At 37.9% G+C, this 144,179-nt stretch overlaps 1 protein-coding gene across 1 annotated transcript; it reads left to right on the forward strand.

Annotated features, from left to right (window-relative positions):
• The first annotated feature begins 29,658 nt into the window (after window positions 1–29,658).
• On the forward strand, window positions 29,659–112,305 carry VEGFC (vascular endothelial growth factor C). The gene is made up of 7 exons (XM_075028141.1): window positions 29,659–30,201; window positions 88,089–88,302; window positions 90,305–90,495; window positions 101,320–101,471; window positions 106,083–106,192; window positions 106,453–106,783; window positions 111,402–112,305. Exons 1-7 carry the CDS (start codon window positions 29,794–29,796, stop codon window positions 111,514–111,516), a joined length of 1,521 nt encoding a protein of 506 aa, XP_074884242.1. The 5' UTR covers window positions 29,659–29,793; the 3' UTR covers window positions 111,517–112,305.
• Window positions 112,306–144,179: the final 31,874 nt, after the last annotated feature.

Genomic DNA, 144,179 nt, shown 5'->3' on the forward strand with positions numbered 1-144,179 from the left:
TTTGTCGTTCCTGGAAAAGTTCAGTGGAAGACATCACAAAAAAGCAAAATGTAATATCTCATTTTGTCAGGCTTGGTGTTATTATTATTACATCCTATACAGCCTAACAGTCTGGGATGTTTATGTGCAGGCAAAATTTTGGCCAAAACCACTAACCAGAAAAAGGATACCAAAACATTTGGTCCAAATGTATTTGCATTTGCAGTAAGGAGGGAGGGACTTAGTGTTAAATACAATAAAGAGGAGTCTTGTTTTTGAACCTTAAAATGTTATTATCTCCTTAACCAACTCTGATATGTGAAAAAAAGCTAAATGTTTCTTTAGTAAGAGTTAATAGTAACTCTTATACTAAATGTTATGCAGAGAGCAATACAGTTAGGTGAATGCCTGTGAAACTTGAGAGCTGAGAAGAGAAACAAGTAATCCTTAATTGGTCATCTGAGTGCTTTTTGGTGAAAGAGAAATACCTGCTTCAGTTCATTTTGGAATACACTATTCCTGAATTGGATAAAAGAATGCCTCTGAAGATAATATTCTTGCCTCTTTAATTGTTCCCTTCTGTGTTGTCCTTGCAGGTGCTCATTTAATTTATTTAAAAATACTTCAGAGGATATTAATCTAGAAGCAAAAGACCTAAGATTCAGATTCCATTTATCTGATACTCTGTTGGTATTCATGTGTGCCACCCTTACCATATCATCATATACTAGTACATCACGTAAAGCATACCTGTGTTTAAGTCATGTATTAAAATAACAAGTTTAATTTTTAGTCAATAAGTAAGGTAATAACACTGTGAAATTGTATGGAGTTTAGAGCTATCAAAATTCTCACTTGCAAGAAAAACGTAAGATTTGCCAGTCTCTAGGGTTTTGTGGCTCATATTCAGCATTGTAATAATAAGTAAATGAAATGTAATTCTTTTTTACCAACTAAAAATAAATTACCTAGCACTCAAAAGGCCATGATGGCTATCCTGTTCTCATACAAAAGCTTTGTGTGTGCCATAAGAGAGACTGTCACTGTGCTGAATTTTTATGATCGTTGCAGCAGAACATCAATGTGCAAGAATTGTTCACTTCGTTTAAATCCAGTTTTCTTCGCAGATATGATGTGGTCTGCGATTGCAAGGCAGTCACCGAGGAAAAGGTAGTCCAGTCCCTTCATCAGGGAGGGAAACTTAAGACTAAAGTCTCTTAGATAAGTACACATCTCCCTTCAGCATTTAGTAAAGAGGCAAAACACAGAAAGAGGAATTCAGACAACTTGGATGACAGATGTAAAATACAATGTGGCTAGTAAATAGATAACTAAAATAAATGGGTTGGGAAATGCATTTTACACCTGGTATCTCTTAAAAGAGCTTGGAATTGCTTAAAATTTTTAAGCATTTTATGTGTGGATTAAACTAATTTAGGGATAATTAAAATTACCTTTTTAGCATTGCTACAAGCTACTTTTAGTAGCTATGTGTCATATTGCAGAATAAATAGGCTCTGCAACAAGAAAAAATGTAGTATTCTCACCAGAACTTGATGGGACTCTTCTAGAATATTGTATGACACATTAGTCTCTGAGTGGGATTTGTCAGTCCATAAAGAAAGCAACAAGAAACAAAAGTTACGATGAGTTTTAAGAAATCTGGCATATAGTCAAAAGTTGTGGAAACTTAGATAATTTGTGATTTTAATAAATTTCTTGAGTAAATATTTTCTTTTGTGATCACTTTGAAAGATTCTGTTAAATTGTTTTTTACAATACTTGTGATGTGTTTTTATGTGGGCATTGAATTTTAAAAAGCAATTATTTTAAAGACCTAGGACTTTAATAATGAATGAAGGCTTAAACTTTATTAATTTTATTTAGGAAAAAAAATCTCCTGATTATAGTTATTTTAGACAATATAGCTATAAGAATTATAGCAATCAATACAGCCCTTAGCACTCAGACAGGATCAACTACACCCGTGATGTGCTTAACTCATGTTTGTCTAGCAATGTTCTTAAAAAACTCTGGAGATGAAGAATTCACAGCTGTTTCCAAGCAATCTGTTATGGTGTTGAGTTCTTAGAAAATTTCTAGCCTGAATCTTCCTTTCCACCATGCAGGACCATTCCTTCTTGTCTCACTCCTGAAAGCAAAGAAAAATAGACTATTCTTTTCATCTTTGCAGTTTTCAAAGCCTACCATGTCTTCCCTCTGTTATCTCTCCTGTTTGTTAAACAGTTCCAATTTATTCAATTTTTCCTTATAGGTTAGTGAAACCAAAAAATGAAAGAGAGCTCAGTTTTGGGTGGTGGGAAGTACACACTCTTCAAGATATTCCTTGCTTGTAAATATCATATTTATATTGGAATAATCAATTTCAGAGATATTTTATTAACACAATTTTTAAAGTGACATTTCCTTGACATAAAATAGGATCTTACAACTATATAGACTCTAAAGATGATGTATGACATATGTTAAATAACACTTCACAGAACCTACATTTATCTAAAGGAATACTCTTTGGGACTGGGATACTTCTTACTGCAGTGCCTAATTTTGTTACACCTATTCAAATTTCATTTCTAGCATAATGCTGTTGACCTTAATGAATGTGAGTACAATGAAAACACATACTCAGAAACCAGATATTGCTTAACACTAAGAAATTGAATAGCGTGAGAACTCATTGTTTTGAATGTCACAAAGTTAGTGTTCAAAAAAAGTTAAGAACTTTATAAAGTTTAAAATATTGCTCAAGCCTAGTATGTTATCTGACTTAGTAGATTCCTACTATGTAGTGATCATGTGTTTTTTTCAAATTAGTATCTTCTACTGTTTCAAAAGTACTCATCTTTTGAATTGAAAAAATTGATACTAATCAAAAAGCTATTAATTTCCATACCTGCAGACAAGGCTACATCTATATATACTGCTTGAGTCTTAAAGGTAATCACCATAAGATCTTAAAGATGAAAGGTTTTGTGTGAAATAAGAGGGGGAAGGTTTGTTACTTAAAAGCCCGAGGCTAAATGGTGTACTCTTTGAAAAGAACTTTATAAATGCCATCAAAAACTTGGATAAGCCCTTCCTCTTTTAGTTAGACATATAGAATGAATATTAAATCACAAGTTGATTAGCTATGTGGATTTTTCTCTAAGGGAAGGCAAGTAACAAAATTATATAACACTTCAATAGCTAAACTGGGTAGTAGAATGGGAACCAAATAGTACCAGGCACTCAAGATACAAATGCTGCATTACAGGTAACTGTAAAAATTACCTAATGATTTTTTGTGATAATTTAGATTTAGAAAGACTAACATAAATGAGACTTATCACTCTATTGCTAGAATTCAATTACCTCTGTCTGTTGGATGAGGTTGTCTTTTTTTTCCTTTTACAAGTGGCCAGAGTTTTTAAAATAAACAACTCTCAGCATCTGACAGAGAGAGAAAAAACATTTATTGTCAAATTAAGGACAAGAAAAACTCAGTCTTTAATGCATATGTTTCCTAAACAGCTTGCTAGTGCTAGGATAATATTGAGATATTTAGGATAGTCTTTTCAAAATATCAGTGCTAAACTTTGAGTAAAATTGAGTCAGTAAGTGTCTAACTTTGTATTACCTACCCAAGGAGAAAGCATGGTTACTGTTGCCTAAACCTTGGAAAAAAGGATATGATGTCAGTTTCCCATCTCCCAAATGAGTTTCCCATTCACTAATTTTTTTTTTTTAAAATCCTGCTTCCTGTTTTTTGGCCTAATAAAACTTTGGTCACTGTTTCAGGAGCTCTTTCAGCTCTAGAAAAGCAGTTCAAAGTATAGGCTGAATATGGTGACTTACTACTCTCCTGAGGGAAAGGACAAATCTTGTGACTTTTGCATCTGGGGTAAATGACCATGACTCTACATATATTGATGTGCTTAATGTGGCTGGAGCATACTTAAATGTTTGTTTATTGTTATTTTTCTAACAGCCTAAAACACATACTAAGCATTAAAATAGCAGAAGGAAAGGAAGATATTATTTTTTACCCTAGCTTGCTCTTTCGAAGTTGAGTGAAGTGCTAACGAATCATGGGCAGTTGTACTGTGACTTATTTCTGTTTATCCCTCTGAATACACAGTACTGGATATTGATGTATCTATTAATTATTGGTGATTTAGTGTGGTTCCTAAAGACACTGAATTGAAGGAAAAGTAATTGAGAGATAATGCAACTTAAAGGGTGAGACGGAATGACTCCAACAGGAACCATTCTATTTCTCAATTTATCATCTATTGAAATATGACAGGGTTATATATGCATGTTATTACCTGGAGAAAAGTGAAATAATTAGAATGACTGTTCTTTTCTTCTGGTGAAAGCATGGGCTTCTAGTTGCCCCTTAAAATGTAAGTTTTCTTATTTTAGGTTACTGAATACATAAAACTAAGAAGGTGCTACAGAACTCAGTGGCAATATGGATTGGACATACCTAGACAAGCTGCTGTTCTAATTCGCATTTTTCTTCAGTTTCCACAACAGATTTTAAGTATTTACTTATGACCATATAAAGGGAAAGCAGTGAAATGCTGAATTCAGCTAAAACAAGACTCACTCTACCAAATTAGAGATGGAGAGCTGATGTATTTTCCTTTTCCATCTACTGCATAATATTTCTAATTAAAAAAAAAATAATCTGAACTGAATCTTTATGCTGACTCATACCAGCTAAGTTCCTAAAACAATAAAGCAGCATCATTATCTACAATTCTAAAACTAAATCATCACGCTGTTGCTCAGGCATTATTTAAAAGGCTTAAGTAGACTTCCCAGGGATGCTCATTTCCATCCAAATCAAATCTATCGCAATTGTAACCCCACCCTATTTGTAATGCCTGGTGGGACACTTAGAGCTTCTGTTGTTTATGAAGTATTGCAGTGTAAGTAATTTGCCTGCATAAGAGATCTATAGCTTGAAGGGCAAAGGTCTTGATCGCCTGTGACCCAGAAACAAGAAATATTTAGCCTTTCTGTGTACATAAAGTTTGGCCACTTCAAAACCTTTTGAATGTGCCTGTGCTGTGCCCCTGAAGCTTTACGTGAGTCTTCTCTCAACAGTAATTGTTTTAAAAATTCCTTTAAAAATAGTACCTTGCAGGGACTGCTTGGCTTCCCAGACTGTGAATAAAAAAATGCATTCACTGTCACAATCAAGCTCTCGGGAGTGAATGATAACATTCGGCTAATAATTTGTTGCTTTAGGTTACTGTGTAAGCAGTAGCTTAAACTGTGATTTCAAAGATAGTATTTAGCTTCATGGTTTTAATGACCTGTGCAGCTTTGGGTATGGTAATTGTCCTTGCTGGTTTTTCTGTGTTCCATAAATTCTCAGCTTACAATAATGCAGTGTATATAAATAACTTACACGTTACCTGAGAAAAGAACTTAGTTTGGTTAACTTCAGGTATCTCTCAGATGCAAGAAAGGATTTTGCCAAATGGTCTGGAATTTATCACTGCAGCTGCTGGATCAGGCAGCAAGGGAAATTAATCCAAAAATATGCTAAAAATTTGAACACAAACAGGGATTGTAGTGCAGTCTCCTTCCCATTCTTGAGTGTGATCTGAGTAACACTTTAACTCTTTTTATTTGAAGTGTGCTAACCATTGTGTGATGGTGTCTCAAGGTTCTTGGCAATGAGATTTTTATGCTGAGTTGAATCTCTCTCTGAGATGTTTCTAAGAGCCTTGGGGCTCTTAGTTCTCATAACATTCCTTTTTTGGTAGAGTACTGTTATGCTACCAAAAGCCCTGTTAGAAATACATAGCCTAAATCCATATTAGGCAAAATAGTGCTGAGGATGGTCTATCAAATCTCCTTAGGTCTCCAATTTGCAGATTTGTTTCTTTTCACTGCTGATGAATGGAGGCTGGTAGCAAAATAGGGTCTTAATAGTAAAAAGCAGATTATGTTGTGGAACTAGCAAATGGTGGGTTAACGGGGAAAGCGAGGCTCTTTATCCATCAGTTGTTCACTATGCAAACTTATTTTCAATTCTGAGCAGAAAAGCTCTCCTTGACATTACCCCAGCAAAGAGCTTCTCTTATGCAGCTGTGTTGATCTCTTTCCCTGTGTGCAGCTGAAACATCAGCACGCACAGCAGGCAAGACATGGTGAAGTGAGATTAGGAGAACAGTTTACACCTGGGACCTTGTAGCAATTCTAGAATAAGTCATCCAGACTTGGTGTTTAATGGATATTCTGCAGAAATGGTGTGTCCGTATTGCTCCAGTTACATGCTTATTTAGCTGATTTAGCATATAAACCAACTAAATTATTTTGACTTAAGTTTTTGTGGGCCCAATCTCTGAGCTACTTCTCAACTTTTCACCCCCCACCCCCCCTTTTTTTTCCCCCAACCTTTCTTCTGGAAAGAGGGTATGAAGAAAAGGATGTTTTGACTATTAAAGCTTTTATATTTTCTTCTTAAGGGCTGGAACAGGGGTAGAAAGAACAAGTATCACTATCAAATTTGACTGTAAATGATTAGCAGAAGTCTACGTAGAGCAAATATGTTTAATTCATTACTATAGCTTGTAAATCATTTATTAATGCTTCAGTTCTTACTTTTGCTTCAGTTATCTCAAGTAAACTTCAGAAAAATATTTTCATGAATTTCATTAAGCTAAATATCTTATTATGTAAAGCCCTGCAATTGAACAGATGTTCATGTGGTTAAACAACAGTTTCAAAGAGTGGGGTTGAATGTATGTTTTTATGGTGTTTTAAAAGGTCTATGTCCCCTTGAAGCTTTTGTTGTCATCCTACCTTTAGCTAGTTTGGATATAACTGAGAAACCTGGGTGGAAAGAAAAACTAGGGTGCAGTTCTGTATGCAGTTTGTACATTATTCACGTTGCTATTTTGTTTCAGTGATACCATTAACTTGCCATTGATAGAGAAAACTGCTGTAAATTGGAACATAATGTGCTTTTCTAACTACATCTTATTTGCATAGCATGACACACTTTGCAGTAGATACTAGTGTAGTCTTATATGGAAAATGTAAGATGAAAAGTTACTTCAGATAACCACGTTAATTGTAATTCTGAGACAGACATGGCATGCCTGCATTTACTGATAATCACAGCTTAACTTTAATTGTTATAGCTGACAATGTTTTATCTCTTTTATACATGGCTCTCAGTCCTTCATAGATTAGGTCCAACTATTAATTTTCCTTGAAGGGATGGGGACTTACAGGTCAGTGCTGACTTTAATTTACCATTTAATTTTAAAGAGAGTCAAGTAGTCTGTTAACCACGTGGGCTGCTTTTCACTTTGGAAGATACCCATAACTGTAATGCTATTTGTCATTTTAAGACTAGGAATATGACCCGAGTTCCCAGGCCCACGTAGCAAATAAACACTCGTGTCTCTTGGGAGTAGTACTGCTAGCCTACTACTAACTTTGGCTCATTATACTAAGATCACTGAACGTTTAGCCCTTTTGATGTACTGTGTACATGATATATGAGAATGAGTGAGTGGGTGTTGCTTGGAAATGTCCTCTGTTCATCCATAATATAAACAGGCCATACTTACTGGTCCCTAGGTAACCAGTTTCTGGCTCGGTGTTTAATCTGCAGTCTCCTGGAAAGATTGTATGTTGGACCTGATTCTGTTTGTATTAGAAAATTATCTAGTTTGTAGAAATTCTAATGATTTACTATACAAGATTCTAGCATAAATAACCTAAACTGAATGCCCTGATAACTCCTTTACCCTATATATCATGGATGCTTTAGCAATAAATCATTCTAATCTTTGGGTTAGGCAGTGTGCAACAGACACACTCAACATCTTTTCTTTGTCTTTCAGAGGCTACATCCAGTAAACTGAAGTTCATTAACTCATGAGCCAAGTGTTGTACTTTGTTGCTTTTCCTAGCTGCCTGCTCCTTAATGCTGTTACCATCACTTTTTAAAATATTTACTAATGATTTATATACAATAAACCATCTCATGATAGTGATTTGAAAATGTTTCTTCTCTCTGTTATCCCAGTCTCTTAGAATTAGAAAACAGAAAACAAGAAGGGGGTGAGGGGGACCCTGTGCTTCATCAATGATATTTTTCTTGTTATGGTCTTATTTGTGTTGCATTTGCCACTTCTTGCACTGACATTTGACAGCATGACTTCTTTTTAGCTGTTCTACCTTGTCTTCAAATGACAAATTATCACTCTTAGTACAATGGAGTCTTTCACTTTACACTTCCTTTTGCATTAGAATTTGCAAAATATGGTCAGATGCTCAGTTAAGAGAAACAGATTAATATTTGGGTTTTTTCTGCATTTGCAGAAAGAGGAACTTCAAGGAGAATTTTAGGACTTCCCTCTTATGAACACTTTAAGATATCGAAGCGTCTCCATCTGTGCAGTCCTGCTAGATGGTGCGTGTGGTACGTTCCAATACGTACTACTGCCTGCAGAGTTGGCAGGCAACTTCAGAGTCTTGTCCACTCTTGTAGTCCTCTCTTCTGTTTTAATACAGACCATACACTATCCAACTGTCATGCTGGTTATTAAATAAAAACATTCTTTTTACTACAGAGTCAACAATGACAGTTGCTTTCCTCTGTTAGGGTTACTAAACTGTCTTTTGTGTCAGCCCTGTGCTTCATCCATTACAAAACTGTACCATAATTTACCATCCTGCTTCAGCAGAAGTAAGTCTCTAGGTAGATGATATCCTGAATATAAGTCAGTAATGTTCCTGACTTTTAGCAGGGATGAATACCTCCTTTTTCTCTGCACTCCACCCCCCCAACCTTCCCTTGAGCACCATGTTGCACCAGCAACCGTGTCTCTGTGACACATGCGTTCCTCTGGAACAACAGTGCTTACAAAGTGCAGGCAGAATGCAATGCAATATATAGTAATCTTGGCCAAAGGAATCAGTTGTGAAATGAATTTTTGGAAGACCGTGTTACTCGGGCATTTTCATTCTGTAGCAGCTGTTAGTTACTCTTAAATGGCTGTATTGGAATAAATTAATGGAGAAGACTTCATGAATTTCAGCCATGACCACAGACATTATTGCCATCATAACACACTTTATGTACTGGTCAATTTTGCATATTGTATAGTTTAACATATGTTTAAATGTATTTGTATCTTATGCCATAGGATTCCAAAAAGGTAATAGAAGCTCTTGACAGTTCTTTTTTATTATATTCCACTTCTAGAAAGTTCACAGTTTTAGTATTTACTTCAGAACACTTTGTGTTAGGTAGGGCCTCAGAGGCACTTCAAATACTAACCAAGAAGTAAAGAGTTGCAGGAATGAGGCTTATTACCTGCTTGTCGGTTAGTACTCAGACAAATTAGCTTGCTAGTTCAACAGGCATATGGATCCATTTATGTCAATTGAACTGCATTTGCATATATGTTCCATGCTGGGCAGCTGAAAAAGAGAAGCAGAGAAGTGGCAAGCACAGGAAGCCACAACTGGCAGCTTGGTAATTAATATAGCTAAAGTTCTTATCTCAAATGCACAGAACTTGTAAGATGAATGCAATTAAAAGTGGACTTAGAAATTTCAGTATATGTTACTTAAAGTTTGAGTGCTGTGGGCTTAAACAGTAACAAATATTTTCTGTTTTATAGCCTTTCTTGCTGAGCATTTTGAAGCCAAAAAGTACTAGCAAATATGACATGTTCGTACCTCTATACCTTCTGAAAGAAGGGTAATATGCCTTTCAGATCCTTGCTGCACATTTTGTATTTGTCAGCTATGATAGCAGGACTGTATGATCAAAAAATGCACATAGTACTAACGAGTAAATACTTTGTTTTTCTAGGAAGCTTTACTGGGAGCAGGAGGGGGGAAGAAATAAAAAAAATTAATTCTATTTTCCCAGATTTAAATCTCATCAGACCAGCATGACACAATATGTAAGAATTTGTTATCTTGAGTTTTGTAACCTAGAACGTGTCCTCAAAAAGACTATCTAGATCTAACTAGAAGACTTGTAGTGATGGTTTGTTTCAGTGAGTGTCATGCTCACTAATTACAAGTAGATGTCTTATTTTCATTAGTACTTGCTTTAGTTTGTTGGTCATCTTATATTTCTGCTAGATTAAGCATTCTCTTTTCTTAATTTCCATTGGTTTTTCATTTGTTTTAAGCTTTCTGAAGCAAAATGCCTGAAGTAAAGGCAATGTTGGGCTTGCAACAAGACTGCATCTTACTTGGTCAGTTAAAATTTTCTGCTCTTTAACTAACCCTAAATTCAAAGTGAAGAGCACTTTAAATGCTCTTTTATGATATAATAGAGAACTCAAACTGAAAACCATAAATCTTTTGAGAGCTGGCAGCAGCAAACGACATCTTAACCACAAACGCAACTGAATGTTTTATCTTGCCTATACACGTTTTTGCCTATGAATGTCATTTTCCAGAAATGACCGTCAGTTGAATGACTTTGACAGATGTCACTGTCAGTTGCTCGTCAGGGAAAACGGCCTATGATACGCTGACTAGTACATCACCTTCAGCCCTTACAGAAGGTGAATGTGCTACTGCAAGTGTATTTTTCTTGCCTTGGTTCTTACAGGAGTTAAATATAAGTTATTGTCCATTACATAGCAAAATGTTTTCAGTCCAATGGGGGTAACAGGAAAAGAGAGACAGTAACAGTAGCATCAGATCTTATTGTAGCAGCAATAGTACCGATAGCCCCTTCAGGCACTACAAGGCAGTTTTGAGACTTTTCTTACCCACAGAGTGGAGGTCTAAAGTATTTGTGTGTCTTAAGAAGCTTGTGCTCCTAAGAAGTTTCTGGATGGTCCTTGTGAGTGAGATAAGACTTTAGGAAGAACGAGCCATTGCACTATTAGAATGCACTCCTGAAAACACTAAAACTACCTCCTAGCAAGACAGGTTTTGTGATATTAGCAAATTAGGGACTTTTCTTAAAATGTCACTTAATCTTTAGTTTTTAATTCTAAAGTCAAGTATAGCATCTGTAACTTCCCATTGACTCATAGGCTTAGCATAAAAAGCTGAATAACTTGCAATATGAAAGCATGTTTTTTGTTTGTTTGTTCTAGATTTTGTTTGATTTGGTTGTTTAGATTTCTCTTCAGGAGCAGATTTTTGTAACCATATAAAGAAAACTCCTTGACTTAATGATTAGTAATAAAGAAAGAAATCAACGTTAAGAATTATTAGGAATGTAATAGAGGAATTAAATAGAAAACACCACTGATTATTTAAATCTGCAACAAACATACAAGAACTGTGTGCAATCCTTTCCTTCATTTCAATTATGGATGGAAAAAATGGTTTAGAGAAGGATGACAAAGATAATCAAATTAACAAAACTGTCTTCTGCATGAAGAAAAAGCATACTGACTAGGAACCTTCAGGAAAAAAAAAAGTAAAGAAACTAAGGGGTATATGGAAGGAGGTTTACAAAATCAGAAGTGTAGAGGAGAAGGTGGATAGGGATTTATTTTGGTTCCACCATAAGAATGAGAGGCATAAAATAAAACCAGTGGTATTCAGAGCAAACCAAGGAATGTGGTTCTTAGCTGTCACATGGTATTATGGATAGTGAATATTTACATGATCTTGAAGGGTGATGGTTCAGATTCCTGGAAGAAAAATAACTTAAGTACTGTTATATAAAAAAGATAACATTTCTGCTCAAGAAGTTTTTGAGCTGCATCTTGCTAAGTTCTAGAAAATATTCTGGGGAAGTATAGCTATGTGCTTGCCTTCATCTTCCCTAGGCACCTGCTATTGGTCACTGTAAGGGTCAAGATAGTAGGCTAGACAGACTCTCTTTCCCCCGAATTTTCACTCAACGTACAAGCTGCATCTATTTCAGAAATATTTGAGGGTACCTAACAGGAAAACAGAAAGTAGGAAAACATTTTGTACATTATGTCAGAATTTACCTCTAGGGAAAAAAAAAGTCTTGCCTCTCTGAAAAAGAAACATTACTTTGAGGATACAGCTGTCTGACAAAGGCTTTATGGGTTTGGTATTTATTGCTTCTCAATCACTTCTGGTTCAAACAGGTTATTATTGCAAAAAAATTCTCTCTTTCTTTGGGAGCGATGCAGGCTATTTTGCATTCTGGTGGCTGTTATGTTGAGATGGTAGGCAGTGACTGTTTACTTTGTGGTATGAGTGATACAAGAATTCCTAAACATTTCTCACTTAACCTATACAGGCTATAATGTCTACGAAGGCAACTATATGTTGATTTGGTCAGCTAGTTTTTAAATTACTAATATAGTGCATCAAACAGATTTTGCATCTTTTAAAAAATATGTGCTGGGATTCTTTCAGGTCCTTACTGGTTTCCTTCATTCACATTTTACATAGTTTTCATGGTTATCCTGTTTGAACAACAATGTATTTCATATTCACTTTTTAAAAATAGAAAATAAGAAAGAAAATTTTAGTAGTGTCTGTTACATATGAGCAAAATAACTAATTTAATTTGATACATGCTGCCTGAGTTATTACTATTATTAGTCTTGTCTCCTCTCTTGCTTACTTTTCTCATTTCTTAGTAATTTAAGTTAAAATACTGTAGCAATAAGAGAGATGAAATAGTTGCTTGCTTTTTTTTTTTAATGGGGAAAATAAAGATCTTTTAATCTGTCAGCTGCTGGGGGTTTGGGGTTTTTTGGTTTTGTCTTAACTGAGATCACTTTTTATTATTTTTTTTCTTTTTTACTAGTCTGTTAGTTCTCTTACTTTATGCTGCCTAATACTTTTGTTTGTTTCTTCCTTGCATTTTCCCTATTTTTTTGCAGCCAGAAAGTTTTTGTCCCAAATACAAATTAATTTCAGAGAATTCAATTTCAGAATCAACACAAACCAATTCTCAGCAAGGATTACACTTTCTTAAAAACACTAAATTATACAACTCACATTTTTTCTCCATCTGATCAATTTAATGAAAATAGACTCTCGTCTTTCTCAATTTGTACTTATTATGTGCTTTGTCATGTAACAGTACTTACCTACTGATAGAAACAAGTGGTGTTTTTGCATAAGCCTGGAAGATAGCACTCGCTTATCTGAAACATCAGTTCTTATATAAAGATGACATACCAAGGAAAAGAAACTTGGTAATATGTGGGTTTTGGTTTTGGTTCATGCTCTGTAGTCGCTTGCTGCAGGTTCCTGGTAGTCATCTCTAGCTGTATTGTTTGAGCTTTTACAGAGGCTGGTCTGCATTCCCTGCTTCTGATGAAGTTTTATGGTTTTGCAAACCCTGCTAAATCACTTTTACAAATTTGTGATCATATTAGGTTCAAAGAGGAATTATTAATTTTTTTTAATAGAAAAAGAAAATAATCTTAGTCTTGTAAATGCTAGGTATCTGGAGAAGAAAAATCCTGGGTTTATAGCCAATTTCCCCTATTATATAGTATTTGTTATTACTATTCCTCTTCTTCAATGTTGCAAGATAAAACAAAACGTTAAGCTACATATTTTATTTGGGGAAGGAGGAATATTTGGCTTTTGTGGGTTTTGGTGGGGGTGGGTTTGTTTGTTTGTTTGTTTGAGAACTAAGTATTAATATTTCCAGAGGCATGTAGTTGTATATGAGTTTGTTTCCCTGCTTCATCAGTTGTGATGGTGGGGGGGGGGAAGTCCTGTTTTAACAGAGGGAAAACAACCACTTAAGCCTTGTCCTCCCTTTCTGAATATGCATACCTGTAAGTTACCACAGTTTAAAAAGGAGTATTTTTGTGGGAGCTGTTTGTTAAAATAGTATTACCTGCCTGGATTATTTGCTTGCTTTCTTCTATTCAAAATAAGTAGTAATTTTTAAATAGAAAAGAAAGCACTTTTGTAATGACAGAATCAACTTACTGTAAGCCTCATCTTGTCCTTAAATTACATTTTCATTCCTATAGAATGAAGAAATAGAAAGATATGTTGCTGAGTATGCCAAGTTGGAAAAGGAGCACTTCCCTTGCTTTCAATACAGGACTGAACTTGATGGAGAATCAAAGATTGTTTTTGCAACACAAAATGTTGGATTTATGTTGATGTCAATTTTGCCAAGACTAAGGCAGTTGAAAACCAAAACATCTATAGATTTCTTCATCATGTGCTGTTCTGCCTAAAATGCAAAACAGTAGGAATGAAACTTTCTCACTGAGGATAGTGGAAAATTTCGTTACTGATTTTTAATAAACTTTTGGATTTTACTAGAATTGGAATATCAGCTTTTTTTCCCCCCCCTAAGCAAATAATGAACATGGCTCTAATTTGTATCCAAAGTGGAAAGTCTTATAACAGTGACTTGAGTTAGACTGACAGTCAAAAAATTGGTAAACTTTTCTGCTAATTAAGTACAACGCAGATTCTTACTGCATTTTAACACTTTGGTCTTTGAATTGAAAATAAAATCTTGCTGAAGGGAAATAGGAAAAAATCATGGAAATGGAGAAAGCAAATCTTTAGAGTAGAACAAAGCAATGCTTTCAGAGTTAAGTATCAGATGCCAAAAGGGGAAAATACGTATTTAAATCCCATATTTGTAGAACCTTTATAACTACAGTTTTTCTGTAGCTAACCCATCTTAAGCAACATTTTGACTATGTGTTTTATTCATTTTATTTTAACTATCCTGGTAGCATGCATATGACAGAGCAGCAGGATGTCTTTCATGTACAAAACACTCGCCAAATATTAGTAAAACTGCACTCCTGTCAATCTTTTATTTAAACAAAAGCAAAAGGAACTTGGAGGCCCCAGGAGATCTAATAGAGGTTTGTGTTGCTTTCTACCAATACAGGATGATTACAAGTATGGGGGGGATAACAAGGTGAAAATTCCTGATATGCAAGTATAAGTAAATATTTTCATAAAGTATAAGTGTACTGTAAGAGTACTGGGGACATGCTTTCTACTTTCCATAGATGTCTTATGGCCTTCTGCCTAATCTTTGGAAACAATAACTGTGACACTGATGTATTCAGTGCTATTGTGCCTGTTGTATTAGGAAAAAAACCCAAAAAACTACTTCAGAATAAGATATTCTGTTTAAGACGCATTTCGACAAACCAGGGGGTAAATCTGCCTGGGAAAATGGGATTTAAGTGTCTAGAAAACAGGATTAGCCTTTTCCATTTGATCTTTGGTGAAATCATATTGAACTGAGATGTTTCAGAGTTGACAGCTCCTAGTGAATTCACTTTTTCTTCATGTTACTGAATTGGAGAGCAGAGGCCACAGGCCCTGCTGCCCTTTTATTGTCATAGCTCTGTTGAGTCAATTCTCATGCAAGAACTCGGGTTGCATATATTGAGTAGCTAAGGCTTCACTAATAGTATTTGACATTATAATAGATTTCCAGCCAAAATTATAGAGAAAGATTAGATGGATTCAAATCTCTGTGATTAATAGGATATGTTACTTCACGCAATTTTTTTACTTCTTTGAAGTAAGAATACATAATGAATGTCATAATGTATTTATAGTCTTTGCAACTTCCTAGAATTACTACCTCAAGTAGGTGGCAAAAAAGGTAAATAACAACTGTTTCTTTCTTGTTTTAATAAAAATCAAACATAAGCTTCTAGTTAATACAAAAAGGAGGTTTTTGTGCTGCTTTTTACTTAATTATGTAACGATTAAGGCCACATACATGGTATCACTTTCAAAAAATACTACCACAACTGAGAAATTTATCATGTGGCAAACCAGCTAAACTCAGGAGAAAAAAATTTCAGTGGAGTTATTATCTGTGCATAATTTTGTCAGAGACAATCAGCGTTCTAAATAGAAATTAAAAGTACAGTGCCCCTGAAGAATAGATCTCTTGTGGAAGTTATATCTCAGTTGGTTCTCTTTCTATTCTGCTATTAATTTAGTTGAGCAGTTTGCATTTATTGCACAAGAAAGTTAGGGTGAGCAAGTATAGAATCTCCTCATCCACAGGTAGACATTTACTGTTTGCAATGAGAATGTGTATAGAGATATTGGGCAGAATTTTCTAAGCTGGATCTCAAACATTAGAGAAACCAAGAGTTGCATTTGGAGAAACTAAATTTAGTAGCTCTCATAAAACCTGATACTTCTGAAAATCAGACCGCTTGTATAAAATAATTGATATTTAGCTATAAAGGAAAGAATACCTGAACACAGTTATCTTGTTTCCATTTATTTCATCCTTGAGATACACAAAGGAAAAGCAATGCTGTTCAAATTATAACCATGAATTTGGTTCCAACAGAAAGGTCAACTTGTGGGGAGTTTTTGCATCTGTTTTGCTGAAAAAACATCCATAATACATGCAGAGTGTAAGAAGTACCACAGGGCTATGAGAGTAATGAAACTCTGTGTGCTTCTCCACTACTTTGTGAAATTCTGAGACTCTTACTGAAAAGACCATTCCACAATAGTGTTCAAAAAGCTGATCTGGACATACAATCAGTCATGGATAACTGGACCAGGATCAGTGATGATCAGAGCTATGTTTTTGAATCGAAGGAGTTCCTTTGTGATGAGATAGACATACAGGAGTGCGCTTTGTCTCAACTATCTGTATTTCCAACTTGGAAGACTTTATAATTGTGGGTAAAATGCTTCCTTTTTCTCACCTCCTCAAGTAGTACTGTGGTAATTGCAATGAGCGAAGTATAAGTTAGCAACTGCCAGCTGGGTTGTTGCATTCTTTTTTTTTTTTTCTTTTCTCGGATGCTTTTTTTCCCTTTTCTCCTTTTTGTTGGTGGCAGAACAGTATTTTAAATCTTGTCTGAAAGAGGAAAAAATAGTGATGTTAGATATTAAATATTTAACATTAGCCATGTTGTTCATCCATGATATCATCTAAGAGGCTTTGTGTGAGGCTTTGTTAAATGTATTTTTACCTTGTAAGACACCTTTCTGCCCACTACTTTACCTGGCAGGCTTAGGATATGTTCTGTGTATATTATGTGATACACATATCAGTTCCAGGAATTAACATACTCTATAAAACACAGTAGTTCTATAGAAATCTCTCCTCATTCACTCACTCAAAGAAGAAAGAAAAAAAAAAAAATCCAAGATCCTTTATTATCATACAGAGTCCAGCAAGGCAATTTACCATGTTAGGTGAAAATCCTCATAAATTTATGATTATCAGTAATACATGTTGTAAAGGCTTGTAGTTGTGGTGAAAGAAAAAGGAAAGAAAAATGGCATGCTCATTCTTATGGCAAAAAAAAGGTACAAATACGTTTTCTTCTTCCTTGATAAAGCTGTAACCTTTATTTATTGAGCAGTATCTGCTTACTTTGCTAACCAGGATATTTCAAATGCATTATTCCTGTAATACTGAAGAAGCCATGAGAATGTCAGCTGGACCTATGTATAGCACATTCATCACATCATCAAAATTGTTAGCAAGTTTCTTTCACAAAGTAGTCCTCTATAAGAGAGGTTCTTTAACTAGAAAGCCAAAGTGTGTTTTAGTTTTCAGAGTTTTCAAGAGTGGCAGCAAAAAAGAGGGGGGATGTGTTTTCTGGGTTTTTGGGGGGTGGGGATGTAAAATGAGAACCTATTGATATGTAGCCTTTGGAGGGGGAAAAAAACCCCAACCGCCACTAAAAACACCCCTCCACCCTCCCCCCAAAAAACCCCATGAGGCCCCATCACGAAGTTTTGAAGACTCTTTTAGGTATATTTACGCTTGTAGAAGTCTACAGCATGAACTTTCTTGCGAGGAAATCCTAAGCCCTGAGGAAGCAGTCTCAGAATTTGAAAATTAGATTTTTAAAAATCAAATTATTACCCTAGTAGTAATAAGGTACTTACTCTAGTTAGTGTTTCTTTAAAAAAATCAAATGAAAAAAAAATCAAATGAAAAGCAGGGTTTCTTTCTGTCCTAACCTACAATCTATTCTTTATCTGTTTCTTGCTCTACCTCCACTTTTTAAGATTTTTCCATCTCTGCTCATGTTTAAAATGTGATTGTCTTCATTTAATCAGTCACCTACTTGCTCACTTTGTAGAGCACCTAGTACTCTTTATGGCATATTTCATAAAAGCAAGACTATGTCCCAGAATTCAGTCCGAATTTCAGATCATCTAGCAATATGCTATTTCTGTTCTGCTTGATTTTGACAGCCCAAATGTCTTTGGTGGGAAACCTGTCTTGGGTAGAAATCAATGTACTTTAATAGAAGTCACTCCACGGGAAAGATGAGACCATTAAGGATCTAAAATAGACATCTGAGCACCAAATTCCTAGATGAGATCTACACAATGCTGTGGCAAAGCATCTAAGGCAGCACTCCTTGCTGCTGGCAGGTAGCTCTGTTAGGCAAAATGATGTCAAAGTATTCACTCTAGATACTCATTTGCTATATTAGTACATGCTAGACTTTGGGTTTCTCCCTGCCCCCCCTGCCACACCCCCCAGCTTGATGTACAGAAAAAATGCATAAAATCTGGGCTTTATAAAATAATCTCAATAGCTCTAGGACTTGACTTTGCCTTCTCCTTCATGGGCGATTGTACAGAACTCCCCAAGTAGTGAAGCAAAGAAAGAACTGCACTTAGCTAATGGCCAGATCTGAGGAAAAAAAACCCCAGACATCATATGTCTGTTCTGTTTCTTCTCTTCCCATGTAGCTGAGGTCATGGGCTTTGAGAGGTTGCCTTGGACTGCATACTAGTCGTAAAACAGACTAAGGTAACATCAGAAATGGGAAATTTGGAGAAAAAGAAGATTACTGCAGATACAGATAAGGAAAAAAATAAACTTTTGAGTATCCCTTCTGTGCATGACTTGGACTCCTGTATGGATATTGGCCCTGGCTATAAGAGCTCTAACTGTGGATAATTCAGAAAAAGGGCAGTAATAATTTTAATTTCTGATTATTGAGCGTATTCAGGTTGCTAGTAGAGTGTGAATATTGTACAGCTAGGAAAGAGATCATACTGTAATCACAGTGTATTACAGGTGATGGAGATGGAAAAGGACTTTGCACTATATATTATATTTAACAGAACAACAAAATTTTGCTCTCTTGATGTAACTTTTGTCTAGATATATTAGTTTTCAACTGTGTCCTATGGAGAAGAAAACATCTCTATAACGAAAAGTAATTAAAAAAAAAATCTTTCTTTTACTGCTGTAAATAATACTTTGTTCTAAGTCTCTATAGTGACTGATTATGAAAAGTTCTCAGAATTAGCAAAAATAGCTCTGTTACAACAAGCTGTTTCAAATACAGTTTGTATTACAAATGTTCAAAAAAAATTGCAAAACTTTAAGAGCCACTGGTAGTTATCTCAAGGACATTCACTAACTATCTTCTAACATGACTTTAGCTTCACTTTGTAACTTTTTAGACTGACTTCAGCCAATTGCAATGTGATTAATTTTTTATTTGCTAATTTGATAATTCTCCAGTAAAACCTACTGACATGTCTAAACATTGAGATCTATCATACGTTTCAATTTTTGTTCAATAAAGAGCTAAAAAGAATAAGCAAGACATAAAGCTAAAATGAAAGCATGAAGTCAGTCAGTCAACAATCAACCACGTCTCATATTTTTATCAGATAAGCCACTATTACCTTTGCTCCATTTTGATAGTCAAATTTCCAAGTTGGAGATTAATTTCATGGATTTAATCACTTGCGTCACTTAAATTCCTGGCCGCCTTTCCTCCTATAATTCTTGTACACCCCCTTATGGCATTGGGGCTCCCCAGAGACAGATTTTCCAATGTAGATTCTCAGCACGAGACTTCTCTTCTGTAACTTTAGGGATCTCAAAGTTAGCATATAGTCTACCCCTATTACCAACAGAGAGAAACCATATTTTAGTGCATGTCCTAAAGTGCCAAAGAAATGGAGAATGAGTTCCACTTTGGAAGGGGCCTTTTGCTCTCCATTGACTGTAATGGGCAACCAGACACTTGGCTTTAGATTAGAACCTTAATTCTGGGATGACAAAAGGGAGGCAAGAATCTCTTCCATTTATTTTACTCTTTCTGGGTGCAATTAGTTTTGCTGAATATCTGCCCACACATGACTACTGTTGAAAACAATTGTAATTCTCCTTTTGGATTTCACATTCTTTGGCCCTGTGTGTCAGTGAATGCTGGCATGATGTAAGAGGAATATCAAGGCAACGGTGCCCTTGAGGCATCCTGGCATTTGCATGAATTTGTGGATTTCTGTGTATTGTGGAGGTTGGAACAAATACAGTTCAACTGATGAAATGAAGAAAAGGTCAAGCAAGCAGAAACTTTTTTTTAATCTTTGGTAAAAATTAGTAGAAATGGCCTGTAAAGTTCTATTTTTAAGATTAACTGCTTTCTTTCATTAAAAAGATAGTTTAATGTGCTTTGAAATATCAGACTGACAGCTCTGTTTTGTTCAAATCAAATGGTTTGGCTTGTATCTTAGGAGGGGGCAAAAAAAGGAGTTTGCTTATAAGGTCAAGCATTCAAGCCAACCTGAAAGAATTAGTAGTGTTATAATTACTCCCACTGCTGTGCAAACATGAAGCTGACTGATGAAATGAGTCTTCTTAATTATGGACTTTGATATTCTATATTTAGGGTAAGCTTTTGGAAACTCGCTGAGTTTAGTCCCAGCTCTTCTTGAACTTGACCGAGTAGATTGAACTCAAAAAGTTGTTTTATTCCTACTGGCACTCAGCATTATTATTTAACAAGGCATCTGTTACACAGTTTAACTAAACAATAGGTCACTATAAATATGCAGAAAACCCCTTGAAACTACTGTAGTGTATATAAAAACTAGACTTTGAAGGTCTGTTTGGAAAAAAGGGAATACACTTTTCCTCTGTAGTTTTAAAACTCAAATGACTTCTCAAGACCTCCTAAGAATATTAACAGCCTTGCTATTAATACCATTACATGAATACATCTCTTTCCCATTGAGTGAAAAGAGCCTTATCCTTTTTGGATAGATCATCGACACACTTGGATAAGAGCAAGAAAAGGAAAATTCACTTACAAAAAATCAGATGTGATTTGAAAAAAGCCTATTAAAATATAAAAGGATATAATTACAATTAATAATTGCTCCTAATTCCCTCTGTCTGCTTTGACAATTTCAGTGCAAAACTGTGGACTACAAACATTAGCCTATCAGGTGACTATAACAGTCATTTCAGAACTCTGTGGAAACAAATATCTCTTTGGACTACTTTAATTTTTATGTAATTTTACCAGTTAGAATACTAGAACTCCAAAGGTCCACTAGTAAACATCTATTTTCATTGTAAGAGATTAGAGACTTACTAGGAGTAACCCAAGAGCAAGAAGTGTGTGGTGCAGCTGTCTGCTATTTGCAACCCCTCGTAAGCATAAAAATGCTTTTAAAGCTATAGCGTAGCTTGTATCATCTCTCTTGTGGCTGTCTTTGTAGCAGCAGCACCGTGTAGTTTGGGTTCACTGAACTTCGCCAGATTCTCTGACAGTCTGACCTCCTCTGCACCTCCGCAGCTGGGGCGGCTCAGCACCCAGCACCGGCACGTTCCCTCATCCCGCAGTCCTTCGTCTGTACAGGGGCTGCTCCTGACTGGTCCCATCTCAAAGGAACAGAAAAATAAAATGGAAGTATGAGCAGGACTTTTCTCTATCCTGCTTAGGTGTGATAGCTGTGAGTGGCCCTATGGTTATACCAAGGGACTAGAACACAATTATGACTAGCCTGCTGGGGTTGGTAGGGACAAAACCCCAAATCTGGCTCAAAAAAAAGGCAATGACAAAGCTGGCTTTTTGACTATTCAAAATTTTAAAGCAGGAAAGGTAAGCAAAGGTGACTTCTGTGCATCTCTGAAAATTGATTTCAAAAAAGGTAGGTTCAAAAATATGGATTATTATATTGAAATATCCACGGTTTAAGTTTGGGTTTTTCTGTTTGTTTGCTGCTTTTTTTTTTTTTAGTTGTTTTTTGTTGGGGTTTTTTTGTGTGTTTTGGTTTTTTTGGTTTTTTTTTTTTTTTAAATGCTTGTGTCTCTGCCTCCTCCTCTTCTATCCAGATCAAGTGGTTACCCTGGGAAGATGCCATCACTGCAGGGAGTCTTACTAAGAAGCTGGCGTTGTTTTTAGTTTTGAATACAGTCAGGCTTATATTCATTATCAATAGAGAAGATTAGGTTGAGTTCCACAGCTGGAACCTGCTACTGAAAATGGTCTGTTGCTCTACCCTTTGCACTTAGGAGTTTTATGCTGGGACAGATTAGTTGAAGTGTCCCTGTGGAGTATAGCTGTAGGTTTGTGATGGGATAGGAATTTTAAAAATAGATTAGGCCCAGCATGCTTACCCGCTTTTTAGATCAGTAGTGACTGCTTATATTCAAGTTACAAAGAAATAAGGAACCCGAAGGACGATGGATGTGCAGTACTGAAGGCTGCTTTGCCCAGCAATGTTCTGGTTCCATGTTGCGTGCAGCAGCTGCCTAGCCTAGCCTGAAGTGTTGAAAGCCATTAGACTGGCCAAAGGAGAGAGATTAACAGGTTGTGCTGAAAGGAAGAAACAGTCAAGAACTGGTCTAAGAATGTGTCCTATTACATAAATTCATTAATGGTAAGGGGGGAAATTATCATGGCTTTCACTGTATCACAGGGAACTAGGATCTGTGTCACCCAGTGTTGAGTGCTTAGGAAAATGAAATTTCCTGTCCAGACAGTGAAGGAAGGAATTGCTCATGGCCTCTGATGCAATCTGCGTATCCATGCACCTTTGTTCTTTAAATCTTTGTCATTGTAGCTTCTTTTTTTTTTTTTTTTTTTTTAGCAGCTTTTGGAAAATAAAAAGGTTAGGGATTGAATTTTGAATTCTTAGAGATGGTGGCTTCTCATCCTTGTGCCCAGGATGTATCTTTAGGTCTGATAGCAACAGTAACACTCTTGATTCAGCACAAAGCATACAACTTTTTGAAGGGAACATGTTATGGTTTTTATTAAGCAATTGTTTGGCAGAGAACAAAACCTTTTTAGTAACCAAGTTAAGCATGGTTCCAATTCAAACTATTAGTAATAGTAACTTCCTGACCAAAAACTGGGGGGTATGTTTCTTGTTTTGCTTTGTCTTATCACTTAAAAAAAAAAAAAAAAAATCTGCTGCTTTACTGTTTTTCTGTGATATGTATCCAAAAAGCAGATACATGGGGTTTGGTTTATGTTTTTTTTTTTTTAAGATGGAATGATGGTGATGGCAATAGCACTCTATTTATTTTATTGTAGAGTATAAAGAATATTTTACAGACTGGATTTCCCGTGTAATTCCTTCCAACCATATCTGTTGGACTGACTTCTGGTGCAATAATGATGTGTAAAAATAAGTATTTTTGTTGTGACTAAGTATACGTGGTCTGAACATGAGACTACAAGACAAGAACAAATTTACTTTGTGGTTTGGAACTGAATCAATGAGAAATTGATTCAGCTTCCCTCAAAATATAAGAAATGTCCTATTGGCTCAGACAAACCATCTGTCTAGACTGTCTATCTAGCTTTCTGTCTCCAACAGTTGCAATTGAACATGCTGTTTGGGGAGAGCACACATGACTGTCTGCTTCTGCAGTCCATTTCCTTCACACTTTTCCAGCATCTGCATTCATTGAATTAGGTATGCAACGTACTTCTCTACTCCTACCTTTTTTTTTTTTTTTTTTTTGTATCAATTTATGGTCCTGATCTCCATTAATTTGTCTGATCCATTTTTAAACCTCACAGTTGTCTGCCTCCAACTTCTCATAACAACAAATTCCAGAAGTTCACTACCTGGTGTGTCAAGGGAAAAAAACCAAAACCCAACAAACCCAAACCAAAAGCTAACCCAAACTACAAACCTCTCTTTCGTCATTTTTAAACTAATCTCCAACTGTTTTTAACTATGTGAAAAATGAAGATGGGCCTAAGCAAGAATCTCAGATCTGAATATTCCCACATTTGGGCATTTTTGGTTTCTGAAGCAGTAACATGGACCAAAGCAAACTCTGCAGCCTGAACCAGCACGTCAGGAGGGAAGTTTTGACCTTCAGCCAAACCTTGCAATAGGTCACTAACAATGATTTGCTGACCCCAAGAAATCAAGGGCAGCATAGGTGAAATACACCTTTACTTTGTTACATTTACAGATGAGATCTAGCTAGCAAGGACAGCACAGACAGGTAGGCTTAAAATTGGAAATAATTTTGATAAAGTCAAGAAACAGCTTAAAAAAAAAAGGAGATAGTGGAGACCATACTGTTGGGAAATGTGAGTGCTCCACTTATGTTGGAACAGTCAGATCTACAACTGCAGGAAAGGGAACAATTGGCTGGATAGAAAATCCTTAAAAAATATCTAAGAGCTATTGCTGATTGCAAGCTGAACATGAATCTGCCTAACAGGCAAATACCATATGGGAGTGTTATAAGGGTAAGCAGAACTTTAGAAAAAAAACTATGCAGAAATGTTGGAAAAACTGATCTTATTTAGCTTAAAAGTCGATGACTAAGTAAGAAAGGGTAAGTGTTCAAATATGCAAAAGGCTATTTTACATAGGAGAAAAGAATTGACTTTGGTAAGGAAAACCTATTGAATAATAAGGAAAAATGAGGATCATAATCGGTAATAATACATACACTATTCTGGGCTTGGAAATAAATTTGTCTCAATGCTGTTTGGCAATTTTTTAAAAGTTTTAATACTTCAGCAATTTGCATTTGAAGGGCTTAGCATATTCTTAATTTCCAGAACAGCCAAAATACTGAACAGAAGGTTTGAAGCACTGAAGAAAAGTGGGCGGAATGCAGCAGAATATATATGAGTGGAGAAGAGGTATGCAGGAGCTAGGTTAGTGGAAATTGCATCTCTTTATAGAAATAATTATTTCTGCCATTGTTTTAGCAATTATATAGAAATGTCTCCTGAATTGATTTTGGACTGTTTTGTCCTGTTACATTCCAAAGTCTTGTAAGTATAGCTGGGGAAAAAAAATTCTGAACACATTCTTTATCTCGTGGATTGTCACTCAGAAGACTACTGCAGAAAGGTAGGTAACATGATAAGCGTTCCTATGTGTAGTGATCATGTGCTGTTAAGTCCAAATATATTTGTTGAATCTAAATTTGCTTATATAGTGACATGGTTTCAGTTATACACAGTTTAGATTGTGCACAGCTTTCAGTTAAGAGGCAGCATAAATTTACAATCAGTCATTTTATTGTTTATAGTCAGAGGTTATAACAATGAGCATCATCACTATGTGGAGAGATTAATTAGTTTACAGGATGTTAAATCAATATTATCTGCATATCTGTTCTTGTGTGAGACCTTACATCACAAGAGGGAAGAAAAACTATGGTAAAGAGAAAGATCCTAATGTAAGACAGCTGAATAAAATGTGTGCTAGGGCTTTCTCCGTTCTAAATTTAGGGCAGCTTTAGAGATATGTAATTTGCTTTGGGTAATTCAAACACTTTTCTTGAGATGTTGCCTTGTGCTGTCCATTTTTGCATCATACTAACCCCTTATTATAGCAAGGGTTGCAAGCATTTTACACTATAGCAGTCGTCCAGTCTGTAGCATAGAGAAATTCTAATGTTAGATGCCAATAGTCTTGATTTTAACGGTTTAGAAAGAGAATCCCCAAGAACAAAGAAATCCCAATAATCCTGTAATCCCTGAATATCAACCAGTGTCAAAGGGTTGAAGACTAAGGATTCTTGTCTTGTTAACTAATTTTCAAGAGGGACCAACTTTTATACTAAATGAAAGAGAAATTTTGAGATAATAAAGTGCGGGTTGGTAGGTCAAGCATTGCAGAAAATGATTTTGCAGCAGTGATGTCTTTCTCATTGAATTGAAGTATTCATCCTGGCAAAATTTTTAGAGAAAATGAATGGATAAAACTACATTTTGGGATCCCTAGCTGGAGGTTTGGTGTAGAACAGTTTCCCATGGTTTTTTACAGTGAGGTTGCCTGATCAAAATCAAGAAAAAGATTTCAGTTGCTTTTGGTGATCTTCAAGCCACCATGCTTAGATCCTTTTCTAGGATCATATAAGAAAATACTAAATGAGGGCCTGTACAAAAAAAGTTATGTTTTTAAATCTGCTTGTGAGGAATGAGGAAGGCCATTATGCACATAATTAGTAAAACTGCAGTACTTCTAAATGCTTCCACTAAATCGTGTAAGTTTTATATAAAGAAGAGGTTTTGAGGAAATAAGTGGATTACAGCCTGAAATCCCCTGCACCATCCTTTTTCAGCAGCGAAGTCTTCTCTTCCGTAGAAGTGGTTACTCCAACTGGATAAGCAATATGATAAGAAATGTGTAATGAAACTTGGGATTGAAAGATTCAATTGGCAGGAAATGCATTAGTGAGCAGCTGTTCTAGTAGTTTGGCACTGAATCTGAAATGCCTTTTTCTTTCTTTTTTCCCCTACATGTATCAGGTTTGTTTACAGTATTGACATAGGACTTTGATATTTAAGACACTGATCAATATCCAAATTTTCTTTTCCCATGCTTTTAAGCATTAGAGGAAATATCTGTAGAGGAACTAAGGACTGAAGCTTACTACAGTGCCTCCATCTTTTGGAATAACTCCAGAATGGCACTTCCACAGTCTTTTGAGTTGCTGAACTCGGAGAATAATGTTTTCTACCTTCAAGATTTACATTAAATATAAATTCCACTGAAACTTACCAGTAAGACTATGTGTGTTGAAACAAGAGCAAACCATGCTATCTGTGATTTTAACTCTTGGGCATGCCTCTCTACAGCTATTTAAGAGGAGAATGCAAAGGAGATTTGTTTGAATCAAACACAAAAATTTAAACATAAGGAGAATGGAAATGACATTCTGTGAAAAGAAAACATTTAACGTTAGCATTTAACTCTACAATAAGCAAATAGACCAAATTACAATAGCATGCTACTGATTTTTCTTGCTGCTATTGACATTTTCTATTCCCTGTCTTGGCTCATGTTTCTTATACTGGTTCCTCTCTGGCTTTTTGTACTGCTAATGAATGGAGATAGGAAACAGGTACTGAAACACATCCACGTTTCAGAAGCAGAATGTATCAAAAAGGAACATACCAGCTATATCTAGACACACGAGAGGGATGTGCTTGACACATGTTCGTTACACCAACTTGAAGAACAGAATAGGGTCAGGATTTTTTTTTTAATGCAATTTTAAAACCACATCAAGAGAATTCATTTGAAGGAATCTTACATCTGACATAAAAAAATTTCCTTTGTTTGTCAATAGTAGCTATCATTGCCATTGAAACATAACAGGGCAAGACCTAGACCTGTATCTCCACACTGTTAGGGATATGTCTGTGGTCATTTGTGTTTATAAGGTCAGCTCACTGTCAGTGTAGTGAGTGCTACTTGGAACTCTAATTGTCCTGTAGGCCAATTTCTGCTTAATTTGAAGACAAGTGGATGAATATTAATCATTAGGTGGTGGGGAAAGGAGAAAAGATTTTTAAATCGGTAAACCTTTAAATTAGCCATCTTTTATGGGATGGAAAGAAATACAGCCTGAATTGAGGAAAATCTTAGTGTCCCAGAGCCAATGGAATATTTATTTGTTTGTAAACAGAAGTTATAAAGTGTCATAGATTTCAACCACTTTATTTTAAAAACCTTATGATTAGGCCGTGACTTGAGGCACTATGACTATGATTACTAGCTTTCAGTTATGACACTTTAAACTCGCTACACAGAGCATTTGGTGGAAATGCTCTATTGCATAAAAGCCTTTGATCCTGTGATGGATGTTCTATGAATTGGGGGGGGGGGGTGAGGGACAGACTGAAAGTCCCAGGGAAATGGGGAAATAAATAATGAAGCCAGCTGATATTATGATGGCACAGCAGGAGTGGTATGTTCCATCCCTTTTTGTGATTTAGTTACGGGGAGGTGCTCCTTGCATGGTACTCGGTTATTGAAATAATTATCTGTGCATGATTTGTCAGGTGGGTTTTATTAATGTGCTGCAAAAGAACTTGCTTCCTACACCAGTCTGATGTTTCTGAGAGATTTTAGCATGTTTAAACTGAAACCAGTAATGCTGTATTTCTGTTTAGATGGGGTTTGCGTCCTGGACTATGCTCTCTTTAGGCTTTAATCCTACGCTTTGATCCGCAGAGCTGTAAGGGTCCACTGAAGAACAATAGGCTTCTTAATTTATGTACGCTATTTTGTATCTTCGTAGCTGTTCTGCTTAACTTCTACCACTGTCTTTGCTTCATGGCTTTACTGTGTTGTGAAGATGTTAAAAAATTGTTAGTGCTTTAATAACTTTCTAGTAACTGTAAGAACTTTAGAAATAGAGCTGCATTTTAAAACTTTGGATTTCATTCTGACTGCAAATGAAGTGATTACTTCCTAGCATCAAAATAATTTGTGTAGCAAGCTGAAATACCATCTTGAAAATGATAGGTAATAAATAAAAAAAGAACAGGAGGTACTTAAAGGCCTGCTAGAGGCACCTTTAGGCATAACCCCCAGAATGTTGTTCCCTGAGTAGTTACATAATGGGATTCCCAAAGAATAAGAGCAGTGTAACATGAGCAGACTGCCAGCATCCAGCCAAGGCAGTCAGGGATCTGCCCCCCCCCCCCCCCCAGTTCGTTCCCATACAATCTTGTTACCAAAACATGTATAAAAGTGATGCAGAACAATTTGAAAAGCTTTCTAAATATTTACACAAGGTTCAATAATGCTGTTCACACTGAGCAAGAATAATAGTACAGGGAATATAACTTTTTCTTTTTGCATAGCTGAGATTTGAGCAGACCGTAGTGTATTTTGTTAGCAATGTGCAATCTGTTTTGGCTTTAGTGTTTGACTTTTTTTTTTTTTTTTTACTTTTAATCACAGTGTCATTGGAACACAGTGTTTACACTCTGTTTTATTTAGGGCTCTGGATGGGGTGTAACTTTCTGTTCAAAGCTGGTTCTAAGGTGTCATACCCTGCTTCTAACATGCAAAAATCTTCTCTCGGGCCAAAAAAAGCTGCATACTCTCCCAAGTGCAGCTGCCACCACTGCTCAGCAAGTACCCGACTAGGATTAACAGCAGCTTTCTTGCGTGATTTCTCCGGGTGTGTCGCACCCAACTTCATCCGCCGGTTTCGGAGGCGAATGAAACGAGCCGGCCGCTTCGCTTTCTCCTCGGGGCAGGGACCTACAGCGGGCCGCTTCGCCTTGGCGGAGCCAAGGCTCGGGGCGGGACGAGGGCAGCTCGGCCGGACTGCCCGTGCCCCTCTGGGGTGCGCAGGGGAGGCTGGGGCCTGCTCACCTCCCCTCACCTCCCCTTCCCCTCCCGCCCCGGCCGGCCGTTCTGCCCGCGGCGGGGGGCGATCTGCTCCCCGGGGCGCCAGCGCTGCGCCAGCGGCAGGCGGCGCTGGGCGGCGGAGGAGGAGGCAGAGGAGGAGGAGGAGGAGGAAGGCCGCCGCCGGCCCCCTCTCGCCGCGCAGAGGCGCAGGCAGAGGGCGCTTTCGCCATGCGCGGCCCCCGCCGCCGCCGCGCAGCCCCAGGCGCCGCGCTCCCCCCGGCCGCGCTGCCGCTGACAGGCGCCCGCAGAGACCTCCGCGGCGGGCGGAGCGGAGCGGAGACCCTCGGCTCGGCCCGGCCCGGCCCCCGCGGGAGGGCGAAGGGAACTCCCCCGGTGCGCCCGGCCGCTCGGTCCCGCTCTGCCGCTCGCTCTCTCACTCTCCCCCCTTCCCTTCCCTCCTCCTCCTCCTCCTCCTCTCTGCGCTTTCCACCTCCTGAGTGAGCGCAGCCTCGGATGTCCGGTTTCCTGGTGGGTTTTTTACCTGGCAAACTCGGGATAACTTTGGTGAGAATTTGCAAAGCGGCTGGGAAAGTTGGGAACTCCCCTGCCGGCGCTTGGGAGCTGCTGCTACCGCATCTTCTCCATCCCACGGATTTTACTGCCTTGGATATTGCGAGGGGAGGGAGGGGGGAGAGGAAGAGAAAGGAGCCTCATCATTTCGCCTGCGTTCCTGCAGCCGCCCCGCGGCCCCGCTGCTCGCCCTGCCATCTTTGCACAATGCACTTGCTGGAGGTGCTCTCCCTGGGCTGCTGCCTTGCCGCCGGCGCCGTGCTCCTGGGACCCCGGCAGCCGGCCGCCGCCGCCGCCTACGAGTCCGGCCAGGGGTACTACGAGGAGGAGCCCGACGCCGGGGAGGCAAAGGTGAGCCCGCGCCCCCGCTGCCAGCTCGCTCCTCTGGGCGTGCGGCTCCGAGCCCGCTCGAACGGACCGCCTGGGAGTCGATAGTTGGCAGAAGCCTTTCTGAGGGGGGCTGCTTTAAACGCGGAGGAAGGATCTGTTTGGGGGGGGGGGGGGGGGATAAAAATCTGGGTTTTCAGGGTTGCTGGAAGGAAGGTCGCACGGGGAGCGACGGCATTTACAAAGAAGCGCAAAACACCTGATCGGCGGGGGCAGCCCAAGGGCTCCGCGCCTGCCGTGGTGCTGGGGCTGCCCGGCGGGGAGAGGTCCCGGCCGCGGCCCCGCCGTTTGCAGCGGAGCTCGGGCAAGGGCAGCTACCCGCCGGCTTCCCCGGACCCCCCGGCCCTGGCGGCTGGGGCGCTGCCCGCGGGAGGGCCGCCTCGGTACCCGGGGCCGCCTCGGTAGGGGCGAAGCTGCGGGGTCCTGCGGCGGGCCGGGCCGGGAGGGCTGCGAAACGCTCTGGGGAGCAGGCGTGCACGGGAGAGGGGAGGCGGGGGGGCGATGACAACAAAACCCGAGACTTCCCATTTGCTGCGAAGTCTCTTGGAGTTATTGACACTTTGGATGAGTTGCTGCTGCGTGACGGACTTGACAGGAGGTGACATGCTCGAGGCTGAAAATGTTCATTCTGCCCAGGCGCGCGGCGAAAGTTGGGCTTGAATTCTCGGATTCCAGTCACAAATACTTACAACTCTGTGTTAATTTTTGTTTGCGTAGGAAGTTTCGTAACGTAGAATCCAAGTACCTTTGGTGCTTGTGGTTTTGTAGTTCCCGGTATGCTGATGCATAAAAATGATGTATAGTACGTGGTTGTATAAGCATGTGGCGTTACTGGGAAGATCTTTGATGTCTGAGCTTATGACAACTCTTACCCTCATCTCATTGTTTTGAAGATTTCTGACATACTTATTGAAAGCAATCGTGACCCAGCTCATTCATTATTCATTTCGGTATGAGGCGACAAGTGTGTGGATTGAAAGTTAAGCTGATGTTCTGATTTTTTTTTTCCCCTATGTTGTTTGTTTTACTGAATAGAAATTTGGGAGATTTTACTGTAACTACATGGGAAGTCGAGTTTTGATAGTGTACGCTAGCTGTACTTATTTCAGGTGTTGTAGACCATACGTTGTTCACAGAATTCATGCTTTTTAAATAATATTCTGCACGGAAAAGGTTACTGAGTGTACTGTAGTCTCTCTTAAAATATTTTAATTACGGCCAAATGCTTACATTGCTATGTTCAGAATGCTAATATGTTATCAGTGATCATATTGCTTAAACGTTTATCAGGTATTTTTCAAACTGAAGTATTTAAAAATAGAAACATAAAAGCAATTCAGCTGGTCACTCTTATCACTTAGACTATTTATAAAAAAAATGCAGAACTCAGTGGAGGGTAAAAATACCTCAACTCTTTCCAGCCCGTGACTCTAAGTCAGTTATTTACTTGTGAAACTGGTGTTTGAGTTATAAAGCCTCAGAATAGCTTATGCTGAAGGCATAGAAAGAACCCAAGCTGGAGCATGGTGCATATTTTGTACACTTAAACTGCTGAGGTAGAACAGCTGATAGTGAAGCTATTCCCTTAAGTGATGCTGTATGTACCCATGCACGTGTTGTGGACAGTCACTCGGTTTCTTGAAGAAGCTTCAAAGTCTTTTGGAACTACCACTGTAGTGCATTATGTAGAAGTGCAAGTGCTCCCTGGAAAAAGGGGAACTGTCAGCAAACCAGAGGAAGAAAGGTCAAGAGACCGGGAAGTGAATGGGATAGCATGTGTTAAGCGATTACGTTAATGGAGAAATGGCTTTTGCGCCTGACTACTGGTGAGTAGTAGGGAGAGAGAGAGAATGACTTTGGATCCAAGCTGACTTAGTCACGTTGGAAGTCTTTAGTTGTGAGTTTGTTGCTTTTGCTGGAACTGTTTGAGTGAGTAAGTACTGTGCATATTTGTTCCAGTGATGAGAGAATGTTGAGATGAATGTTTGAAGTAATTATGAAAGAATTAAGTAAACTGTAAGTAATTGTTTCAAGGAAAATATGACTATATTGTCAGTGAAAAGTCATCTACTTGAACTTTCTTAACTTCGACAAAAAAAGCATGATCACTTGAGTTTGTGTTCATAGATGTTATGCTTCCTCTGTTTTTCCTTTCTGTCCATATGCCATACTGCTGCATGTTAAACTGATGCCTAAGTGCAGGTCATACAGCCTTTTGGGTCTACTCTTTACACAATGTATTTATTTCTCTTTACTTCTATTTTAAGAACTTCAGCTTTAGAAACACTTTTAAAAGTGTGGATGAAGTTGAGGGTCCTCCAACACAGGAGGAAAAGCTGGGCAGAAAATAAGGGAATTGTGGTTTTGTGCAGGTGAGTAAGTGTTATGCATTAAGCTTGTCCTAGAGAGATTTGCAGCGACTTGGAAGCGTTACAGATATGAATAGTAGTAGCTCTTCATACACAGCTCTTGCAAGGGCATGTTCTGCAGCAAGTGGGCACTGATAAGCTTGTGCAACACTGCCTCCCCCCCTTTTTTTTTTTTTTCAGCCTAAGGGTAAAGTTCATTATTTAACAAGCTTACAGGGTCCAGATTAATACTTTTCAGCTGAACATTCTGCTCAGTGGGATGGGAACGAATCCTGCCCGTAAATCACCTCTCTCGGATTTCCTGCAGCACAGGGGGTTGCCCCGCGGAGGTGACCCCCTCACAGCTGCACCCAGCCTCTCCCTGGCAGGGCAGGAGGCAGGGCGGCCCCCGGCTCACTCTCTCCGTCTGGGTGGCCTGCTGTAGAAGACAACCTGGTATTTCAGTTCTCTCTCTGCTTCAGGTGGGACTGGGGGAATCAGCCCTCCTGGCCCCAGAGTTCTGGCAGTTTGGCAGGGACCCACCACCCAGCAGGGGTGCTCGAGCAGCTGCAGCAAGGAGAGGGTGAGCAGTTGTGTGACACCAGTGACTTGAATCGGTGGTGGTGATAGGGTAACAATAGCAGGAGTAGGTTATTATGGTAGCAATGGTATGGTGACAATAACTGGAAAGAAGCCACACAGCTGGGAGGGTTTGCCGTAGCTACACCTTCGTTTTGTTGCATAGTCAAGCCTTTAGGATTATGTGACTATACAAAGGCAGTATTGGTCAATTGTCCCACGAGGTTTTAAGAGGTTTAAAACTATAGTTAAAAACTGTATTTACGCAAGGATTCTTAGTTTTGTATTAGAATGGGAATGACAAATGAAAATGTATTTGCCTGTTCTAAAGTGCATCCCTGAAAGTGGCATTGGGGCCTCTTTACACAGACAGCAGTAACGCACAGAACAGTCTTTGTGCTGCGATTCTGTGATTTGCTTTTTGCAATGAAAATAGGTGCGCTTACTTGAGCTCCATTTATCTTGGATGCTACCTCAGCTGAGAGATACCTTTTTTTTTTTTGTTATTATTATTTTAAAATTATTTCCAATCTGACCTAATCGTAAAGTGCTGCTAGTTGATGGCTAATGGAGTTTAAATGCTGTTAGTGTGGGAGTATGAGGAAAAGCAGTGTGTCAATTTTGGGGGTTTCCTTCTGTCACTGTATCTTGCAGATGTAATCTCAAACCCATCAGTTTTATGGCCACCGCTTTTATGAAGTGTGCCTTACTCTGTGTTGTGACATTACATGCACTCGTGAGAGATGAGGCTATGCTTTCTGCTCTGAAAACAAGCACAGACCTCACTCCCAGCACTCAAGCAGCGCTAAATTGAGGGAGTAGGGAGGATGTTACTTTTTCTGCTGTTACTGTTTTGTCTGCTGCAACTTTCCTTTTCATGTGTGTATAGCTGCTCTTTTTTTTTTTTCAGATGCACACACACACACTCACAGAGAAAGATGCTGTCTTTTTATAGAAGCATGATTTGTATCAGATACAACAGGATGAACAAGTAATACAATAGGACCTATTATGAAGAGTAAGCAATGCTTCTGCAAACATAATTATTTAACTTTAGACTCACTTTTTGCGTGAGTAGAGTACAATACTAAGCTCTAAGCTCTCATGGCACTTTCTAGTTCTTGGTGTAGATATGTGCATTCTTGGATGTCTTGTGTAAGCACACTTGTGTGCCTGTGAGGGACCTCCTGGGATTGCTGCTGACAAATAACTGGACTTCTCAAAGTTCTAAAAAACTTTGGGGATCACTTCAACTAACTGCAGTGTTTGGAGGCGTACAGAAGCATCCCATCAAAAATACTATTTTTATGCTCACTTAGGTTCAGTGTGTGTTTAAACTCTTGCATGTTCTTCAAGGGTGTGTATCTGCTTATTTTAGTAAAAACAAACCAGTGCTTGTCCTTCAGGCTGTTGTAGCTGAGGGTAATGGTAATAATCCTCTCCCATTGATACCCTGCATCCAGGGTAGGAAGTCTGTCTAGAACCTCATGTTCAGCTGCTGCTTTTTTGAATGTGGTCAGTGATTCATTAAAACAAAATGCGTGGAACAAAAGGTATCCAGCTGAAGTCAGACTGGTATCCTATCAAGTTTAATATCCTTGTTTAATGTAAAAAATGTGCTACAGCTGTTTGTAGAATGAATTATAAGAAATTCCAAGCAAGGTTGTTGTTTGAAAGATGTAAGCTCATTCGAAGTCTTAAGTTGTTTCTTAAGAGTTTTGTTTGGTAAGGTATTGAATTTTGTTTAGTGAGTAGGATAGGTATGATTGTTTTCATCATCTATTATAAACATTGAATACCCCTTTTTTTTTTCCCCCACTAATTCCACCTTCTTCTAACCTGAGTGGTCTGTAATACCAAGTTCCCCTCTGTGCGTATGTGTATCTGCTTCAAAGGCACTAATGGCTGCATAAATTACAACAGAATTTTAATTTGAAACATTGATAGCTTAGGGGGACCATGAGGAATTGTTTGTTGAATTCCTATTGTATATGAATTTGTTAACTTGTTTTTCTTGCTTTGTGTTTATCTGTCACCAGAAATTTTTCTGATGACTTAATATTTATGTGTTACTGTATTTTTTTCCCTCTCTTTGTTGTATTTCAGACTTTAGTTAGGAAATAGCTGAACTGCAAGTAATTTATTCTTCTACTCTTCCATTGTAATAATTGTAAATCAATCCCTCTAGCTCTGTTGTAATTTGTTTTTTTTCTTTTGACATTTCCTGACTTGTCTAAGATGGCTATAACTCCTTACAAATACTTAGAGACTGCAGTTGCCACTGGAGTGAATGGATGTTTTGGTAAAATGCTCGATTTAGCAAAGTAACCAAGCGGAATGGTGTTCTTGGGGGGAGGGGGAGAAAACAGAGGAAAAGTACCTTCTGATAAGGGAAAGAAAAAAAATAGTGGAAGTTGGTATATTTTGGCTGTACTGTAGTCTTTGCTGAGTATGGGTAAATTCTGTTTTAGGGTGAATGTGTTATCTTCCCAGATGTAGTTACTAAAGCAATACATTGTCTGCAGGAAATTTTTGGGATCCTGATTATGGTTAACTTCCATGAAAAATGATTGCTTGGGGAAGTTAATGACATTAATTATCTGGTACTCACGTCACCTTGAACCCTGTAGTACTCCATACTGTTCACGTAATGGCTTTACCTACTGGGTGACAATTTTTAAATAGCCTGACCTTGAGGATGCAGCTTAAAAACTGTTGAAGCTGTTTCACATCCTGTTCCTCGTTGAATAGAGCAGGAGTTTTATCCTGGACAAGGGGAAAATACTGGCAAAGAACTGGACAGTTCTTGGAAGACACTAGAAGTCTGCTGGGAGCAGGGGACACAGGTGTTTCTTTCTGGTGCCACAGGTGTGGTATCCCCTGTGTTACTCCTACCTGCTTGTGGCAGCACTGTGAAATAAGTAATTTCAGGAATCGGATATCATCTAGAGCAAAATCCTTTACACCATTAAATGGTTTAATTTTTTGGCTTTCCTTATCCAAGAATTGTGCTCTTGAGAGAGAAGAGAGGAATTCAGCAGAAGGGATTGCTTCTGAGAACAGATGCAGCATTTGGCTATTTCCGCATTTTTTTTCCCAAAGGAGATCTATAGCAACCCTCCAACCCCCCCACATGCATGTGTGGAAATTTCTGGGACTTGTAAAGATTGTTAGAAACAATAGATATCCTACTGTCCTGCTGTATTTAGCATTGGTACAGCCTCACCTTGAGTACTGTGTGCGGTTCTGGGCCCCACAATTCCAGAAGGACGTGAAGGTCTTTGAATGTTTCCAGAGGAGGGCAACAAAGCTGGTGAAAGTGCTGGAAGGCATGTCCTATGAGGAATGGCTGAGGACTTTGGGTTTGTCTGGGTTGGAGAAAAGGAGGCTGAGGGGCGACCTCATTGCTCTCTACAGCTTCCTGAGGAGGGGACACGGACAGGGAGGTGCTGATCTCTTCTCCCTGGGATCCAGTGATACGACACATGGGAATGCTTCAAAGCTGCACCAGGGGAGGTTTAGACTGGATGTTAGGAAGCATTTCTTTACTGAGAGGGTGGTCAAACACTGGAACAGGCTTCCGAGAGAGGTGGTCGATGCCCCAAGCCTGTCAGTGTGTGAGAGGCATTTGGACAACGCCCTTAACAACATGCTTTAACTTCTGGTCAGCCCTGAAGTGGTCAGGCAGTTGGTCTAGATGACAGCTATTCCATCCAACTGAAATAGTCTATTCTGTTAGAGATCATTCAGAAGAAGCAAAACTACTCTAGCTGTGCTTCAACTTCCTTCAACTTCAGACTTCAGCAGACCAAATGTATTTGTGGTGGACTGCTCCAGCTGTCCAGAATGTACTTGCTGCATCAGTCACAGTATTTAGAGCCAAGAGAAAAACTGGCCAAGTGAAGCTTCACACGTTAGCTGCTGTCTACTTACTCATGTTTGTGTAGACAATGAAACATTTGGGGTTTTGTTTGTTAGTTTGTTTGTTTTGTGGGTGGTTTTGTTTCCAGTTGGCTAAGAGAGATACAGCTGGTAAGTAACCTCTGCAGTGTGCTCAAGGAACAGTCTCATTAGAGAGACAAAGAGCAGCAATTTTAGAGGTGGAGGTATTTATTACTTCCAGGTCAAACGTTAATTTTAGCAGGGGTGTATTATAATTATGTTTCAAGTAGGAGCCGAGCCATTCACCCCTTTCCAAATAGGTGGCTAATGCTCATTACCCTGCAAGTATGGGAGCCGTATACGTAATCATGTGAAGAAAAGCTGGTAGGATTGTTTGAGGTGTGCTGTCTGCAGGTGGTGGGATCTGCATTCCTGCCCTGCCAACTGGATTCCCGATCTTGCGGGATTCTTGCTGAGGAAGCAGTGCGAGGGCAGCGTGCGTGAGTTCCCTTCCCTGGGCCCGCTGTGACCCAGAGTGAGCCCCAGTGGGCACTGCTGTGGACCTGTGCTCGTGTTCATGGAGCTCGTAAGTACCAAGACCGCGATCTGTGGACTCAGATTCACACTTACCTGCACTTCAAAGTGCTCAAACAAAGTTGAGCTCCAGGAACTGTCCATGTAGGTGGTCTCACTTTGTGCTATATGCATATTAAAGAAACTTTACATGGAGAATGAAAAAAAAAATTCAGAAGAGTTTAAAACATAAGGAAAGCCTGAGAAGTGAGGAAAACTGTAAGGAAAAATTTGCTTGAACAGCTTTGGTTTTGTTAGTTCCTTAAAAAAAGGGAGAGCATTTCTTGCCACAAGCATTGGAAGTAATTGTGAGAGGGTTTTTTTTTTTTAAAAAAAAAGAAAATATTTTCTTTGAAAATGTTGCCTTTGGAGCTCTGAATTCACCACAGACTTGACCTGTCATTCTTCTTGACTAACAACTGCTAAGTATTGCAAACTATGTGACAGCTTTGTGGCTGCTGTGAATTGGAGACTAGGAGGATACCATGAAAGCAGGTTTCAAAGGAAGTGCTTGTATTTTGTACCCCTAAAAGGATTGTTCACTATTTAGTGTACTGCTGAGGAGAAAATCTCTGCTTATTTGCGTGCTCACTATTACTTAGAGAACACCGCTCCTACTATTTCGTCTTATAAATAATGCAGAAAAGGAAAATTATGTAACTTCAGTCATTCGGGTTATGTATATTTGTAACTGGCTGCAGATACACTTGACAGAAACATACTTTGCCTGTAAATGTAATAGTAACAAGACTCTTGATGGAGACTATATGTATCATTTTAATAGAATCACTACTTATGGTTAGATTAGCAGTGTAATTAACTGTCTAAGGAAACTAAGAAATAAGCTTGCGAGGTAGCGCCCTACTGACGTTTGTCCCTTGCCTAGGGACAGATGTTTCCAAATTAAAATGGAGCCTATGACTTCCTCTTCACCCCACCCGCTCCCCAGCAAATCTTGCATAACAGGCAGAGTGCTGCTGTGATACAAACATGACCATTTACTTAGTTTCATTTTATTCATGTATGTCAAGGTACTCATGTTAAGATTTCAGTATCTCTTTGCCATGAGGCTGCTTTTTAAAATTTTATTTACTTTATATCATTAATGTTGAAATATTCTGTGATTTGGCAGAAACGAGACAATCTTGTTAATGATCAGCAGGCTTGCACTGTTGAATCGCAGTAGATTCAGTAAACATGAAGTGTTTTTTCCAGGAAGGAAGATAGCAATGGACAATTATTTTGTCTTTCCAGTTGTTGTGGTTTAACCCCAGCCAGCAACCAAGGCGCACACAGCCACTCACTCACCTCCCTCACAGTGGGATGGGGGAGAGAATCAGGAGGGTGAAAGTGAGAAAACTCCTGGGCTGAGATAAAGACAGTTTAATAGGGAAAGCAAAAGCTGTGCATGCAAGCAAAGCAAAACAAGGAATTCAGTTACCACTTCCCATGAGCAGGCAGGTGTTCAGCCATCTCCAGGAAAGCAGGGATCCATCACATGTAATGGTGACTTGGGAAGACAAACGCTGTAACTCTTGAACATCCCCCCTTCTTTCTTTTTCCCCCAGCTTTATATGCTGAGCATGACGTTATATGGTCTGGGATATCCCTTGGGTCAGTGGGGGTCAGCTCTCCCAGCTGTGTCCCCTCCCAACTTCTTGTGCCCCACCAGCTACTCACTGGTGGGGTGTTGGGAGAAGCAGAAAGGGCCTTGGCTCTCTATAAGCACTGCTTAGCAATAATGAAAACAACCCTGTGCTATCAACACTGTTTCCAGCAGAAATCCAAAACATAGCCATGTACAAGGTACTGTGAAGAAAATTAACTCTATCCCAGCCAAAACCAGCACACCAGTTGGGTGTGTTTCTGGTTGGCTAGAGAAGAGCAAACTGTTGGTTCATTTAAAAATTCCAAGAACCCTGTTGTGCAGGCCACAGGGCACAGCTTTCAGGAGAACATTAACAGCTGCTAGGTATCCCACTAACATGACTCAATATGGTGGGTCCTTTGTAAAGTTTTATGGCCCTTCATGGAGTTTTCATCTAAACTGCCAGGCAGCAGAAGCCAAGAGGTTAGTCTCAAAATCAAATTTTCTGAGGGTCTCCTTGCTCTCTCACTGGAGTGTTAGCAGTGCTGAGTTTGTGCCTTCTGCCTTGTGTTCCCAGGTGCACCCTGAGATGTGAGAATGTACTTTTTGAACGAACACACAGTTTTGAAAGGTCTGGGCTCCTTTTGTGGCTCAGGAGAGCCCAGCAGGTAGGCAGCTTTTGGCTGCCTCAGTGCAATTTCTTTCACCTGCCAGGAATGCTGTGTTAATATTACTGGGCACATGAGATTGTCCGGACCTCTCTTAGGTGGGGATTCACTATGTCTGCGCAGAGGGAGCTGAGTTTGATGAACAGTCTGGACTCAGACTGACATCAGGCCACCTTTAGAGTGGCGAGTGGTTGATAAAGGGTTGTCTCTGCAGTTACAATTCCCTTCAAGATCGTGGTCCTCAAGTCAAGAGTAAACACAGCTTGTAGAACTAAAAAGCGTGGCAAGTGATATGTGAAAAAATGCTTTTATTTTTCTTGTCTGAGAAAAGCTGCCTATTTCTCTCTGATCATCAGCTGTGAAAATGGTGAGGATCTTTAATGAGAACCCTACTACTTCATTTCTCCAGGCGGCTGGGCCAGCAGGTCATCAAATCACTAAAAACAAATGAAAGGAGTAAAGAGCTGCAGAAGAGTTCCGAGTACTTTCCTTTCCAAAATATCTGTGGACAGGCTGATAAGGCAGTAAAGGCACATAGAACTGTGATCTTGGAGCAGGAAGTAGGGGAAGGAGCAGTGTAGGATTTTCAGAGGACAGGACCATGCTTTGAAGGAAGGAAGAATTAGGATCTTTTATTGCATCAGGTGGAACTAAAGAATTAGGCAAACTCTAAACTGAACAGTCATTATTAATCTGGATTAATAGCATAAAAAGGCTCTTTGTAGTAATGAAACTCTTTTGAGTATCTTAGCTAACAGTTTCAGAAAATTAATGAAATTTTCAAATCCTCATCTCTTATGACAGATGGACAATCTGTATTTTTCCCTTGAGGCTATAAGTTGCTGCTTTACTCCATGATTTGTTGGCTTACGGTATTTATTTTGAGTATTGAAGTCACATAAGAGTAGAAGAATGGCTGTACCTGGTCAGACAAAATGCCTGGTTAGCCCTATTTGCCATTTTCAACAGTGCCCAACATGAGCAATCTTGTTGGACATCCCCTGCTGTGCAGCCACTAAACAGGCACAGTGTGCCCCACTGATGTGGCAGAGGATGGCTCGGAGAGTGATGTTGGAAACCTCATGCACAGCACATGATGAGGAGCAATCTGTCCCATCTTCCCCCTCACGTTCTTTTCTTCCCAGCTCCTTCCAGGTGAAGGCTGCCCTTTGGCCATGGGCATGTCTCTTCCTACAAGAAGACAGTGCCCACTGAGTCCTGGCTGCCAAAAGTTTCTTTTATTTATCCACTGTCCTGTGAGCTGCCCTGCTTGATTCCCCTGTGGGGGTCTTGTTGCATGACATCCAGCTGATTTGTCCCCAAACCATGCCATGGAAACAGCTTGGGAGATTCATATTCTGCTTGCTTTGCTGCTTCACCTTTGCGTCCCACAGACCATGTTCAGAAGAAGCCCTGAAACCCCGGTGTGGAAGCATGTACCTGCTGCTCGTTCCTTGGCTAGCTGGGGACTTCAGTTGGAAAAACCAACAGCAGGCATCGAATGTTTACAGGGTCCCCAGGCTCATCATGTTTTTCGTAGTGAAAAGGCAACCATAGCAACATGCACCTGGCTACAGCCACTCTTCTGGCTCTTCCAGTACCTCTTAGTTAGTTTTTTTGGCTGGACTACTTCTTTTTTTTTTATTTATGCCCTGACCATCCAAGGCCCTGCCAAATTACAGGACCTACTTGACAACCTCCTTCTGAGCAAAGAAATGGAAAGTGTCACTACATGCTTACAGACTGTTGGCAGCAGGGCAGCTTGTGGACTTCCTTGCCTTAAATGATGAGGTGGGGGGGATTATTTTGTTTTTCTTTATTTAATAGCTTTCAGTTCACTTTTCTCCTACATGCTGTCCAGGTGCTTATTGAGACCACAGAAACTTTTGACATCAACACCTTTCTGTATCAAGAAGTTTGGCTTGAGTGGATGTTCTGTTAAATATATATAATAGTAAATCTAAAAAAACAAACAAGTCCCAAAACTGAAAGAACCATTCTTTTTGCTTGTCTTGAGTCTGACACCTGTTAATTATGTATGAAACTTCCTCAGTCCTTGTCCTGGACAAGGCAGGGAACAATTCTATCCATGCTGCTTGTGGTTTTATTGAGTCCTGCTCTCTGTTGTTCTTTTTCAGGCTAAAGATCCTTTGCTTATGTAACCTGCTTTTTGTAATGAAGCTGTTCCTTACCTTTGATCATCCAACTTCATACCTTTCTTAATTCTCTTTAAGACTGCAGAACAAGGAGAGGGGAGAGCCAGGAGTTGCACACAGGATTCCGGATGTGGGATGCCACAGATGTGTGTAGGGACACAATGATGTTTTGTTCTCTTTCCTAACAGTTCCAGTTAATATATTTATTTTAAAAGTGTGTCTTGATTGGAGAGCATTTTGTAACACGTCAGACATCAGTATGATTAAAATGCCTCTTTTAAAGAACTACCCGTATTTATACTGAAGAACTAGATGGGGGAAGGCATTTCATAGTTACTACAACTTCCTCAAAATTCACATAAAAGCTGTTCTTAGGGGCCTGTTTCAAGATGATATATGATTATTTAACCGATGTGTTCATTATGCTCTGAATGTGGTTTTCTGCCTGCCACATGTGCGCAGTGAGAGATTTAATGGGACTAGCTATCTTCTGAGTTATAAACCATGAGCTGTATATTTCATGTCCTCAATTATTTTTTTAAGAAATAAGATGTGCTCTCAAAGTAATCTGTAAAATATGCTAGCAATCTTGCAACGGTCGTTTATACCTGTTAACGATAAGACGTTACTGTCAGGCAAGATTTGTGAGAGCTTGGTTATGTGCGCTAACTAGGTGCATATTACTAAGCAAATTTATCAGGAACCTATCCACATTTGCAAATTTTTAGATACACATCAAGCCTAGCCTAAAGCATAAGAATATAAGAAATACCCCACTGGGGCAGACTAATGGTCTGCCTAGACAATTGTTTGCCCTCTGTCAGTCTGAGCAGCGCGTGCTGTTCCATCTGAGAATAATGTTCGGCCTTAGTTGCTTTCTGCAGTTTGCTTCCCTCATACCCTCCTAACATCTGCAGTTGCTGAACTGAGGCTATTGGAAAACATGCCCCTGCCTCTTCCCTTCAGTGTCTGCTTATGGACATCTCGTCCATGGATTTGTCTAGTTTTGTACTGAAGGCACCACGAGTGGTTAGTAGATCCTAAACGACTTCATACCAGGACGCTGCCAGCTTGGGTGCAGTGGAGCTTCTTTGATTTTGGTGACCTGCAATGTCTGTAAAGACTTATTCTACAGTTAATATTCTTTAATTCTCTCTTCTTTGAATCTTGTGTGTTACACAGGCACAAGTTATTTTCAGCACTTGAAAAATAAAATTTGCTGTTTATTTTGGGATCTGGGATACATGTCCTGAAATTTTCAAATACCAAACTAACGAAGAAACATGAATGTGTCATTTAATTCTTTCATACTGTATTTCAATCAAATACAAATGCATTTTTTTAATATATTGGCCAGTCACAGGGACTGGGTCCAATGTCAGATTTCCCCCACCCCCTTCATTAAGAGGCTGACTTTATTTTCATCATTAGACCTTTACTACATGCATGGTGTCTCATCAGTTGCTGTCTGCCTGTGGTTTTGCCAGCTTTGAGCAGTATTTTCCCTATAGGTCAGAATCAAAATCTGTAGCTCTTTTTGAGATGCTTATGGTGCCTGGAACCCTTATTACGGATTTGTTTGTGGGGAATTCCATCTTCCAAATGTCACTTGGAGAACACAAGTGCAGTGCTCAGTATAGGAGTACAACAGGAGATCCTGTGTTGCTCTTGATGCCCAGCTCCATAGAAAAGTATGGGAAGATTTGGAGGAATATTTAGAGGAAGGTGGTGGAGTTGGGTCCTGAACAGTTGGGTCACAAATTTCCCTTAATTCCCTTTTTGCCTCTACCAGGAGGAGGGAGAAGATAAGGGAATTAAGGGAAACTCTTCAGATAAGGATTATATAATGTGAGCTTCAGCAGACATCCAGCATTACCCTCTTAGAAACTTCTGTCTTCTCCTGAAGAAAATTAAGTCTTCTAGGGTTTGGATTTTTTTTTTTCTCCTTGCATTCATAGTTCCTTCTTCTTCATGGTGTTGGGACATCTTTCCTCTGCCTCAATAGAGAAGTACCACATGCTGCTCTGAGGAATTTGTGCATCTTGCTAAGGGTCCCACAGAGGCATATATGTTTAAATCACCATTATTATCTTAGAGATACTATCTAACAAGTGGTATATTGAATAAAATTGAAGTTCTTCTGGATAATCATCAGTTTTTTTCTTCTAAATATTTGTTCCATGTTTGTACTAACCTATTGAGTTTGCTACTATTCTGCACATTCTTTATTACAACTGTGAAAACTGTATTTAGCTTTGATTTTATTCTTTCCTTCCATAAATAACATGCACAATGAATTCCTCAAAATCCCTGTTACATGCATTGTCATACAGCCCCTAACTTACAGACTGTTTAACACGTGCTCTGATAAAGGCTTATTTTTATAACTGCGTATATATTTTTTAACTTTTCAACTGCCTCATGAGGAAGCAATTAAAAAGAAAGCTTATTCTGAGCCAGAGTAGGGTGTGTTCATTAGCCTAATGGTTTCATTAGAATGGGAATTTCCCTTCCACTTTATGAGTGTGCAACATCGAGGAATTTAAGTAAAGTCTTACTAAGATGTGGAATTAATTGCTTATCTTCTAAAACCTGCACTGATAGCTGAGTAGCAATCTTGAAAGAAAAATGGAATTAATAAACATTCATTTTGGTAATCATTAAATAATAAAGTGGCTGAATTTCAAGCAGAACTACTCTTATCCACTGCTTGCCAATTATCTTCCCATGTCTTTTCATAAAATCAGAACTATTTTGCAACCAGCATCCTGATACTCTGAAATGGACATGCTTTAGCTGGACCTCAGTGTTGGCTTCAAAGTCTTCTAGGAAATTGAAAGAAAACAAACAAGAAAACCCCACAACCTCTCTGGCTCTTCTCAGTGATGATCATAACAGTGGGAGAAATTTCCACCACCCTCTTTGAGGGCACTTTATTTCATTCCAAACTCTGGCAGAGCTGTACCTGGGAAGGACAAATGTTTTATCTTTTGTTGTTGTTGTTACTGAAATTGCAGTGTTTTTACTTAAGAGTTGTCTGCAATAAATTAATTTTCTAGTATAACTATGCTGCTGTAAGCAATGCTGATATAAAGGTGTAATTGGTCATACCTTTCTAGGTCCAGCCATAGTAGTTGAAGAAGGTAGTGTATATGAGTAACAAGTTACTGCATTGCACCTGGGCTATGGTAAATAAGGCTGTGCTTGCAGCATAAATTTGACAGAAGGGCTGCTACAGCCAGAAGCCTGTCCCTGTTCTAGTTCTCACTCCTCCCTCTACATGCGTTGGAAAAGCTGGTATGGGAGGGGTAAGATAAGGGTACTCCTTTTGGCAGCAGCATGGATTTATGCTGGATTTTAGTGGCTGTGTAACAGTTCACTTGTAAGTACTTTTAAATGTTAAGTAAAACATTTTGAGTAAAGCAATTTTAGTGTCTGATCTTGCTTTACTGTGTAGCAAAATTAATTAGGAGGAGTCACCTACCTGGTTGCAGTGATTCTTTTGTGGGTGTGTTACCTCCTCACAAACACATCCTCATGAACTGTGACTACCAATGTGAACAGTTTATTACAATAACAGTGTCGTCTTCATTTAATGTTTGCATGTAATGAGGGTGTTTTATGTAGGTCTCATTAAGCAAACTAATTTTGCTTTTTTTGTACTTTTCTTTCTCCTTACATACATATAAAATTCAGTAATATTAAAGCGAAGGACTGGTAATACTGAACCACATTGCTAATTTAACTAGTCAGCTATGCTTCCTGCAGAAGGTGGCCCGGGATCAACTATCAAGCTCCAACTCAGCTTTTGTGATTAGACAGTGCTGTGAGGGTGATCTGTTTAATGACGTATTTGTAAACAGGTTAATTATTACAACAAAATCCATGCTATTCATGAGCAGCTAAACTTATGCTGACAGTTTGTAAGCCCATCTCTTGGTGGGTTATTATTTGTGTTAACATTAAATGGGAGTAGTTGTCCAAAGTGATTTCTACGGAAGTACTGTAATTAAAGTGATTGTGATCCCTACTAAACTAGTAGAAGGACATATAAACAAATATTGTTTACCTTCTACTTTGTACTTGGACTTTCAGTGACACGAGTTCCGTGTCTGGAAACCTTTCTCTTGCTATGATATGGAGATTTATAATCAATATTTTGTTGTCATTCCGCATAAATAATATGCCAGCCTAGAGTCAAGGTAAATCTAGTAGTATTGCAACCGTAAATGTATGTAGTATGTGAATATATACACTACAGTTTGCTACTTCAATAAAAATCAAGTGTTCAGAAGTTACACAGTGCTAGAGTTAAAAACCTCCATTTTTTTGTGATGTTGTTCTAGTACTGTTTGGAGTTGCCCCATGTTCAGGGACATTGAAAAGATCAACAAAAATGTCCACAGTTGTATCGTCAGAGTCCAGAGGACAGTCTTCAGTGGTCATGGGCCTGGATGACCAGTTTCCCAAAGCATCAGGAGTGCTGCCTTTTCCCTTATCTGCTCCTCACTGTCATCCCACATCCTGGCTGGCTCTGTCCTCCTTATTTAACCTGTTTCTCCACCTGACTGAATGGGGCTTGCTACGGGGAGGTGGTAAGCAGCACCAGCAAAGTGCTTCCACCGCCCTCACCGCGGCACCTGCTAGCCATGCTGAACCTAATTTAAGAGGTGTGAGTTTGTAAGGAGACTGATCCAGCTGAAGAGATGGAAGTGATGGAAGCCCGTGTCTTAAGACCTTTGGGTGTTTTTTTTCCTATTCAAGGCAGCATTGTGTAAATGCTAAAATAGCTGAGGGGGGCAGCAGGCTGTACCTTTAGGCTTCTGTCTTTCACCTGTGTTCTTGAGCAGCTCCTGGTTTTAAATCTCTCTCTCGTTCCTTGCTGCTTTCTCTACTACTTGCTTCTCCTCTTCATCAAACTGAAAAGATTTGATCTCTCCCTTCCCTTCTCCGTACCCATCATGCTAACCTTTAATTGCCCTTTCTCCCATGAATAAATGGCAACGAAGTTGCACCAGGCTGTCACCGCTCTTTGATTCCTTTGGCTTTTTGTCTCTGCATAGCAAATTCAATGCCAACCCAGGTCCCTCTTCAGTGTGTCTCTTCTCTCCCCCATCTCCCTTACTAACTTCAGATCACAGGATTCTTTTCCTGCTTCTCCCACTGTCTTCTCTGAGATCCAAGTTTTAGCTGTAGACTGTAGCTCTGCTCCCTCTCTGTGTCCTTCCTTTTTTCTTATTTTCTTCTCAGGGCAGACTGAGCCTCAGACTGAGCCTTTCTGCTTTCTGTTCCTTTACACTCAAGTGTCTCCTTTTTAGCTGTCTGCTCTGGAATCACTGAGAGTACGTGAAAGAAAAACCTCACTGCTGTTGCTTCCTGACGTGCTGCAGACCAGAGCTGTACCTGCACAGCAAGTCTTGTTCACCAGCTTCAGGGAACATATACTAATGATTCCTTAAACCTTTTTGTGTTTTAGCAGAGCAACCTGCCAAAGCCTTTACTGGCAATTCATAAGCTGTAATGCTTATTTCTTGGGCAAATTTTGGTGAAAATGATAAAGTATGCCCCTGAAGCACCCTCTGTTTTTTCTTTCTCTGTCACTCCAGATCATGCTTCCCTGTCAGTTTAAGATGCTACAGATCCTCACTGAGGAGGCTGCACTATTTTAATGTGGACAAGAAACGGGCATTAGGACAGTTCCCAAGTGGCAAAATCAAGCTTCAGGTGAAGTCTGTCAAAACCTTTGAATAAACAGCTAGAAACAAGGTCTTGTCAGTGGAGAAAGTGGAGCAGTTCAGCTGAAGTTAACTACTTAAACCCCTGTAGTTTGGTGCCGCTAGCCCAAACGGCATTCCCAGCGCCCACTTGCTTATTTGTCCCCTGCACTGTCCCTTCCCAAGTGCCAGCAGGAGCATGTGGGGATCTGCATGGAGTTGGGAACAAGATCTGAATGACAGCTTGCCTGGGGGAAAGGTGTGAGGGTTAGGGAGTACTCGCGTGGACCACTTTTTCAGTCGGGTTTACCTCTTGGCTTTGCATATGCTTGTGTCTGCACAGGAGACAAGGACTTGTGGGAGGGCAGGAATAAGCAGTTGGGAGTAGAAAGAGTAGAGGTGGGCAGTTTTTTTGGTGGTAGTCTAGGACATTTGTTGATCAATAACTTCACATCACAGTGGTACTGTTAAGGGGGGCCCTGCGAAGGCCTATTTTCTTTTCACTCTGCAATGTCCTATGGAAAAATAGCCTTAGAGCAGAAATTACTGTCTTGACGGAGGCATGTTTTCTTTAGAAAACATCTGTGATTATTGGTTGGCTTTATCTCACTTTATCTGCTTAAAGGTTAAGCAACTGAGTCACACTGTCTGGACTCCTGTTGTAACTAAAAGACAGAGACAGGCACCTACAAGGAATACATGATGTGACCTCATCAGGCAGAGTTTCAAGATTTCGTCAGAAATTTCAAGTTTCAAAGTTACCACTTTTAAGTGGGCATACTGATGGGGGGGCGTTAAATGAAATAAGTGTGTGTGCGTGCGTGCGCATTTATCTTGTGTAGCTACAGCAACTCTTTTCAGTTGCATTCAGTGTTTTCCATATCCTCTTTGCTGAAATTGCTGAGGGATTTTTCATAAGTATACAAAGCTTTTTTCCTCAGACCAAGCTTTAAAGGTTGCTGAAGCTTTGCTTAATGTTTAAATCCTGCTGGTTGGTGCTGAGCTATAAATAGCAAGTGGCTGAAGGAGAAGGTGAAAGGGATAAAGAAAAGCAGCAGCAGCAGGGAAGAGATGGGGACTGCTGTCCAATTATTCCTACAGCTCCAGCAACATGTAACCAGAAACTAAGATTAATAGAAATACTATATAACATATTCTATGCTGATAGAGTCTAAAATATATTTTTTTTTTTTTAAATAAACTGTGGATTAGATCAATGCATCTGATACCTAACACCAGCTGTTGTCTTAATTCCCATTCAGTGCTAATACAGTGGAGAGATAATTTTAGTGTGGAATTTCCTGAGGTAATACAGAACAATACATTAAAATAAAACTATATCTGGATGCTGTTGCTTAATTTAGGTCTATCTATACAATATAATTATGCTGTTTCCACCCTTATATGTATAGACACACACATGCACACACAAAATGTGTCTATATCTATATACACACATGGATCCTTTTAAATATGTATTATTATTTTCAAGGTATTTACTGTGTATTTAAAACTGTCAGCTAACAATTCAGCTATAGCTGAAATAAAATTACTCACATTTTTTCCATGAAATACTCTCTTCTAATTTTATGGTTTGGTTTCCAATAGGTCAGTTACAATTTAGAAAATACAGAATCATGGGGGAAACAACTTTAAAATGGAAATAGAGTCTTAAAAATAAGTATTTATTTCCAATTTTTTTTTTGTTAACTGCCTATTTTTATACAAAGCCGAAAGCTTTCTTACCAACTCTGATAAATGTGGAGGACTGAAGAATGACAAGCTGTTTTTCAGGAGCTGGTTATTATACTTGTTACAGTCTTGATGAGAATATCAACCCTAGGTGTATGTTAAGACTACAGGATATACACTTCCTATGTCTCTTAATATTATATAGATATCAAGGTTTTAAGTCTGTATACTCATATGTAATTATACTATTGAAATCTAGTATAGTAGAGTGCAGTAAACGTGCATTATCAGGAGAACTGTTTTTGTTTAGAAGAAACATTTTTGAGCCCAAATTGTGTCTTTGTTTAGAGAAGCTTTTCTAATTTTTAGCTGCCTGACTCACCATACTGTCAAATCACAGTGTCCACTCTATCTAATGTGGATGAATAGTAGAGTGAGTTGAGCTAACTTTGGCTCCTCTCACTTAAAACACTGCATTGCATTGTCTATCTCTTCATAGCATAAAAGTTGATAAAGACATGCATGAGGCAGAAGTAGTTGGCTTAACCTTCCTTTTATTAATCTGATACCTTTAAGTAGTTTTCTAGGTCTTTATCCCCAGGTGTGCACAGACTGAAGTACATGCATGATTATAACTTGTTCCATAGTTTGTTCCATAACTAAAGGTGACTGTTCACAAATGTACCTTTAGATACACTCAGAGATCTTTGTGGTAGTGGCAATGAATCAATTGCCTACACTCTGCTAACTCAGATGCCAAAGTTGGGGTCTCTTTCACTCCTGCTCCTACCTGCTTGCTTCATCTTCATCCTTCTTTAATAAAAATTTTATTCTGAGTGGAGAAGTGAGACCTGAGTCACCTCTCTCACACTTGTTCATTTCATCTGAGTCTGAAGTGTTTCACAGTTACCTTACTCTTTTCTCAATTAGCCCCAAACTGTGAAGTGTAACATATTGCAACTCTGCTTTAAATAGAAAAAAGATGCTTTTAGTAGACCATGATGACAAAAAACTCTCAGGTGATCTGGATCAGTACCTGAAGTGCAGTTCTCTGCCCCAACGCTCCAAGTGATAGTTTCATAGAAAATAGGGCAAATGAGGAACACTGAATGCCACTCCCTGTATTCCCCATTCATGTTTTTATGGCAAAAGGCTGTTTAACTTTTGTTAGAAAGGACAGTGTAAATGAATCAATTAAAACTGTTACTTCAAATCCAGTGGAGTGCCTTGATTTTTCAGCATGATAATTCTGACCTTGTCAGGCCTCATACTTATGATTGGCAGTGAGCATTGACAGAACCAAAGCATTAGAGAAAATGTCTTCTTGAAAGCCTGGAAACTTTAACTTAAAGAATATTTTAACTGTCATACCATGCTAGTTTGAATGGCCTTAGTAATAAATTGCAAGTGGTTTATATGGCCTATAAAATGACAACCTATAAAGATAGGGAGAGCAATAAACAAACATATGTTACTGTTGCAGAAGTACTTCCTATGTCACTGTTATCTTCTACATCACATACAAAAACTTTTTTCACTCTGCTGTAGCAAAATGCTGGCAGTCCCAAATATGAAAAATCATGAGTCCAGCAAAGCAAAATAATGAGATTTTAAACTCATGATACATGAAACTAAACTGTGATTTGCCTTCTAGTAATTAAGATTGAATATACTTGTTACATAGACAGAAGACTTCCTATGTAACAGTTATGTAGACAGTTATGTAGACAGAAGAGGAAAATAACTTCTAGTGAGAGTCTTAAAGAGTTGCAGATTGAAAGATGACTGGAAAAAGCATGTAGAAATCTTCAGAAAAGAGAAAATGTAACACGGTAAAAGGCATAGCAGAAATTAAAAACTGAGACATTGTTTTTTTGGGTTTTTTCTTCCTTCTGAATTGTGAGAGTGACTAATCTTTGGAATAAACTGTCAAAGGAAATGGTGACTGTAGCATCTATTCTGACTGTCAAGTCTAGGTGCTCTCAGGTAGGAGCCTTTATGTTTCTAAAATGTTCGATTTGGTGCTGAGATACATAGATGAAAATGGCCATTGCATGCAGGAGGTTGGAGCAGATGATCTTCCTTTGGTGTACCTGGCCCTCCAAGCAGCGTACCTTTGTACAGGCACATACAGTATGGTAGCATCGTTTAACCCCTGCTGGCAACTAAGCACCATGAAGCCGCTAGCTCACTCCCCCCACCCAGTGGGACAGGGGAGACAATCGGAAAAAAGTAAAACTTTTGGATTGAGATAGAGAAAGTTTAATAGGACAGAAAAAGAAGAAAATAATAATGATAATAATAAAATGACAATAGTAAAAAGAATTAGAATATGCACAAACAAGTGATGCACAGTGCAATTGCTCACCATCTGCCGACCAATGCACGGTCAGTTCCCGAGCAGCGATCCCCGCCCAGGCCAACTTCACACAGTTTATATACTAGACATGACATCACATGGTATGGAATATTCCTTTGGCCAATTTGGGTCAGTAGTCCTGGCTGTGTCCCTCCCAGCTTCTCGTGCCCAACTCCCAGCCTTCTTGCTGGCTGGGCATGAGAAGCTGAAAAGTCCTTGACTTAGTCTAAACACTACTTAGCAACAACTAAAACACTAGCGTGTTATCAAGGTTATTCTCATACTAAATCCAAAACATAACACTATGCCAGCTACTAGGAAGAAAATTAACTCTATGCTGGCCAAAACCAGGACATACGGCATGCCAAAATCCTCTTCGGTCTGACTACAAGTACAAAAAAGCATTAGAAATACCACACTTAAGTCCATCTGGATTAGTATTTCATCTGATTGTGTTGTGAATACTGAAGGACTGTGTTCGAAGTGGAGAGATGCTTTTTTCCAGTCTTATCCTTTGGCTTCCATCAGGCAGCAGATTAGGGCTGAGACAGGGCAACTCTAGCCCACCAACTTTATTATCCAGTTGTATACTCACCTACCCTGAGTTTGCCAAATTCCTTTGTTATGGCTGTTTATAGCTCTTGCTTCTATAATCTTCCACAGCAGTGAGTTTGAGTTGCACCGTGTAATTGAGTCTTGGCAGGGAGGTGGAACTCTTCTCCCCCTTCCCCGCCTTTTCTTTATTTTAAACCTATTATTTGATTGTGTCTTTAGATTTCAACCAGTTCTCATTTTGTAAGAAATAGTATATAATCATTTAGGTATTGCTATTCATAATTTTGCATTTATTTTGCAGCTCTCATACAGAAGCAGTTTGGCATTGTGGGTTGTTGTTCTTGTCTTTGACTGTCTGCTTGTCAGATCCTCTTTTCATTTTGAGGTGGGGTGATCTGATTCGTGCATGATGTGAGAGAACACGGGGAATTAATGAGGTATAGTCATACAAGACCAAAATGTAGTTATTTCCTGTCAAATCAGCTGATAAGAGCAGTCTATTTTATTCAAGTGATATATCCAAACATGACTTCATCCCGAGACGTGCTCATCAGCGAGCGTCTCTCTTCATTGTAATGGCTATATATCTCCTCACGTGATGGGAGATTGTGTGCAGCCTCTTACATCTCCTTCATGTCTTTCCTTGTCCTCTTACGAGCACAGGACACTGACATGTGAGTGGACATTCATCCATCGTACATCAGTAAACTAGAGCAGGCATCATCACGGTATGCCTGTTTCTAGTTAAGTGAAGAGAGAAGAGCTGTGATCTTTCCATAAACATTATGACAGGGAGTGAGATGTGTGAATAATTCATGCAGCCCTAGCTTGCCTTTTTATCTGAAAAAGAGGACAAGAGGGAGGAAGCTGTAGCTACGTGCAGAAGGAATTATTCTAGCGAGCCAAATCCAGTAAGTAATTTTGGGCACCTCAGTTCCAAATGACCTTTCTGGCTTGGAAGAAGTATTACATTTTTTAAAGGTTTTTTTTTGTCATTGCTGTGTTTTGTTTAGAAGCATATGTAAAAGTTTGAATTGTGATTGCTTCCAGGAATTTTAAGTAAAACAGTAAAAGCTCTGTTTGAAGATGAAAATAAGATTTGGCAATATTGCTAACAGAAAAAAAAATTAAGCTTTCAAGCAGTGCATTTAGGCAACAAAAATAATTGATTTTATAATTAAAATATAAACGCACCACTTTTCCTAAACTAAGTGTGCTAAACAACCTGGAGTACACTTTGCATATCAAAAACATGCGACTGTTCTGATTGTTAAGGAGTTTAAAAGAAGTTAAATTTGTAAATGTAAGAGTTATTTTGGCTTACGTTCTTTTATTTACTCAGTTGTATATGTAAAATAAATGTATTAAGTCAGTAGTTAGTCTGGGCTTGCACTACCGTGAAAACAGAACGTGATCCATATTTTTGTCCTAATCTGCAGCCTTAGGTGCAGATCCACACGTAGAAAGAAACAAAATACGTAGCCAACATCCCCAATACAAATCTCAAGCCTTTACTCTTGGATGTACTTTTGGGTAAAAGATCAAGGGTCTGATTCTTCAGTGGCATCAAAGGGGGAAAAAGAGCAACAAGCTGCTGAGGGCCGGATCCCATGAGCCAGCATGACGGCGTTCGGGACATCCATACCTAACCTGTAGGCACTGAGACCCTGGGTAGCAGCAGCCTAGCGCAAAGCAAGACAGCGTGCTGAATCGGGCATCTGGTAAGGCTTGCTGGGTGGTTTTGAACTTCTGATAGAAACTGCGCTGGAATAATGGATCCTCATTTCCTAGGCAGGCATTCAGGACACTAAACCATAGATAAAAAGTGGTCACTGGCCCCCTCCCCTAAGTGGACTTTTTTAGATGGAAGAGCCTGTTGCACCTTGCACAAAACTAAAGCTTGTCAGGCTGTGTGAAATGCCTTCAGAGCGTGCCAGCATAACCAGCTTCTTGGGGAGATTCCCTGTGGCGACCCTCCTTCGTGAATCCTAGATAAGCATACGTGTGCAATGGGTGCTAGGACATGCTGCTTTTTCGAACTGGTAAGCAAGCGTAGTTAAGTCTGGTGAAATGTTGTAGCTGAGGGTACCGAGCACGGTTAGACAGAACACGCAACTCCGGCTTGTTTTGTCATCCAGGTAAACGTAGCCAGATCGAGTGCTGTTTTGTGTGGCATGAGATAAAAGTATGTTAGATACGTCTTAGGTGTACGTCAGATGTTTCCTATTATAGGTCAGAAAAAACCTATTAGAATGTATTTTTATTTTTTGTCTTCTGAGAAGCACAAAGAAAGTGTAGGTGGGTGCTGGTCAGCCTTAAGCCCCTATAACGTGAGTGCTGTGAAGCAGCCTGCCCAGTAAATTAGAGCTGCTCTGACATTTCAGGCCACAACAGCTGTGGCATGGAAGTTCTGCTGTGGGCATTTGTCCTCCTCCTTTCACTCCCCCACTAAGAGTCTCTACTTGGAAAACCTGTAGCATTTCATACAAAACACTTCTGCTCAAGAAAATGCTCCTTTCAGCCATTGAGTCCCCTTCCCAGCCTGTGAATGCAGCTCAAGTCTCATGTACAGAGGGCAGACCAGGTCAGACTAATTCCCTGTTTGGGAAGCTGTGGGCACTAGTCAGGGGCTTGAAGTACATAAGCTGGTCTTGGAGAAGTCCTGGGCATGGTAGCGAGGGTTGCTGTAATTCTCTTGCTTAGGGAAAAAAACCCCCACAAACCCCAAAACTGATTCTGCATTGTTCAATGTGTGAGTTTATCTATATGTATATGTAAAGCCATATTAATTGCTACAGAAAGCGAAGACCTACAGAAACTATTTATATTTTGTTCCTGTAGTTTTCAACAGCCACCTGTTTGGTTAAGGATCATAGTGGGAAGGGAGGGTTAGAAAGCAGTTACAGTCTTCGATTTGTCAGAAGACATCTGTGCTTGAACCCCTGTTTAAGGTAACTAATGGGGTATTTCTAGGCATGTAGCTGGGGCAGGATGGATCTCTGGGAAAGCCTGCATGAAGTATCTTGGAAGGATTTTCTCTCTAATTAGTTCTGTGTTGCAACAGCCACTTCAGTGTTAATGCACCTATGTAGCTAATTTGCTGTTAACTCATGCATTGTCGCAAATTACCTTCACGGTTTTTGTTTGAATTAGAAATAAATGCCATGATCAAATGTATCATGCAATGTAGGTACAGTGAAGACAATGCTAGGCTTTCTTAATTCAGGTGTCTCACTACTGGTTTGAAGGCCTACTTTGAATATTCAGGCTTTGAATAACAGCTGCGGTATATGCTTGGAATTCTAGTTCAAAAAAAAAAATGCATAAATGTGTAGCATGGGGAAGTATAATTCTGATCTCTGTGTTGGATACATAAACTGCAGGCTGGTAATTTCAACCCTTTTCTGCTAGCAGTTTTAATTTCGAGATATGTATCCCCACTTTGAGTTTACTAGCTACAATTGTGTAGTTGAATTTTCTTGAGCTGATGACCCTATATATGAAGATCATGAGCTCTCTGTTGGTAGTTATGAGATTCAAGATCTGATTCAGTTTCTGAAGTTAGTGAAAGACCTAACAATGGTTTTAGTAGGCTTTGAATTAGTCCTAGTGTGTGTATAAATAGTTATTTTAGTGGGCCTAAAGCGTGTACTTCAAGATCATATAAAAATTAGAAAATACTGCCAAGCAATTCTTCCACCATGACTTTTAACAGTCAATTAAAGATTGAAGTCTATTAATATTATTAGGCAATTATACAGGGATATGTGAAAATATAATAAGCTATTTAATTTCTTTTTAATATATGTTAATTTTAAAAGGCAGTATAGAATAACTTCAAGTGAGTGATGTCAACTTTGTTTCCACAATCTAAAGAAATGCAGGAATCTTTGGGAAATGAGGGATTTGCAAGATGCTGAGCAAAGGAATAGTTACTAACATCTGAGGACTTCAGTGTGCTTGTTAACTGAGTTGCATTTTGAACGCAGTCCAGCATCCATAGGCATTTAGTTGAGTCCTGTATTAGAAACTTAGTCACCCAAAGCTGTCTTGAGAGGGAGCAGCTTCAGAGGATAGTTTAACCCATGCAAATTCTAAATTAGCCCCTGGAAGTTCGCTTCTCTCTGCACTGACTAAGGAATTGGGAAACCTGAATTAATTAGTGCCTAAAGTTAAGTGGGATGCATGTGTGCATGGGTTTTTTTTAACTTGTTACAAAATCTTCCCTTTTGTGTTAATAAAGGTCAAGTTTACTTCCTGTGTTGTTTCTGTTGAAGGCATTTTTAAAAATACTGGCCTTTTTGGTTCATGACTTGGATCTGGTTTTTTGTTTGTTTGGATTTGCAGGCGTTTGGAGCTTTTGGTTTGTTTGTTTAGGAATCCGCTACTCATGCTGTGCTTGGATCTCACTATCCTGAATCTGCATAGGCTTCTCTTAATCCAGATAGGCTGGAACACTATATTGCCTTGGTGTACTTCTCATCTCTGAGAGCAGGACTTTCTGACACCCCAGGCATCCAGTAGCTTAAACATCTAAACATCTGCTTTCACAAACGCCAACTGTATGGTTTCTTCACTTCAACTATTGGAGATAGTTGAGTCAATGAGCAGCTTGGGGTTTTGTGAAGGTTTCTAAGACCTTTGGGTTCCAAAAAAGATAAGGAGTTCTAGACACTGTTACAGGGCCTCTCCATGCTCTTGTCTGCTTCAGTTCTTCACTGCTACCATTTAGAGAGCTTTGGAGAACAACCAAGATTTCTCTGCTTACAAATGGCTGCTGAGATGGAAGTTCCTTCTTCCTCAGCTGGAGTTGTAGCAGTCCAATACACTATTTTGTTATGAAACTGTGTTCCTTTATTGTTCCAGATTTCATTCCCTCCTGAAACCTCTTACCATGTGCCTTTGTTTTCCTCACTGCTTTATGAATGCAGGCAGTCAAGCTGTTTTCCACCTCTCACTGAAAATGAGTTATTTTGATGTGCGATCTTTGTGGTTTGTTCTATTGCATATTCTAACAGTAGTCCGAACAGAAAAATCTAGATGACATCCTGAGAACTGGGTACAAGGGGATGCAAGAGAGCAGTATGGATTTATCATACTGTATCTAATGCAATCTTTTGTTTAGCCTTAGTGTTTTGTGAAGCCACCTTTTGTTAATGTTATCATTAATGTTAATCATATCAGATTTTTGTCCATATATTTGTTTTTGTGATTTTGATCACTGTTCTTTTTAGATACAGATTTTCTGTGGATAGGTGACTGATCCAACTGCATTGTGTTCTTAAAAATTTTTGATCTCTCTACATTACTTTAAAAAAATTGTCTTTAAAAGCTTAAGTCTTCTGAGAGCTGATCACTGCTACAATTTCAGTAATACCATATCATGTGTTATGTAACAATTTTCCAGCTATTCCAAAATCAAAACAATAATATCAGGAAGGAGTTTAAAAATTAGTATGTATGCCAAGCAAATGTCCACAAACAGGTAATACTGATCGCATATTTTATTTCACTAAATTTGTTTTCTTACTAACAAAGGTTTTTTTCCTACTTAGTCAAAACTTACTGAGTTAGGTTCACTGCAGTGAACAGAAGGGAAAATACCTGTTGCTCAGCTATTGGAGTATGCGCCTTGAAAGGAAAATAGTTTGAACATGTAAACACAGTGTCCTGGCAAATCTTAAAGCTTTTACTTTTGAAGGTTTCTGTTTGTGTGTTTTTCTTCTCACCACATTATGTCTGGCATGGTTGAATAACTATGCAAGTTAGTGACTTTTTAAAAAATGTGATATGTGTGGAATTTTTTTGTATGCATTAATGCTCACTTAGCAATAATTGTTGCATTATTGCAGCTGTCTTAACATTGTTAGGTATTATTTAGGCCTTTCAATGTAATTCATCTTTTGTTGCTCTACATCTTGTAGTAGCAAGAGCAGAACCCTGCCTTAAGGGGCTTTAAGTCCAGACAGAAAAGAAATGTTGCTCTTGTGTCCATTTAGCAGTTCTGTGTGGATCCCTATCTCCTTCACTGTAACCTTGTTTACCCAATTTGTGGTCTGTCATTAAGAACAAAATATGGCCATTGATATATAGGTTTAAAGTTTATTTACTTATTTTTTGGTCTAGACCAAAGCCATAAGGGGATACTTTTTGTAGTGGAATTTTTCACATGCAGAAAATGAGGTTAGTCTTTGGAGCTTTATCTTTTAATTTATTTAGGAATTAGCTAGAGTTAAGATTCGATATGGAGCTGTTTCAAGAGCATTTGAAATTATGTGCTTAAGAGTTTTATTCTGAATAGTATTTTTTTTATTTTTAGCAAGTGCTTTAAATTAAACTTGAATTGTATTAAAAGTGGGACCAATAGTAATTTTCTTCTTTTTTCTCCCTAAAATTAAGTAGTTTAAAACAGCAGAACATTTGAGCTCAGTTATATAAATGTAATCTCAGCCAGAGCTGCAGAGCTGGTGTCTTTATTATAGGGGAGAAGTCTTTCTGAAAAGCCAAATATTGCAGTTTCTTATGACATAATTATTATGAAAGATGCTTACTCTAAATTGTCATGCAACTCAGATAGACAGATGATTTGATTTCAGTAATTCTATATCAGATAAAAGCCGTAATGTGATACTGAGTATGTTTTGATGGGATTAATTCATACCCATATAATTTTTAGAACTTTAGAACACTTTTGCTGATTAGAAAATCATAGTTTTAAAACAGTATCTTATATAAATGCAACACTTAATTTTCTGTCTGATTCACTTTTCAACTCTTGAACTACAGCTGGACTGTTTCTGATACTATGGTTTAAACCACTGATGTAGTTAAATTGCTTTAAAGCATTATTTTGAAAGTGAAGGAAAGCTTTAGAGTTCCCACTGATGTCTTCCTGATTATTAGCAGTCTAAAATTAGCAGTCTGGCTGTTTTCAAATTACTAATCATTCATTTTTAAGAATTCTCATTGATCTAACTCATGGTGGTTAATTTAGTTTTGCTTATGTTTTTTCCTTACTGTGATGATATGTAGGAAAGATAAATTGTAGCCACGAACATATGCTAAATGTAAATACCAATTATCACCACATTATGGGCTTATTTAAACAAGTAAGGTCTATAGCAAAGGCTCCTTTGAGTGCTCCTGTAAACTCCCTTGGGGAGATGACTAACTGTGGACTTGGCCATATAAATTACTGCAAACGTCAGCAAAGCTGAATGAGTTTAGTTAATACCCCTCATGTTATTTCCTCTTCTTACATCTTCCACTTCAGATCACCTTCTGTATAATCAACAGGCTGAAGAATTTTGGAGGATGGTAAGCCATGAAGGCAGTACTCATGCTTACTGTGTCTCAAATCTAGTTCTATAGATTCAGGCACCCCTTGTATATGTTTGGTTCATCGTCCACCAAAACTGGTGGATATTTCACTATTGATTTTTAGTGGGGGTTGGACCAAGATTCTGCATTTGCATAGCAATCCCTTTTTCCTTGAAAGCTGGTCTCTTTTTAATTAGAACTTTTATTTGTCCAAGTATGGTTTGTGGACTTCTGCATTGTTTAGAGTGACAAACTAGCTTTTTTTTGTTTTGTTTTTAAGAGGAGGAGGTATGATTTCTGGTTTTCTGTGTCCTAAACTACCTTACTTTATGTGAAAGCAACATATTATTTTATATTACTTTATAATACAATTTACTTTGTATTTCATCAAACTAATGAAATCCATGTTTTTCATTACTTCAATATAAGGGTACTTCATAATCATAAAATATTTTATTGAACAAAATGGCAAAATAATTTTAAAAAATCATGCCATAATTTCTTCTTAGGTGTTTAGTAAGCTATCATTCTAAATGCAAAGCTTCAACTTAAGAATGATCCCCAGTGTTATGTGTATGAGACTTAGAAATGTTGGTGTTGAGGTGCATATATAATGAATGTATTGTTTCAAGACTACATTTTCTTCTCCTTCTAAAGAACTTAAGATTTTTGTAGTGGGTCAATAAATCAAGCAACTATACAAGTGTTTCTTACACAGAGAACTGGCTTCTGCTGAATGTCTGCATGATGCAGGCTAGAATGGAGGGTCATTGTATGGCTAAACCATAGATCCATTTTTATGTAGACCCAGTACAGGGATGGGTGGCTTATATCTGAATTCATGAATGGGAATAGCCAGACAGAAATCTAAGTGTGTTCTACTGGCTGAAAGATTACATTTCACTGCTATGGATCCCCTTGTATTTTATCTTCTTACAGCCCAAGTATGTTTCTGCCTGTTTTCATGCTCACTTTTATATATGCTTATTATATGGTTGGAGTGGATTTTGTAGTTGGAAAGTCATCATAAATTTTGCACAATTAAAAAAAAAAAGAGCTCCTACATTTTAAATTGTATTTATATTCCTTGTGAGAGTAATACTGCAACTTAAACAAGCATTTGGAATTGATTCATTAGTTACAGGAAGATCTGTTTCCTTTTTATTCCCTTTCCTCTCTCCCATTCTCTTAAAGTACCAGGTGGCAATATGGTAGACAGAGTCCTGAATTTGGAACAGGTGTCTAAACAACATCCATTCTGTAACTGCAGCACAAGATAAGAGTTAGAAGTACTTCATGTATTTTCAGAAAGAGTTTTTGTTGACTGGTTATATCCAACACATTTAATGAAAAATCAGTCTATTGGATTATTTCTTGGGCATTTTTAAAGCAACTGTACTTTCCTTCTAAAGTGCGTAATTAATTACACACAAGAACACTTTTTCATGGAATCAAACTCCCATGTAGAGCTGTCCACGTGAATTTTGAAGCAGCATTTGGTCCACTGAATCTAGCTGAAGCCTCAGAATATAAGATTTCCTTATTTTGGTACATATACTTTGGAATATTTATAACAATTTTTAATAAGTTATGCTCATCTATTATCATTAGAGAAATTTGTCTTGATTGCTTTCTGTGACTTCATTTGTGGTGGTATAGTTTTACCACAAGACTGGCAGAAAAGCAAGACACTGGCTAGATGAAAAGCAAACAAAAAAGCCATGATAGGTCTTTGTATGGGACAGTAAAGGGAAGTCTGAGACAAATAGGGAACTTTGCTTATATACTTATCTGTATAGATCTCTAGAAAAGGAGATTATTCAGCACAACTCTTACTCCTAACATCCAGTATAAATACTGTGTGCGGTAAATGTAAATCCGTTATTATTTGTCCTGGATAATATGGATATGGAAGATGGCTTATTTCCTCCTTCATTGTATTTAGCCCTTTACTCCCCTCAAGCTCCTCTTCTTTAGACTAAACAATGGTCCCTTCAGTTTGTTCTTTGTAGATGTTGACTTGTGTTCAGCTTGTGACTCGTAGATGGCTTTTCTGGAGAGCTGCTACGAAGTTGGAATTTCTTCAATTTGTGTTTGTCCAGTTGAATATTCCTGCTTGAAGGACAGAATTTAAAAGACCCTGATGAGTGGAAGTGTCCTAACAGAATTTCATAATCTTTCTTTTTGTTTGAGTATTTCTCTTATTGGCCAAGTTCCTTTTGAATTCTCATCATGTCCTCCAAAGTTTTTACGGCCTATCGCAAAGTAGTCAGCTGCGTATTTAGTAAGTATGTCCCTCTTCTGCCACCCAAATCCAGAATGAATTATGTTAAACAGCACAGCACCAAGAGTACAGCTGTGTTCACTTTGACAGTGAATTATTGATAAACAATGTAGGGTACAGTTTTCCAACAGTTTTGCTTCCCTCTTTGTAGTAACTTCCTCTAGACCATATTTCCTGCATCTTAGAATGTCAAGGAAAAAGTCTTACTAAAGTCAAAATAAATTACAGAGTGGACAAGATGAGGCTTGTAATTCACACTGAGGTCACAAGCTTTCCAAGAAAACAAGAGACAGGCATCTGAGCTGACAGAAAAAAATAACACAGATTTTTTTTCTCAAGAATAATTGTAAGAGGAAGTGCAGCTCCATGACAACGGTTTCTATTTCTTGTAGTCTTTAACCAGTGCAACACATTGGAGAAAGGGCCAAGTTTGCTTATCAGTATCTTTTAGTGGGTCCCTTTTGGCCACAGGACCTCACAACAAATCATGCATGGGGTAGGATCATGGAGAGAGGGGAGGGAAGCTGTTATACAAATACTTGATGTGCAGCTATAGCATGTTTTGGCTACGGACTTTTATTATGCTGCAGAAATAGCGAGTTTAAAAGAATGTATGATCTGTCTAGCAGCAGAGGCTATCTGGATCTGACTAGTGTCTGCATTTGCATGCAGGGACAGTACAAGGTTGGGAGAAGGGTGCTGGGAGCAGTGAGGCTGGGCTGTGGGCTTGCAGGGAGAAAGTGTGGCTTTTCCCCATGTGAAAATGTTAGAATGCTGCTTATTACCATGCAGAGGGTTTATCCTGATTCATCTGATCCTTATTGCTGCTTCCTTATCAGAATGAACCGTTCCCCTGTCATAACAGCAAGAGAGAATGATAGTCATTTGACATGATTAGTGCATTATACACGGCTGTATCCGATGTTTACAGTCTCTTTGGGGGGTAGGGGGTAAGGATTCTTCTTCTTTTCCTGCTCCCCAAGACCTTGCAAACAGCTTGTTTACCGTTTGCTTTAATGTTTGTGCAATTGGAGTTGAGCCTGGATAGGAACTCTGGTTTTCTTTTCCAGTCTCATGAAACCACCAGTCCTCCAGATTGGTTATCCTTCTCAAAGACAGCAACTAATAGCTCTGATGTTCCTTCTGTCAAAATTGACAGTATCTTAGGAAAAACTAGACAAACTCTTTTTTTTTTCTTTTTTTTTTTTTAAAGCATCCAGATTAACATGCAGGAGAATGCTTTCCCTATTTTACTTGAAACTCTTTGTTGCTGTGTTCAACATATCAGCTGCCTGATTGCAATCGACCTTTCTTAAAGAAAAGAAAGACTAAAAAATATAAATCTGTCTTCTCAGTGCAATCTGTCGATAAGCTGCTCCTCTCCATTAGGTAGAAGATCAGGTTTCCTTTGAAGGTTAATGGACTATTCAATCAAAAACTCTATTTACTTCTTCACATTCTGGACTAAGTCCTCCCTTGTAGTCGGGGTGGAATTTAGAAATATTTGCTCTCTAGTGGTCTTCTCAATCCTCCGTAGTGAAAATTGTGATAAGCACATAACAGAAGCTTGCTGGACAATCTGTTCTGCTTCATTCTTTCATCGGCAGACTGGAAAGTTAAAGCATGTTCGTTTCCCAGTACTAATGTCCCATACATTGATTGGGTGGTTGGATCATGAGAGGCCATGTCTTGCTCATCTTTGTATGGTTACCGTCCTTACCACCACCTTTATTCTTTTCGTTCTTGTCACTATCCAGCTGTAGTAGATTGTCTGTTTATAAACAGCACATGGTGTAGTAGATATAATGATGCACAAGCTGGCATCTATTGTAATTACAACTTTGACCAAAACCAGCAGTACTTGCTGATAGTCTGTTGTACCAGTGCTGTTTACCCTGTAAGAGTGTTCTGTGCAGAACTCAATCACTTGGTTTAAAAAAATAAAATAAAATAAAAAAAATCTGTAAAAGATAAACTAGATAAATTTGTGCCTGGTAAATCATTTGAACTGATTAGACGATAAGGGGTTGGATTTAAAGCTGCACCACTTTACATCAGCTAACAATCTGGTCTAGGAAAGGAAAAAGAGCTTTGTGTTTATAGGGACATAAGGTAGATTTATCAGAGTTTATGTGTTGCTGGTGATTGATGTAGTACATAGACATAATAAGTGCCAGCTGTTCCTCCCCCATAAATCAGAAACAATAATATTTCCTTGTATTTCAGTGTGAACTATCTGACGTGCTTGAATTCCTTTTTGAATTCAAAGGACTTTTTATTTACAGTTACAAATTAGAAATACATCTACACAAACAAATTAGAAACATTGTTATTTAAGACTATAATGCAGCCTGAAAGCAGCATCACAAATACCTATGTATTATTAGGGTTTGCTATCCTTCATGAGCTATGTCAAAAGCATTTTTCCATTTCTGCCCATATTTAAGTAATGTGGATTTCTGTCTTTTCTCCATTAAAGTTGATGGGTTTGCGGCTGCCCACATCAGTTGGTACGCTAGCCATATATGGAAGCATCATGTTTTTGTGTTGTTAACTAGACTCAAACAGATTTGACTATTTTATTCGTTTTGATCTCCACTTCCAAAGTTCCTGCTTTGTCAGGAACTGTTAAGTAAGGGATTTACATATTTAGCATGAAAAAATCCAGAGGGTTGATGTTGATGTGCTAACATATAAATCTAGTGAACTACATGCTAAGAGTAGTTGTCTTAAAATCATAATTTATCTGTCCTTTTTAGGCTTTAAGGAGATTGCATTTCCTACGATGTCTTTCCAGTTTCTGTAACTAGTTGGTGTGTTGATAAATGTCATGTGTGATGTAACAGGATCTAAAAAAAAAAATAAAATAAAAAATAGTTATGTGTTTGCAGAGTGTAAATGGTTGTGGACTATGTAAATGGAAGAAAGTAAAGTTGAAATAAAACACTTGTTCAGTATGCATAGTCATGTAATGCAACAAGCACATTCCTGCAGCTTGTTAATAAATTCAATAAATGAGAGTTATCAACAGCTGGTATCTGCCTTTACAGTTATCCAAATGAACAACTGATGCATGGTGACCTTTGATAATTTATTTTAATTATAGTTTAGTGGCTCTTTAAGGTTTTCAGACAGGTTTAGTTAATACAAGAAAATTCTCCTCACTGGCATTCTCATGGATAATGCATGTCTTATACTGTTTCTCAACCTTCAAATTACACAATTTTTGTCTTTTAAGAATGAATCTACACTGCTGCTTGTAAAAGAAGGCACAGCTACTCTGTTCATGTGTATGACAAGTGGCATCAGTTCCCTTAAAACAGCTTGCTTTGTTCCACTGGTGTTTAATTTCTGGGCCCCATTCCTGCTAACTTTTATGTGCTTTATATGATGAAAGTTTTACTGAATTTTCAACTCCAAACTAGGATAGGTTACAGATAGTACAAAATAGACAGTGCTTACTTTTGTCTGCATCTGAATTGTATTTTCTATTTTAGAATATATGAAAAAAGTCTTACTTTTGTGTTGTTGTTATTTGTGGCTTTCTCATGTTCTGAAGTTTAAACAGAAATTAACCAAAGCATTTTTATTTGTGGAAACAGACAAAACTACCATTTGCCTTTTAGTATGCTATTCCATCATTTCAGATGTCTTTTTTTCTATCATTTTAATCCATTTACTTTTAAAAAAGGTTATTAGAAGTCATAAGACAGAGGTCTGTCTTTGAAATGTAAGCTGAAGCTTTATTATTTCAGGACTTGGGCTTTTCAGAAATATGTTTCCCTAATTTGACCCTCAGTAACCCTTGAGAGACCTAAGCACAAGTTACAAACTAATTACATGAATTGCTTTACTGGAACTTGTTAGGCATTTTCTGTTTATACATTAATGTAATATAAATATAGCTTAGGCAACAAAAGCCCTTGGGGCAAATTTATGTCCTGAGTAACCCTGTTCTAGTGACCTCAACAGAATTACTCAAAGTCAAGACAGAATTTAAATTGGAAGACCAGATCTTCAGCTGCTGTAAATGGGTCTGAACTCCACTAGAGTTAGTGTAGCTGCCGTCACAACAGCTGTAGAGACAGAATTGCTCCTTCAAGTATATGTTTGGCTGGGTTTTTTGATTTGTGGGCACTTCTAGCAAAGGTGTTGGGCTGCCTTTTCTTTCCAGAGTTTAAAACCGAGCAGAACTTACCTATAGAAACAATTTTGATTTTAGTCTAGAGCTGTTACAATGTTATACAACCTGCTTTTGTCTGAATTTTTAAAAAAGGCTTAATAGAGTATTGGGGAATGTAGCGTCTTTTGGTCCTGCATCTTTGGTTTTTCTCTGCCTTTTTCTGTGCTATGATCTAGCTTCTAAAAAAAGTTTCTCTAACCAAGCAATGTATATAGGAAATTATACTCAACAGTTATATGGTCTTGTACAACAATGTTTCTTTGTGTTTCATAACGGCTTTGTTTCAAAAATAAATTTAAAATAACAGCTAATCTGTACTCCAGCCCTACAGATGCGTATATCGCTTTCACCTTGAGGATTATCTCCTTGGTCTAATTGGGAAAAGATGTGCTCAGTGTTGAGTCTGGATGAAGATGGCTTCACAACTGAAATTCTACACTGAGGGTATTTTGTTTATGAGGAGCCATGAGTGATCTGCAATTTTTACAATATTATAGCAATAACCTATCAATGGGAGTTGTTTGATATGTTTTCCAATTCCGTAGTCAACATTGATACTGGGTTTTTTTCAGCACATTGAGATGTGTGTCTCTCCCAGAGATTCTCTGAGCTAACTGTAGGGGTCAATAACATCTTGGGTTTTTAGTGACCTCCACTCACTAAGCAAATATTAAGTTACCATCAGTCAGTTGACTTGCTAGAAGAGAAACAGCATACGTTTCTGATAAATGGTAGCCCGCAATGAGACTCTCCTCTCGTCATTCTCTAAAGCCCTTCTGCAGGCTTGGCCAAGGAAGTAGAATTGTAGTTCAAGATGTGAAGCTGGTGGTCCTCATTGTTGCTCAGTGTTTCTATGTCTTGCTGGGCAATATCCCCAGCAGAACTGAGGTCCTGCTTATTTTTCTGGCTTAGGACACGTTTTGGGCTCTGTTGCTTTGTGTTCTATATATCTAAGCCCTGAACTATGGTAGCATAAGTGTTGCAAGCCATTCTGTGCCTCTTTTTGAGAGTTAAAGCAGCTGCCCTTTCTGCTTTTCTGTGGCAGTGCAGCACAGTCACCTTTCCTGACAAACCTCTTCCTTCTGACATGGTTTTAGACTTGCTTTTCAGCATGCAGTTCAGCTCCAAAGGGACAACATTAGTCACTTCCAGATATTAGAATAGAATAGAATATTTTGGTTGGAAGGGACCTACAACAGTCATCTAGTCCAACTGCCTGACCGCTTCAGGGCTGACCAGAAGTTAAAGCATGTTGTTAAGGGCGTTGTCCAAATGCCTCTCACACACTGACAGGCTTGGGGCATCGACCACCTCTCTCGGAAGCCTGTTCCAGTGTTTGACCACCCTCTCAGTAAAGAAATGCTTCCTAACATCCAGTCTAAACCTCCCCTGGTGCAGCTTTGAAGCATTCCCACGCATCCTACCCCTGAATCCCAGGGAGAAGAGATCAGCACCTCCCTGTCCGTGTCCCCTCCTCAGGAAGCTGTAGAGAGCAATGAGGTCGCCCCTCAGCCTCCTTTTCTCCAACCCAGACAAACCCAAAGTCCTCAGCCATTCCTCATAGGACATGCCTTCCAGCACTTTCACCAGCTTTGTTGCCCTCCCCTGGAAACATTCAAAGACCTTCACATCCTTCTGGAATTGTGGGGCCCAGAACACACAGTACTCAAGGTGAGGCCGCACCAACACTGAACGCAGTGGGATAATCACCTCTCTTGACCAGCTGGTTATCCTGTGTTTGATGCCCCCCAGGATGGGCTTTGCCCTCTTGGCTGCCAGGGCACGCTGCTGACTCACAGTGAGCCTGCTGTCAACGGCACTCCCAGATCCATTTCTGCAGGGCTGCTCTACAGCCACTCCTCTCCCCTTTTGTGCAGAATCTGGCATTTGGACTTGTTAAATTTCATCCCATTAATCACTGCCCGACGCTCCAATCTATCTAGATCCCTCTGCAAGGCATCTTGTCCACCAAGAGCGTCAACAGCACCTCCCAGCCAGGGAGCCTGTGTCCTGGTCCAGAGTGTATCCCATGCAAAACAATGAAGTTAGGCAATCTCTGTACTGCAATCTGTAGACATCCCTAGGGTAACTTTTAAATGAGGTAGTTGGAGTACCAGTGCAGGATAGCTGCACCTGTATGCCTGTTCACTCAATCCAAGATACTGTTTTCAGTTTGCAGTTCCAGTCTTTAAAATCACTGTGTTAGAAGAGATTTTAGCCTTGTTTGGCTAGTAGTCTTTCCTTCCATTGCCTGCATATATGATGCTGATCGGACATGCTAACGTATAGACTTCTACAGTCTTTTCATCATTTTAATTTACCACAGTACAGCTTTCCCAGAAGTAGCAATGCTAATTTGAAAGCATGATAGCTGACAGGCAAACTGCTACTTTGTCAGATTGTCTGTACACATTTTTAATTAATGTTTTCTTACTGGAAAGGAGAGGGATAGAAACAGATTTTAGAGAGAAGGAAAAGATTTGTTGGGAGAAAAGAATCCAAAATTTGGATGACAGACAGAAAAGTACTATCAGCAGATGGTCAAATCTGAGGAAGAACTCTGAAGCAAAACATAAATCTTCTGGTTTATAGACTGTCAGCGAAGAACTGCCTGCACAGAGATGCACACAACCTAGGAATCAATCAGGAGGAAGCAGAGCTCTGCATGCAGACACATCACTAAGGCGTTGTCAGAACAACTGTGATGGATGGATATAGAAAGACAGGCAGGGAACAAAGGAATGGGGGTTTCCCTTTTCATGAAGAAGCAGTTTGAGTGGATGGGTTGCTTGTGGATTAGGATCAGAGGAGGGGCTAGTATGGGTGACATTATGGTGAGCGTATGTTACAGATCATTTGGTTAGTATGAGGAAGAGGACAAAGTCATATTTAAGCAACTCAGAGACCCTTGTTTGTAGGGGAGACTTTAGCCTCCCTGACACCTGCTGGAAGGGCAACACATATAAGCCACCCAGGAGGTTTCTGGAGACTGCCAAGGGATTCTAATGTAGATGCAATATACCTGGGTGACCTCACAAAGATCACCTTTGTCCTCACAAAGAACTGGCTAAGGAGGTAATAATCAATGGCAGCCTTGGCTTGTAGCAAGCGTGAATTATTGGAGCTCAGTATCCAGAGGGGAGTGAGGAAGGCAAGTAGCAGAGCCTGACCTTTGATAGAGCAAACTTTGGTTAATTCAAGGAACTGGTAAATGGGATCCTTTTGGAGGCAGCACGGTTATGCCAAGGGTAAATCATGCTTGACTAATCTGATCACCACCATCTATGATGAAATTACTAGATCTGTGGATGAGGACAGAGAAGCGGTGGATTTCAACTACCTTGACTTCAGCAAGGCTTTTGATGTTGTCTCCCACAGTATTCTTGTACTCAAGTTAGGGTCTTATGGTCTGATTGCCTGGGTTCTAGAGTGTAGTTAATGGTTCATACTCTGTCTGGAGGCCAGTTACGAGTACCTTTTCTCAGGGGCCTCTCCTGGGATCTGTTTGGTTTTATATCTTTGTCAGTAACAGAAGAAGGAGAGGGTACATTGTGGTGAGACAGAGTGCACCCTCATAAGATTTTTGGATCACACCAAACTGGAGGTGTAGAGGCAGTGTGGCTGATAGACTTCAGGGCAGGGTTGCCATTCAGAGGGGCCGAGGTGCACTGAAGAAATGGACTGATGGGAGTCTGATGAAATTCAGTAAAAGCAAATGCGAAGTCTTTAACCCAGGATGGAAGAGCTCCTTACAATGATAGAGGCTGGGGCTGACTGGTTTGGGGAGCAGCTCTGCAGAAAAGGACTTGGGGATCCTGGTAGACGGTAAGCTGAACGTGAGCCAGTATTGTGCCCTACCAGCAACACAGGCTGACAGCATCCTGGGCTCTATCGAGAGGAGCACGGCTAGTAACTTGAGTAAAGTGGTTATCCTCCTCTATTTGATGCTTGTTAAACCACATGTGGAATAGCATGTTTGGTTTTCAGGAAGAAAGAAAAAAAATACGAGAAAGATGTCAGTAAACTTGATTGAGTCTAGCAGTGGGCCACCGCGATGGGCTGGAACATGTGCCCTATGAGAAGAGTCTGAGAGGGCTGGACCTAATAGTGACCTTCCAAATCTTGAGGTTACTAAGAAGATGGAGCCAGGCTCTTCACTGAGGTGCACAGGCTTAGAACAAGAGACAATGATCATAAGTTCAAACAGGAGAGGCTTCCAAAGGGTATGGGGGAGGGGGAGCAGGGGTGTTTCTACTGCCATTAATCCTTTCAGTATTGTTATAGGAGTTCTGGTTTACCTGATGATATCTAGAGGGAGGAGATCAGAAGGTGAAACACTACTCTTGAGTCGCTATTGAAGGAAGGAGATGAAATCCCAAAGAAATAGATGTTAAAATTGAGGATCCAGGGGAAGGATGGGGAGGAGTAGGAGGGGGGATTTCTTGAAAGGAGTCCCATAACACACACTCAAAAACAATGCAAGAGTCAGAATGGGAGGTTTCTCCAGTTCTTGTAATTTCTTTAGAAATGAAATGTAAATCAGTGTTATTTTTTCATTTGTTCAGAAATTATAATCTGTCTGTTTAAATTGTGTCTGTGGTAACGTTCACCTGTCTTTCAAAACAAAGTAAGTTTGTGGGATGAAATTTTCCAGATATTAGCTTTCTCAATCTGTTCTTAACACCTGTCCTTCAAATGCAGGAAATTAACTCAATATAATTAATAACTTGCATTATATTCTGTATGTTCACTTTTTATAAACATACGCATATCAGGAGAAGGAATGTAGTCCTGTAATGAACTTTACCAATTCTTGTTCTTTAAAAAAATATAATAAAAAAAATTCCCCTTATAGAGATTGCAGTTTTCAATATTCAGTTCAACTATTTATGTGTTAAAGGGCATCTGTTCTTTAGACTTCCATTTGGAGTATTGAATTCTGGATGCTTAGAGCATTACTGCTGTATTGAAAAAACTAGAAATTGGGAGTCAGGTGTAAAACAGAAGGCACAAAAATTTGATTAATTTTCTATTTTTCTGTGTGGTTCTGTTCCTTTAAGGTTTGGGTTTTCCAACTGTTGCCCACTATCAGGAGATGTTAGGTATATTTTAAAGACATGATTTTTTTGTAACTGCATGAGTCCCAGAATCTGGACTTTTAGTATAAGCTACAAACATTGTCAAGATCATAAAAGTTTGGCTTCTAAATCCATGTCTTTGTGCCACTGTTTTTTTCAGAGGAGTTAAATACATTTTTGTATTTGCAAAATATGTCCTTTTGTAAGGCAGTCAGGTACATGAATAAAAATAAGCAATAGCCACTCCATTTTCAGGTTTTAGGCTACACTCACCCATTTTAGCTACATTTGGGGGACATCTTTAATGAAAATTGTATTTCCCACTTCTCTAACTCTTCCCACACATTCTCTGTCCTTTACACATCACAAATGTTTCCGTGTGACCCACTAATGTATCTGAAATCATGAAAATGTGGCTAATATATCAGTGATAAATGTGAAATTATGAAAGAGCACATATATAACTATATATTTGTGCCATTTATACTATTGCTGGATTTGACTATACTGCATTGTCTATCTAATATTCCTTTGAAAAAAATTGTAAGCAAACTGTTTATTTAGAATAATGTGCCATATTTTCTGTCTGGGTGTATACTCTCTGACATCTACTTCTACCTAGGATAGCTCATGCTTTCTGAAGACAGATTAAGTGTAAATCCTGAGGCAATCGCTTTAAATATGCCAGCAAATCAACATCTTTGTAATATGCTATACCTCCTGATTCAGGATTTGATAACAAGGGTAACTTCTACCTTACTTTTATTAGCAGATGTAAAGCCTTTTATCAGGAATATTGGTATAGTCAGTCACAGGGTGCGTTTTGTTTGTTTTTTCCCACAAATTCTGTTGCTTCAAGTTTGGACGTATTAATAAATAGGTATAATTCTACCTGCAGGTGATGTGTGCCTGATGTGGCTATCTCAAAGAATTGAGACTGGGGCTTTAGTGCGTGTGGTCTTCTGTATTGCCACAGGGCAAAGCAGTAGGAACTGAAGACTTAGAGTATTTCTCCCTTCCCCATGTATTCCCTGCAGTTACTGTTTGAATACTGATTTTGTAAATGGAGAGTATCGTGAAATGTTGCTGCTCATATAAGGAATGTCCATATGCTCTCCAAAACTACCTTCAAGTGTGTTTAGCCCTAAGAAAGGTGCTGAGTTTGGCAGCACTGGAGTCTGTCTGTGTGCAGAATCAGTAAGCGCAAATAGCATCGTTGCATAGACAGGCGGTGCTGAGAGATTTTAATGCATGTGTCCTGTGGTCTTAAAGACTAGTGAGGAGTTTTAGGCATCTCGTGTAAGGAATGCTGCGAGGGAATGTTGGAATTAAGCTCAGGAAGCCAACCACATATGGTTGCAGAGAACAGGGATCTGTCCTTAAATGACAAGTATTTGTTAAAAACCTGAAAAAGGCTGAGAATGGAAAGATATATCTGGACACTTCAGAGGGAAAGTCTTTTCTGTTCTGCCTGCAGGCTACAAACTACCATGGCTTAGTGCAGGCTTTACTGAAAGAAGGTCAAAATAATCCACACAAGAATTTCAGTTCACAGGAAAGATACAGTTTTAAGTTCAGTTTAAAAATGTGCACTTACTTGGCAGGGCTAGTTGCCTTCCAAAAATCGGATTGTCCAGTTTTGATTCATACCCTCCATGTGTGTGCTCCATGTTGCTTACAGACAGAATAGTAAGATAACACATCTTTCATTGAAATTACTGCAGTCTAGCCTTTGAACTGCATCAATCTGCCAGTTCTTGTTATCCAGCCTCCTTTATTTGATGTGACTGATGTGACCGTGATACTGAAGACTGAAGGGGACTTAGAAGTTCCCATGCAAAGCCAGCAAGCACCTACTGATCTGTACATCATCTGGTAATTAACTGTGCACTCTACTGCTACTGTATACGCCAAGGGCGACAAGAGCACGATGGTCAGGCTGGTGCTTAAGCCCCCCAAATTAACTGCTGTTTCTGCATGTGGTCCAGTGCCTGTTGACTGTAGCCTTGTAGCAGTGTCCCAAACTCGGCAGTGAGTTTGCATCCCTTATTTATCAGTAGGTGTTAAGTGCTCTCTTGCCTTTAAAGTAAATAGCTGATAAAATCTCCTGACTAGCATGTGCTTTTGGTACCTTGGCTGGCACCAACTGTTTCACACTGTATTAGAACATAATGTAACCTTGAAAGTGGACCCCATTAAATAGTATTCTGATCACTCACATAGTGATACTGGAGAAACTGCAAAACTTAAGCACTTGAGTATACATCTCCTGTTGCTTGCAACTAAGTTGTGACATTTTAACTAAATGAATATACTTTACCCAGGGTGTCACTTTAGTTAGTGCTTCTGATTCTCATGTAACCAATTCTTGAACCTTCATCTACTACTCAAAAAATCTTGTTTAAATGACAATAAAACTACACTGAAATGCATGTAAACCAGAGGATGGAAGATAACTGTAGTTACATGTTTAACCACAGAAACATAGGATCTGATTTTTTTTTTTCTATTCTTTTAAAATGTTATAATTCACAGTTGTACATAAAAGAGGCTTTGCTAATAAAAACATGTTAGAGTACTGGCCTCTCATAAGACAAAAATCAGTCTGTTAACTCACAGCTTCTCAGTCTGTGGTGCACAGTTAATGTGTTGCTCACAAATCAGAAATAAATAGTTAAAACTGAGGCCAACAGAAACATTTGATGTTGCCCAAAGACCAGCATAAGCTGAAGACCACTGGCCTGGGTAGAAACAAAGTCTATAGCAGAAGTTATCAGGCATAATTCTTTTAAAGCATTTAAGAATTAGAAAAATTTTCTTTTAAAATCTAGATGTTTAACATAACAATCAAAATGTTCAGTGCTCACCAGTGCATCTTTCTAACTGATAGAACAAATAGTTAATTTTCTTCTTGGGAATGCATTATGTAGCCTGTGTATTTCTGTAACAGATTTTATTTTTATTTTTCTACATTTTTATCAAAGTGTTCTGCTACAACAGCGAAGAAGATACCACTGATATACTACTTTAATGTAGACAGTATGGACCAGAGATAGGATGAGAAGTGTGAGGGAGTTCAGAGAGTGTGAGACAGTCAAGTAATGTTTTCCTGTGGTAAGACCAGTAAGTGCTTGGCTTTCTACCTGGACAGCTCTGGTTGGATTATTTTTGGTATTTTGCTTGAAATGCTTGCAGTAGCAGAGGCTGTCCATGATGTGTAAAGTCTTTCAGCATTAAGACTTTTCTGTTTAATCCAGCAGAAAGCTTAGAATATAGCTAGTCAGGGAGCTCGAGGTAGCTACATTTTTGCAAAGCCCTTGCCTGGGAGGGAGTGATGAGCAAAAGCCTGTTTCCTAAAAATGTATCTGGTAAATACCTTGATAAACACAACAGAAAATTAATATGGATCAATGTAGTTATTAGGCTAAACTGTAGCACCCTGAATCTGCTTGGCTTCGCTGTGATATGACCTGCACAGGGAGTTACTGTGTTGTAAATTATACATGTTGTCTTCTAATTTCATTGGTCTGTTTTCATTTTCCAGGGAGTCCTTGTGCCAGGCATTACTTTCAGAGGCATTAGGAGTTAATCAAGATTTTGAAAACGGCTGTGCCATATGTATCTCATGTACATGGTATTTCTTATGGAAGCAAAGATCGTATCTAGGCGGTCTTTGTGGACTGTAGTAGAGAACAAACTCTAGCCCCCAGGCTGCTTGGGTATGGGTCCGACGCTTGTCGATGCTGCCCGGAGCAGGGTGACCACACGCACTTGGCACAGCAGTTTATATGGGTCCCCTCAGCTCCCATGTTACGCCTCTGAGGCATAATTACTTTCTGTGTTGTTTTGCAGGGTCCTTCCGTTCAGAGGGTTTTTTATTGTTGTTGCTTTTTGAGTATATTTTGTGTTTGAAATAGTCAGAGGGTGTGTTTGAGCCCCCTGGAAAGGTGTTTGCAGAGCGTAACGCTGCAGGTGCCCGTTGCGTGCTCTGGGAGGTGGCAGAAGGGCTTCGTCGGTGCCAGACCAGCTGGGATGTGCTGGAGACAAAACTCGTGGCATTTTGGGTTTGCGCTGTTAGAAGCAGGCCCTTGAGTGAACTGACTTGTCAGCTGTGTCTCGTGCATTCAGTTTGGATGAAGAAGAGACCAATGGGCCTGAACTGACAACATAGAAACACCCCTGCCTTTGAGTTGTACAGCTGGTCTGATAAAAGAATGATAGCATGCACTTTGTCTAGATTGGAGTGTTTGCATAATAACGAAAAAATACTTTATGAACATATGTTGTGGGGTAAATTAAGGAAGGACTGCAGGCGACCTGATGTAAACTTCTAAAAAAAATTGGAATTGAGAATTAATCATACAAACATGCTGTGACAGGCAAAAATGTTTAGAGAAGTCAACAAAAGCTATTATGGGCATCGGTAAGATCATCTAAAAATCACCAGACTGCTTTAATAAGGAGCTGAAATGTAACCAAGAATTTAAGAGAAAGACTTTGGGGTAGGAAAAGTACTGTCTTTGTGTTTTAGCAGAATGACTAATACGGTAGTTAGGTCAATAGGTTTTGAAAGCAAATTAATGTGTTTTAAATGAAAAATATAGCAGCAGTGGGACAAACATTGGCTGCCAGGTAACTAATTTTCGAAGTCCAATAATGTTGACCATAGAAAAACAAAAGAAAGTCAACTGTAACAAAAGGAAAACTGAGTTTTAAGGCTTTAGGAGGGTGAAAGACTTAAAAAGCTCAACATGATATTTAGGGCTAGTAGGACTACAGATACTGTGACCGTAGGGACTGAAACATACTACACACAGTGATGTATAGATGCAATACTTAAGCTAGGAGGCGAAATCCTGTAATCCTCACTAAACAAAAATCCCATTGAAGTCGGTAGAAGATTTGGGTGACCAAGGAATGTATAACTGGGCAATTAGAGACAAACTTGCAGCCTGACCTTGACTGGGCCTTTGTGCCTGTGATTAGCTGTACTCATAGCATCTGGGCACATTTGTTTAAAGGCACAGTCAATTTTAATGATGTCTCAAAAAAAAACCAACCAAAAAACAAAACAACCCCCCAACCCAAAACCCAACCCACAGTTATGCCACAGTTAAAGTTCTAATTGATCCAAATGACAGATGTGAATAATTGCAGAGACACATAGTAAGGCTACTCTTGTAAATCGGAGTCTTTTAGAACAGCAAAATTTCTCATTCTCTGTTCCTTTCCTTCTTGGGGAAAACAGGCATTTAATAGATACTCTTCTAGTTTTGTCCCTAATAATATAGGGTGATAGTTATCTGACTTCTCAGAAATGTGAGACAGTAAGGGAGATTATTCTGTGGGATGTCAGAAATAACCTCCAGGTAAATTTAATAAAAATATATAACAGTATCTGCCATACATGTTTATAAAGCTACATTAATAATTTTTCTCCGGATTGTTTTAAAACTATTTCAGTATGAATCAAAATGTTCTTAAAGATCATTCATTTACATTTTTCCCTCTTTTGTGATTCTAGTTCAAATAAAATTGAAAATAAACAAAACACTTTCTTTTGAAACAAGATTTAATTCAGCATACCAGAAATGTCATTCTCACTGTCAGTTACTTTAATGGGACATGTGTTCCCTGTGTCTGAATCTACTTTGTTTGAAAAGAGCTGCTGTCTCAAAGCGTTGAGGAAATTGTGGTTCTCAGTAAAAGAAATGCTAGAAACATGCGCAAGAACAGACAGAAATTGTTTCATGATCTGGTCCTGTAAATGGTGACCTCAGTGACTACAATGGGCTCTTGGTATTAACAAGTGTGTGTCAAAATTCCAATTTCCAGGACTGCAATCCTGCAAAGACACGTGTGTGCCTCATGGTACGCACAATAAGTTGCTGGGGAAAAAAGTCAAAGGAATCCTTCTATTACATTAATTTTGTGTGCACGTAACTCCATCATGGTTTTATATGCAAATCATTATAAGTAATCTCTGCAGATTGAACTTTGGGAAGTGTTTTCATATGCTTGAAAAAGCTCTTCCTTAAGGGTTGCTGGTAGTGCTAGAGAATTTGAAATTTCTCTTCTGCATAAATTCTCCTGCTTTGACACTTTGTTCTGCTAAAATCTCCAAAACACTCTGGAACCTTTTACTTTGAGGAAACTGACTAATACGATAGGATCTATTTTATTCAGGAAGTCTAGAACCCTTTGATTTAATTGTTTCTTCCTTTTGTATTAGGATCTGTCATCTCGAGATGTGTACCTTTGCTTCTGAAGAATAAAGTCTGGGGGTGCTCTGAGCCTGAGACTGGGTGTTAGGTTGCACTGTCCTGGTACTAACCAACTTTTAATCCCTTATCTCTTCCTTCCCTCACTCCCATTTTCACGTCACAAACCTGATACCTGGGTTTGTTTACTTAAAAGTTCTTCTGTTCAAGTCTCTGTGACCAGGTGAATACAAAATGCAGTGATACAAAACCTTTTTTCGTAAAATAGTTGTTTACTTCTAAGAGCAGATAAAAAGCTTAACACGAGAAAATATTTCAATGTAACAGTAAGGTTTATGCATACGCTTAGCTTAATTTTAAACATCTTCCTTACATCTTTCCACAGACTATGAATAACTAGAGCCTCTGTCCCTTTCTTCTGCTCTCTGTATGCCTCCTTTTAATATACATAATCCCTATAAATCCGTTTTCTTTTTCATTAGTTTCTGGCCTGGATAAGAATGCAGGCAACTCAGCAAAGTGGTACAGGACAATTTCAATTAATGGCAACTGTCATGGATTTCAAGATGCAACATTATACGTTCCATCAGAGATTATATGTATTCTTGCAATCCAGTGGAAGTTGATAGCTCAGGGCATACTTTGTAAATCTGTTCTTGCAAAAACTTCATTCTGCAATCAAGCCTTTTTCAAAAAGTCTTCTGATAACGTACGGTGTTCGGCATTGGATTAATCTGTGTCCTGTCAGTATAAATTAGGATCTAGTTTAATACTGCTGATGTTCCCTGACCCCTTTTAAGTAACATTACAGTACAATACACTATTCAGAATAATTTAAGCCAAAAATAATGGGCAACATATATTTCTCCTGATTTGATTGCATGAAAGAGAATTGTGACCAAGTCTCAATCTAGTTCTTGGATTTGCCGTTCTCAAGGATTCTTTTGCATTTTCCCATCTCTCATGCCTTGCTGACAAATCTCTTAATACCTGTCAGGTTTTACATGGTACAATAAGCTTTCTCCTTCAGTGATACACAAGCATGACTTCTGTTTTTGTGATCAAAACCCCTGTTTTTTTATTTTCTTCTACCATAGTTCAGAAGGGATGTGGCAGTTCCACAGAACTACTGATCTTTTATATTATAGTTTGCAATGAAGTTAGCCCATCAGGGAAAGCAAAGGTGTGCCTTACATTATCTTACCCTTTCTGTGGAGAGGAATACCTCAGCTCCTGATTGCAGTACCTGAAAGTGTGCAGCTGGTACGGGCTATTCAAACATAGGAAGTATAAAATGGTATTCTTCCATGCCACGCTATTCCATAGTTCTCAAATATTGATGTGTTAAAGTACTGTATTTTCTTGGGTTTAAATAATTTGCTCTTAATGGAATACTATGGCTTTGTGTGGGGATGAAGGATTTTGTTATTGTCTTTTGTTTTTAAAATGCTTTCAATGCAGTGTTGTACTTAAAGGCTTGAAAATAAATCTTCTTCTCTTTGTACTGTTCTAATCCATTTGGAATTTTGGGATTAAGATTGGATAGTGCTTTCTCTGTTGTCTGGCTATTTTTTCCTGCAGCATCAAAAGGCAAGGGAAAAAGTATTATAGGCTCAATGTCTAAACAAGTGTTTTTGTTTCTGTATAACTTCTCTGTAACAGATGTCAGATGGTGATCCAAAGAATGTTCCACACAGAATTTAGGATGGAACAGATTTCAAACCCAGATTATCAGGGTGAGCACAAGTGGGTGGTGGGTAGCAGGTCCTTTGCGTTGTGTACCTACCTCAGGCTAATGAAATTCAGATGATCTCTTTCTTTTGTCTGCATTAGTAAAGAACCTTCACATAAAATATTTGGGTAGTACTTTGACAACAAAAATAAAAGCTTCTTCTGGTATTTTGTTAATGAAATCTCATAATTTAATGCCTTTGTTAGCAAAGGCTTAGCTGTGTGATGTAGTAGTCTGGCGTGTTGCTTTGAGGTACCAAATATACTTTTTTTTAACGACTTGTGTAAAATGAACTGAAGAAACATGATGCTGAATAAAATAATCAGATAATACTATCATTTTAATGGCATACACTTAGAAACTCTAAAATTTAATTAAAAACACAGGCTTCTAAGAGCCATTATGTGTTCCCATTTTCATATATATAAAACTCGTTTGTAATAATTTAAAACAAAGATTTTGCAACTGGAATTGCTGTGTTACAACTTGCTTGTTATTCTTTAGCTTTTAAGTATTGTATTGTGTTTATAGCTGGAATATTTGTTGAAATAGGCAATGTGACAAGGTTGGTGGTCTTCTGATTAATATTTCTGTACAGATCTGTAAACTCTGCAAGGCTTGTTTAACAATACAGAAATCACGTCCTATTAGATTAAGACATTTGTTTAGGAATAAAGTTCAAGTTTTTCTTTGAAATTCAATTGATCTTGTTTCATGGCCTGAGAAATTATTTATTTTAAGAACCATTTCAAAAGTGTAGTTAATTCAAGAAATTGCTGTGACCTGTTGCTAAATATTTAGAACATGGATTAATTGCATTTGCTTAGGGCTTCAAATAGTGATTTTAAAAACTCAGTGAAAAGGAAGGTTACTTAGTAGTGAGAGAAATTATACAACAATGATAAGAGGTGATGTGTTCATGTAATCCTTCTGTCCTATGAGTAGCCACGCTGTTAGAAATTCAAGAATAAACAAGAGCATTGAATTGAAAACTAAATACTCTCATCACAGTGAGAACACACCATATGCTGTAGCCTACGTGTTCAGCATAACTCAGAAATGTTCTTAAGAATGTGCAATTTCTTATTCCAGCTCTTAGTGAAATCTTTTTGTATGTACCATTGACATGTAGAATAGAAAACATTACTTTAAAGCTGTACCTACTGCCTTTTTGAAGCCCATCACTTGACACGTGGCCAGAACTCATACTTCTCACCAACTAATTAGGGTCTAGGGTGCCTTTGCATGGCACACATACTGTGCTCAAGCAGTATCTCAGAATGGGCTGGCATTTAAATTAAAATGAAGGGGTTGTCCCTTACCTTTCCGCCTAGTAAGTCTGTTCTTGATACTAAGAAAGTTTTTAATTCTCACTGGCTGTGTTACAGCTGCTGAAGGGATGACAGGTAATTGCGGTGTTACCATGTTAATAGTTTTTGTTAAGAACTGTCTCCGTATTTGTTTGCTTTTACTGACAAAGCTGATGGCAGTTGCTAATAAAAGTAATGATAATACCAAAGAAAGGTCAGTAAAGACTGAAAATAAACAATCTTCTTATAAAGGCCTGGTAGTTTATTCTTGTGTACTGATTTTAATGAGAGAGTCTGACTGTTGGAGGGAAAACAGAAGGTCACAGGGTATTTTAAAAAACTAGCAATATTCAAACGATTAAACAAATTGCTTAACTGGAGTTTTATCTTTTTCTGAGAGAGTAAGATCTTACAACTAGAATTTTTAGCTGGAGTTCAATTTCTAAGTACTTAAGTTTTCTTTTCAGAATTGCATGCTTCGCTTTCCTCAGTGTTAGTTAAAAGTTGCATAAAAGTATTCAAAATGAGCTTACTGTTTTTATAACGTGTCAAATTCTACAGAACTGCCATGTGGCATCAATCCAGATGCCTTGTAGTCAGGGCACATGCAGTTGGCACCAGAGCGTCGCCGGCTGCAGTGGCTGTGTTGCAGAGGGCGCTGGTGTTCTCATGCTGCTCGCTGTCTCCTTTCTGGCGGATTGCTGTGTCTGTTAGCCACCTTGATAACCCAGCAGTCATCACAATGTTGTCCTTTATTTTTGCTTTACAAATTTTTTTTACTTACAAATGGTTTCCCCTTTCTTCTGGTCATGCACAGTGATCCTTGCATTTGTCACCACTGATCACTGTAGCTGCGGATGACCAAGAAAATAATACACAAATCTCATCTGGTACAGATTGCGCTGCCTGGTGTCTCCAAGATTTAATCAGATGTAAGCCTTTCGGCAGCAATAATCCAAATCCTTATTGATTCCCAATCTATTTGAAATGCTAGCTGGAAGCTTCAGTATGAGTCTGGGAATCAATTAAACAATCCAGATGCAGCTGCGCTTAGACAGCAAATGGTTATCCTACCAATTTCCATGACTGCTGTGCAGCCTTTGACCTTTAATTTGTGGGCTCGTGTAATGCGAGCTCCTGAATAGTGAATTGAGTCTATTGATAACAGGCTTGATTTTTGTATTTTATTTTGCAATTGTGACTTGCTGTATTCTTAGAAATAGTCTGCAGGGATTTATGAACACAAGTTGAAGACTACTGCTGTGGAACAATGCAAATTTCAAAGATCAGTCTGAAGTGCATGAAAACAAAACCCTTTCTGTTACTGTAACCTAGTTGTGAAATTGCTTCAGAAAAGGTCATAGATATTCAGTGTCTGGCTAAGGTGCTCCCAACCCTCTTTCTCAAAACTGCTTTCCATCATAGTCAGGAATGGTATTTGACACCTTTTCCCATGTCTGTGCACGCATTCATGCGTGTCTAGATTGTATGGATTTCTCCTGTGGCACTGGGGTATTACCATCTCTAATTGTATCAGATGCCATGTTACCTACAGCAGTGTCTTAATCACCCAGGCTCATAGAAACCTGGGAAAACTGCCCACCTAAGATGAGCTTCTAAGGAAACCAGGCAGCAGAGCAGGGAATTGCTCTAGAAAGCAGCTAGAAATATTTTTTTCCTCTCTTTCTGTGCTTCCCAGGGAAATCAGACTCAGATCAAAAAAGGGTATTTTCAGAAGTAATTCCCTTTGAATGGATGAAAGTACTGGCATTTTATTAGGGAAGGTTGAGAACCATTCAGGAATGCAGGTACTTGAGGAATAAGCACCAGCCAAGAAGTGTGTTTCAGAACCTCAGTAGCAGCTAAATGTTTCACTGAAGGACCTACATAAGTGCCTTTGTGCAAACCTGTAATCTTAGATATGTTTTTCAGCATTTTCTAAGAATATATAAATAAAATATTACCTGGAAGATGCTGACTTGCATAAAAATTGAATTTCCCTTAAAATGGAAATTTTACACTACCTACCTCAGCTTATATGCTTGTACTCATAAACAGGAGAGCAATATTAAACAATATAAGCCTGGAATGTTTTGCTAGCAGTTTATGCATCTCCTTTCCAAAACTGTTCCAGTCAAAAGAAAAAAAATGTAATGTATAACATAGAAATGAAACTCATAGCCAATGTCTTTTTCTTCCTTTTTAACAAATTCTCTTTCAAATCTCTCCTCAAACTCATTCATTTTTCCCTGCCTATCTGCTTTGTACATTCTCCCCCCGCCTTGTCCCTGCCATTTATTTGTTTTCTTTGCCTGGTGGTGTTATTGGTATTTAAAATGCCAGAATGAATACAGGTCACTTAAAGCATAATATAGTTCACACCATTGTATTTATTTTATACTTTTATTCTTACTTTTTATGTTTGTCTAATGTGCTTTGTAAGCTTTTTGGAACAGAGACCGATTCTAATCTCTCTGCTGTTCTCATGATGTTTTGATTTAGTTCAAATTAACTGCAGTGGTCTTACTACTTATGTAAAGTAACGTGAAATAAAAAATTATTCTGTAAGGCACTATTTTGTTACTATATTGAATGGTAACTTAAAAGATTGCAACTGCGGACAGTCATTCAGTTTTATTAGTGACAAATTGGTGCATGTGAGATCAAAATCAGGGCTAATCTAGCATGATCATAGAGGTGGACAAAAAAGTAGAACGTAATTCTTAACTATGGCTAAGATATTTAATTAGAATATTTTCTTTTTTTACTGTCACCAACTTCCAAAAAACTAGCACTGAAATACATGAAAATTGCAATAAAATATTATGCAAGTGAAGTGTTTATACAAACTTTTCTTTTGCAATATTTCCATTTGCTTGCACGCTGTTTCAACATTCGGATTTAACTACTTGATTTTTAATATATTTCAGTCAGTCAAATGCAGAATATAAGCATATTAAAATGGAGGGGATGTTATAGACAGCATTTTCCTATTAAGAATTGTCAACAAAATCCTTGAAAATGAAATGAGCTGACAACTATAGTCGGAGCAGATGCATAAAGTACTGTTACAGCACATTACACCATCAATTATGTGTCAAGCATGCTGCCAAATATTAAGTGTTCTGACCTTTGTTATTAATAATAGAGGCAGACAGTGGGGACATGTGAAAGACAAATAATGTAATGCGTGGAAAGTCTATTATGGATTTGATTTTGTTAATGGATGTAGAACCTATTTGGTATCCTGCCCCTGCCCTTGCAAGCTATAATTTTATTAAAAACTGGACATACCATGTAATGGGAAGCCACATTGTGAAAAACATACTTTGATAGAATTAAATGTACCTAAGTTAAATAAATAATAGTGAGAGCGCACTTGTCATCAAGCTTTACTGCTTTATTTATATGTGTATTTGTCATTTCCCCTGTTCCTCAGGAAATAGTGTGGAAGAAGTGAAATGAAGCAAGCTTGTCTTTAATGTATTCTGCATTCATTCTTGTATTTTTAAGTTGTTGTTTTGCTCAATATCATGTATCATCTTGTAGAGATTGGCTAGTCAAAGGTTTAGTTAACATCTTTCTCCAGAATATAGCTTCTAGCATTTTTAAGTGATCATGCAGGACAACATTGATAATCTGTAAAAATGAGAAAAACAGTGGAATGGCCAACCAACGGACAGAGATAAGCACTTATGAAGGGAGTGGTGGTGCTTTAAAAAAAAAAAAAAAAAAAAAGGCGGCACAAACTCCAACCCCTTAACTGACTCAAGAAGAAGAACCCTTTAACTGAGCAAAGAAAATAGAAGACATGGGACAGAGGAAACTCCTTCCTCTGCAGGCACAGATGGCACAATTTCCTGCTTCCTTCTCAGTGTAGAATATAGATCCCAGAATGTCTTGCCAGTAAAACGTTAAGTAGTTGGTCCAGGATTTCATGTGGAGTGCACTGCAACTGTTTATATGAAAATCGATGGATCGTTTACACTTATCAGAAAGCTTGCTTTGGTCCTAAAAGTTGTAGAATTTCTCTTATCACAATATTTGTTAACATTATATTACTTTCAGCCAATAGAACAATTTTTTTTTTTTCTTTTTAGTTTAAGATTACATTTGGGCTTAACTGGCTTGGTGACAGTAATTGCATCTACAAACTATCTCTTTAAACTTCAGTAATCTGGGTTTGCATAAGATTAATGAAAAATTAGAGCTCCTCTGATTTGTAGTAGATTTTTGTTGTCACTTTCTTTGTGTCTTGTCATAAATTCTAAATAGGTGTTGAAGTCTGGATTTCCACTGCAAAACCATTTTGAGGGTGGTTTTTTTTTCTGCCCTACACTAAAATCCAGTGCACAATTAAGAAGAAGCAAGGAATTTAAAATAAAATGTAGGGACCGAGACAGTATATTTTTGTGAAATTAACCAAAATTTGGACAACATAAAAAATTTTGCCAGACAACTATTACATTTACAGAAGCAGTTGCATTCCTCTCAAAAATTTCTAATCAACCAGAACTTAAGATTTCGTTTGATGTTCATGTCAACAATAAAGTTTGACTCTTGTACAAAATTAAATCACTCCACAAGCTCTTTACGTGTGTGTTCCTTTAAACAGTTTGACACAGATGAGAATAATTTGCTGCAGTTAAAAAATATATCAACTTACAGTGAATTTACCAGGATGAAATCAATGATCTGTGTCAAGGTAATATAGGAAACATATTGAAAAATCAACATATTTTTTCTATTTTATTTTTTTTCCTATCTGGACACCGCGTGTACTGTATTTAGTATAAATGTATGGATTTCCTTCTCCCTTTCTTGCTAAATCAGAAGAGGGGAGAGAACAAAGGCCTTCTAGTGATCAAGCTGGTTTTCCACAGCATATTTGTAAGTTTGAATTGAAGTCATCGGTACAAGCAAATGGCTTTATTAAACTAAGCACAAAATAATTCAGATGCAAGAATGATGATTCATTTTTTAAAAAAAATTAATTCTATATATCCGCCTCAGAAATTGTTTTCTTTTTGTTCATATTAAGTGACCACTTCATGTAGTAGGCACATGCCACTCTGGCCCATAGAATATCCAGGAAGAAATGCAGTTGAAAACAGTACTGTATTAAATTTGATACAATACTTTATTAAGCCACTACTTTTTTCATGTTTTGACTTTTGTTCATACATATTTTATACGTGTATATCAGATTTTCTGTCCAGCTGGAAAGACGTGGCTTGATTTCCTGACCAAAGAGGATTTTATCAACACACAGTATTTCTAACAAATATAACATCTTTCCTGCTCCATACCCTGCCTTCTTATCAACTAAGTAATTTTGAGTTTCAGTACTTACTTTTCTGTCAATCTAGGCCTGTACTTTGAATATCTGAAATAGCAATAGCCAACATTTTGCCCAGGCTTTCAAGGGATTCATGGAAGGTTGGTGAACCTTTGGTTGGACTCCCTTTCCACGTCACCCCCACGATCTGCTAGGGCCTCCTAGGATCACCTACTGGATGCCTAAACACGGTTTCCATTCTGTGCCTTTTCCACGATGGACTGGCACCCAGCCTCGTGACGGGATACACGCGCCGGCCGCCTCCGCACCGAGACCTCCCACGCTGTAGGTGTTCCCACCACGTGGCAGACGGGCATCTGCCACGCTGGCGTTCGCTGCGCTGCTGCAGCGACCCGCTTCCCGATACTCAAGGGGCACGTGCCGCAGCACCCTCGGGAAACAGTCTGGCAGGGAGGAGGCTACTCCAACCCTGCTCTTTTCACCTCTCGGGAGAGATGAAAACAAGCAGACGGTGGCTGAATGAATTGTTTGTTCAGCTTGGGTTTTTGTCTGTGACTTACTGATTGGGAACCTGCAAGGAGAGCAGGGGTGGTGGGGAGCACGATGCCCCGTGTTGCCAACAAATTTGAAGGCAAGGCCCCAAGATACCACTTGCTGGGTGGCTTGGGTAAGAGATGACCCTTCCTATGGAGGCAAGGAAAGAGATGAAGTCCCGAATGACTGTGTTTCTGAGACCGATAGCTTGATTGTTGAAATCTCCCAGGACAAAGTAGTGTGTCGTGACGCTGTGGTTTAGTGAGGCTTTAGTGAAAACATGTTTTTTAACATCATAACACTTCGACGTAGAAAATGACTTTGAAATCTGTGTTAGCTTCGGCTTCTGTGTTTAACTGTACTTAGGGAGATGAGTTCTGTGAATCTGCCTTGCCCTGAGGCATTTCTCCTGTATTTGACAGCTGATAAGGAAGTGGATGCAACAGCATGTGCCATTTTGTACTCTTTTAGTTGTTTGTGAGACAAGGAGCAGTTTTGTTTGAGGTGAGCTGGTTCAGAACTGGTTGTTTTACTTGTGTAATGTTCAAAATCACTGAATTGAAAGAACTTATTTTTTGTTAGTAGTGGAGTTTGATAAGGAAACTCAAATTTCAATTTCTATAGTTTCACATTTCTGGTTTTAGACACAGGTTTTACACTGTTACAGCCTGGTGTTTTTTGGACTAGAGCAACAGTTTTGCAGTAAACTTTACAGAGTCTGCAGCGAGTTGCTAGACACTTTTTACAGAGTCTACCTCTATATTTTGTGTCTCATACTGCCATCTAAGGGCCACGTAGGCTGAGAAAGTGGCTAAAGGTTCTTCAGTATTTTTCTTTCTCCTTACTGCCCTTCCCTTTGGGAAGTCAGCAGTTCATGGATGAGAAGGGTGGGCAGGGAATAACAGGAGTCCTTTGATGCAGTATATTGTTTCATCTAAGAGGACAGAAGAATCTTTCAGATAAGTGAGAAATTAGAATGTAAATTTGAATTGTAGTCTTTCCGAAAAATGCAATTGCAATGAGTTTGCGTAAAAGCCAGCAAATAAGAACGCGATATTACAGGATTTGAGGCTACTCTTCAAACAAGAAGTTAAGGAGTGTAGTGCTTAAAGTCCTAAAGAGTTTCAGTTGAAACTCTTAGCAGTGATGGAGTGTGCAGTTCAGATTCTCTTAAAGGTACCAAAGTCCTTGACTCATACTGATTTAAGGATTAATGCTTTATAACAGGACTTGCTTATTAACATTTCCCCTAAAAAAGGTACAAAATAACATGAATTATTTTCTTCTTTTTTCAAATTTAACCGTTTTTGCATTTCTGGTTGTTTCAATTTTCCTGGACTAAGGGAAAATGGGCAAAAATTTGGTGTGACTTTGAGAGTATGTGATATTAAATAACATGAACATCATGTAAATGTTTTGGGGTTTAAGTATTCAAAATTTTATCATAAAAACTTTTCTTTCCAGGATAAAAATGCCTTCTCTTTTTTTTTCAATATATAAATCTTCAAATTGTACTGGTATAGGCTTAATTCTATAGCTCCTTTCTCAAACAGATGTTTTCAGCTACAGGTGTGATAAAGAATTAGTGGGAGAAGCAAAACATTTCAATATTTGTCAATATAGTACTGTTGGCACTGACTGACAAAAGCTGTTTTTATAATGAGGACCCCTTTGAGCACAACTTTATTTTACAATGTATGAGTTGTTTTTCAGGCTAGTTTCCAGCAAACCTTGTGTAATAGAGAAAGTAATTAATCTTGCATGTTACTTTGACAGGCTCATGCAAGCAAAGACCTGGAAGAGCAGTTGCGGTCTGTGTCCAGTGTGGATGAACTCATGACAGTACTTTACCCAGAATACTGGAAAATGTTCAAATGTCAGTTGAGGAAAGGAGGTTGGCAACACAACAGGGAACACTCCAGCTTTGACACAAGATCAGATGATTCCCTGAAATTTGCTGCAGCACACTATAATGCAGAGATCCTGAAAAGTAAGTACAGGACACAAAATATGTTCTAACACACAATAAATAAAAATTAAAATCCGAAGGCTTCTCACTTGTGTCAAAAATATTTTAAAAACTAAGCATTGTCAGTAAACCAACCTCAGCAGTTTGATCTGATGTCATGTCTATAATATAAAAATCTTTGAGAGTCAACCTTCCCATAATGAAATAAATTGCTCCGCAAATGTATTTTTGGTACATCCATTGTAAGAAAGATATAGACTGCTTTCTCAGCTCAGTAGGTGCAGGAAGTTAAGTGTTTATCTTCAGGTATAAGGAATTCTGCTTTGTAGAGGTTGTAACAATTTTGCAGAAAGCAGAGAGGGCACTAATAGTTGGATTCATTGAACTGTTTCTGCTCATTTTCTGCAATTACGTCACAGATGGTAATGCTTTCTTCTCTTACACGTTATTGCTTTAGGATGCTAAATAATCCACTTGTAGATTTTTCCTGTTACAAGAGGGCAGTTGTCATGATCTTACGCTCAAATCAGAAAAAAAACAGCTTTCAAACCAGTATGTCAATACCCCTTAGCGTTTCAGATGGCCTGGATATAAATATATTAGCTTACAGTTGAAGGAAGCGCTTGCAGGCAGAAAAACACAGGTATTTATAGCAGGAGGTGTATTTTTTTATGTGATATTGGAAATCATGTACCTTAATGGAGACTTTAAGGTACACATTAGGTGAAATTTCCGTTTTTGCGGAATAGCCTACCAAAAACTGGCACCAAGAGAGACTAAAGGAGCCTGTACAACTGCAAGTGTTATGGCTGTTTAGAGTAAGATTGTATTTGGTAAAAGGCTGTATGACACGATGTAAAATGTTTGCCCAAATTTGTGTGGATAATCTGTGCACAAATGTCACTTTCAGATTAAATCATATGGAGTATATAATTGCTAAATAATAACCTTTTGCTTTAAGTTATACTCTTGCAGCTAACAAGGTAAACTTATTCAAACTAATTTCATGTTAAGTGTGTAGGCATCAAATTTAATGTTTCTACTATATAGTATACAAGTGAAGTACTGTGTGGAACCAGTTAAAATTACTTTGCAGAGATGGGCAGTACTTCTTTAGATTTCACTCAAGGTGAGACTAACCTCAGACATAGGAGGAAGGACATGTACAGCTTTAGCTGCTGGCCAGCAGGTTGAGGGAGGTGATTCTTCCCATCTATTCCACCTTCATGAGACCCCACCTGGAGTATTGCGTTCAGCTCTGGGGCCCCCAGCATCAGAAGGACATGGACCTGTTGAATTGAGTCCGGAGGAGGGCCACAAAGGTGATCAGGGGGCTGGAGCACCTCTCCTATGAAGACAGGCTGAGAGAGTTGGGGTGGTTCAGCCTGGAGAAAAGAAGGCTCCGGGGAGACCTTAGAGGAGCCTTCCAGTACCTAAAGGGGGCCTATAAGAAAGATGGGGACAAAGATTTTAGCAGGGCCTGTTGCGATAGAACAAGGGGTAATGGTTTTAAACTAAACAAGGATAGATTTAGACTAGATATAAGGAAGACATTTTTTACAGTGAGGTTGGTGAAACACTGGAATAGGTTGTCCAGAGAAGTGGTAGATGCCCCATCCTTGAAAACACTCAAGGTCAGGTTGGATGGGGCTCTGAGCAACCTGATCTAGTTGAGGATGTCCCAGCTCATTGCAGGGGCAGTGGACTAGATGAACTTTAAACACAAACCGTTCTATAATTCTATGATTCTGTGTCATAAGATCTGCCCAACCTTGTTAGGTTCCCTCTTAGCTACACTGTGACTTTTCTTCTCCATGACAATATGTCACATCTCTATGAAGAAATAAAATTAGCTAGACGTTAACACAGAGAGATGTGTATGACACTGAATAAAGGGTGTTGACTCTAGTAATGCATATTCTGGTTCTAAACTTAAAAAAAAAAACTCTACTAATTTACTGCAGGAGAGTATTGTTTTTAAACAGTTACTTTATAACATATGAAATTCCCTGTAACTTGGCAGGTATTGATACTGAATGGAGAAAAACTCAGTGCATGCCACGTGAAGTGTGTGTGGATGTGGGAAAAGAGTTTGGAGCAACTACAAACACCTTCTTTAAACCCCCATGTGTATCCATCTACAGATGTGGAGGTTGCTGCAACAGTGAAGGACTCCAGTGTATGAATATCAGCACAAATTACATCAGCAAGACAGTAAGTTCTCACTCCGTGCTCCTTGCAAATCCATTTGTGATCATGCATATTTTAAACCTTTTTATTGCTACTATAAGGAAGGAAAAAAATCAGTTCCAGAATACATAGGAAAAACAGCTGAAAAGACTACTGTCTGGAAGAAGGTGGTTAACGCTCTTTTCCCTCAAATATATTCTTTCTTTTTTTCTGGGGGGGGGGCAGGGAAGAGAGAAAAATAAGTAGTAAATTATGATGTCCTGTTCTCAGTTTTGAGATTATCCATGAAACTTAATTCTATGCTTTTTCTTGCATCTACCATTTGCCTGCTGTATGAGGCAAGCACTCTCTGGAAAACTATCCTGTAATTTTATTAGTGAAGACTGTTTTAGAACATGGGCAGACAGGATACATGTTGCAAATAAAGACTTTTAGGAACTGAACTTTACTGTATTAATGTACCTATTAATTTTATTTTAATGCATCTTCCTCAGGTGTATGTGTGGTTTTGATTCCTCAAGTTGAGGGCTAGTGATCAGGAGTGTGCAGAGATTATGCGTTGAGCCTGTGAGCTGCCTTTGAAGGGAACACAGGCACACATTATTCTATTTTAAGTAGCTATTACAATTATCACAATTATCTTACAACATTTCCCTCAAAAATAATGTAAAAATAGTCACACTTCAAAATATCTGCCGGGGTATTTTGCTTTTATTACAGTATTTGGTAGGGTTTTTGTTGGTTGTGGCCTTTTTTGCTTTTTACCTCATCTTTCTGATACTTCGAAGAAAACTAATTTTAGCATAAATCCTGCTTCCTTTTTCAACTAGATTCATCTAGCTGAAAATGCAGTACATATTTATAAGGAAGATACACAACTGTATAGCCAAATATAAAATAGTAGCCCATGGAAATGTCATTTCTTTATCATGAAGTTTCTGAGTGCTCTGAGCCTTCTTGAGAGGGTATTAGGAAAAGGGGTCATGAAGAAAACAGAAAAAAACCAACTCATTTTTTTTACTACATTTTCTGTCCTCATTTCTCACCAAATCTGTCTGTCTGAAATGGTATATTCTACCAAGAATTTTCAATCCTAAATTTAAGCTAGTGGTAGACAGCCACACAGCACAGGAATAATGTAACTCAGATAGCTTAAACAACGAAAACTACAACACTGATTTTGTTCAAGCCCATAGTAATTCCCACAAACAGCTGTCCTAATTCCAGTTGCTTGAAAGATGCAAATATAATTTTCATGTTACAAACTAAGAAATATGACTCTTTTTTTTTTTTTCTTTTTTTTTTTTTTTTGGCTTGTATTTGTAAAGTTTAGCTTACTGGAATAAAGGATGATCTAGTTACAGAGAGTTGTTCCATTTAGCACAGATTTCCTGGTCTTTCAGCACCATGTCAGTTTGGGGTAAATAATCCTTTTCTATTCATCTTTCTGTTCATATCTGTTGAGTGAAGTAATTTTTTTTTTTTTTTTTTTTTTGCTAGTAGAAAATGTTTAGTACTGAGTTTCTTTTTTAAGTTCTTGATGTCATTGGTGGTAAGATGGTATAGGATTAGTTAAAAGATTTGAGAGACTCTGAAAAGGAAAATTTTAAAGGACTTCTCAGAAAGAAGAAAGAGGCAATAGCATTGTTTTGTTTTCTTAACTATTCTGTAAAAGCAAGCAATTTAATCTCTGAGTTTTCTGTCTTGCTTCTGCTTTCCAGTTTTATCTGGTCCTTGACAGAATGCAGTTTTTAAAAAAACCTTAATAAAGGAAGAGAGCTATAGCTATATCTCTTCATCTGTCATCATCTCAAATCTTTTTAAAGTTATGTGACCACAGCTTACCCTATATCAGATGAGAATTAGGAAGAAAAAAGTATTGGATTCAAGACCCTTCTGTGGAATTCAGGTACCCTACACACCTATTTTCGCTACTGTTTTCCTTTTATTTCCTGAATGAAATGAGGACAAATGGTTAGTAACCAGGCATCTTCTGTTTTTTCATAAGTCACCATTTTTGTAGCTTTACTTTTGGTGCATAAACTCTGTAAGATAACTTCATATTGTTCATCCTGCAGAAAAAGTACTTAATGGGAAATTAACTTTTCAGCTGGAGGTCTTACTGTGAGGGCAAGCTCTGGCATTGGTTCCAGACATTAAAATCTAAAGAAAGTTGATATCAGCTTTCATCAAAATTAATTTAAAAGAGCTAAGCATAGAAATTATTTTTATGGGGAGCAAATCGATTGCCAGGAGAATGGACTAGGTCAGATGTTCCCAGACTGACTTGTGGAACACTGTGGTGGTCCAGAGAGAGGTCAATAGTTCTCTAGTTTGGGCTGTGTTCCTCCTTTCCAGCTACTTAACTTTATTAAGAGAAAAATAGAGAAGTATTCTGCTTTGCTTTTAATACCGTTTTTTCCACAAAGACTGTTTCTGTAGTTGCTGAGTGGTGTTTATACAATCATGATTGGGATATGAGACAATTTTTTAATTAAGATGTGGTATGAGGTCTGTGAAAACATTTGAGGACCCCCTAGGCTAAATCATAAAATGCAGTAGATCTATTTTTTTGTTTTATCCGTGGCATTGCAATAGCCCAACTTTGTAGGGTGGTAGCTTGTCTAATGAAGGTCTGTGTGGAAGGTGGTTGGTTGGGTTTTAGTTTTGTGGTGCGGTTGTGTTGGTTTTATCTCTAATTCATTATTATTCAAACATCTGTTCTCTCTTTCCATGACATGAGTAATTCAAAAGCAGTTAAAAGATTGGAACTACCTGGTGCAGCAACAGCCTGTCCCTCAGCTGTACTTTTTTTATGCCCCACCTATAGGTACTTGCTTATAGGTTGAAGGGAAGCAGTGAGAAGATGTCAGAGCCATCTCATTCCATTATTCCTCTTGCCTGGTGGGATGGACAGTTTTTTGGCTTCTTTCAGATCATTTGATGTAAAGGTCCTAAATCTTCTTGTTTCATGGTTACAGTAATAGTCCCTCAAGGGAAAATGTCTTTCCAAGCAGTTTGAAATTAGATTTAGAGGAACTTTTCTCACAGGAAACAAGTTAAGAGCTTGAAATTGTTTGCCATATTTGAGATGTACATGGTGTTCCTTTACACAATTTGGAGATGCATATGTCACAAGAATTTTCGGTCGTTTTGAGCTTTACCATTTATGCCTTTTCCCATGCATTTTTCTATATTAAACAGACTGACGATTGTAGTGATATAGTAGGTACTATTAATAGTGGGAGATATATCAGTATAATTTCCAAATGTTTTTTGTTAAAATTTCGGGGGAGAAGTGATTCAAATATAGAAAGATAGAATAAGAACCCAAGCATATTAAACAGATATGAAATGTATTATATCAGATAAGTTACTAATTCTTGTATCACACATAAGCCTTGAAATACTGTGTTTTCAGAAAAGTTAGGTAGTAAAATAAATAATGATGATGTACCATTTTTCAAATAGCTTATTTTCATTCTTTCCAGTATAGAGATGTTCAGACTTTTGAAAACAGTCTTATATCCCTAACTTAAAAATCTCTCTAGACACAATGTGCTCTGTTACACTGGTTATATTTGGCCAGCCTTACTGACACTTTAGGAAGTGCAAAGATCACAAGTGATGGAAACTGAGAGTCAATCAATTTAAGGGAAACTTGCCAAAATAAACCACAGTCCATTCAGAAGAACATGGTGTAGTTAATGTAAATCTGGGAAAAAAAATCATACATAAATCCTATGTTTGAAAAGTATCTAGAATGATAAGCTTCCCTCATCGTGGTACAAAAATAACAGGTTTGATTATTTTATATTTCGGAAGTTAGTGATCATAATAATAATTTTATGTGTGCTGGTACAATGGATTTTGGCACATGTGATAATAGTGATGAATAAATTAATTTAGCCACTGAAGCAAAGAAATACTTTGTATAGAAATCAACAGTTTTTCTGGAAAGCATGGCATGAAGTCCTTCTAGTCTAAAGAAGGAGCTATCAACACAGTGGATCAAAAATACATGCCTTTCTAAGGATCAGTGAGGAGGAATATATGGGAAATTTTTTTTTACAGGAATTCTGATAGTGCTGGAAATTTTTTTTTACAGGAATTCTGATAGCGCTTTTGGTCAAGCATTCAGAGATTCCTGTCTGCTGTTAGATTTGTTGTTGTTGTTGTTTGGGGTTTTTTTGGGGTTTGGGGTTTTTTTTTTGTTAAAGGTTAAAATCCTGCTGAGCTCTAGGTTGTGGACCAGACTCTGGTCCCACCCTTGTTTCTGTTCTCCACGCCAGTTCTATAAATGGCTAAAGGAAGAGCACTGCCAGTGTGGGAACTGAAAAGAGCCTACTACAGGGTGGTCTGTGGGACCACGCAGCTCTGGCCTGGAAGCTCTGGCAAGCATGGCTGAAAAAATAACAAGGTTGAGAAGACAGGGGACTGGTGCACTTGGCATCACAGTAATTGCAGGTTGTGGAGTACCAAAGTCTAAGTCTGGTTGGGTGAGCGTTTCAGGACACCTTTGCCCAGTGTCCTCTTGCTGTGCTTCTCACCTGAGAAGTACAGTACAGATCATATGCACTGATCTTCAAGGATTTAAAGAACTGAGGTGTAAAAGAACGAAAATCCAGGGAAAAAATTTGTTTGTAAGTTGCACACATGATTGTAAAAGTTATTACGATTATTCACTTATCTTTGTATTAGTCTGAAAAGTTCTTTAATTATATACCTGTCCGTCCTGGGAGGCAGGAAATACAAGCATATGAAGCTGACATTTGGGTCTGTAGGATATGCTGCCTTTTAATTTTGGCTGGTGCAGTGGAACAAAGGTTAATTATTAAGCCTAAAATACACCTTATTACAGATTGTGTAATCCAAATGTATGAAGAAAAATGACCTTCCTTCATTTTTTAAGATGAAAGTTTCAAGTTTGGCTAGGTTGAAAGATAGATATAAAGTCATCTTGGTAATGGTCAGTGGGAACTACAGAAAATACATATCCTCAAAAAAGGATTAAAAAAAAATGTCCTGCAACCAAAACTCGTTTTTAAAACAGGTAGTTTAAAACAACATATAGTACCAATGACTGTCATGGTTTTAGCACACAATTTCCATTTAAGGCATTTACTGTACAAGGCTCTTGAATTTTTTCATGACAGAGAAAAATGGGGAAAAAACATTTATAGTCACACATAATCTTGTTCAATGGTAAACAACTCTCATTTAAGTAGCCCAATAGTAAGATTATCCAACATACTCCATTATAAACTCTATTGTCATTGTCAGCCTAATTCTGCTGTTCTTTAACAATAAGGGTTGAAATTTTCTCTGCCAGATGCCTGCCTCAGCTTGATGTGTTGTTTTTACTTTTCAGTTTTTTGCTTCAAAGCAAAAGTGGTAGTACTGCTTTTTCTTAGACCAGAGTGAGAAAGAAGTGTATATGGCTTTACCGTTAAAAATCCGGATTTTGTTTTTTATCTGAAAAAAAATGTTCATGTTCCCTTATCTTAGGTAAAGGATATGATACTTGTTTGTTTATATTTGGCAAGTGTGGGGTTTTTACCTTTGAGACAATCTGTATACTTCTGAATGTTAAAAAAAAAGACCTAGGAGGCAAATGGAACTGTTGGGAGACTTGAATTTATTTGTAACTAGAAGACTTTATAACTTGGGGCTGAACAAAAATCTGATGCAGTTCAGATCTAGGCACCTAAATCCCACCTTCTAGGGAGAGCCCATCGCTGATACACCCACCTTTGTCTTGTTGGGAAGGAAGAAACCTGGTTGATCCACAAGTAGCTGGGACAAGATGTGCATGTGTCAGAATGCTAAAAATTATGCTAAGGAGCCCAAAAAGAGGGAAGGGAAATCAAGCTTTGTGGGCTGGCTGAAAGGGAAACTTTGGTTGGGCTGAAATGAGGGGAGGTTAGCATGGAGAATCGTCATATTGGGTGAAGACCTACGGAGACAAGGGCTGAACACAGTACTTTGAAGAGAAATATTAGAAATGGTGAGAAAGACTGGAAAACCTGCCGTCTGGTTGTCTGTGACAAAACAGACTTAGACTGGCTGAATGGCATGTGTTAAGTTCTTGTGAAATGCATTAACTGTGTATGGTTTTCAACTGTTCCTTTAGTGACATAGAACTTCCATTAGTATGTGTTATATGCTGGGATTAACAGTGTGTTACTCTCTTATGTTTACGATACCAGCTTCTGTGAAAGAGGTTAGGACAGAGCTTAACTGTGATTTTGTGTGGTTTAATTTGGGGTTTTTTTCTCTGTTATATATAATATTTTTTAGTTATGCTATCACATACTGCTTCAGTTGTTCTTTTCCACTGGTTTCCTAACACTGCAGAGTTGGTAGTACAAATGTACAGGACAGCACGGGCAAGTTGAGTCCTAATTTTTTTCTTTTAACTTTTGAGTATTTTTCCTCTAACTCTAGCAGTACTCATTTAATGTACTTTAATTTGCGGTTTAATGTACTGTAATTACTAACATTTTTTTGAAAACTGCAAGCAATAGAAGCTCTCCACTTTGAAGAAACTGTCCTAATTCCTACTCCTGTCAGATCTCGTGTTCTTCTGGGGACTGAAGGTCATTCTTTGCAGTCTTTAGTCCTGAATGTTTGTCTTTAGGCATTGATCCCTGAAGAACAGACCTGCAGGAAATGTCTTTTCCCTATTTCCTGTAGTGTGAGTTAGTCTGATTTTTACTACGATTTGAATTTTGGAAGGAGGAGAAGATTTCGGCCTCTGAGAATACAGTAAAACCAATCCTTTACTGAAAGAGGGATCAGACAGAAATATAAGCCATCTGATCTCCAAGAAGAGGTACCCATTTGGGCAACGTGGGTACCAGCAATAGTACCTACAACCAGCAATGTTGCCAGAAAAGAAGGTAGTCAAGAACCAGCCTCACACACAGATGTTATGGTTTCTATTTCTCATAGAAATATCCTTTCTAGGTACTGAAATTTGGCTGTTACATGTTGCCAACATGCCCTGTAGTGACAATAGATGTTGAGCTTATTGTTCTATTGGATGAGGAAGATGAGGAACAAATAAATTAGCAGTTAGGAAAACCAGAAAGCGTTACACAAGGTCAGATCTTACCTAATTTGAAATTATTTATTAAGATAATGCAAACCTAGCTTATGTATATTGAGAGTTTATTCACTTATGTGTAAATAGCTTCATTGGATTTAGAGATGCTGCTATCACAGCTGAGAGCAGAATATAGATTTTCTTTAGAATGGATCTTATTTTAAAATGCCAGAGATTATTTAAACTGAATTATTCTGAATATTAAATACATTTTCTATAACAGACTACTTTTCAAGAATTTATTTCTTGTGAAATCTCTGCTTGATATATTTTCATGATCAGAAGAGAAGAATAAATATCTCCTTTTTCAGCATGCATCAGAATATAGTATCCTAATAGCATGTACAGGCAATAGTGTAGGAAGAACAAATCAATAATTCCAACCCCAGTATTTCACTTCCATCATTTCCATTAATGAAAATAGATCTGGTTCATATTCTTAAGCACTTTCTAAAAGTGAAGGCTAGAAATGTAATACCAAATATAATATAATCTCTAACATAAATAGTTAGCTTAGTTTTTTTGACTTTATGTATAAGCAGTGGCTACTATTGGGTGATGTAAAATACATTGCTATTAAGAGAATTTAGTTGAACAGACTGAAGGTAATTCAGTGATGTCAAGGAAGCCAGTCTACCTTTACATTGTTTAACTAGGCTTTTTTTGCATTGCACAACTGAAGTGTTGATTCACCGTTTAAATGGAAGAATAAATGTAGATTAAGATAATTCACGTTCACCATCATTGCCGCTTACAATTGGTATGTCTCAGGTGTTTTAGTGAAATTTCTCTCAGTGCGTGCCTGAAGCCAAACAGGAGGACAGCTGGGCTGACAGGGACCTCTTTTAGGTGGTTTGGAATTGTAGCAACAGTCTTACACTGCCATCTCCAGCAGTCTGGAGTCTGCTACGCTTTACAGCATGGCAAGCTGATCTACTCCAACAGCAGAGGAAGAACAGAACATGCCCTTTTTTCTAGTCAGCTACAGTTTGGTCCACACAAAGAATCCTACTTATCTTCAGTTTCTAAGTTTTCTCAGTTCCCCCTACAGTGGGTTTTTACCTTCAGCTTTGGAAAAGCAAGTTCATAATGTAAGAGAGCAGAGAAAACAAGATTCTCTTTTTGTGTGTAATATTGTAATTAAGTCCATACTCTTTGTTCTGCCCCTCAATTCATATATGTCTTTTAAGAATCAGTTTTCATACAAGTTATCTAATACAGTAAAGGCTTTTGCATCTGTAGATTCTTAGCTCTCCAGATTTTCAGAGGCCTCAACAGTTGGGCTGTCCTTCTCAATGCGCAACTTGTTTAAAAAAAAGATACAAGTCTTGAAGCATATGTAGGTGAGTTTTGTTATCTGATTAAAGATCAGTATTTAAAAAAACAGATAATCGAACTCAGCATGTATTTTCTCAAATCTGTACTGTATGCAGAAATGAAAGCTATTTTTCATAAACATGGTCCTTTCTGTCTCTTTATCTACAACACCACCTTCCTCCTCTTCATTTTCCTGGTTAGTTTGTGCATCATAAAAAAAACTATGATGGCCTTCAAGTAGGTGGATATTTTTAAAAGAAATGAATAAGTACATAAAGCTATTTTCATATAAACTATTAATATGAAAATGATAACTCTGTGTTATGATTATTGCTCTTTTGGGATGAGGCATCTTGGTAAGAATGCCTTTTGTGATTAATTTAAAGGAGCTTTTATAATAGATGAGGGTAAAGGAGCCAATATTGGTTTGGAAGCCAAAAAGGATTATAAGTATAATAAAATGTTGATTAGAAAGTCTCTTTCCAGAAGCCTGTGTTGAACTTAGTGAAAACCCTGGAGGTATGTCTGGTGATAATTAGGCATTCATTTTATTGGTACCAAACTTTAAACTAGACGTGGACTTGTGCCCTTATCTTATTAATGACTCCAGATCACAATTTTAAGAAGCGTTACTTATTTTGCAGCTGGAGCAAGAATCCAAATGTTAATATGCTTTGGCTAGAAGTCACTCTAACAAGAGAAACTCTTTTCATGGTGGCTCCCTAGATGGATAGGTTTTTTTCATCAGTATTTGAAAGATGCAGGAAACTATTTTCTGTTTTTGTTTTCCTTCTACAGAAGTAAACATATACCAGTTTGCATTTTTAGATTGTAGTGAAGAAAAAAACCCCACATTTAAAACTAATATAGGGGATGTGGTACTTTCTGCAGCAAAAATAATAGCATTGTAATTTTCTGTAACAGAGTAAAATGCAAATATAATACTTTTGCCATTTCTGTTCCTTTATGATGACACTCCCAATGTTAAACTTTTTAAAGATCTAGTTACTCAATAATGTCAAAATTTGTTTTGTAAAACAGAAAATATCTATCAGAGTTGATGCTTTATACAATTTAAAGTTGCATAGGTTAGGTATACGAATAGTATGAGCTTTATTGTTGGCTGTGCAAGTGCCTTTTTACCTGTGGGTGCTTGGTGAATACATCCCATACCGCTGCACATGCATGCTTGTTAGTACTCAGTCTCACTTGTGTACTTCCGTGCAAGGTACTGTTTTCGGGACATCCTGTAGATGTACTTCATATTTTGAATAATTTAAAATTACCAATATTTTGATTATATTTGCATGCTGCCTATATGCCATACTATAAAGTTATTGATTATAAAAAAAGCCTTGAAGATAGATCTCAGCTAAAAATTAAAGTTTTGTTATACAGTCTCATCAACTGAAACTAGAATAATAACCAACGACAATGTTTTTAAAGATAGTAAAGTCCCCAGAAGATCCAGGAATATTCTTGAATATGCTTGGAAAAGTGACTAAACACCTAAAAGGCAACAGTGCACTATTATCTTATTAAAAATACTACCAAAATAGATTTTTTTAAGACATTGACCTAAAGTATTTGCCCTAACTATTGAGATTTGAGTCTTACAGTGAAACCTTCTTAGTCTGATAAAGTAGATGTCCTGAATTGAATACTGAAATGAGTCTGTCTGTTATCACATGTTCAGTTTTTCCACAAGGTATCACTTAAGTTGTCCTCTTCCACCCGTTGAACTACATTTCCCACTAAAATGAGGATTTTTTTCATTCACATACATTATTATTTTATTAATAGTGGCTATTTCTTAATGTCTTGGAAAAAAAATTACAGTTCAAGATGCATTCCATTAGGGTAACCCTATAACTTGCATTGATACAAATACTGGAAAGTCAAAAACATCGTATGCTGCAGTTCAAAACTTGTTCATCCAGAAATGTTTTAATCCGAGTCCAATATGTTGCTGTTTTACGCAAGCTTTTGTAATGGTGCAACTGATATATTAGGTTGTAGCTTACCCCCTTTTTAAACTATTCTTGTTTTCCAACTTTGAAGCACCTTCCAAATGTTACATTTTAGATTTTTTAAAAGGCTGCCAATTTGAAGTCATTTCCTCTAGAAAAATGAGTTCTTTGTACATTTTTGTCTTTTAACAGTAGTTTAAATGTTATACCAAGCAAACAGGCACGTAACAGGGTTTAACACTAAAAACATTAATTGTCATGCCATAGCTATTGTATTCATTTTGCACATAATGATTATTTAGCAGTATAATTGAATATGCCACTGCATGATGGTAGAGAACAAAAACCTAAACTTAAATTCCTTATAGCTTTTTTGTATGTCCTTATATTACTTTTAGTTGTACTGTTACTGACCTATAAAAAAAGTGCTTTGCTTTGGTTTCCCTTTTATAGTTGTTTGAGATCACAGTGCCTCTTTCTCATGGCCCCAAACCTGTAACCGTCAGTTTTGCCAATCACACGTCCTGCCGATGCATGTCGAAGTTGGATGTTTACAGACAAGTTCATTCTATCATAAGACGTTCTTTGCCAGCAACACAAACTCAGTAAGTATGAGACTTGTCTTTCCTTTCACATTATGAGCAAGCCTATGTACTTAGATTTAAAATATTGCTGGAAGGTTTCACAATTAAGATAGGTGAACTTATTAGGTCAACTACACATTAGTACTAGCAGAACGCATTTTGCAAAGGAGCTAATACTGGTTTACATGAAGAGAATGTTACTAAAGTAACATTATCCTTTTACCCAGTGGACAAATTGGGGCTAGATGGTTTAAAAATGAATAATGTTTGTGGGGTTTGTTTTGTGGAAGGAGCTACAATGCAACTGAGGCTTAAAGGAAACATCAATAAAAGCAACTTCTTAAAAAAAAAAAGTAATCAAGAAAAGCTAAAAATACTTACTTTTGCAAATAAGGAGTAGACAACATTTCTCTCTCAAACTGTCTTTTCCTATTTAAAATGCTGTTTAAAAAAGGCCTGGTTTTAGGGAATCTTTAACTACAAATCTTTTTGCACATCTTCGTATGCCAGAGGTCAAAACAAAACAGAATGGAAATGGAAAGCAAAGGGTTAATTGACAGTCCACAGAATTAGCATATTGATTTGGTGATTTTTGAATGAAAAAAAGTTACAGAAAAAATCTGGCACTGAAGCAAGTGTTATTAAAACCCTTTCCCTTCATTTTAGAAGACTGAGTGATGATTTCATGATGTATAAATATTTAGGAGGCCAAAAATAGGTAACAGACTAACAGTTGCTTTGTGGAAGAACCAATGACTAGAAGCTGAATGGGAATTAATTGTAGACATTTTTAATAAGGTGAGTAAATAGTGCAAAATGCCCAGAGGTATAAGCTAGGTCATTTTCTCTGTGTTTTCATTCAGTTAAAGTCTGGATGTTTTCTGACATGTTCCAGCTAAACACAGATTATATTCTATTTGAATTCAGTTGTTGAATTTATTCATCAAAATATGGATCATAAACAGTGGATTAGAAAAATATTAGGGAATAAATCTATTAATATCTTAATTATTTGCATAATTAACAGATTATAAAAATCAAAACCCAAGAGTCAATAATAAAGTCAAATTATGCTGACTGTTGGCAGCTTCTTAGTGCTTCCAGATTAAGAGCAGTAGCAATTATCAGTGCAAGGGTTTTTTCTAGCCAGGAAACAGCTATGTGTAGTTAGAGGGAAGTAAGCGTACAGATACAAGACTTTGACCAGCACTCACAGGTAGCTGGCTGTCCTGTGAGTAAGGAATCATGCTTCAACAAAGGTAAGGCAGAGTAGTACTGGGTGAGAATATATACAGGCCTTCTCTACTGTTAAGTACTGTCTTTAAGTTTAAAAATCTATGATTTTTTACAGTAAAATAGAAAACAAACAAACAAAAAAACACCAAAACAAACAAACAAAAAAAATAAAGTTGAGTGCTTCTAAATTATGGAAAGGAAAGATATTTTCATGTTCCTGGTGGGTGCCTGGATAGTTTTCAGAATCCCACTGGGTTTTTTTAATTTGTACTAAAGTTCTCAATTTCTTTTCAACTTCTTATTTTTCCTTAATGTTTTTTATTTATAGGTTTGAATGCTAGTGAAACTGTTGTAAAGCCAAAACTTGGAAATGTACTTTTTTGTCACAGTGGCAGCTCTGCATGTGCCCGTGTATTTATGTACATGCTCATTTTAACAGAAATACAGTAATGAGTTCCTTATGTATTACTGAAAAGAAAAGCCTAGGAGCATAATCTCTGGTTTTAGGGTAGTGTTGTGGTTTAACCCCAGCCAGCAACCAAGTACCATGCAGCCACTCGTTCGCTACCCCCACCCCAGTGGGATGGGGGAGCAAATGAAAAAAAAGTAAAACTTTTGGGTTGAGATAAAGACAGTTTAATAGGACAGAAAGGAATAAAATAATAATAATAATAGAAGGATTGTAATATACAAAACAAATGATGCACAATGCAAATTGCTCACCACTCACTGACCGATGCTGAGTTAGTCCCGAGCTGCGATTCCCCAGCCAACTCCCCCAGTTTATATACTGGGCATGACGTCAACATGGTATGGAATACCCCTTTGGCCAGTTTGGGTCAGCTGCCCTGGCTGTGTCCCCTCCTAACTTCTTGTGCCCCTCCAGCTTTCTTGCTGGCTGGGCATCAGAAGCTGAAAAATTCTTGACTTGGTCTAAACACTACTTAGCAACAACTGAAAACATCAGTGTGTTACTTCTAATGCTGAACCCAAAACATAGCACTATACCAGCTACTAGGAAGAAAATTAGCTCTGTCCCAGCTGAAACCGGGACAGGTAGTAACACTTGGGATCTAATAAGAATTCAAGGCTGGATTATACCATGATTCACAGGCACATGTTAGAAAGAAGCGAGAAATGACATGTAAGATAGAATACAAATAGTCAGATTTTTTTTTTATATAAAATATATCGTCTGTACAACGATTCTTTATTCTGAGAATTAAGGTCGAGGTCTTTGCCTGTTCTCCTGCTTTTTTCCTTTTTTCCTTCTAAAAAGTAGTATCTACTTCTACATACTGTCGGAGCTAAGGCATGTCAGTTCATGTTAACCAGTGTTTCAGAGTACCTCCAGGATTAATGGTATCTTAAGTTGTACTCTTCTCTGTTTATATAGAATGTCATCAAAATGTGCAAGTGAGTTAGAAAGTTGTCACTGTATTTTAGAAGTTTAGCAATTGGGGGGGGGCTGTAGGAGCAGAGGGGCCTTCAATATACATAATTCAGATCAAATCTCTGTGATGACCTTTTTTCCCCCATGGTCTGTAGGTAGGCACAGAGCTGATAAGCGTATATTAGATGTAGTTTGGATGTATGTTGTACACATTAAGTATTTCCCTCTCTTGTGCATTATCTATTCTGACACTGACAGGTAACAAGTTAGCATGCTGATTTTTTTGGTGGTGGTTTGTTTTGGGTTTTTTTGGTTGAGTTGACAATGATTTGGAAAGAGGTAGTGAAATTTTCTGCAAAGTGGTTTTGCCTCTGATTTTTTTTCCTAGCCTTCCTGAACTTTCCTAAAATGATACAATAAGTCATTTTAAAATTTCAGCCACATCGCCCATTAATTTTCTGCACTAGCAACCAGAGGAGAATTTGTAAACAAGCAGTTCCAGTTCCTTTTGCTGTGTGTGTCTCCAACCCTGATGCTGAAATATCATACATAACATTCTCTTCAAGTTCTAGTAACTCGGGTTTTGTATCAGCATTGTCTTCTCAAGGGTTCATGTGCGCTTGGTGTTTCCTTCATACTGTCACCTTGGCTTTCTTCTGTAGTTAAACATTCCCAGCTAGAGCCAGGCTGCTCCAGGTGTGAGTTGGTTTTTTTGTTTCATTTTTTTTTTAAACAGAATACAATAATATGCCTGTAGATTATCCTTACCATTTCTCAAGCAGAATCAGGAGGCAGGGAAAAGGACATATGTGCCAAGTGAGAGAGCAAGAGTGAGATCATTAGCAGAATGAAATCAGGAAATGCCAGCTTGATAAAACATGAGGTGATGCAGGGTGATGTTAAACTACAGCAGTCTTTACAAGCAAAGAGTCGTTTCATGTGGTGAAGGGGAGTGGTATACTTGAATGATGATCACGGAAGAATGCCCCAGCACCTGCATTTTTGAATGCATGAGTAATGGTGCTCAGGGGAATGAAAAGTGCTTAAAATGTGTAATATATCTGCTGCCTTAACAGATGAGGATTTTAGACATACTACAGAAACAATGAATAAATGACACAGCCTGACACAGGATGCACGAAGTTAGGCATGACTTGTTAAAAGTTGTAATGTCACCTGTGGTGATAAAGAAATTGCAAGCAAGGAAGATGAGATAATACACATAAATATTCTATCTGTGGTGCACCTACTAGCTATAAGTTCAGTCATTCTTTAAAAAGGCACCAGCTGCTGTTCGGATTTTTTGCTTTATTTGGTATTCCTACCTGCCTGCAAAACTCTGGCAGGTAAGGAGCACTAAACTGTTAAATTGTTTATTGTCTTTCATTTCTAAAGTGAAGAGGCATCACTGCTGAAGTCCAAATCTTTAGATTCAAGAAAGCTGTCCAGGATTTGAGTGGCTCATGAGAAAGAGTCAGTTAAAGGCACGTAACTTGTACATGAAGAGGAAGGGAATCTGAGAAGCTGATCTTATTTTAGAAATTAGAGTTTTGTCTACAGTATTCATTCAGAAACTACTGTCAGCTGTCTTCTGACATCTGTGTGTGTGAAAACGTTTTTGTACTTCAAAAGACAACGTAGAAAACTATGCCTGTTACTACCTATGCGGTATTATACTGGTCTATTTACTGTATGAGGCTTACGTTCAAGGGTTAGATCTGTTTCCAAACTACATTAGGAAGGTACAAATATCAGCTTCTAGAAGTTAGAGCTAAAATTTGAAATGTGAGCACGTATCTTCAACAAGTGGCTGAAGATTCCTGTAGTGAGGAGAACCTTAATTAGTAACAGATCTGATAGGACCTAAAAATAAGATTATGAATGAGCTGAAGCTCTTAGAAAAGTTTTTATAATGGAGGGAAACAAAAGCAATCAGCACCTAATATTTTTTTTTTCCCTTGAGTTCTTTTGGTAGTAAATCAACAGTATATTTCATTCCACAGGTGTCATGTGGCAAACAAGACCTGTCCAAAAAATCATATTTGGAATAATCAAATTTGCAGATGTTTGGCGCAGCATGATTTTGGCTTCTCTTCTCACCTTGGAGATCCTGGTAAGCAGTTTTGCTTAAAGGATTAAATATAGTTCCATGTTTTGATTTACCTAAAGGAGAAATTAAAAACATGAAAAGTAAATAGTTGAATCTTTTTTCCTTATTGATACTATTACTGGTTGTTGCCTGTCTTTTGACATATGCTTGTTCTTAAAACATCTTAAAAGGTATGAATTTGTTATCATTTCTTCACTTAAAAATACATGAATGGGTAGACACAAAATTCTGGTAATTGTGCAACTTCTCTGCTGTATTTCTAGACACATCTGAAGGATTCCATATTTGTGGACCAAACAAAGAGCTGGATGAAGAAACCTGTCAATGTGTCTGCAAAGGCGGCGTGCGGCCCTCAAGCTGTGGACCTCACAAAGAATTAGACAGATCATCATGTCAGTGCATGTGCAAAAACAAACTTCTCCCCGCTTCCTGTGGGCCCAACAAGGAATTTGATGAAGATAAGTGCCAGTGTGTATGTAAAAAGACCTGTCCTAAACATCAGCCACTAAATCCTGCAAAATGCATTTGTGAATGTATAGAATCTCCCAATAAATGCTTCTTAAAAGGAAAAAGGTTCCATCACCAGACATGCAGGTAAAAAAAATCAGTCTTTAGCCCTTTCATTGTGTTTAAGGTATAAAATTTGGGGTTATGTATCATCTGTCTTGTTGAATTGCTTTGTAGTCTTAAGTAAACAGTAAGCCTCTCTTCAGTTTGTTTTTATCTTCTATTACTTTTATCATCTCCAAGAAGAAATTACTAGGCAGAATAAGTATTTTAAAGCATGTTTAGTTTCTCATACTCTTTCTACTACTTCATGTGAATTTTTTTTTCTTTTGGTGAAAATGACTGTAAGTTTAAGCTCCCTGGTTTTTTATGCTACTTACAATCCCACTCTATTTTTCCCAAGAACTGAATACTGCAATTCACATAACTCAAATATTCCCAATTAGATTTCAGGAGTTAGTTCTGGAGATACCATCATTCATTGTCACTTCCTAGATTTTTGCATATCCTTCATTTCACTCAACTGATACTAAAGATTTATGAGTGCATAAGAAGTCTTATAGCTCTGGGTGATTTCTGTGGAAAGTAGACATATATAAGTATAAAACAGACTGCCCACATTCATCATTTAAAATGGGATTTGGTCAGGAAGAAAACCCTGCAATTTCTTTATATATCACAGGAGGTTTTGCTTTCACAACTGCTACACCCATAGCGGTAGCAGTCTATATATAAAAATGTGAATGACTTTAGGTTCTGAGAAACAAACAATATTATTTCTGCTTTGTATATTTTGTGAGGAAAGTTTTCCTGTGAAATGAATTTGTTAAAACAGAAACAATGCTGCCACTTGGAGCAGAAAGATCACTTATTTATTAATATATGGGGGTTATTTCTATAACAATTCCAGAAATGTTCAGGCACTGGAAATGGAAAATAGCAAATTGGGACATGTAAGTGTCTGTGGTAATTTGTTGCTTATCAAAAGTAAACCTTATGTTTTTTTTTTTATTATAACATGTAATTAGTTGGCATAAATATATTGCCAGATACGTAGACATTAGTTCATCTTGAATAAAGAGAAAATGTGTAATACTAGGACTGACACCTGTATTGAAGTCTCTAAAATAGGGGAAAAGATTAAAAATAGCTGGCATTACCTGTTTTCCTATATTTGGCCTCATGACTGGAATAGAACAGTTGTTAGAAACATGAGAAATAATTTCTTCTCTATTGTTCAGTTTTTATTTCAATTTTGTTTGCAGAAGAAAAGAAACCAACCTGATTACATGAGCTTTAGCACGTTACAAAGCCTTAGCATTACACTAGCGCGCGCTTCCAGCAGTGCTAGACATACAAACCATGTGTGTTTTAAAAGAACATTCACAACTGGAAAAGTCAGGCATTTAAAAAGATAAGAAATGCCATAATAAATATCTGATGCCACCTCTATTGATTTAAAGACTTAGTATTTGAAGGAGGGAATTGATCTCAGCTTTTCTCTGTGGTGTTGTGGTTGAATACGATAAACTTTCTCACTCCCAAGGACAATGTGATACAGGATGCTTTTAGCTGTTTCTCTTTTCTAAGCTGCTTGTCTTTGTGTGGAGGAAGAAAGATTTATATATGGTGTTATTCTATAGCTCTACAACAGATAGCCCTGTAGGTGTTACCACTGTCAAGGAAAATATAGAATGCAATCTTTCCTCCTTTTTAAGAAAGGACATAGCATAGGTTTCTCACATTTTGGCTCTCTCCACCACAAGCTTTCTCTAAAAAGAAATAAAAACGCTGCAACACCCTCTTTGTTATTGAAAGAAAGATCCCTTGTTGTTACGAGCCCACATAAATGGAAGTACCACTCTATAACTTTGTGCAAGATGCCTGAGACCTAAACATGAGCAGAATCCTGCAGCCATGTCCTAGACAGCTCCCCATGGAGAGGAGTAGTCCGTGTAGGTTCTGGTTTTGAAGCACCAACATTTTTATGTGCTATACCTAAAATGCCTCTGCCTCTAATGTTATACCCTGCTCCAGAGAAAATGAATACAAAGTCATTTACAAAGCACAGAATAGGAAGAAAAAAAGGAAAAAAAAAACAAAACACAAAACCAACACCATAAAGCATACTGGCTTTTAATTAAGGTGATCACGCTGTTACCACCATTAAAAGTAGCATTTCTACTTCAATTTCGTTAGTGAAGTTGTTCGACTGCCCAAAATTACAAACCTGGGCATTCAGTAGCAGGGGAAAAAAAAAAATTTCAAAAAAAAATAAATCACAATTTCTGACCATAAAGAGAAGGTTGCCACTGACTCACCCAGCACTATACATATTGATTGAACATCTATCGTAGCTCCAGCATGCTCAGATTATCCTCATCAAAACAGACATCTGTCTTATGAAAGCACTCCATAAACAACATTCAGCCCAAATCTTTTGAAAGACCTGGTCTATTGTTCAGCAGAATTTCCTAAGGAAACCACATTTATGTAGTTACAATGACTCTGCTGCTATTCACCCTGTGCTATCACTTCAGAAATTTAATTTGGTCAGTTTTGGCAGGGCCAGATAACTACGCACCTCAGCTGCAAAGCATTTTAGAGGAGGAGAGGGGCTTTCTTGCTCTGTTGAAATGTCCCAAATAAGGATAAGGCTGCAGTAACCTGACCTTGACTGCTGCTAGACACAAACTCACATGGGAGAGATGCTTTATAGCGCTTTAAACTGTAAGTTAAGTTGAAGTTCACAGTTCACTAGGAGGCATGAATCCTAAACAAAGTGACCTCCTCATATTTAATGATTATGCGACTGCTTTTCATTTTGTACAACGTGTCATACGTGGGTGGAAGAGTTTGGCTTTGTCTTTTTTTTTCTTATCTTTCTCTTATTTCATTTTACGGTCATTCAGTACATGAAATAATAGTCTAGCTTTCATAGCAGAGACAGACAAAAAGGCAAGTGAGTTCAATGTTTCCTCCATTGCATCTCTATGGAGTACCTTTTTCCCAGAACAGACCTATAGCTGGTTGCCCGTTTGCTCAGAGTATTAGATCCTTTGGCAAACATTTTTGTTGCCTTTTGCCACTGTTTCCAAACTTTATTCCCATGAGCTGTTACACTGATCTCAAATATCTATATTAAGTGGCACAAAATAATGTTACTCCCTCAATTACAAAGACCACACTGGTGAACTAATCTATGATTAAGACATTGAAAACACTAAACAAGATGTTACTAGTTAATAAATGTCATGTTTGCAGTCTTCCTCATTCCTTATTGTTTTCCTCATAGCCAGGTTCATTGGTTGAACTAGCTGACGTGAATTAATGTAACTGTAATCCAGACCTCATATCATAAACAAATTATTGCAAAGTAGTAACTTGGTATCCAAAACAAGCACACAACATAATAACTTATCTGCAACAATAATAAGAGTAGCCACAAGCCCAAAACAAGAATTACCTAGGAAAGAGGATAGTGACATTGCCTTAATATAGGGTACTGTAGTGTCTTTGAACTGAAGTAAGTATGAATTATAGTAATAGATCATAATATCAGTGTTTCACAAACAGGCACACATTATTTAAATACAAGTTTTAAGTATAACTATGTTTTGAATTTCAAAACACATACTTTTGTCTTTTGACTCATTGCCAGCGTCTGAAAAAAACCCCAGACTTGTACTTTGTCTCCATTATACACCAGAAAGTATTTAGCATTGTTATTGTAAGGTTATTTTAGGTCAAGTTCTTGTTTTAATAGAAAAATAAAATAGGAAAAGGAAGAGTTCAGGGACAACCACAGATAACTATCTTTCTATAAGTTCTATTTTTCAGTCAAGGAATCTGTGAAGAAAAAGTCTGCTGCTTCCTAGGTGGATGTGACTTGTGGTTTAATTCTCTATTTCTGTTAAACTTATTTTAATCAAATAGGACTATTTCTGTTCTTTTTCCTTTAAGATTTATCATTAACGTGCAGGCTCTGATCTTACTTCAGAATGCACATAGATGCAATATGAAGTGTAGATATATTCCTTCTGCCCTCAGAGAGTGTCTATAGGAATTTGCAACTTGAAAGGACATGGTTTAGTGGGCATGGTGGTGTTGGGTTGACGGTTGGACTTGATGATCTTACAGGTCTTTTCCAATCTAAACAATTCTATGATTCTAAGGAAGTATGTTCTCATTTTCAAGATCAGAGTCACAGTGTAACATAAGACAACAAATCTCTCTCAGGCTTATTGCATTAGTGAATAAGGTGAGAAACAGTCCTGGTGGGTAAGAAGATGGTAGATTTGATTATCACCTGATCCTGGACTGCCATCTCAAACTGGCAGCATGCAGTAGATCATAACAAGCCAATTTGAGTACAGGAAAATATTACTGTATTTTCAAAATTAAACTTAAAAATTCCTGCTCAAGATTAGAATGTGACTACAACCAGGCAATATGTTAAAAATATTCATGAGTATCTGTTGCAATAGAATAATTTCAATAGCATTCACTATTCTTTCATTGTCTTCTGTGAAGAGTATTCCAATTAAAAGTAGTTGCAAGAATGTGAACAGAAGTTAAAAGATACGTGTTTGTAGGAATTAAATATCCCATCAAGAAATGGCAATCTAAATGCACACAGATTTCTACACCAGGTTAATATAAATTATCATGTTATATTAAAGCCTGCTTTTTTTCATTTCTTTAGTTGTTACAGACCGCCATGTACAGTCCGAACGAAACGCTGTGATGCTGGATTTTCTTTTAGTGAAGAAGTGTGCCGCTGTGTACCCACATATTGGAAAAGACCACTTACGAATTAGTGAAGAGAGCACTACTTGCTATTTTGGTGTACATTTTTCCATTAGAACAAAAGAACAACAGAAACTTTGCTAATAATTGGAATTAAATGTTCACCAGAGACCCTGTGGGGCTTTCAGAGACAGACTCATTGTGCTTTTCTCAAGATGTGGAAAGCAAATGTAGAAAATAACTGGGGTTCATGTTTTGTAAAGAACTCAATAAGGACTTATTTTCTGCCAATGACCAAACAGCCTAGGTTCTCCTCCTTGTGATTTTTTTTTTTTTTAAAGAGATAATGACTATATAATTTATTTCCACTAAAACCATTGTGCAGCATTTCTGTTTATAGCAGTAACAATTGTTAAAGCTCACTGTGATCAATATTTTTATATCATGCAAAGTATGTTTAAAATAAAATGGAAATTGTATTATATAATGGTGAGTATGTTTAATCATCTGCCTAAAGAAAGTATTACAATTCAGTTTTGTTATCAGGGTTCTTAAAAGGGGGAAACGTGATTTAAGAGAAAGCACTTTTCTGAAAGGAAGACTACAGCCATTTTCTCATACCTGTCATGTATGTCATTTGAAATAGAAAGACTTACACTTAGTGTTTCATGACCTGGTGATATTTCTGTCTCTGGAACGAAATTAGCAAAGCAAGTACAATTAATAACTAATGAAAACAGTGGAGGTCCTGTACATTGCCCAAGGATAAGGACTATGTTTAAAGGACAGCAGCAACTACTCACATTCCAATATATTTACCTTCCATTTTATTTCTTGTTAGCATTCCTAAAGAATAAATATAAAATAATGTCTACTTAAGGTTATTAGTATGAAAGTGGAAATGCCAACTATGCTTTTTATTTAGTATTACAGTCTATACTGTAAAATTTACAACTAAATAATTCAGAATACTTTGATGTACTTTACTCTTTCATATAGTCAATCATATATCTTGATTAACAATGTATGTGTGTGCAAAAATACTTTGAAGGAAAGAAAATACAATTTATATTCCAATGGGGACATGAAAGGACTTATACCAGTCTGGTATGGATTGACATAATCTCTACATAAAAAATTGTCAGGACTTCTTTTTATTAAAGAGTATGCAAAATCACACATCTACAACTCTAAAAAGAGGTAAGATTTTTAACTTGCATGGGAAGAGCAATGTGCATAGAACAATATATTCAAAATTAAAATATTCAGACATTGGAAGCAAGTTGTTAAATTATGGAAACTTTATTGGGTGCAGAAGTAGAACAAGCAAAGCTGCAAAGCAAGATTTGTGTGACAGGAGTGGGCAGATTTGTAAAAATAATTGTAGATGTCAGTGCTGGTTCTAAGCAGCTGTTCTTAAAAGAGTTATTAATGAAATAGTATTATTTCCAATTATTTCCTAGAAAGTTGGGGGAGGGGTTGTTCCTTTTCTTGATTCTTGCATATTTAGATATCACAGTTCCTAAAACTGAGTGAAAGGTACTTTTAATTACTCAGTCCCCATTGAGGGTTGAGACAGTCTAACAAGTAGGCAGGATGAGAGGCAGTTTGAGAGTTCACACTTTCCACTGTACAACTAGTGTCCTCAGTGTTCTTCCTAAGAGGCCAGTTATTCATTATCCGGGTAGGGTAATAGGATGAAGTTTAGGCATACAAATACGGAGGAATGTCTTTCTTACTATATTGCCTGAGCAATCAAATGCAGGTAGAACTCTGGATGACAATTTAACGTTAATCTACAACTTAAGCTAATATAACAACATACAATTCCCATCGGTTGGATTAGTAGTCATGCAAAATCATCAGTGTCTAAACTGGCATTGTCAATCTAATAGCAAGAGGTTAATAGTCAAAACTTACATTCAGTATTTCTAAAGATCTAGGCATCAACTTCTATATGTCAGCTGCTTGAAGGAAGCATAAAATACCTTAAGAAATAAATGAAAGAGCAAACTTTAATGAAGACTTGAGAAAACAAGCTGTAGGTGAAGCTCCCAAAATGAGCTTTTTCATTTCTATCCAAGCCCAATACAGAAGAGAGGCAGTGGGAGAAGAACAAATCAAATCTGAAACCAGGAATAGAGGCTAAATAAGCCAGCATCTAACAGATAAAATATGTACTTGTGGTTAAAAAGGAGGAGGGCACAAGTGAAGACAGAGCAAAACTACATTCTGACAAGTAATTCTGTGTAGATTCTAAAAAGTGTATGTTACAATACTGTGCAAATAAAAAAACCTACCAAACTGAGCAATGCTCACTTTACGTGTTTAAACTATTTGAAAGGAGTTCATGAAAACAGAGCTAATAAAACCATTCTAGCTAAGCAGATATTTGGATTTCTACTGAGCATACTACACTCCAGAATGATACAACTCATCAGGGAAGGGAAGGTTGAGAGTTTGAAAATGAGAGCACTGAACAGGAAGCTCCAATTTTATTACAAACATCAGCATTCAATAAGAATTACTTTCTTGAATGCATCTTTTTTTCAATTTCTTAACTTTCCAAATATTGAGACCTTTGCACATAAGTTATGTAAATCACTAAATAAAACTAAGATTTAAAGAAAGCATAGAGTTGACTTCATAAAGTTACCACAAATCAGGTTTATGTCTGAGCAAAGTGACTGGTCAACTGTTCTCAAAGGTATGCAGGTGAGTAGAATAATATACACAAGAAGTTGACAGCATTTTCTGGTAATCAGGCTCTCCAATTCTGCTTTACATGAAAATACCGGGTTTTTTAAAATGCATTATACTCAAGAACACAATAGACATCACAATTATTGTCATTAGTATAGGCTACAGATTTCCCATTCTATGTGATAAAATGCAATTCTGTTTATCTCAGTACTGTCATAAAATCATCTATATTTAAGCAACTGTTTATCTATAGAAAAATAGAGAGTGGTGGCATAATCTGCATTGCAGGTCTTCCTTGCATCTATTATATAAAGTAGCTGAGCTGATAGATAGACAGGTTTACACCATTTTCAGTTTTGAAGTGTTATTTGATTATAACTCCTTGCAATTTTCATCTTAATTTCTAATCTTAATTTAGTATTCTTAAAACATATAAAAAGAGACTATACAGCTTAAAAGATCTAAAAATATAACTGATAATTCTCTAGACAAGTTAGTTATTCTGCACTAACTCTGAATAAAAAGCTTATATTGTTATTTGTCTAAAACCTCTGTACCTTCTACAAAAAAATATAAGGGGGGGGGAGAGAGAGAACATGTGTAACTCTGCAGTAAATCACATTTAATAGTAAACAGACTTATGCTTGCATTTCCTCAGGAATTTACAACAATTTCTGTATTCTTTCAATATTGTACTATATGGAGACCATAAATTATGCAAAGCAACTCCTCTCTACCTGTATTAACAGAAGTACATACTATTTACAGTATGAGTGTTAGTCTGCTGACATGTTTGTTTAATTCATGTTGAACAAGCTGATAGTAAATCAGTTCTCTTTTGGTTCTGTTTGAAAGACCAGCATGAAACCTTGCATATGTACCATACCATCTTGAAAGGCTTAGTGTTAGGATTGCTTCAGTATTCTCATTTTCAGTCTTCAGATCTCGGTGACAACTCTAGATGTGCTTGAATTTTAACATCTCTCTCTCCCCCTCCTTCCTCTCTCCCCCCCCGCCCCCCCGCCTCTCCCTGCCAAAAGCTAGGAATGGAATAATTTATGCAGCCAGTTAGCTCTGAGGAATAGGCTATATTCTTTCAAATATTATTTAATTTATCTTTAATTTAAGAATATATTCTTTAAAGATTAATTTATTAATTTTTTGAAATCATTATTATTATTATTTGGAGGTACAAAAGGTTGCCCTCAAGTAGAAAAGTTTAAAGGTGATCAGTTCAGAATTTTCAGAGCTTTGGTAATTTAGTCAATACGATACAATAATAATTTTTAATATTATAGGATTTTTACTTTATTGAAAAAAAGAAAATAATGGTAATTTCTTTAATAGCTTCCTTTTCTTCTCTTTCTCTTTTCCTTTCCCATTTCAGATAAAACTTCTGGGAAAGAACACAGGACAACCTTCTGGTTGAGTGATGAAATATTAAGATCAATGGACCAGGTATTTAATTTTTTTAATAAATATGAAGGACTCATAAGGACTAATAAAATGAGGCCAGTTTAACGCAGGTTTAAGACTCCAGATTACCCTTGAGTTCTTAAAAGCTCTAGATAAATCAAAACATTTTTATAAAATAACATATTTGGACTCATTTTATCTGTATTTTCCTGTCCAAATGTTGTAATGGAATCTGAACAGTAGCAAGCGTTAAGAGGTCACCACTTCTACAATAGCACAGTTTCTAAAATGTCAGTAATTTCTCATTATTAAAATGTATACTTTACCTATAGTCTGAAGCTATGAATCAGGGGACCTTACTTCAGCTTGAGAACATACTGAATTACAAAACATAGAACATGCCACCAAAAAAAACCTTAAAACACAATGCTTTGCTCTTTTTTGTAAGCATTGCTACTAATGGCAAACCACTATGGAAATCTCCAGAAATTGTATATTATCATTTATTCCCTTTTTCTTCTCAGCAAAACATTGTCATGAAAATAGTATCTTGTAGATTCAGCTATTTTTCCTGGGTAAGGGTACTGTATCCATTCCTGACAGACACTGACCTTTCAACTGAGTTTCAGCAAACTCTTTATCCATTTTCTGCATTTATAATCAGCCATATGTGGTCACTGAACTCTTCCCCTTTGCCCCCTTTCTCAACTTAAATTACTTCTCTTAGATTTCAGGACCATATCTCAGTCTCCCCATAAGAATATCTGTATTTCCCTTTCAGTCTTTCTCACATATCACTGTTAACTCTAACCCGTCGATTTCCCTTTTATATCCGGTCTCTCACTAAAAATGACATTGCTTTCTTCTCTATTACCATTAAGACCTATTTCCTCTCTCTACTTTAAATAATCATGCCAACATGGGGATTAATCTGTTTTTAGATGTCTAGTGATTCTCTTAACTACACATACATTAAAGAACAAGTGTTAAAAAGAAGTCTGAAACTTCACATTCTGATTGTGCCAATCCTGTCTGCCCAAGCAAATAATAATAATAATAAAAATTATTACAGTTGTGAGCCTCCCAAAGCAAACTTGCAAATAAAAATAACAGGTGCAGAAATCACCCTAGCAGATTACACTTGAAACATAAAAGACAATTCATGGTATCACCCTCCCTGTAAAAAACGCAAGCTTTAATTCTGCTGGATGCTATCTCTGCTGTCTAACATTGCACTCATGCAGTCCTCAATGATGTCCCACGCAGCATTTTGGAACTAAATTCAGCCTTGTAATTGAGTATATTCACGTCTCATTCACACTGTGGAAAAAATCTAGGGCCCAAGGGCAGGTAGGGAGACTTTTCAAACGTACCACAAAAAAACTGAGGTCTGTGCTCTTCCTTAGAGCACAGACGTACCCACCTCTGTGATTTACACCACTGTGAAATCACAGATGAAACGTTGTCACAGGATCCTTCCCAGAAGGATAATGCCATTTTTAAGGATAGATAGTATTTGTAAGCTTAGATTGCCTTCATAAGGTGAACGTGCTTTTCACCAGCCTGCACCCTGTCCAGTAATTAGGATGCAGAGAGCTACCAAGTCACAGAAGATTTTAGGCTCAACTTAGTCCATGGGTTAACATCAAGGTAGATACTGTATTGGTTTCAGTTGCTCCAATCAGTTTTTAATAAACGATTTAAGAGACACCTGTTTTAAAATACAGCAAATAACCTGTTACTGAAGCACTAAAATACCTTGGGCTTGTATTGCTTTCAGAAAAAAAAATAAATAAAAAATCTAAACATATAGGCAGACACGCTGTCTGGAAGTTTATCTGGAATTAAACTCAAGTAAAATTAAGGTAAGCTTAAAAAAAACCAAACACTGAAATATTCTTCTGAGGCTAAATCAAGTCAGTTACATCCATTAGAGGAAGATGTAGTACTAACAAACATTTACTTATATTTCCAAGCTATGAAAAAAATACAAATACATGCTTTATGTAGAGTTTAAGCATTTATAAAAGGTCATTTCCAAAAATAGGGGAGTGAGTTTTCAAATACATAATAAGTACATATTAGTGTCATCTGTGGGAGAACTATAAAACTTTCTGACAGCACTTTCAGATATTTGTTTGCAAGAACAGACAGTGCAGAGATGAGATGCTTTAATATTGCTCTAAGTATATATATTAAAAAATGAGTATTTTATTCTTTTGAAAGATTGATACTCAGTAATAGGTTATGCTTTAGAGAATCCAAATGTTAGAAGTTCATCTATTCATTCAGTACATTACTGCATTAGATTTATACTGTATTAAGTTTACAAACATTCAGATTTTACAAATTTTTACAATCACAGGTCTTTAGCTATTGAAGATCTACGAGTTAACGTTTCCCTTTATTAGTTGCTTGTCATTGTTCTTTAAAACATACAGGAAGTATATCTTATATTCTTTAACTGTAGCTTATTTTGAAAAATACTTCCGAAATAACTGTTTTTGTTTTAGTAACTAACTAAGTCTAACAATAATATGACAAAAAGCCCATAAACAGCGAGCAGGTTAATAAAACTTCACCTTTCTCAGCCCACAGTCCCAGTTCAGTCATTCACTCTATCACCAGTTAGGGTCCTGCAGAACTGTGTATGCAGGTTCCTAAACCAACGCTCTCCGAGTGGTTTCGAGTTGGGCATGCGGCTGCAGCCACCAGCGCTGCCAAGATCCTTTCTGACTTACTTACACATAGGACAGCTTCTTGGACCTGCTCTTAGCTTAGGCTGAAGATTATCTGTATTAGGGGGCTCCTCAAACTCCCTGGAAGAAAAGTCAATACTCAGGAAAGCAAAAATAAATAAATGACTAAATTAATAAATAATTATCTTGGCCTCTGAGAAGAACATCAAGAGGGGGTTAGCTAAAGGCAAATCAAAACCATTACGTCTGCAGGAGACAGCTTGTTGCTGACATCACTGATTCTTTCTCCTGATTTAAATGGTATTATTCATTCTAATGGCATCACTCTAAGACTGTGATCAGTCTTCAGAGTAGCAAGGCCTGGTAAATGTCATCAAGCACTCCTGTTCTTTACAGGTTGTTCTAACATTGTTGATTGCTCAAGGAGGGAAGAACTACATATACTCATGAATATTCTGCCTGAAAACTCTTTATATTTACCAAATAGGTAAATATAGCTGTTAGAACCTCGTAGCTCAAGAAGACATCATCCATAACTTTTGTTACTGGTTTTACACAAAAGTGAAGTGACAGATATCTACTAGAATTCTTGTTAGCTTTTCAAGAGACTGAGCAACACTGTGAAGCTCAAAGCATGCCTCATGGAAAAGGACTGAAAAAATAAGACAATTAAACATCCCACCATTAATGAAGTGTTAATTAAGATTAAGTGCATTCAGAACAACCCTCACTGACAGCAAAACTGTTTTGTATAAAGTTCAGGAAGTTTTAAAACAGATAGTTTAGACCAAATTGTGGTTTCTTAACTATATTGTTCCTGCCGTGGTAGTTTGCAACATAGTGAAATGCCATACCAATAGCTAATTAAGTCTTATGAAGACTCAGGAGTCAGTACTTAAAATTTCCTTATCACTGAAGAAGCTGTAAAGAGGAAAACCAAAGGGCACATAAAGGAAAAATACATAAGGGATTAGATCCACAATTGACTTTATAATCACTGTGAGCAGTAGCTAAATCCTAAATTTAGACCCTAAAAATCCTCATTCATTTGCCCCCGATTCACAGGAGGCAAGTTTCCAGATTAAGTTTCCTTAACCTGAAGATGCACTTTTGCAAATGCCGATAGTGCTGCATAACTATATGCCTAAACTCCATCAAGATTTATAAACAGGCGACGTCGCTGTTTACACTGTGAAGTAAAATCCAGTAGATATTCAGATGTTGTAGTAACAACATCTTTATACCCAAAACACATGGAAAAGCTGCTCTCACTCCCTTCTTAGTTATACTTTGTATGAACTAAGTAAATAAAATTCGGGTCAGAAATGGAGAATATAATATCCTAAATTATTGCTGTTGATTTTAAAATGGAAGACCTGGATTCCAGTACTATTTGACTACTGTGTTCTTGTAGCACACCAGCAGATCTTAGAAAAGGGACTAAACTGTCCTGGATGTTATCACTTGCTATTAGTTTGTAGTTCTGGAGACTTGACAAGTATGGGAATAAATCCTCTTCATCTAGTTCATGTGACTAATTCCCATTTCTCACTTTGCCATGCTTCTCTTATCTAGGATATGACATGTTTTATTTTCTTTGACTTAAGAAAGTCTTACTGTTGTGAGTTGCAATTGTTGTACAACATACAAAAAGCCTCAACATCTTTTTGTATTTTTGCTGTGGTTTCATTAATTCGTAGGGTAAATTGACACAGTTAGAACTTGTTTATACTTAAATTTCCATCTGCCTTGTTCAGCCTTGCCTGGTGTGCACTTGATTCCTTTAGAGCATTTCTTGGTTTACGATGCTAACTGTTGGTATGATTATTTAATACTTTATATACTTCATTGAAAGCAATAGATTTCCATTTCCTAAGCTATCATCTTCATTTTTAGTCAGGTATAACCACTGAAAGAATTCAGAAAAGAAAAACATTTTGAACAAAAAAGCCTCTTTACTTAAACTTCAGTGGTTTAAAATTTATTAAAGAGGTGAATAAGACACTAGTAATTCCTCTTATGTCAGTAATAAAAGTCTGATTTTTTTCCTTCAAACAATCCAGGAAAATCAGAGATCTAAAAGACAGAATACTGCATTATTTATACACATGAAGAGTCTGTCAAGCATTCATCCCCAAGATTATCTGTAATTTCATAGCATAAACTCGGGGTGCAAGTCAGGGTGAGTTCCAATTTGATGTCAGTACGGTAACACATACTCGTCTTCAGCTGATTGTGATAACCTCCCCGTGAGTCCTGCTTGTAATTGCACTCCATGCCGTAAAACTGCTGCAAGCCAGCACAAAACTCAGTGGTACAGCTGCTGGGTTTTGGGACATTTTGGCCAATTCACTTGGCAAGCACTGTATCTACCAGTAAGGTTACAAAAGAAGCTTTCTTGAAATAACTTTCACAAGGATTTATACATGCTCATACAAACCAAGAGCACATTTTATTGTAGTGCTTAACGTGAAAGAGTGAAACACACTCATATTCACGGTTCTTATCAGCATTACCATGTCATTGACACCAGTCATTCTGGTGGGATGGTTTGAGGTGATGAATGTTTTTTTCTCCAGATGTGAGAAAAAGGTTGAATATCCTTCTTCATCTTTTTACTTCTCATCACACACTTTGAATACTAAAGAAGATACAGGACTTTCAGGGAAGAGGGGAGAGTTGGAGTCACAAGAGCTAGCAATTCACTTAGTAGGCTTCAACAATACTTAACCTGAGTTTGTGTAAGATATGAGAGATCTACACATGGCCCATGAATCTATTTTAAGTCTCATTTGCATTGTTTCCAATGAAGCTATCTGCTAAATAACCAAGCTGTTTAATTTTATAATATCTTGCAGTAAAAAGCCATCATTGCAGCAATCGGGTAACATTCTGCTTGCCTATCTTCAAAACCCACATGTCCATTGATACTCAGCACTTACATGTCCAAATTTATCGTAGCTGAAATGAAGAAAAATGCACTTGTCTTTCAAAGTAAAAAACAATATTCTGGAATTGATGAGAGCTGACCCATTCTACCTCTAAAGGCTTGAAAGTATGTTTTTTCCCCCTTTAAGAATGTTATTTTTTGCTTATTTTATTTTGTCTTTATACCGAAGAAAACAATCATTGACCTAAATTGTCATCTGCTGAGTAGAAAATTTTCATAAGCAGAGAAAGTTACTCATCTGGATCCTTCCATCTATCAAAACACACTGTGTACAAGAAGAAAATCAAATATGCACTTCAAAAAAAATAATATTGCAATAGCTAATTTTTTTCTTTAGTTAGAATTCTGATTAATCCTGGTTTACTTCCAGAGTATGCCAAATATTATGCATTTCTGACAGAGATCTAATCTCCCTCACATGCCAAAATATAGAAAAAACAATGTTAAACATATTCTCTAGAGATGCTTAACTACAAATAAGACAGACAACACTGTGAGGTTTTCATATAACTCAAAATCATGGTTCCAGTGCTTTTCATACATTTTCAACAAATGAAAAAATATTTAATGACAGATGCATTGAAAAATAAAAACAATAGAAATAGCTTTTTGCTCTTGCTTAAGCCTTTTCAGGCCAGCATTAGGCTGTTTTATAAACAGCCATACAGTCCATAAACAATAGACTAATTCCCATAACAAGATGCAAACAAGACATATCCTCTATTTCAGTGAAAACTTTGATGGGAATTAAAAATGCTTGAAGTGCTGCATAACCAGGTATTAAGATCTGGTATCCAGCACTAGTAAGACACGTAGTCTCACTGTATGTCACATATAGCTCATATATAATACATAGTATATATATAGTCTGATCCCCTACAACATTAACAATGCAGCCTCTGGCCAACTTTTCTGATCCATTTCTATCCTTTTCCCACAGCTACTCTTTCTGTGAGGAACACCAATATCTTCACAAGAGCAGAGCAACAGTCTCTATTCTGGCTCAATTAGGTTCGTGTATCCTTCCATATGGAATCTCAAAACCCCATATCTATACATATCCTACTAAGAAGCAAAGTTCATTCTTTATTACAAAACCTTACAGATAGTTTACCTTCAATGCCTAACTCAATGCCTGACAAGTTTCCTACACAATCCTAACTGACTGCAAGAAGGTACCCACATCCAATAAAATCCATGTCACAGTGCGGTTCTTGAGAAAGGGGAAATGGTTGTCTTTGAAAGACAGCAGGAAAAACAGTGAGAAAAATAATGCACAACAGTCCGAGATCAGTAGTAAAACCATCTTCTCCCCGTCACACAAGGATGCCAGAATTGTAGCTCTGGAAGGCTTTTCCCGCCCCCCCCCCCCCCCCCCCCTTTCCACTGCTTTCTGTTGAAACCAATGATTTCAGTGAATCTGCACACAGAAGGAGGTCTTAGATTCTGACGTGCTTTAAATGGGAAATGCTTCATAGGTAGAATTTAGTTACCAGCATCCAAGTCAAACAAAAATATGCTTAATTCCTCTTTTGATCTGTGGCTAAAAAATAGTATCGTTGTGAGAGGGGTCCAAAAAGTATGCTATATTTTTTGTTCTTACTGTTTAAAAGAAATAAAAAGAAAATTAATATTCCCTTTAAAGTATAGAATTTAACTGGTTTTCTAAATATCTTTAACAAGACCTTGTAAATTCCTACAGATACATATTTAGATAACCAAGGAAGCTTGTATAATATATCTGTATAGATGTAAATATGACATACATATAAATGCGTAGATATGTATATACAATGTGTGTATGTATAGGTAGATAGGGAAAAAAATAAAACCAGACATTTGAGTTTCAAAACGAAGGGAAATCTGGGGGAAAAACTCGTTTTGAACTGCTTCCTATTTTGTTAGATAAAATACAATTACAGATAGAAAAATAATATTACCAGGAATAGAAAGTATCTCTTTCCAAATATCATAATTTCCTTATAATAATGATGACAGGATTTTACCCTGAGCAAAGAAATGAGCCTGTACTAGGTCTTTGAGATTATCAGTCTTGCTTTGATATTGCAGCAATTCCCAAACCTTTTCAAAAGTATCCCATGATGCACCATCTCCTCCCAATACATATTATGAATGATTTGGAGAAGACGTATTCTTTTACCTACTGTTACACAACCAGTAAGACAATGATATGTTTAGCTTTTTGTAAGAAAATATAGTTTATGTAAAACGTTACACAAAGTCTCTGAGTTTCTCCCACATTTCAGCTTCAGCACTTAACTTCATAGACAATCACTGTACGGTGATTTGTGTCCAACCATCGTCTCTTTAGTCATTGGCTGATTCCCTGTTCAAGATAATCTTCCCACTTCCAAAACTGAGACTGGTTGCTGTTTGCCCCTGGATCATACCACAGCCAGTGTCATGGCACCGAACCTCTTGTTTACTTCTTCTGTCTTCCATAATAGTAAGCTGTCATGAAGAATGCCTGAATGTGTAATCACATAGTTTCTCTCCTAATAAAGCAGCACAGTCTCAAAATTGAGCTCAGTGATTGAGAGCTTCAGATATTTACATTGCAGGACTGATACTTAGCATCTCCTCTAATCAGACTCACCTTCTCTTTGAAAAGCTGTGTGAATGAAAATACCAGTCTTCATCCTACTCTACATACAGCTTCTCCCACTTTGAATTAATTATTGAGCAACAGAGATCAAACGATCAGTTCTGGCCTCTTAATAGTGATTTTCTAAATTCATGCAGATGGATAAGAAAAAGTGCTCTGCTGAATGCAGTTTTAACTTTCCAATTTCATTTTAGATACTAGTTGTACGTTAGTTACAACTGAAGACTGGAAGTTATGCCATTGGGCATAAAATTCTCCTTTAAATGGCTGAATTATCATGTTTATGTAGGACATAGATACACTGACGAATTAATAAGTAGTTTCAGTTCTTTTCAGCAAACGGCAGCCTGTACAAGTATTTCTGAGCTCATTTACTTCCCAAGTACAAACTTGTGTAGTGGTTGCTTATACAGGATATATAATTCCAGCTGTCTTTCCACACTGTACGGTAAAACTGTAAAACTTGTGGATGAAAACAGGAAACATGATCACTTTGGATCAAAGCCCTCAACTTTTTTTTTCTGTGGTAGGAACGTAGGAAAATTACGTGATGTTATACTCCATTCATTAGTGTAACATTTGCACAGCAGTCAAGTAACCACTTATTCCCAAGTGCATGACTGTGCCAACAGAATTTTTTTAACATTTGAGCAAAAGGAAGGCTACATCTTAATTTTTCAAATGCAACACGCTAATGAATGAGTCACATACCCAGATCTTCACGTTGCCAAGAGCCATAACTCGCCAGGTTCCCAAACGAGCTGAGAGAAGCCAAAGCCCTGGAAGTGGTGGCGAAGCTGGATAGGACAACTACTCCTCTGCTGCCCCAGGGCGACAGGTCCAGACCTGTACCAAGGGTGACCTCAGCCTGGTGCAGCCTCTGCCACCCCCTTCTGCTAGTGCCATTCACGTGCTGCATTAAGGGCAGGGGACCTTCCCTTAAAACCCAACACTCCCAAGGGTCACATTTGGATCATTCCAACAATAATGGATTCAAATATGAATTAATAAGCAGAGATGACAGACTTATTTTGTTATTCCTTCTAACAGGAGTTACACTGCTTGGCATGGAAAATACAGTATGCATTTGATACTTTTAGAATGATGATGTAGCTTCTAATCCGCATAAAATATGTAATGTAACGATAATAATCCTTCTATTTTAAAACTAAAAAACAGTCTGTTAAGTACTGTGTGTTTATCATACAAAAGCTTTTTTTTTTTTTTGCGTATAAATTAAATGCATATTTGACACTTACTTCTGTATCACTTAAAATGCTTTCCGAAATATTTTTAATAGTAAGTCTAGGAATGCTAATTATGCATCATTCACCATTACAAAACATATTTTCCAACAATTACTGTGCTTAAATATATAAACCAGTTTTACCCTATATTTGGAATAGGAAATAACCGTGCAATCTCATTTTCTACTTCATAGTATTGGCAAACGTTGACTTCTTAAAAAATCTGCGAATAAGATCTGATAGGGCAATAGGAGTCCAACCCAGATATGTGCCAAGTTGGCTCCAGAGAAACCTTCTAATTGGTCAAAGCTTTCAAAAAAATCAATAGGAAATCCAAATCAAGCATCCAAAAACTTAGTTATGTAATATTACAGAATTAATTCATTTTCACTGTTCTACTCTGGAATACTCAATCCACTAACTCTACAGACAATCTTTGATATTATCAGGTAAAGTCAGCTTGTCTTTTTATGCTTTAGGAATAATGACTTTTTTCCCTGTCCTACATTGTCCTAACAGACAACAGGAAGAGAGGCCAATTTATCAGACTCAAGTACAAAACTTTTTTCCATGTAGTCTGAAAATAAAAACTCATTATGAACCGCACACAAGTCTGTGCTTCTTAGGTGACTTGAATGGCTTTACCAAAGGCAAAGTGCACCTGACTAACCCAATTTTCTTCTGTCATCAGATGGCTGGCTCTGGGGACAATGGGAGAGCAGTGGCTGTCATTTGCCTTTATTTTAACACGACTTTTGACACAGTGTCCCATAGCATCCTTGTAGCTGAACCAGGTGAAAAATCTCAGCTTGCCAACTCAACTGCCAAGTGTGAAGACTAGTTGTTAATAGTTTGAAGTCTGGGTGGATGACGATTACCAGCGGCATTCCTCAGGGGTCAGCAGTTCTCAGGCAAATATTATTGAACACTTTCACCAACAGCTTGGGTAATGGAACAGAACATTATTGATAAAGTTCAGGAATGACACCAAAGTAGGGGAGGTGGTCAATGTCACGTAGGGTAGAGCTGTCATTCAGAGGGTTCTTGACAAGCTGAAGGACAAGGTTTGACTGAAGCCTCATAAAGTACAAATACAAAACCCCACATCTTAGATGGAATAAGCCCATGCAAACACTACAGACTGAGGACAGACAGTCTAAAAAAGCAGCTTTGTACAAAATGATCTGAAGATCCAGGCAGGCAACAAGTTGAACATGATCCAGAGAAGTGCCCTTGCAACAATGAAGCAGGGCTGAGTGAAGAGATATAGCCAGAAGGACAACAGAAGAGATTATTTCCCTCTGGTCAGGACCTGCAGGAGCATATTTGACATGTTGTGCCCAGTTTTGGCTCCCCAGTTCAACAGCAAACTGGGCAAACTGGAGACAATCAAGTGGCAGGCCACTGAGATGGTGGTAGCATGCAAGGCATGGAAGGAGAGGCTGAGGGAGCTGGGCTTTGTTCTGCCCAAAGAAGTCTAAGGGGGGGTGTCTGACCATTCTCTTCCACTACCTAGTGGGTGACTGAAGAGAGATTCAGAATCAGACTCTTCTTGCAGGTCCGTGGAGAGGACAAGACACAGTCATCACAAGTTGCAGCAAGGGAAATTCTGACTAGGTAAAAGGAAAAAAAGCATTTCACAATGAGGCTCATATTGGTACTGGAACAGAGTGTCCAGGGAGGTTTCAGTATCTCCGTTCTTAGAGGTTTTCAAAACTCAGCTGGACAAGGGCCTGAGCACCCCAAAGCTGCCCCTGCTTTGAGCAGGCTGGCTTAGATTAGATGAGCTCCAGGGGCCCCAGACTGATTTTTTCTATGATTCTATGAAAACTGACCTCGGAGGGAAAGGGATAAAACCAGGCTCGCTAGAGATAAGCCTGGGGGCAGCATACCAACGTTTGAGGGACAGTGTGCTAGCAAGGTCCTTCCATCTGCCATCTCAGTGGAGGTAAGGGATGGAGATCCACGTGGGAGCAAAGACACAGGGGTTATTGATGTCTTAGAAACCATGGAAGTGCCTGAGAACAGTCACGTAGGAATTAGGGCTTCACACCCAAAAAAGGTAGCAGGATCAATAGCCCAACTGAAGTGCATCTACACCAATGCACGTAGCATGGGCAACAAACAGGAGGAGTTGGAAACCATTGTACAGCTGAAAAACTATGATATAGTTGCAGTCACAGAAACAGTTTTGGGTCCCTTGCTACAGGAAAGACACTGAGGTGCTGGAGCAGGTCTAAAGAAGAGCAACAAAGCTGGTAAAGGGTCTAGAGAACAAGTCCTATGAGGATCGGCCGAGGGAATTGGGATTGTTTAGCCTGGAGAAAAGGAGGCTGAGGGGAGACCTTATTGCTCTCTTCAACTACCTGAAAGGAGGTTGTAGCGAGGTGGGTGTCAATCTCTTCTCCCAAGTACAAGCGATAGGACAAGAGGAAATGACCTCAAGTTACACCAGGGGAGGTTTAGATTGGATGTTAGGAAAAATTTCTTCACCAAAAGACTTATCAAGCATTGGAACAGGCTGCCCAAGGAAGTGGTGGGGTCACCATCCCTGGAGGTATTTAAAAGACATGTAGACGTGGTGCTTAAGGACATGGTTTAGTGGTGGACTTGGCAGTGCTAGGTTAATGGTTGGGCTCGATTGTCTTAAAGGTCTTTTCCAACCTAAATGATTCTATGATTCATTGGACACAGACACCTTCCCAAATATTTCACACAGTTTGGCACAGCAATTATACCCAGCTGTCGCCAAAAGTGCTTAAGAAAGAAAGGTATATGAAATCTCAGATGTTTAGCAATTCTACTGAACTATCCAGAAGAACTGATTTTATTCAGACTGTTCTGTTAACTAAAAGACAATATTTTATTACTGACCAGTTAAATAAATACATATGTATACACTAATACTATTGAATAGTTAGTAGAATATTAGAAAGTGGTTTCTGAGACTAAACATAGCTATTTCATGCCATTTTAGACACCAAGCTTATCTGGCACTTTGGTTCAGGGCTGTCAGGTATAAATGCAAGGCCTACAGGAGCCCAGGATTCACTTGGACATCTAAAACGCCACTGGACATCTCTCTCTCTATAACCACCTGGACTGAACCTTGAACTTTTACTATCTCAATTAACCTTTTTTGTTACTTTAATTTCTTTTCTGTTTGAGATATTTAATTATTCAATTACATTACTTAGGAATTTAGATTTTACTGGAATTTTACTACGTTCTTATCCTAAGATGGGTTCGGTAAATAGTTTCAATATTGTTTCATCTCCATAGTACTTGCTAAGCTTCCAAATTGCTGAGTAGTCTAAGCAACCACATCAGTTTTTATGCATCTATAAAAGACAGCCCTTGTGAGAAATCCTTATTCTAAGAATATTCTCTTATACAACTTTTCATATTAACAACTTTCCTTGCAACTGACTCAAATCCCATGACTAACAATATTTTGAGTCAATTCCATCATTGTTTGTATCTCCTGTTACACCTGAGAAGGCATTTGATCTCATACAATATGCAGCAGTCGCTATTGTTCTAAAAATTGCCTCTATTGGCTTTTCTGTGTGAACAGTTTCTGAAAATTATGATGGTTGAATTTGTGGTCAAGTCAGTCATTCTGAGAAAGCTCATAAAATCCCGAGAGACTTGCAAGAACAATCAATCCCTACATCAGGAAGCAAAAAGGAAGTGCCAACCCAGTGGAAATTTATTTATTACACTTTTGAAGTCTGCTGAAATAACAAAACGTCGGACTTAACAGTCAAACAGGGCATATACAAAGCCAATGGAATTAAATCTTATTTTCAACGAGGGAATGGTATTCAAGAAACTATTAAAAATAGATTTTTTTTTTAAAGTCCCTCCTATAAAAGTTAAAAGAAAAAGTAAATGTGATCATATAAATTACATTAGGCATCGGTGAGAAACTTTCCTTGAACTATATCCTTGCAGGAAATTGGCTAAATGTAGCCCCTTGGCGCCAAGGAGGTCATGAGCTCTGCGTCAGTGCTAATTCATTTTTTGTGACCGCATTGTGTTGGGAAATCCTGATTCCCAGTGCTGAAATGTAAAACAAGACTTTGAACTCTATGGGATTATGTATATGATATGCCAAACATGAATAAAATTTCATTTCCTTGAACCTGTAAGGAGTGTATGAACACAAAAAATGTTCCATATATCAGTTATTATTTTCTTTTGCACAAGTTCCAGACAATTTTCTCTTCCAAAATGAAAGTTACATTTGGAATGAAAATACCTAACACAATGCAATTTTGTCTTTTTTTATTTCTGAAGATAGAACCCAAACTAAAACATTTTTAAAGCAAAAATAACCTATAACCACTGTTCAAGAATCTGTCAATGGCAAACAGGTTTTCACAAAAAAAGCTAATTCATATTTACAAGACAACTATGAAAATAGTCCAAGCGTGACCACAACACAGACCAAAACCACCCAACCAACAGGTTTGCCTCCAAGTCACAACTTCCATTTCAACCGTAACTTCTGCTAAATAAAAGACAGTCTTGAAAGTAAGTCCTCTGATGTTGTAAAATATATAAAGATAACCCAGCAATTAAATACCACTGTTAAATACCTGCAAACTGTGTTCTCCAGATCAGTAGAAGAGTAAATATTACAAAGAAAGTATATGGTAAAATATTCTCGAAGGTAAAGATTCATCATGCTTACAGCACACATTCCTGAATAGGCAAACTGCAGCACTCTACTAGCATTGACTTTTGAGTGTGCCAAGCTCTAGGTTATGTAGCCTATGTTGCAGCTGTTTTTAATAAAATCAGGGATAATTTAGGAGTGTTTCACTTAAGAGAGAAAAGATAATACTCTTTTCACCCCATACACAACTACCATGAGTATATAAGCACAGAGTAGACTTCAGGACATTGTAAACCTGCCTTACAGATTTCCAAATCTTTGCAGACCCTCCTTGAAGAGTCCCACCAGCTCTTCCACTGCTTCACCTGCTCCATGTATCAGTGTGACTTGTTTGTCTAGCCAGAGCTGTGCTGAACTACTTCTAATCTAAGCTCAACTTCTATAAAAGGGACTGGGAAGGGCATGCCACAAGAAGCCACTAAACAAGTTGTGAGAGTCAGTTTTGCTCTGTGTAGGCACTGCAGGTGGAGAGCTTTGGAGCGTCACACCTGAAATGGCATACTCCTTCTGCATCCACTGCCATCCACAAAGCAGTGACTCTTGCAGAATTTGGAAAAAAGTTGGCTTAAGCAACAGAGAAAAGAGGGATTTAGAGGAAGTGTAAGATCTTTTCCCAGTACTGAAATGCTGTGGCAGGGAGCGCAGTAGGACACAAAGGAGTTCTTAGGGTTAGGACACATGTGAATCATCAGCAATGGGGAGGGTTAATCCCCCCCCAAAAACATATTTACTGCCCAAGTTACTCGAGGGGGACAAAGTACATTACCACAGCAAGAAATGTAATTTTGGGTGATGTTAGGCAAGAAGTTAACTGCTGATCACATACAGGAGGTGATCTCTTTCTCTTGCTTGTGTGGTACTTTCATATTGACAGGCAGATAATGTCTGGACTGACACAATTTCGGGACAGACTGAACAGTAGCTCCTGCAACCCCAGGACTTTCCCTGTATGAAATCACTGTAGTCAGTACAAATTTTTGTTTGAATGCAACCAAACCCAACTCCTCTACTGAAAACTTGACAGCAACTAGGTTTTTAATGCAAACCTCTTTCTACCCAAGTACACCACCAGCAGAGATGTAAATTCTCTCCTCTCACCTAATTACTGGGTCTGTACTCATCCCCCATTTTCTTTGGTCTCTTCCTGGTTTCACGCCTTGCCACCGCATGTGTGTTAAGAAGGGAAAATTTTACCACAGCCTGTTAACACTGGCTTTATACTTTATTTGCTTTCCATACAAAATCCACATTATGGAGGTCTGAATCCCCAAAAAGCAATTAGATTTACAACAGGTTTTACGATAATATCTTTCAGAGAGAAGATTACAGTATAGCCTATGTGGCAGTGAAAACAACAATTCAGACAACGTCTGCAAAGAAGAATCTGACAAAGTCTACCAGCAAATTTTGCATGATTACCGTGTCAATACAGACCCCTTTTAAAAATGGAAATAGGCTAATATCATCCAGAGGTTGTTTTTACTTATCAAGAAGACACAAGATGTTTACAGTAACAATGTCATATCTATAAGGCTTACAAGCCTTTCATCAATACTGAATGCACTTTAAAGTTGTAGGAGTTAGGAAAGCATCCAAGTTTTTAGTTACATGCTCTGGTCATTTGAAAATCCATCTATTTTCTATTTAATACTGCAGGGCAAGTAGTTTTGTAACTATCTGGTAGCATAACCAACAGGTTTTCTAATGAAAGCGTCAAGGCAAACAGACCAACCAAGGGATTGTTTTGTTACTGATTGGCCTGCTTCAGTCTACCTGAGAATAGCAAAAAGGTACTTTCAGAGAAGGCAGTGTGGTGGTTTTTTTTAGACGACTTACAATATGAATCATCCCAAGCAAGGAATGGGGGGGGGGGATGGATGGGAGGCATCCCAGCCCCTAGTTAAGATGTTATGAAAGCTTTTGTTGGCCAGTCTATCCTCTCCTTTCTCTGAATACAGTCAGTCAACAGTAGCTAATATCTCTTGGGAAAAAAGTTCTAAGAAAATTTGTCTCCAGTTGCTTGTGAAAAAGAAATAGTAGTTCAGAGCTGTTGGCTTTTTTCCACAGTGCCACTTGAAACAGGAGGTAAATTCTGCCTTTAGAAAGCAGATTTTCTCCAAGCTCCCTGGAGAACAGGAGTTTCTCACTGTAGTCAGTGCAGTAACTTCCATTAATAATCAGTGTTTACAATGCATTCATAAGACAGCCTTTAATCCCTTCTCCAGACCTCATTGATTAATTCTTGCTCTAAAAGCAGTAGTGGTGCAGCTCCTATATTTTGAGGGCCAGAGATCCGCTTTCAACCCCACAAATGAGAACACTGTGAATGCAGATTGGTTCAGCAGGCAAGCAAGAAGCCACATACTATTATTTTGCATCCCATTAGTAGTGCAAGAATCACATTCAGGAGACATTGGGTTACAGTAGTAAAGGCAAGGCTAGCTGTTTATATATCTTTACATGGAAAATGTCTTTTGGTCAGAGGCAAACCAAGGAGTTTATGTAGCAGCCTATACAAGGCAAGGGAAGTTCGCTGATGAGGAACTCCCTCCAGGCATCAGATTCTATCCCCAGAATCAAAGTGACCCAGCAAAAAGAAGTTTGGGAGTGCACAGAACAACAATTCTTGTTCTCCCAGTACAAAATGATCCATAAAACACTCCACTACTCCACAGCAAGTTTAGAGTGTTTAATACAAAACACAAAAAACAATGACCGCAGTTGGCACAGAAGGCGTATGCCTTGTGCTTGAACAGCATTAGCAAAGGATATTAAAAAATACCTAATCACATTACCAGAATTAGAAGTTATCTTATCAAAGACTACATTACTTTAGGAAGATAGATCTTTGATGAACTTAAATTCTACCTTATTCTGTGTTTCTACTTTTTTTTCTTTTCCTTTACTACTTATGCCATTTTCTTAATCCTTGCTACCAGACCTGAAATGTCAAAAGTCTTGAAAGCACCTAACCAATTCCCACTCATAATCCATTTAGAGTATGTGACATTCTAAGCTTTGTTACCATCATTAAGGAGGTGATTTCTATTACCACATGTTCATAACCATTAGCCATCTGGCTTATGCAGATTTTTTTGTATCACTATTTAAAAGTGAATCAAAATACGACTCTTATTTGGGGCCAATACAGGTTACCTCATGCAAACAAATCTTGTTCTCTTCTTATTTATATATTTAAAGAATCTTTTTGTTTGTTTGTTTTAATTTTCTTGCAAAGGTCACTTCAGCTTGAATTCTAGCAATTCTAACCTCTTCCTACTTTCTCTGACCTACATACAAGATACAGCTCTCTTTGTGCTGTCTTTAGGGCGGGAGGGAAGAGGTTCTTTCTCAGGTCACTATTCATCCAGATAAGCCTGGAGACCTTCCCTATAAGGGTGATGGTTTTAGTTTTGTTTGGTTGGTTTTTTTTCATTTTGACTTGCAATCCTTTTCTGTGTTCAAGGCCTTGACCTATTTAGTTCAAGGTAATTAAACCAGTACTTCAGAAAAAAAATTCTCTTAAAACACCATTTTGCTTTTTTCATACTTGTATTTTCTACCAATATTTTTGTTGTTTCTTTTAGCATCTGGAAATATTTTCGAAGAATGCATAGAATCATAGAATCATTTAGGTTGGAAAAGACTTTTAAGATCATCGAGTCCAACCATCAACCATGCCCACTAAACCATGTCCCGAAGTGCCTTGTCCACACACTTTTTGAATACCTCCAGGGATGGTGACTCAACCACTTCCCTGGGCAGCCTGTTCCAATACCTGACAACCCTTTCAATAAAGAAATTTTTCCTAATATCCAATCTTAACCTCCCCTGCCACAACTTGAGGCCATTTCCTCTCATCCTATCTCGAGCCACCTGACAGAAGAGACCAGCACCCACCTCACTACAACCTCCTTTCAGGTAGTTGTAAAGAGCAATAAGGTAATACTTAGTAATTCTTATCATTTCTTGCTATACATTGAATATATATGTATATATATATATTGGCTTTTGTCACTCATAGACCCAATAAATATTTTATAAATATGAGCATTATTAGACATATACACATTCACACACTGAAGAAATAACACACGCACACACATATTGTAAGGGGCATTTAAGCATGCATCAGTACTGCAGTGCAGCTCTCCACAAATTCAGATTATGTTTTGATCCTCCAGACTTACAGTAATATGTTTATTCTCCTTTAAGTAGTATATACAATTTGAAACCAAAGCATAATATCCCTCTTGAAGTTAATGACTATACTCAGGGGCTGCCACACACGCATATAGGTCAGACAAAACGCACATTAGGTGTTGTCCCACATCCCAGGGATGTTATCTGATGTGTCAACATTACAGTTTTTCTTTTTATTAGTCCCTCGAGTTGCACTAATTTTGACAGCTGTTAAACTTGTTTTCCTGCATTTTAACTGCTCTAAGACAATCATCATAAAGGGACAAATCCTGCTTGGCTTCACAAGGGAGAAGGGCTTTGCACAAGCCTTTTAAAACATGATGAAAGCAAAGTGATTGTTAAGACTTTATGGTTTGTTTGGGTTTTTCTTTCCATTCAAAGCAAGGCGAAGTACCCAAGCCGTGATCTTTGTCCCTCTCCCCCCCTCTCCTCACCCACCCCCCCGTCAACTTTTAGAAGGTAACTACCTAAGCGCTGACCTTTAAAATTACAGATTCTGACAGCTGCTAAACTGTAAAATAAGCTAATAAGCATCTGTTTAATTAAACATCTTCTGAAGGCAACTACAGAGTCAAATCGCTGATGTAAGTATTTAAACAATCTCTTCTGAGGCAATCTCTTATCCTTAAAGTTTAATTTATATTTGAAGTGAATTTAAAAGCAAATATAAATGTATTTTTTAAGGGAAATAGGAGCTATGTTTTATGCTGCTGCTTCTCCAAAATGTGCGTTGTCTTGGCTTTTCTATATACCTCATACATTCTATGTGAAAGATGTTGGAAAAGCCCCAAGAAGAATATAAAAATCCCAGCAGTAAACCTTTAGTTTTTGAAAGTGAACAAAATGAGAAGAGCAGGGAGGAAGAATTACCTCAAAGGATGCTATCATTGCAAGAAAAGGAGCACTACATTTAGCCAAGAAAACTTGCGATATGAATTTCAAAGGAGGAACTGAAAAGATGTTCATCCTTCTGGAGGAACCAGCATCATTTCAGATAAAGCAGTGAGTAGGAAATATGGTCTAAAATGTGGTTAATGAAATTAAGCATCTGAGCTACTATCATAAGCAAAGCACTGTTTGACATTCATTTCTTTCAGGTAAAGAATTCTTTTGAATTATCATCTAGAAGAAAGTCTAGAAGCGAGTTTCACAGGCCAGAATCAAAAGATGTTGTGTATGCCGTAAGAGATCTTACTTTCCCTCCCATTTTCACCCCATGGATCTATTCAAAATACTGACACTCACATAACTCATCTAACAGGCTGGTTTCACAGAAATTAGTCCTACTTATGATCAATCTGTACATGAAATGCACCTCATAAAGCTTGCAGACATTCTGAAAACAGTTTCCACTAGAGAGTCTCTTCTGGCTTCTTATTATCCAGGAATGCAATTATTATACTCGTAGGAATGGCCAAAAAGGACACAATTCCATGTACCATATTGTATTGGGTTTGTGTGGCAAGGTTTTGGTAGAAGGGGGGGTACAGAGGTGGCTTCTTTGAGAAGCTGCTAGAAGCTTCCCCTGAGTCTGACAGAGCCAATGCCAGCCGGCTCCAAGACGGACCCGCCGCTGGCCAAGACCAAGTCCATCAGTGATGGTGGTAGCACCTCCGGGATCACATATTTGAGAAGGGGAAAAAGTTACTGTGCAACAGAAAAATTGCAGCCAGAGAGAGAGGAGTGAAACAACCCTGCAGACACCCAGGTCAGTGAAGAAGGAGGGGGAGGAGATGCTCCAGGCACCGGAGCAGAGATTCCCCTGCAGCCCATGGGGAAGACCCTGGTGAGGCAGGCTGTCCCCCTGCAGCCCAGGGAGGTCCACAGTGGAGCAGATCTCTACCTGCAGCCCGTGGAGGACTCCATGGCAGAGCAGGTGGGTGCCCAAAGGAGGCTGTGACCCTGTGGGAAGCCTGCGCTGGAGCAGGCTCCTGGCAGGACCTGTGGACCCCTGGAGAGAGGACCCCACGCTGGAGCAGGTTTTCTGGCAGGACTTGTGACCCCGTGGGGGACCCACACTGGAGCAGTCTGTGCCTGAAGGACTGCAGCCCATGGAAGGGACCCACGCTGGAGCAGTTTGTGAAGAACTGCAGCCCATGGGAAGGACCCACATCGGAGAAGTTCATGGAGGACTGTCTCCTATGGGAGGGACCCCACACTGGAGCAGGGGAAGAGTATGAGGAGTCCTGCCCCTAAGGAGGAAGGAGCGGCAGAGACAACGTGTGATGAACTGACCACAGCCCCCATTCCCTGTCCCCCTGTGCTGTTGGGGCTGGGGGTGGGAGGAGGAGGTAGAAAAACAGGGAGTAAAGTTTAGCCCAAGAAGGAGGGAGGGGTGAGGGGCAGGTGTTTTTAAGATTTGGTTTTATTTCTCATTATCCTACTCTAATTTGATTGGTAATAAATTATTTTTTTTCCCCAAGTCAAGTCCGTTTTGCCCATTATGGTAATTGCTGACTGGTTATCTCGACCCACGAGCTTATTGTTATATTTTCTCTCCCCTGTCCAGCTGAGGAGGGTGAGTGATAGAGCAGCTTTGGTGGGATCCTGGCATCTGGCCAGGGTCAACCCGCCACACATATTTATTTGCAGTAAATGAAACTTCATATGCTTCCTAAACTGTAACATATACATCAAGTTCTCTTCCTTGGTTTGTAGCAATCTGTTCTTTGAGGAGCAAAAGAAGAATCTCAAAAAGCTAGTCAGAGGGGGAAAATTAAACAGGAAAAATCTCCCAAATTTTTGCTTGTACATATTCTAATAAGTAAAAATGGTGAGACCTTCATCAGCCTCGTTTGTTTAAAGACACTAAGTGAAATTATTATTTAAAGCTTCCCTCTCTCACTCCTTTTCCTGGAAGCCATATCAAACAAGACTTCCATATATTTCAGTCTGCATCAGAAAGGGAAAAGTCATGTATGCCCATGTGGAATTTAGGGGTAAAAAGCTCTACCTGGTGAACAGTGGAGCATTTTCTCATGTATTGTAGAAAGCTTTTTGTTGGGGAGAGGGGTTTTTTGCAGTGTTTTGTTTGTGGGATTCTTTATTTCCCAGTAGAGGGGAGGAAGGATTTAGAAAAACATGGTCAAAAGGTTCTGTGTGGCAATACTGATTACACACAGACTGATGAGAAATGCTGTTCAATTCTGATAAAAGCTGATTCATTTTGTATTTTTATTTAATCAAAGATACTTTTCAAAACTTACATAAACTATCATTTCACCTACCAACTAAATTATGTTTTCAGTATATACTGAAACACTGTGATGGCATCAAGATACTGTCACTAAACAGCAGCGTGGAGAAGTTATCTGCAGGAAACATAGCCTCATGCCAACAGTGTAGTGAGGTTAGCATGGGTAGATACCTACTACATCGGGTGCTCTCTCTAGGCATATTTCTTACCTTATAGCTGACTTCCATTGAAACGAAGTCTCAAGGCAAAGATTTTATTTTATTTCACTCTTAATAGGACTCATAGAAAAATGGGCTAGAATTGCTCTCTTCACCTCTATGACTTCATGAAGAAGTAATTCTGCGTGCTCCCTTACAAAATACTGCTATTCTTAGTTCACACCTTTATCTAATGTTACACCATAGTCTTACTGAGCATTCACGTACAAAACCCCTCAAACAACACCGTAACAGTCACATCCTGAGATACCATCATCTTGTGGCAGAATTGGAGGCAGTCAAAAAAGACTTAGTAGCTATTTTAAAAGGCTTTTCTTTAACAGCTCCCTTAAAGGCATTTCCTTCTATTGTCTTTGGAAAGCTATGTCAACCGTCCATTGTTCTTCAGGGACTGGGCTGACAGCATAATTTTTAAATGTGCCCAAATTTGAGTGTTACCTTCCATTTTCAATGACATTTATGTTCCAAAATGTTCAAATACATAACTTTCGGAACTGGGATTTTCAGCTCTTCTAGGACTTTGAAACTGCTTTTATGGAGTGTTACGTGGCTATGAAACATAAGCCAGTGCTGAAGAACAAATTACCTGTTTTCCAAGGGTCAGCAACCTAGTGCAGCATTTTAGTAGGTTCAAGTCATTTTTCCCAGCTGCATAGTACAGCTCCATGCACATGTATTTTTCACAACAAATACTTCATCTCTACCTTCAATATCCATATTAAAGCTAGACTAGTATCTTTGCAAATTTGGATTATTTCCCCATACTTTCTAATTAAGAAAATACATTTCAGCTCCAATGCATGTACTGGAGGATCATGTTTGCATTACAAATTTTATAAAGGACATCAGGTTATTCAAAAGAATCAGAGTCACTTAAATCACTATGTGGGTTGTTTGGGCTCCTGAAGACTGCAAGCTTGGTTTTAATGACTCAAGGATGCTTTCTCTTTAATCAAGGGAGATTTAGTGAGGAGTTAAATACACCACGGGTTGTTCATACAATTCAAATCTCTCAAGCAACATGTCCACTTTTTTTGTGACTTGGACTGAAACTATCTTAATTATTATGAACCAAAGAAATACATGAAACACACATAACGCACACCAGTCAGGAGAATTTGAAGTCAACTAAAGCTCCTATATGATTTCATTTCTCAGGTCTTACAGAGTTTTTCCTCCTCTTTGCCTCTTCCCTCCTCTTTCTGCTCAGAGGAACGTGTACCTGCTAGTTTATAATCATTGTTTTATATTACTGGGAATGAACTTGAATTTAGCTATTTTCAGCTGGGAACCTAAGAGTGGGTGCATGTTGCTTCTTTAAATATCCACTTCTTCTATTGTTTAGTCCTAGAAAATACTAGTTTAATATCTGAATATAGAATTACTCTGCATACATCACCCACAATGCTATTCTGCATGGAACTGCTTGTACATCTGAAGTGGTGTATACCACCGCATTCTAGACATGGAGGTTGATCCACAGCATAAGGATACCTCATTTTGATTTGTCAAAATTTGCCTTATTCTTTTTAAACAGACTATATATTTTCTCATATACAGTGCCATAGCCATCTAAGGGATTTATTTTTAAAAAACACAGGAGTGCTTGGTTTCTCACTCTTATTTTTATCCTGTCTAATAATCAACCTCAGATGCTTAGAACTTACCATATTTGATTATCTACAATGTAATCATGCCAAGGATGTCTTAAAGCATCTATAAACGTCTTCAAATTAAGTTTTGTTCCTACTGCCAGGCACTCATTTTCTGGTTAGCTTGAGCTCTGTCATTCTGCCTGACATCACTTTGCACTTCAATACAACTTTTTAATTTCTTATTTTATTTTTACAGCCCAATGTTTGTAAAAGACTCCATGAACTGGTGACACGTAATATTCACAGCACCCAAGAATATCTAGCAATATTCTTCTTCATTTCCATGTGATAAATTATCTTGTTACTTTTTTAATATCTTGAGGCTTTTTTCTACCTGCAAGAAGAAAAAATATCTCCAATTCTATCCTGCTCTATTTAAACTGGCAATCTGCACTTACAAAACATCATTTGTAAGATGAAAGACTACATGTAGACTGAGAAAACAAGCAGGAAAAAAGAAAAAGAAGAGTACTAGAAAGATTCTATAAGTGCCCTCAAGATAGTCTCTAGTACATTCCCATACGTTAAGGTGTGGACCACCCACACTCATGTAATTCTTGAACGGAAAAGTTTAAAAAAATAAAGAAATGTTTAAATAAACAATGATAGACATTCCACAACCCTCTAAGCAATCTATTCATCTGCCCTTATCCCCTGTGTTATAAACTCTGAATACAAGAAAAAAAATATTCTTTTCAAGCAGTTTTTTCCCCGTATTTATTGGAACACCATTCAACCCAGTATTCTCTTTTTTTTATTCTAAACAACCTGAAGTCCTTCCATTTTTCTTCATGGAATCGTGTCTTCTAAAAGTGTGTTTACATCTTTCTAACTTAGTTTAAAGCAAAAAGACTAATCTGACATATTTTATATGTAACCCTTCTCTTCATATTTCCTAGTGAGCCAATATGAAGTTTTGCATTCCACTTACTTTACTCCACCAAGCTCATGATTCTTCTCATTTAAGTGTCCCACTTTTCCTTCTATCATGTATTTCTGAAATATATTCTTCCATTTTTATACACCATTCTAATCTCTTATCTTGTATGCTTTATGGTTTCTTTCTAGATCATTGTTATCTGCAAATATGCTATATATTCTTTTTATTCCATTATTCAAGCCATTTATTAATATCAAGTAATACCAGATTTGAGATAGATGATTGAAGAATACCATTCAATACATCCCCATTGCAACAGTGAAATATTTCATCTAATAATGCTAGGAAATCCAGGTGCTGATTTTTTAATTATTAGTATTTTATTTGCTCCTCACTGCATATTTTTGATGAAATAATACTCATGATTCTAAGTAATTACAAGCAGTAAATCTACGACAACCTACACTGATTCTGAAAAGAAATAGTAAAATTGCATATATCTACTTTTAATAATTTATTTATTCCTTCTTTTTTCTTTTTTTCTTTTTTTTTTAAGTTTTAATTTCTATTATGTGCCCTGTAAGAAGAGGCGGCTATGGAAATTTGAAGAATCACCACAGAAACACAGTTTGAAACAGCAAACAAACTGAAAGAATGAGTATGATCTTTATGGGTCCCTTTCAACTCAAGATATTCTATGATTCTACGATAATGATGTTATACCTTGTAAAAACAATTTGCTTTTATTTCTCAGATCCACGGTATAAGGATAATAAAGACCAAGATTTTTAAATGTGATTATGGATTTGTCACATTTCATCACACATTTAAAGGTATCTTAAAATAGCTATCCAAGAACAGAGGTGTTCTAAAATCTCTACACACAGAGAGAAGTAATTTTAAGATTTTAAAACAGAACATTAAAGGACAGGAATCATCTAAACCACACCGCTCACAACATAAAAAGTTACATACATTTATTTTACAGTTTTGAGCTAATATGACTGCTAGGTTTTTTTAAAATAAAATTCTCATTGATTCCAGCCTATTTTCTCCACCTCAAAGAGCCTAGTTTCCTCAGCAGGAAATCAAATAAGAGATGGAATATCCTACAAATAATGCAGGTGTACTTTGATTTTCACTTTATTATTTCCTTAATTAATATAAACACTAACTTTCAGTTCAGTGTAAACAAGGAAAAAGTATGGACCATATAAGAGTTATGCATTTCCTACAGTGCAATGCAGTCATTCAAAATATTTGTTTTGGAAAATGAGTTCTTTCTGTCACAAACCAGGTTTCTTCTATTTGATCCTGCAGGATAAGGTACAAACCTTTTGTTTATGATCAAATCTGTGAGTGGAGAGGACTGTTCTATCATAAATTTATCATTGGGGGTGACAGTTTCCGTTCAGGAATGCAGGCAACGTCAGGAGAAATCAGGTTTGGTATCAAGGAACAGAGTTGTGAACTGATAAATAAACTCAAGAGGGGAAAAAAAAAAAGTACAGTCAAATGAAGAACTGTTTTTAAGAAACAAAAATGTATCATTAGATGTGTACAATTATGTTTCAGAACAATTTAAGAAAAAGACAAACTACTCTGGATGATTCTTATGGATGATGGGGTGAAAGTGGTCAAGAAACACATGCTGCTGTCATCTTCCTATTCACTGAGGACCTTCTAGCAATACTAAATCCCACTAAAAGCAAGAAGTAAAATGCAAAAAATAGATCTAAAACACCCCCATTCAAGTCTTCTTTGGGATCCAAAAATTGAGGTAGGTACCAACAAATCTAAACCCTTAATAACTGCCCAGAAGAGAATTCCTCTAGAAAAAATTCCCACTGAAGGGCACACACCTTCTTCTGAACTAAGCTCTAAAGCCAGCTCACAAGTGAAACGTAGGCCTAAATAAACTCAAACTGTTCCCCCTTTTCATAGAAGTCCAAAAAAAAAAAAAAATCAGTCGGAAATAGCGTGCACAACTTTGTTGAAAGCAGACCACTGCTAAGTAAACCTTCGGAGCCACTTTGTAAACAGCCAGAAACATCCAGTCAGTTTTCTGTAAACAGTCGAGTCACGCACCAGCTGAAGACGGCAGCCCTCTGCGGAAGCCTTTGGTTGATATTTAACAGGGTTACATTTTAAACGAGCAAATAGTCACAGCTATTATCATTGCAGTTTGATTGCACAAACCAGAAAACTCTACAAAAAATGAGCCACAGCCTGTTCTGATTCGGTGATGCCATTTGCGAACTTGATACGACAGAATAAGTCAGAAAATCAATAGATCTCCTCCTAAAATATGACAGGCTAATTTATGCAAGGTCCATCATTAATCCTCATGAATAATGAGAAAAATTTTAATTCACCTTGAGTTTACAAGTTTCAACTCAGTGTGACAGACATAAATACAAATATTTATGCCTTCCTTGTTTGCGTCTTTCTACTTTACACTTACCCCCATTAACATACTTTGAGAAGGAATTAAATTGATCATGTGAGTCATTTCCCTGACCTTCAGAGCTTGAAGGATTTAAGACTTGTATTTACTCAAAGCAATATTACATGTTTTATCCAAATAAGTTCTCCTCTTTACTTTTGATGAGCCTTCTTATTTTTCTTTATAAAGTAAATGTATCACCACCACTCCCACAGGAATATAATTCAGTTTAACAACTTAGTCTTTTAACCCTGTCTCTCTGATTGCACCTTAAAAATAAACTAAATTACTGTAAAACACTCAAAGTGCCACAAAAAATAAAGATTTGGCAAATTGACCACAATTTGGATCTAAGCTGCTCCTACAAATTGCTCTGTGAAACTTTTAAAACTCCAGAGCTCTTTTAGGTTGAAAGGCAATATAAAAATGAAAATTGTTAACAGAATGAGTACATTTGTATGTTTCCTGTAGAAATCAATTCCTTAGAGCCTGTTCTCAGCTTCACTGATATAAACCAAAAGTGACATTGTAGGACTGCTACACTAAGGGCTTTTGAATGTTCATTTTTAGTTTTTACAGATGTAAGATCAATTAATATCACATAGCCTGACTATCCATTATTATTTTGCAGTAATGATGACTATTTTTGATAGTGCACATAGCCTAGCCCAATGCTGAGTTTAAATAGTCCCCCAAATTTTCCTCTCTTTTAAAGAATTCAGGATGGCTCTAGTTTTCTAAACCCTAAGGACTGCTAAAGAAAATTGAAGAGATATAAATAGAAAAGCTAAAACTTAACACTGTCCTGCATTACTAATGCAAGTTTCTCAGTAACATCAGTAATGTATGGACCTAAAAAGAAGTTGTTAAAACTTTCAAGTACCTGCAAGCTAGAGAATAAGGCTGGCTAGTGTATTTAGGGCACCTTGATATCTGTGATTAACATACAAAAAAAATGTTAGGAATTTTGTTATGACATGGATTGTGAACACAGTTTCCCAAACCAAAATTCAACAGAATTCTATAATACTACATATTTGTTCTCAAAGTTAAACCTATAATTCATTTTTTTATCTTACCATTATCCTATATTAATTGTAAATTGAAAATATGTAATGTCACTAGGAACTTTGACAAAAAGCAACAGATTAGGTCATTAAAGATTATTCTCAGATCAAAATAATAGCTTGCATATCTGGATTGTTACTAACCAAGCTAATTACTCATTTGTTAAGTTATGACTTATAAATTATAAGGTTCTGAGGGTTTTATTTGCTTTAAAAGCCAGCATTAGAAGAATATGACTAACATAAACTTCTATTTACCTGAGCATTTTGAAAACATTTTATGAGTTAGAGTCACAGAAGTCATAGTTGGGTTTATGTTATTAATCCTGGGGGGAGGGGAGGGGGCAGGCAGGAGAGGTGGAAAACAGGCTGCACCTAGTTTCTCTGGGTTTGCTTGCTTGCACCCTTGGCAGATTTTTCTCCATGTATACCAAGGAATTAACCAAAAGCACATTTGGTAGTTTCTACTGAAGATTTGCAATTGCTGAATGTCATCATCTTTCACAGGAAGAATTCCATAATTTCGGTCAAACTCCTATAAAAGTTAGGTCTTCCCAAACCTCACTATATTAACCAACAGCTAATTTTTTTTCCAGCAGAATATTAGTATCATAAGAGATATCAAAGGGAGATGCACTGGAGGGGATGAAGTCTGAGGGACCCTACAGTTTTAGCCTTTGAACTGAAGTGATATCTGCTTATGATAATCTGTATTCAGCCTTTGTTTTGAAGAAAAAAGTGTAA

Source organism: Buteo buteo, chromosome 1, assembly GCF_964188355.1.
Source record: "Buteo buteo chromosome 1, bButBut1.hap1.1, whole genome shotgun sequence".
Lineage (NCBI taxonomy): Eukaryota > Metazoa > Chordata > Aves > Accipitriformes > Accipitridae > Buteo > Buteo buteo.

Excerpts from the sequence above, each read along its gene's own strand:
- VEGFC (XM_075028141.1), top strand. The coding sequence starts at position 29,794 with ATGTCCGGTTTCCTGGTGGGTTTTTTACCTGGCAAACTCGGGATAACT. Across the intron at positions 101,472-106,082 it reads TTGCCAGCAACACAAACTCA|GTGTCATGTGGCAAACAAGA; the intron begins GTAAGTATGAGA and ends TTCATTCCACAG. Across the intron at positions 106,784-111,401 it reads TTCCATCACCAGACATGCAG|TTGTTACAGACCGCCATGTA; the intron begins GTAAAAAAAATC and ends TCATTTCTTTAG.